At 33.5% G+C, this 144,179-nt stretch overlaps 3 protein-coding genes across 15 annotated transcripts; 2 read left to right on the forward strand and 1 right to left on the reverse strand.

The window, feature by feature from the left end:
* Positions 1-4,464: 4,464 nt before the first annotated feature.
* Positions 4,465-61,482, forward strand: CysRS (cysteine--tRNA ligase, cytoplasmic). Of its 8 annotated transcripts, none has more exons than XM_076455871.1 (21): positions 4,465-4,593; positions 12,689-12,789; positions 13,996-14,138; positions 14,626-14,722; positions 15,633-15,737; positions 16,312-16,464; positions 21,149-21,289; positions 21,951-22,039; positions 30,588-30,709; positions 33,122-33,234; positions 36,089-36,217; positions 36,934-37,167; positions 44,502-44,602; positions 45,023-45,063; positions 45,306-45,454; positions 46,647-46,712; positions 47,308-47,389; positions 47,868-47,948; positions 56,861-56,940; positions 58,006-58,149; positions 59,684-61,482. In XM_076455871.1, the coding sequence occupies exons 3-21, from the start codon at positions 14,125-14,127 to the stop codon at positions 59,795-59,797; spliced, it is 2,055 nt and encodes a 684-aa protein (XP_076311986.1). In that variant the 5' UTR covers positions 4,465-4,593; positions 12,689-12,789; positions 13,996-14,124; the 3' UTR covers positions 59,798-61,482. The 8 variants fall into 8 exon arrangements, with proteins under 8 accessions (XP_076311986.1, XP_076311989.1, XP_076311985.1 ...); XM_076455874.1 differs by having other exon boundaries at positions 56,861-56,928; XM_076455870.1 differs by having other exon boundaries at positions 14,050-14,138.
* Positions 61,483-62,159: 677 nt separating this feature from the next.
* On the reverse strand, positions 62,160-85,476 carry LOC143225819 (proton-coupled zinc antiporter SLC30A1-like). 5 transcript variants are annotated; one of them, XM_076455878.1, is made up of 11 exons: positions 84,737-84,947; positions 83,702-83,812; positions 82,261-82,496; positions 79,910-80,380; positions 77,496-77,718; positions 76,763-76,939; positions 75,000-75,141; positions 74,101-74,144; positions 72,596-72,678; positions 68,779-68,973; positions 62,160-62,595 (listed from the first exon to the last, which is right to left on the reverse strand). In XM_076455878.1, exons 4-11 carry the CDS (start codon positions 80,084-80,086, stop codon positions 62,341-62,343), a joined length of 1,296 nt encoding a protein of 431 aa, XP_076311993.1. In that variant the 5' UTR covers positions 80,087-80,380; positions 82,261-82,496; positions 83,702-83,812; positions 84,737-84,947; the 3' UTR covers positions 62,160-62,340. The 5 variants fall into 5 exon arrangements, with proteins under 5 accessions (XP_076311993.1, XP_076311992.1, XP_076311991.1 ...); XM_076455877.1 differs by lacking the exons at positions 82,261-82,496; positions 84,737-84,947 and adding an exon at positions 85,383-85,476; XM_076455876.1 differs by lacking the exon at positions 82,261-82,496.
* On the forward strand, positions 62,429-71,799 carry LOC143225820 (uncharacterized). 2 transcript variants are annotated; one of them, XM_076455881.1, is made up of 3 exons: positions 62,429-62,642; positions 63,356-63,715; positions 69,804-71,799. In XM_076455881.1, exons 2-3 carry the CDS (start codon positions 63,500-63,502, stop codon positions 69,957-69,959), a joined length of 372 nt encoding a protein of 123 aa, XP_076311996.1. In that variant the 5' UTR covers positions 62,429-62,642; positions 63,356-63,499; the 3' UTR covers positions 69,960-71,799. The 2 variants fall into 2 exon arrangements, with proteins under 2 accessions (XP_076311996.1, XP_076311997.1); XM_076455882.1 differs by having other exon boundaries at positions 62,518-62,642; positions 63,475-63,715.
* Positions 85,477-144,179: the final 58,703 nt, after the last annotated feature.

Raw genomic sequence — 144,179 nt, forward strand, 5'->3', positions numbered from 1 at the left:
TGAAGAATTTTAATTGTATTATTTCACTGTTTATAAATGTTTTATTTTTGCAATATATCTTATCGAATTATTCTTTTTTGTTGTTGTTGTTGGTTGTTTTGTTTGTTTGTTTTGTTTTTTGAATTTCGCGCAAAGCTACTCGAGGGCTATCTGCGCTAACCGTCCCTAATTTTGCAGTGTAAGAGTAAAGGGAAGGCAGCTAGTCATCACCACCCACTACCAACTCTTGGACTACTCTTTTACCAACGAATAGTGGGATTGACCGTCACATTCTAACGCCCCCACGGCTGAAAAGGCGAGCATGTTTGGTGTGACGGGGATGCGAACCCGCGACCCTCGGATTACGAGTCAACGCCTTAACCCACCTGGCCATGCAGGGCCCGAATGTTAAGAATTACTGTAATGCTACACGTTGTGCAAGAAGGTCGATAGTAGTGTCCTCTAATGATAGCTCAATTACTATGCTAAATGAAAATGACCAATCATGTGAGTAATACTAGTTCTTATGGGAATATCTGCTAAAAAATGTTAAGTTTAAAAAGTAATTTCTGGGATATTAAGTAAGGTGCTTGATTAGAAGACTGCTGAAAGAAAGCAGGCTAACTAATTAACCCCAGAGTCCAGTGTAAGGTAACTATTCAGTGTCAAAATGCAAGTGTACAAACTGAGTTTTCTCTTTATTAATAATAAATATTGTTTTCACTTTGTATTGCACTTTGTATCCAGTCTATTTATTTTATAGCTTAATTAACTTCTTCAGTTTTATTAATTCAGCATACATTAGAGTTTATCCTGCCAGTCCTCCTATTATGAAGTGGATCTATCTAATACTCTTCGTGGATATCAGTACACCATGAGAATACCTCAAATATAATACAGTGAAATCTGTGTAAGGCGGAATCGTACGGGACCGCGTAAAATTTCCTGCTTAAGCAGGTTTGCCGGCTTAACCAGTTTGTTTGTTTGTTTGTTTGTTTGGAAATTTCGCACAAAGCTACTCGAGGGCTATCTGTGCTAGCCGTCCCTAATTTAGCAGTGTAAGACTAGAGGGAAGGCAGCTAGTCATCACCACCCACCGCCAACTCTTGGGCTACTCTTTACCAACGAATAGTGGGATTGACCGTCACATTATACACCCCCACGGCTGGGAGGGCGAGCATGTTTAGCGCGACGCGGGCGCGAACCCGCGACCCTCGGCTTACGAGTCGCACGCCTTACGCGCTAGGCCATGCCGGGCCGGCTTAACCAGTAAACTTGCATTTTCTTAATCATATATAATTTTTGAGCGGAACGTTACACTTGCTTGGTGAATTAAGACGTTTGTGAATAAAGTTATTATATTGTTTATGCTATATTTATTAGAATAAGAACAAAAATAGACATTCAAAATATACATAAGTACACAAAATCTTAATCAAATTTATTTGAAGAAAGTGTCCAATTTCAATTATCTCGTTTTTTAATGGTCTTTTTCATGCGATTAAAAGAGAACGCCAATTCTATGGACTTTTTGTAAAGTTAATTTTCTCCCTTCATTTATGCATACAATTTGATAGCGTTAATATAACTTAACACTTGCGATGAAGTAGGAATTTTTCCACTTTGTTCATCTTCTGAATCTCTCACACTGTTACCATCTTGCGATTCTATTATAGATTTTAAATCAATTTAATCAGTTTCTGTTAAAACATTCTTGTCAACGTTCACAAAACTTTCCGCATTCACAGAATCATCTGCATCAATCTTCTCAACCAGAGTTTGGATTTCACTAGAATCGTCATAACAAACAACTTCACAATCTCCACCATTATCAAGAATAAATCCAAAGTTTCGAAAGCACTTTATTACGCATTTCATCTTTTACGCATTTGATTGAATGACTTAAAAATGCAATTGTACCTAACACGTCAATTTTCATGGTCATTTCAGATGCTCTCTTTATGTCGTCCATGTTTGCAATAATATGTTGAAGCATCGATTTTCTGTATTTCAATTTTATACACTGTATAATTAAATTATCTAGTGGCTGTAGAACTGATGTTGTACATGGAGGTAGAAAGACTAAACGAACATCTAAAAGTTGAACTTTTGGGTGACAAGTTGCATCATCTAAGAAATGTAGAATATTCCTATTTTCTTGTTCCATTCTTTTGTTTAATTTGTTCAAAAATCCCTCGAATATAGCACTTGTCATCCACGTTTTATTATTCGCTTTCCATTATACAGAAAGTTTATTCTTCCTTAATTTTTTGAAACAGTGCGGATTTTCACTTTTACCAATAACCTGTGGTAAATTTTCCCTAACTTTAAAAATTAGGGAAGATAGGAATCTACTTTTCTCGTGAAAATTACTTAGAGAGTAGAATTTTGTACTTAAAAGACAAATATATTTCTACAAGTCATGAATCTAATTTGACTGCAAAAATAATGACGGCAGAAAAGAACAGAATACATGTACCCAATACTTACTGTAATAAAATGCCCGAAAATTTATTAATATTTAAAGAAATTATTAATTAAACAAGAATTTATTAATATCTAAAGAAATTATTAATTAAATAAGAAATTAATATTTAATCAAAAACATTTGTTCCGCCTTACTCAGGTTCAAATCCTACTTGTTGATAGATAAGGTAGGTGAAAGACAGTTTTCCGTCTGCGTTACGCAAGTTTCACCGTATAGAGGGCCTTTTGTAAGAGAAATCTGATAATGCTGCAAAATTTTGATATTTTCGGTTTGTATAGTTTCCATATAATGCAGTTTCCGGCTTAGACAGGTTTTGCTGTTTATACAAATATCAGTTGTGTCTAATGTTGTAATGAGCATTCTGATATGTAGAACATGCCACCGCATGTCTGTCTTGATGTGTCATCAGAAGGACTTTCAGCGAGTTTACTAACTAAAGTTATGATAATAGAAAAACACGTAAGTTTAAGAAGTCTTGATAGAAATGAAATAAAAACCCTATAACTTGAGCACTTTCGAAAGGTAGACACCTATTATTCAGGGCCAAACAGTTTGCTTCTGAAGAAGAAAGGTCCACCTTTAGAAATTGCTTGGAGATAGGGTTTTTAGTTAATTAAAATTATGATAATTTATGTTTATAATTTCAATCAGATGCAATTCTAGTACATAACAAAGTAGGTTGTTGGATGTCTAATGTAAAAAAGAAAAGAAAGAGAGAAATCAGTTTACGAACCCCAACGAACAAATAAGTACATGACGTTTGTGTAAAAAAGAAAAAAGTAAATTGTAAAATAAACGTACATACACAAACAGCAGATCTTGATACATAACTGAAATACAAGGATAATCACACAAACCAATTTGTGTGTGCTTTTTCTTATAGCAAAGTCATATCAGGTTAAAGGCTATATCCACTGAGGGGAATCAAACCCTTGATTTTTTTAGCATTGTAAATCTGAAGATTAACTGCTGTCCCACCAGTGGACAAATCAATTTGTTCAATTGTATTGCACTTTTAATTCCTCATTTTCGGGAACATGAATTAACAAATTATTTATTCATTAATGATATAATAATAATAATAACAGAGTTATTATTTCCTGCAAATGCCTGATATGGCCATGTGGTTAAAGCGCCTGGACTCGTGATCTGAGGGTCGCGGGCTCGAATCCCCGTCACACCAAACATGCTCGCCCTTTCATCCGTGTGTGAGTTATAATGTTACGATCAATCCTGCTATTCGTTGGTAAAATAGTAGCCCAAGAGTTGGCGGTGGGTGGTGATGACTAGCTGTCTTCCCTCTAGTCTTACATTGCTAAATTAGGGACGGCTAGCGCAGACAGCGAATTTCAAAACAAAACAAACTAGTCTTACACCACAAAATTAGAGACGGCTAGTAGAGATAGCCCTCGTGTAACTTTGAAATTCAAAACAAAACAGCTTTGCGCGAACTTCAAAAAACAAAAATTATATTCCTATTTACCTCTTCTTCTTGTAACTCAAAAAAAAGTCAACTGGTCAATTCTACTTAGAATGTACTCAGAAATATGGTTTCTACAAAAATGCAGCCTGCTTTGTGTACACAAACTATAAATCTCTTATCCTAAAAATGGCTTAAGCATGGCACAAAAAAACAACAAATACACTATTTTATTTATTCACATCTTAAACATATATGTTTCTGTAAACCAAGCCATCAGTCGAATAAATATAATCTTGGGACTTCTATAAGACAATTTGTTAGCATCTTTGCAACTATATATTCTGTTCTTACGGCACGTAAACGAACATTTAAAACCATATTCCAAATATTTTAGCTAATACTTCTTATTTCTCTAACTGTTTAGATTTAAAGACATGTTACAGTTATAATCAGTGATATCGAGAAAACCCTCTTGTAGAGAAATATATATGTAAAAACGGCTCGTTTGGGTTGAGAAAATATTTTACGTAGAGGAGCGAACAACGTTAGGCTGATGATGACCGAAGAAGGTCGAAACGTTGTTCGCTCCTCTACGTAAAATATTTTCTCAACCCAAACGAGCCGTTTTTACATATATATGTTACAGTTATAGTTTTCATTTAATATTTTTCATCTATTGTTTACTAAGTTATAGAATAAAAAGGTAGTGTATGAGCACCAAAAACCTTTTGCTATTTTTTGAAAACAAGAACCAATTCTAAACATTGTTAAAACAAGTTAACTGCAGATGTGTTTTTCTAATTCATTTAAACCTGTCCATTGCAGGTTAAATCACCTTTGATTTCGTGCCATAGTGTTCAAATTGAGAGAAATTTACAAAGAAAAAATCAGCTGCAGTTAATTTGTTTTTATAAACATTTTTTGCAAGTAAAAAGAAACTAAACTAATTAAAAAAATGATGGAATTATTTTGAAGTAATTAATTAATATAAAGATAAATAATTGAATAAATATGTCAATTATGTTTAAAATAATATTTTTGTAGTTGATTAACAGCATAAGGATCATCTTAGCATCTGCTTAAAGGATAGAATAACTTAAATATTATGTGATTGCATCAGTTTTATGTTCTAGCGGTAAATATATATATATTTACAGATTGAGAGTTGTGATGGCAGACGGTAAGTGGAATTAAATCTAATTCGAAATGCAGGTTAATAAAATTCTGCTTTGATTTATGAGATGAGATGAGTTGAAGAGTTATTTAGTTGTTAAACACATTTAACATCAAGTGATTAATTACTTAGAATTTGAATATTATGTCAGTATTACCACTGTGAAAATATTGCAGTGTGTTGCACTATACACGTATGCTACTGCTTTGCCACATGCCGACAGAACTTTGCAATATTTTTTGAAAAGCCTATGTTTGTTGCTAACAAAATTTATAAAATAAAAACAAACATCAACAATAAAATAAAAGATGGACGAAACAAGATAATACTTAAAATTATTATTATACACATACATTCCGAGAAAAAAGTTAGTTGAAGGTGTAGTTATTAAAGTGTGTTATAACTTATAAGATATAATTAATTAGTAGATGTGTTGGTGCTGTAAAGAGTCAGTGTGAAAGAATTATGGCTAGAATAGAATAATGGTAGGCAATTAGTATATTACTGATCAAATTTTGAAAATTTGAACACAGTTTTAATTTTATATAAGAATTTAGTTGATACGTTTCAATGTTAAATACTGATTAAAGTGTTTTAAATTTAAATTGTTAGAAGTTTATTGAAATCATTCGTGTATGAATTATCTTTTTCAAAGGTTCTTAAAATTTAAGTTAATTAAGTGTAAAATGGTTAACAATAACTTTAAAATGTAAGCTAAAATTCTTCTGATTAACATTATAGCCAATAAAATGGTAATAAAGCATCAGTAAAATGGCATGCTCATGGAATATTAAACAATGAATGTGAAGCCTAATATGTTATTTGATTCACCAGTTGTGTTTGACTTGTTTGGTTTCTTGGAATTCCATTTCTAACTTTTAATCTTGGGCAAGGATAAATTGAAAGAATGAGATGAGGCTTCACATGGTGGAGTGTGCCTTACATGGAATGTTAACTTTCACACCTTAAAATATTTGTTTGAAACTGTACTGTATATGTTATATTTGAACAGTGCAAGGAAGTTTAAGCATGTATAATAGTGTAAAATGAATAGTGTATTTAGTGGCATACATGGTATGTTATGGGTTCTAGAGCAGAAATAGAATTTTAGCCCTGTTTAATGGTCTTAGGTTACATTTCATTTTTGACTAATAAGTTAATTTAGAATTTAGGGTGTGGTTTAAGCAGTATGGACATACTGTACTGGTTAAAGTATGTATAAATGTGTGATGAGCCAAAGGGACCTGTAGCAATGCTTTGGCTACTCTAGTGATATCTAAGCCATTGGTAGAGTATGTTTGAAAAGATTGGTTGAAACAAATTCATAAAGAGCAAAACAGTTAAGGCATAACAAAGTAAGCAGTATTTAATTTTTTTTATACTTAAAAAGTTGACATTTAGAAAAGTATATACAATTTTTTATTATGTTTGTACTTCTAAAATTCTACAGGCAATAAGACCACCTCTTTTACTATTTTTTTTCTCAATATAAAATATTTAATCCAAAGTCTTAACCTTTCCCTGTAAATTAATGGTTCCATACCTGGAATCATCCCACTAGCCTTTCTGGAAATCCTTTCTTGAATAAGAAGAGAAACTAAACACAACATTCCAAGTGATTAAATTAAACTGTCAAAGTATCAAAAACATTACATGCAAAGTAATATAACAAATTAACAATAATAAAATACATAGACAGATATTAACTTCTCTTATTTTAATTTCTTGCTAGCTGCCATTCAGTTGATCAAACCTAGTAATTTTAAAAACCATTGTAAAGTGTGAAGTACTTAAATAAGACAATGTTAGTGATATAGATAGTAAAGTACAGACAAGACTGTCAATTCTAGTTAAAACCATTGGTGAAACTTTTATATCTGGATATACATTGTGTAATGGAATCAATATCTAGATATGTATTGTATCAATTACTATGATGATATATGCACCCCTAATATCCACATTTGCAACCTCAACCACATTTGTATTTACATAAAATTGTTATTGGTAAGCCTAATGTATTTAATTGTTATACCAATTTTAAAACTAAGCAGTTTTCATGAAAGAAAATTAGACATTTTACTGGCTGATTTTTAGAGTTAATCAGAAGTTTATTAACATTTTTCAAATTTTTAGTAACTTTAGCACAGGAAATAATGTATAAATGAGTATGACATTTAGTATATCAGTAGTGTAAGATTTAATAAATATTAAAATAATAAGTGCCATATGTATATGCAGACCAGTTCTCAGAAATGGGAATGCAGTGTATTCTGCACAGTGTCATTAGGATTGTTGATTGATAAATTTGGATAATATACAGTTGAATTTCATTCACCTCAATTGACTACATATGTACTGAAGATGACTGAGGAGTGAAATCATTATGAATACAGTGGACTCTTAAAATCACTTGTTATTGATCAATAAGTGTAAGGGTGCAAAATAGAGTAGGCATTGAACTGGTAAACAAAGAAGGCAGTTGTATGCACAATAAGTTGAGCATTTCATTAACTTGTATGTTGTCAATAATTATATAAGATGTGTAATCAAAATGGCATGTTATGTCATTATCCTCATGTAACTAATGATTGTGTTCAAACCAGTGATATATAAAATACATTGCACATGCATTGTTATTTTGCATAAACAAACCTGATGCTTATAAAACTTGGTTTTGAAGCATTGTAATTTGACATGATTGTTGTATAAAATGCTAATTACCTTTTGCTACCTAGTGTATTCAGTGATGTATATTTTTCACTGTATGTTTAGTTTATATGTTTATCCTTACTGTGAAGGTTGTTCTCACAAACATTGCTATAAAATATAACAGAGTCATGTATGGATTATAGATCCATGTATCCATAGGAAAGGCATGTTTATTATAAGAAATAGTTTGGGTTATTTATTAAATTTTCCATATGTTCTATATGAAAAATAATCTATATTGTTGATACTGGACTAATAGGATTTACAATAGTTAGTAAAAAAAATAGCATAATTATTAATTTGAAAATAATATATCTGTTATTTGTAGGGATTAAGGCTTAATTTTGTCTCTTATTACTAAGTGATAAAACACCTTTTTATTGTAATCTGGAAGGAGGTTATATGAGTGTATATATTAACAAAAGGTAAATACCTAATAACTGTGCAATAAAGTTATAGTCTATTTTTCTTACTACAGTTGACAAGTCATTTTTTGTAAAAGCCTTATTTTTCAGCCTGTTTTAAGATACATATCTCTAAGAGCTGTTACTATCACTTCCAAGATATGGTCTTTCAGTGAAATCCAATTTTTGTCTAAGGTAGAAAGAACAGTATTGAGAACATGATATCAAAAATGGTTAAAACTTCAGTTTCATGTTTAACTTTGGCTGGATAAAATATATGGTGAAATCATATAAAAATGTGGGTGTGGCATGTGTGACAATTTTTAATAAACTTTTATAGTAGATTTATGTATACTTCAAGTGGTGTGCTTCAAGTAAATATCAAAAGTTTAATGACATAGTTCTTTATTCTGATACAAGTTAGCTTTTATGATATAACATGGAAAGGTTATAGAGTGATAAACAGAACAGTGTAAAAAATTGTATCTCAAGATGGCTGGTATAGATGTTAAAACTTTTATTAAAATAAAGTACAGAAGAGTGTTTTGACCTCAGGTCATTTTCAGGTTAACTCTGGTAGATTATCCTGAAGATGACATAAGAAGGTCAAAATATTGTACTGTACTTTATTTTAATAAAAGTTTTAATACCCATACCAGCTGTATTGAGATACATTTTTACTTCAAGTGGGTTTCTCCCCATCATGAGTGTAAATAATTATTCAGTGGGAAATTAAATAACATTCAGCTGAGTCTAAGAGAAAATCATGCCTTATCTCTCTTTCTAAGGACAGGTAAATTAGGATTGTTTTCAAAATGTAATTATACCACTTTATTATCAGCATATATCAGCAAAATTGGCATCAAAATGTAATTTTAATTCAAACCTTAATATTATACGTTTTAATTTGAAAGAAAATATTAAAATGCAAAATATCCATTTTTGTATGTCACATGATATGTCTTGTTTTACTGGTCAGTTTATATTGTATTGAACATACCATACAATATTTGTAGTGGTAAGAAATTAGAATATCAAGTTTCAGACATTGAAAAAGCTGGAAAAGTGATATAATAAGAAACTTCCACCTTTTTGATTTGCTGAGATATCAGTATATTTAGCAAACCTACCAGAGTAGCTCCTCCCACTGCTACATTCTTTTGAATCATCTTCACTTATGCCTACATCTCTAAAGTGTGTGTTTAGGAAGAGAACATTCCAAACTAAATAGATCTGACAGTTATCTGCAATTGGCTTGAAGGGAAAATCCAGAATTTTAATGGAAATGTTGAAGTCTGTGGATGAAGTAGTGTTCTGAATATAAATGAGATTTTATAACCCACATATAGTTCATTTAGAAAGCGAGGTAAATTGCCATGGCTTTATGTATACCAGTATAGAATTGGATAATTTTTTGATTTTTCAAAATGTGCACAAATTAATTTCACTTCCCCCCTTCAGTTGCAAGGATATGCAAGACTTACAAATGAGGCTTAGCAATTATGATGTATCAGTGTAAATCAATTTCATAACATTGTAAGTCCTAAAATGTCTTTTATGGTTTTCTTCATTTATTATTATATTTTTTATGCAAAGTTACTAAGAATTAAAAATTTATGAGCAAATGTGAATAATATAGACCAGCTAAAGTACCTGTACCCTGGATTAAGTTATGTAAATTCATTTATTAATGAAAGGTTATCTTAGTACATGAAAAGTTGTTTCCTTTATATATAGTTTTAAAAATTCCAAAATGCTCATTAAAACAACAAAACACAAAATGTGAAGTTGTAAATTTGTGTGTATTTCCCCATGTAACTAATGAACCTTCATACCAATTTTGGTGAAGATCCATCCATACTTTGCAAAGTATTTACATGACATACAAGAGACAGTACTGTTATATTTGTATAGTGTCAGTGTATTAGATCTGCTTGTGATATATTTAATACATCATATCTGCACCCTGAGAATGGAGAAAAATAAAGTTCTTCGTGATGGGAAAAGGAGATGAAAAGGGAAAATTGTTACCCCTATTGCAAATATACATACACACAGGATAAACATTTTGGGAAGTTGAAGGTTGCACATCATGTAATAAGTTTTTCCAGTATAATATAAGCAAGGTCTCAATTATAGTATGATATAAACATATTAATAAGCACTTTGTGTATCTATACCACTAATTTTTGACTATTTTCTGAGGATAACTAACATTCAAATACCAACCAAATTTATTGGATAATCATGGACTTTTTAGAGAACCGTATAATAAACATTTTTTTACCTTTTTATTAGTTTATACAATTCTACATGTAACCAGCATGTTGTTAACAAGCTGATAAGATCTCTCCTACTATGTTCTCAGAGCAGGAATTATGATAAACTCTGTGGGAATCTTTGGCTTATTGTACTAAATGTACTTATTTGCTCTTGATGGCATTGTAAGTTGGTATCACATAAACACTTCAATGGCAGGAGTAGTGATTCATTGTTCTATATTTGGCAGGTTTCTATTTCAGCTGCTAACAATAAAATAATCATAGGAAATAGATTTGAAGTGGTTAGAAGTGAAAACTTTCAGGAGAAGCAGTTTGGAATTTTGTTGTCAATACTGAAAAGGATATAACAGTACTATTCATTTTTTTTTGCTTCCTTTGTATTTTGGTTATGAGTATAGTCAAACTCACCAAATGTCTATAGAGTCAGGGTATAGAAAATAACAGATAAAATATTGTTTTAAAAAGTATTTACCATTTATTTATGGGGTTTGAGATTATGCAAATGAAATTTGATAATTTTAAGATAAAGAAAATGTTTAATTTTATTGATCTAAAATTGAAAATCACTTTGCACATGGAGCAATCAGCACCAGTTCCATGTGTTCATGAACAGTTTTTGATAAAAGCACTTAATTGATAATTTTGATTATTTTATCTACAAAAAAATTGAAGTATTTACTGAAAGCTTGAAAAATTTTCTGAAGTTAAACAAAATGTGTTCAAAGCTATGGTGTGAAAACTGATGGTCACTTTGGAATCATGTAGCAGGTATGACTCTCTGAGGCAGTACAAAAAGGGTTAAGAGATTTTCTATACCAATGAATGTTAACTATCAAAACCTATTTGGGAGAATTTAAAGACATGCTTGGCATGCTGCTCAAGACATAGTAAAGTTAGAAGTTACAAAATGCATTTTACACTTAGTAGAATTATTTCAGTTTTGTAAACAGTTTTTGCTATATTTTTGTGTTAATGGGTTAGTCTCTCTGTCAATTAAAAAAAAACTGAATGAATCCCTCAACCATCCCATGTATGTGCTGATAGAAATAGATATAAAATGTTAAAAAATACATTAAAATAAGCTCTAGACAGAACTGTTTTTGTCATTCATCTGTTAGATACTGATACTTGTTTGTAAAAGATACAATGTCTGTTAACAATCTGTGAAAATAGTCATTTTTGACAGATAATCAGTGTCATTCTGCAGATAAATTTTGTACATGAAGTGTTTGAATTTTATTCTAGTTAGATTTTGGCCTCTCTTCAAATAAAATACTTTTATGTTATGGAAATAAAGCAAGTACATATGTTATTATTTGGTGTAAAAAATGCTTTTAAAGTGAATGTTATGGTTTCATAATTGCTTTATTTCATCTTAGAAAAATTATTTATTACGATGGGTAGCTGTAATAACAAAAGAACAAATAAATTATGATGAAATTTTTTAAAGAAATTGTTTAAGAGGTTGAGTTGGTAGTAAAATGGTGGTTATTGAATAATTATGTAATCAGGATACTTATTGAATGTAATTTTCTGAGTGTATTAAACTAAGTAAAATTCATATCACTCAATTATCATGCAGTTAAGTTGCTTAGTGTGTTTTAACTAACTAAAATATTATTCAATCATGATTTTGTCAGACTGCTTATTGACTGCAGACTTCCCAATGTATTTAATTAACTGGAGGGAATAGACCTCAACTATTATGTGATCAGACTCCTCAGTGTTTACAACTTTTCAGTGTGTTTAACTCTGAAATGAATGTTACTCATCTGTCATTTTATTATCAGACTGCTCAGTGATTGTGACTTTCCATGTGGTATTTATCTGAATTAAATAGTTATATTTATATTATATAATTAGATTGTTTATTTATTGGAACTTTTCTAGTATGTCTTAGTGAATGTTACTCAACTATCATATGATAGGTGTGTTCATTAATTACAGAATTCTCAGTTTATTTAAACCTTAAACAGCAGCCATCATCAAATGATGCTACAACCTACAACATTCCTGCTATTTAAGGGATAACTAATTTATTCTGGCTGAATAATTATCATTTACTTCAGGAAAGAAGTGTTTCCTTTAAGTGTATTAATAAATAAATATTTGTGTATGTGTTACAGAAACAGATACTTTAGAAAAAATTATATTTCATTAATTTTTATTTATCATTTCTTAGTTTGAAATATGTAGATGAGTTTTTTTTTATACATTTTATTAAAGCTTCAAGTAGGGTAGCAAAACGTTCTCAACCACCATGGTCCCCACCTACTGGGACTCCTATCCCAAAGTTGAAGTTATATAACAGTTTGTCACGGCAAAAAGTAAGTACTATAGTATTCACTTTTATACATGAATATACATATATTTCAAAGTGTATTTAACTACTTGTTTAACATAAGTACACCCATTATTACTTGCATTCCAAGGAACCATATAGACATACTTTAATTAGGAATATGAGAATGTATGGTTTGCAGGGATTTTCTTTAAATAAAATATAGAACAAGTCAATCAAGTATGAAATATACGATGCTTTGTTAAATGTGTTTATTCTCCTTGGTTTCTAGGAATATAAATACATGATTATGAAAAAGTTACATTTATCTTTGGAATGTCGCAGAAAGTGCCAGTAGTATTCATACTTTAGTTTCGTTAAGATTGATTTTTGGAGTTATACAAAAATATATATCATTATAGATTTATGTACAAAACAAGAATACCTTTGAAATAATAACATTTTCATTTGAGCCTGGTCTGTAAAATTTTGATGCTAATTCTAAGATTTTAGTTTTACTTTAGGGTTTTCCAGTGGAGAGAAGTATGTTTAATGAATCTGAAAAACAATAACATAACATATATAAAAATTGGCAGTATATTAGATACATTTTCTTGCTTTCTTTTAGTATAGCTTTACATAGTGCATTTAGTAGTTTAGGAATTCTGTATGGATGGTAAATTTTCTGACATGTTTTCTTTTTTGCTTTTGACAATATTTTGGTCTCCATGGTAAGGCTTTCTTTTCCCAGTCATAAAGTGTTTATAATAACTTTGTTTTACTCTTTGTTTCAAATCTAGAAAGTTTTGTTACTCTAAACCAAATTTTTATAATACTTTCTTCTAGCCCTTATGATTTTCTAAAGCAGAGCTAAATATTTGAGTTCGGGTTCTTAAATAGGGAGTCTTTATATATTGTAATTACATAACATTATTATATTAACAGTAAATCTGTTTGGATTTGTACTTATCAGGTTTCAGCAACATTTTATCACATATTTAATATTTTGTTTTTTGGTTGTTTATCATTAACTAATTTAAGGGAATTTCTTGTATCCACATTTGAAAAGAAAATTGAACTTATTTTTGTGTGAAGCAGGAAAAGGATTTATTTAAGGTCAGTATTTTATGTTTTAATGGTACAAAGAAAAAGGTTTGTAAGCTTTCTATATTTTATGAGGCAAAAATCTTATGACATTATCAAAAATGTTAACTGAATTCATAAATTTTGATGTATTCAAAAAATATTGTAGCTCTGAAAGACTGAAATATGGCTATTCTTTTTTATGCATGCATCTGATGTGTAGGAGGAGTTTGTTCCACAATTTGGGAATAAAGTTTTATGGTACAGCTGTGGCCCTACTGTTTATGATGCCTCCCACATGGGACATGCCAGGTATGTGTAAAGTAGTAATATTGTTAAAGTTTTATGGTACAAATGTCTTCTGCACATGATGCTTTCCACATTAAACATGGCAGGTGTGCATAAAGTACTAACACTTTTAAAATTTTATTAATATTAATTGTATAATTCAGAGTGAAAGTCTGCATGCATTTTGTTTTTACCAACACCCATTTTCTTGTTCTCAAAACTATCTGCATTAATAAGCTACAAAAACACTTTCATGAAAAAATTCTGATCAGTATTAAAACGAGTTAAGCATGCTTATTGCTCGTTAGTGTATTAGTATGTGTTTCGGTCTCTTGACTTAGTTGACTAAATTGAAAGTGAGGTTTTATCATATTGTATCTTTTATAATATTTTGCTTTTGAAAAGGAGTTTTAAAAATAAACTGTAATGCACAGAAGTTTACCATCCATTGTAATTCATAAAAAAATATATTGGCTTCAACACTGTCAAAATTGTATAATTTTTTCTGTAGGTCTTATATATCATTTGATATTATGCGAAGGATACTTTCACAGTACTTCTGCTATGATGTGTTTTATGTTATGAACATCACAGATATTGATGATAAGGTAAGAAATTAACTTCTTCAACATTTTGCACACAAATAATTGTATTTCTTAAACAGTAATTGAGTATATTTTTTAACATTGTCTTTTTCTGGCTTGCCAGTATGTCTAATCAAATTTTATAATGTTAAAAATGAGATTTTGATACCTATGGTGGGTAGAACACAAATAATCCATCTTGTAGCTTTGTGGTTTCCAGCTAAAAAACAAAACAACTATATATAAAAAAATTAATCAGATGAAACTATAAATTGTGTGCAAGAATTCTCATAAATATTTTTGGGATAATAACAGCATTGAACTTCAATAATCCTTTTGAGTATATAATTTTACATCTTAATCAAAAATCTATACATTGTAAAGAGGCATTGATAAAGTCATGTAGTGGTTTCCTGTAATGTTTGAAAATGGAATATGGAATTGTCTAGTCAACGTGGAGCTTATCTCAGAGATGAAATGTTATAAGGTTTACTTTTGTGTTTGAAGAGGTTCACCTACAATTATTATTTTATTGTAATATTACCAACTTATAAGTGTGAATAAATGATGAATCATTATTTTTCTTCAATCTGTTGGTAAATCTGCATTAGTAGTGCCCACTATATATGTTTGAATGTGAAGGTAAGGACTAGGAACTATAATGAACATTTTTTTAGTATTTCACTTTTTTTTGTTTTTATATGTCTTTTTCCAGTAACTTTGACATCTATCCATCTTTGATTTATGTATATTTATGAAAAAATGAGTTTTTACATTTTACAAGTTACAGTATCAAAGTTTCTTGAGGTTTGATTTACAGTATTTTGTAATTCTTGTTGTGGTATGTAACATGGTTACATTTTGGTTTTTCAACATTTTTTTAATGTTTTTCACAATATAAATAAAATATAATTATTAAACTTCATTCTTATAGATCATAAAAAGAGCAAGACAGAATCACTTGTGGGACCAGTACCTTGAAAAGAAACTAAAAGAGGAAGTACCACAAATAATAGAAGACGTAAACATTGCACTTAAAGTAATTTCTTTTTTCTTCTTGGAATGAGAAAACTGAAAGTGTGTTGAAGTAACAGCAAACTTATTTTATATTTTCTAATATTTAATCAGATGCAAATAGTAATAGTGTTTTTATATTCCTTTATTTATGATATGTTAATACGCCTTTCTTTTTTTATGGGTAAGGTGATGTTTGATGTCTTTACTTGGTTTAAAAGGTAAAAACAGTAACTTTTGATGTTTATATTTAAAAATTTAATAAAACAAAACTAAAGAGTGAAAAAATGTAGCTTATTGTAGTTTTGTTATTTTCTTTTTATATCCTTTTAATAAATTGTTTTTGTTTAAACTTTTCTTGAGAGTTGAAAATGTTTGGCTTTTCTCATGGAAGTGGTAGGACTTTGATATGATATTGTTTATTTCCAGAAATATTGAAAAGAGATACCCCAGTATGGGAAAATTCCACACACACATGCATGCACTTTTACATTTATGCTGCATATTTAGTAAATAATTCAATAAAATTTAAGATTATTTTAATATAATTTTCCAATAGTTTTGTTTTATTAAAGTTTTAGTAATTTCATTTTTTTAAGCCTTACCAATATAAAATGGAAACAACTACTGATCCTGATAAACGTACAATGCTAGAAAAGGGGATTGCCAAAGTAACTGAAGCATTAAGTTACATCCAGAAACTACATACTGAAAATGAAAATAATAAAGATATTAGTCAGAATGATAAAAAGGTAAGTGTGTTTTCTTATTGAAACAATACAGGTGCTCATAAACTGCTATCTTCTATTTGTAATTTTGTTTGACATCAAAATTAAAAAAAAAAGAATTGTGACTGTCTTCTGGTAATAAATGTTTTTTGGTTTTTTTTTAAACCCTTTTTGGACAATAGGGTATCCCTGATATCCCCGTGTTTTTTCCTTCTTGTAGTGGAAATACTAAACCATACTGCATGAAACATAGGAAAAACTTGCTAAATACTATCTGCTTTTGATATAACAAGTTCATGTTACTTGATTTATTATTTATGTCCTCAAATTTTCAAACTAAAAATACTTTCATGTTATAATTTAATTTTCTTTTTATTGTTGATCGAAGATGTTTTGTTTCAAATATCCAACCAACTTCAACTTGATTGATTTTTATTAATATATTTCTTTTGATATTTTATTTTGCCAATTACTGTATTCTCCACTGGGACACAGTAAGTCTATGGATTCACAGTGTTAAAATAAGGAGTTTGATTCCCCTCAGTGGGCACAGCAGATGGCCCGATATGGCTTCACTGTAACAAAACACAAACATCAATTGTAGTAATCACCATTTCTAACTTTGCATTATGAAAAACTGTGTAAAATAAATAAAGATTTGTCAGTGATCTGAGACTTGACCTTCAAAAATAACACCTGGTTATGCTAAGTAACAATATTTTTGATTGAAATAATTTCATACCTAATAAATTACTGTTTTCTAATACAATATCTTACTTGTTCTCACAGAATAGCTTTTCTCAACCAGCAATACCCTATATTGTTGCAAATTTTCAATGTATGCTAACTAGTTTTCCACTTCCTGCTTCTGCATATCCACATGCATGTGATTATGCAGCAGCTTTCTGCCAGTAAGAGCATGACACCACTCCTATTGTAACCAGCACCCTCTTCATATTTGCATTTGTTAATCACTTCTCAATTGGCAATCCTACTGTACAGATGTACTGTTTTTTTCTCACAGATATGTTGACCTTTTCTGTTCTACTGTTAACCTAGTTTTTGCTTTCTGTTTACTTAAATTTTCACATGTTTGTATTTCTGAAAGATTTTTTTTTTTTCAAAGTTTTCTTACTTTTTCAGAGACTTTCTTACAAGTGTGTTATGGATCTCACTCTATGGCAAGAGTTGCTTGATCAAGTACACTTTTTTTTTTTTTAAATCTCCACTGTCAATCCTGCGACCATGCACAGCATCAGTCAGTTATTTTGTATCCCTACCTACTGTGGACCTGACGTACAATTTCAGGTTCCACAAGGTTTTGGTTGTGTGTCTCCCTTCTGTTGTGTTCTATGTCTTAACAGTTGCAGAATTGGGTTATGTATACCATATAGACAGGGTATTCTGTGGAACTGCTAGTAGTTCTCTCTAGTGTTTTTTCTTTTTCATCACAAACATGTTTGTTTCAGGATGTACACTCATAAACTAACATAAGTAAAGCAAACAAGATTAATTCCCTTTTCTGGTGTACTATGGCTTTGAGACTCTTCCTACTGTAAACCTGATATACAATTCCAGGAACTACCAGGTTTAGGTTGATTGACTTTCTCAACCTGGTGGCTCTACTTTTCAGAATAGGGGTATTGAGATCAACTGTTGTACTATATCTGATATTGAAGTCCTCTGGAGTTTCTAATGCTTCCCCCCTTTCTTCTAGTGGAACTTAGAAGTTCTTACCACTTACCAGTTCCTAGCCACTGGAGTTACCATGGAGGCCTGTTCTTCTGGGTGATGAATCATGCCATTCAGTTGAGAGTATGGGTGGTGGCATTTTGCAGGTGACTTTGGTGTGTTACACTTCTTGCTATTGACCTGATGTACAATTCCAGATACCACCAGGTTTTGGTTGCAGCTATATGTTGTATTTCTGCCTATATGTGTGACAGATTGTTTTTTCCCATCATGGCATTCCTCCTTCTGATCATTGTCCAAATGTGCATTCTTAGTTTTGGTTGGAGATGGTCTGATCATGGTTAGTATCATGTGTAATTTGTGTGATGCCCTTGCTACTACAGACTTTACTTATAACTTCAGATGCCACCAAGTTTTGTTGAAGCATATATATACATATATACATACACACACACACATTATTGCAGTTTGCCTCTGAGATTGAGACGTTCGTTCTCCTTACCATCCTTCAGATATACATTTCTAGTAGGTACTGTGTTGGCAGGAGATGGTCTAGCTAAGTAAGTCCTCACATGTTTTTCAATTCTCCTACTGTGGACTAAGTGCCCACTGCTGCCAGGCTTTGGACTGGAGATGCACTCAAGTTTGTGGTTTCTCTTCCTCCTACCTGCTGGATGTTGGTTCCTGGTAGATGTGGTACTGGTTGTAGTTGGATGCAGTACATGTTTTTCTGCTTGTGTAGAGCTGGATATTCTCCTCCTATCATGGACTACATCCATTGTCATCAGGTTTTGGGCTGGAGATGTCATCCCACCATGGTTTTCTACCATCTTCTGAATGTTGATTCTTGGTAGTTTTGGTGTTTGTTATGTTGGATGTACATGCATGTGATGGTGGATTTTGGTACAGAAGTTTGTTTTCCCTACTTATTTTCATTTCAAGATGAAAAAGTAAGTGATTATCTACTTATTATGGATATGATGTACCATTCCAGATACTGCCTGGAATTGGGTGAGGTCAAACTACATCTTTGATTTGTCGTGCCCCAACCATTTGACACCAAAGAGTCCCATTCATCAGTCATATGTAGGGTTTCCTTCATGTTTTCTGTCTTTTATGTTTGTGACACTATCATAAAAGTCTGAAAAGTGTACTTAGATCAGAGGTAGTGCAGTTTATCACTGAAATGTGGTGTTTTCTTTTTTGGTTTCTCTTGGTCTCTTTTTGGTATTTCCTAAAGGGGGATCTTTTTTTTTTTTACCTGCCCTCTACCAGTTCACTGTGAGACTCTAGCTATTTGATGAATGGAGGTAAGATGTTTTATTGGAAGTTAGGATTTCTTACACTGAAAATGTATTTCTGATAGATACCTCCTCTCACATTTCTTACCTATTCTCCCTACTGATATGTTGCATAGGTCTTCTGACCAATCTGGAAGTGATTAATAACTTCAAATGTGAATAGGATGCTAGTTACAATAGAAGTGGTGTCATGATCTTCTACTGATGGAGAGCTGCTGTATCATCATTTGAATATGGATATGCAGAAGTGGATGTTAAAAGGCTATAATATGATAAAATTAAAATTTTAATATGATAAAATTAAAAAATGTAATAAATGGGTAAGTATCTGATGCACTAGAATTTTTTTATGTCATTACTTTCTAAAGCTCCTAAGGCTTACTTCATATTTTGTCATAGATGAAAATTATCATAGTTTTCAAACAAATGTAATTAATATGAAATCACTTTTTAGGAACATAAAGTATTTCTCAGAGAACTATAAAAAACTTCCTAGATATCTTATTTGTTTCTAAATCTTATAAAATTCCCACTACATTCTGTTGTTCTTGTCTGTGCTGATTGGATCTTGTCAGTTTAACAAAACTTCTTCATTTTCACCATACACATTTTACTGTGATATAGTTTATAATCTGCTCTATTCTATGTAACTGTTTTTAACTTTTTAATGGTTTTTTCAGACAAAGCACTCTGAAAAGAGGAGCATAGGTTATAATGTATAAAATTTGTGAAAGAAAAGTAAAACCTAAAAATAAATAAACTGATGATTATATTCATAGTGAATGATAGTTTCTCAGCATATATAAACCTTTTCTCTGAGATGGGCAGAAAATTATAGAACAGTCAGTAAACTCATTGTTTACGGGTGAGTTTATTCAAACCTGTACAAAGATATAAATTTGAAAATTTTTGTTTTCTGCAAATTATACTGCATAAATATTTCAAAATGATAAAATATCAATTCTGAAATATTTTTCAGTAAATTGTTGTTTAAATAGAGTAAGAAATGTTATTGTTATTTAAATTTACTATACATGCAGTTGTACATTTGACTACTAAAATTGAATAAATTTGGTATTAACTGGAATGTCATATTTTGTTACTAGTTTTTGCCAAATATTGGTTATTTTTCTGCTGATGTTGGGAATATATGGTATGCAGAAGTATATGGTTTTGTGATTTTTTTTGTTCTTGAGATATATTTACTTTTGTTGGTTGATTTTGCTTTCTGTCTAGGTGTGTGTGTATAATGTTTTCTACAGTTTATGGAGAAAACGTATTGATGTTTATGAAGTATTGTTTTATTTTGTCTAATTTATCGTTAATTTTATCTGGTGAGCATAGTTTTATGGCTGTGTTTATTTGGTTTCTTAGTATGTTGAGTTCTTAGTATATTTTGTCAACCAAAACGAGCCATTTTTACATATATATTTTTCTCTACAAGTGGGTTTTCTCGACATCACTGAATAGTTTATATAAATTTTGATTTATAAATTATGTTGTGGTTTTAAAACTTAGCTAATAGATAATAGTCATTTTCATGTATTATAATTCTAAAAAGAAAAAAAAAACTGAAATTAGGACATCAAAGGGTGAGATACGTTCACCTGCTCTTTTCTTTTAACGTAATTAAAGGTGTTGCAGTTACCTAAACTTGAAGGTCTTTATGACCAGTAAGGAAAGAGAGTATTGATTTCAATAAGAAACATTTCCAGAAACTGTTGGAGGCTGCCAAGGATCCTCTAGCAGATTGGTTGGATAGTCAACTAGGAGCAGAAGTGACAGATAACACAATATTTGCATCACTACCTCAGTATTGGGAGGAAGAGTTTTATAAAGATATGGAAGCTTTAAATGTAAGACATTTGTTAAAAATAGAATAGTGCACTGCTGGAAATATTTTAAAGTTGAAAGAATGTGATTTAGAGTAATCTGAAAAGTTCTGTAATTATATTAATTTGTTTTCATTGATTTGACCTGAACAAATGTCAGGTAATCGCTTTAAGTTTTTTTCAATTTTATGTAGATATGTATAATTAAATTTGCAAAAATTTTGCAGACTTGTTATTTTATGTTCATTTTATGAATATTGTTCCTAGGACAATGACATTTTCTCGTACAATTTTTTTAAATATTAAATCTTGTATTAATATCCATTCTATAGTTTCAATTTAAGGGAAAACATTAAAGTAATTGGGGAAAGTATCAACCAGCTTCTTTTTCTCCAGAATTACTGAATTATTCTTGTTATATGACTGAGAATGTACTTATGAATTCACAAGTTGTAAGAAAATTTTAATGAAGAAAATGACAATGTAATAGGTTTGTATGAAACAACTAATATTGCTGGTGTCTTATTGACATAATTCAAAACATATTTGTCAATCCAGCTTTTGATTAATTTTTATTTTTCTCTTCCTTGGGGTGGGGGGCTGGACAGTTGCACCTATTTTCTTCTGTGTTAATCTGGCCCTGAGTAAATTTTGTAAGTTAGAAATGATGCTCACTTTTTGGTAGGTTTTGCCTCCAGATGTGGTAACGCGTGTGAGTGAATATGTTCCAGAAATTGTTGCTTATATCCAAAAGATCATTGAAAATGGAATGGCGTAAGAGTTGTATTTTCTTCTTTTATTTATTAATTAACCCTTTGAGCATAGACTTGGTCCCAAGGGCTGATCTCTTAACCATTTTGTGCTTGTTATAGTTTTCATCCTATTACTTTTAAATTAGTAAGTGTATGTTCATGAAATTTGGCATATTACTAGTAAACAGTACAAGGCTTTCATACACAAAATATCAGATGTTTTAAAATAAGTCCTAAGATTTGTTAATCAGTGTTTTTCTCATGCTATTTTTATTTTTGCACGCTGCCCATCCAACATCCAAAGTAATTTTCATTTTAATATTAAAAATACTTGTATGTATCAGGTACAAAATCTTTATAATATCCAGAGAGTTTTATTGAATGTTTATCATGAAGAAACTTTATATTTTCACTAACAAATCTCTGTATGGGTTCAGCCAATATGATTGATATTACAACTACCATGTAAAATTAGGAAATGAATGTAAATTATGCCTTTTTTTTGTTCCAGAATGATTACAGATTGTAAAAGGAAAACCCAAATGTTTAGACTACATATCTTAAATCTCATAACATTATACATTTATATAGATTTATTATATTGACCTTTCAACTGTGCCTGGCTAACAATAAAGAAATTACAGTGATGTGGCTTACGTGCACTTATGTTACTGTATCCATTAATATAAAACCGACCTTTACCTTTTCACAAAGTGATCTATCTTGGTTGTGTTTTAGTGGTTTAGTATCTGGTAAAATACAGTCACATTTCAATTATTATAAATTGCATGGGTATATAGATTATTACTATTTAGAAACAAGTTCTTAAACTTATTTTTCTTAAAAAATGGAGCAGCACATGAAGAAATAAAGAAAACAATTATTCCTTATAGTTTCAACCTTTGCACTCATTTCTGCTTTTTGTAGCTTGCCAAGACTTGAGCAACTTTTTAGGTGGAATATGTGAAATGAAATAATTTTTAGGCTTTACATATACATTTGAATAACCAAAAACATAATAAATTACTTCATATATATCATAGGATTCCATTATAAGTTATCAAGTTTAATAATGAAGCTGTATTTGTTATCTAAAAGATATGAAATCTTGAACAGGCTAAAGACTCAACTAACCAGCATGAAAGTTTGTTTCAAAATGTATAATATGAAATTTTAAATTATAATCTACAGTTTGATACCAAACATAAGAATATAAATTAATAAAATAGTATTTCAATGAATGCAAGTCAATAAGTGCAATGACAAAGCCTTTTTCGCATTGTGATAGGGTTAAGAACAAAGCAAAAAAATGTTTTTTTATGAAGTGTGACATAATGAACTGAACTACAGTGTAAAACACATAAGTTTATCATGCAGTGTTTGTTATGACTAAAAGTTTTATATAAATTACTGAGTGAGTTAGCACATTTCGTGTATCATTTATTTTAAATGTCTATTCATCAATCACAATGTAAATAATTCTTTTGTTTTAAATCTGTTTATATCTCTACTGATAAAAACAAATGGATGAGAAGAAATTAGCTTTACACTTGAATATTTTTCTTCTTCTGAGATTTAGTTATTAAGCTAGTGTTATTTGTTCTTTTATTGTTTCACTTCAATGGCTACATGTAATCTGCCATTTTGACTCTCTTATGGGCAGATATGTGGGACACACATCATGTTATTTATTTTACAATGAAAATGTGATATTGGCAGTATATGAGATCGACTTTTGTAGCACTGTAAATAAAGGATTTTAAACATCACATATTTCAGTTAATTAACACTTTTACCCTGAATATTCTTTGCTACACGAAAGAAGTTTTAATGTCTTACATTCAAAATTTTATAAAACTACTTTTTGTTTGTGTTTTTCCAATTAGCACAGAATAAAATCTTAGCTAGTAATTCATATGTTAATGGTACATAATTTTTACCTTTTAATTCTATCAGACGTTATTTTTAAAAATCCTGAATTTTCCTAAGTAACACTCTTGACATTTTTTCTAGGCATCTTGTCTTTTCTGTTTTATACACCACCCCTTGAAATAGTACAAAATTAAATTACTGCTATATTGAGGGGCGTAGATTTTGGAGGGGATGGAGGGTATACATCCCTCTCTTCATTTTTGGTGGGGGGTATGGTGCATACAATCATCCCCCATACAGTTTGGTCTGTTGAATTGTTTTATTGCATCACAGGCTTACAAATTGTGTATTTGTTTTTGTGATTCTTGTGTTCTTACCAATCGAATTACATAATTAGGCCTAGATGTAGGCTTTTTCAGTAGCCGAAATGTACATATTTCGGTGTGCTTCAAAGCTTTTTGATCTAAGTTATAGTTCGTAACTTCATAAGTATCAGTTAGTAGGCCTAAGTATACATGCAAGTATTGTGGCAACAAGATTACTCTGTGACTGCATGTTTACAGCTTTCAGGTTCACATAATCAGAGATTACCAATATGCAAATTGAACAGTCCACATAAGTGTTTGCAAAAATCATCTTCCCAATCGGGTGTAAAAAATCTATGCCCCTGGCTATTTTCATTTCTCAGGCAAATCTTAATTTTTATAGTCTTCAGTTTTGTTTGGTTATAGAGCTATTGAATATAAAATCAGACCTTTCCTGCCACACCCCTTGGTGTGGATTCCTGTATGTGGTGAGGGGACCTCCCAGCGAAGGTTTTGTTCTTTCAGGTTACCTCCTCTGGAATATAAACATCCACCCATATGTTTGCTGTGCGTGGCGACCCGTGAAGGGTAGGAAAGGATCCTGGTGGTTGAGGGGTCCAACCCTACCACACCACTTTGGTCTTGAATTCCTGAAGACGGGCAGCCTTTGGGTGGCCCCCCTTGGATCAATCGGCTGGTCCACTTGGGCGTGAATCAACCAAGTACCAGTATTGGAAGTTTTCAATGGGTGTTGTGGACATTGTGTCTGATGCTGGTTTTTGGGTATAGTGCTCATGAAACCCTGGCATTGCTGCAGTGTCCTTGTTTGACATTGTAGTGCATCCCCTCGTAACGCTCTGTGGTGAGTGAGGTCAGTGGGCACCGAAATTTTCTTTTTTCCTATGGATCCCACTGATAAAAATGTAAATAAAATAATGAAAAAACAGTCAACAAATAAATGACCACATCTTGAAGACTCTGATCACCAATCTTCATCGTCTGTACCACCAGTTATACCTAATTTTCTCATCCTACATTCTCTTTCAGAAAAACCTTTAGGGCAAATGTCCCCTTTTTTATTCAGAAGGGATTGGTGGGACTTGCTGGCTCTCCAAAGTCAGTAAAGAATCTTTGATCTGAAGACATTGATTGAAACATCCACATCACAACACAGTGAATTCCTCTTGGCAATTAGAGATGTACCTATTGAGGTTACCCCTCATGCTTCCTTGAATTCATCATGAGGAGTTAGTGAGAGGAATTTGAAGAACGTCCCTGAGTCGGAGATTCTCGCTGGTTTCTCCACTCAAGGAGTTTCTGCAGTGAGGCACATCTCCATTCGCAAAGATGGAGTTACACTGCTGTCAAATATCCTCGTTTTGACATTTACATCACCACGTGCACCTGCCACCATCAAGGCAGGTTATCTAAATTGCAGGGTACTGTCGTACATTCCAAACCCTCTCTGATATTTCCAGTGTCAGAGGTTTGGCCACTGAAAGAGATCATGTCATGGTTCCCTGACATGTGCTCGTTGTGGTGGCAAGGACCAATATGCCTATGAGAGTAACTTACTTATTATACAATCAGCTGCTCAGTGTATTCCTAAAACCTCAACACATTTTCCACTGTATCCTCGTCCATGGTGGAATCCTGCCTGCCACATGGTACGGAAGGCTGAAAAATGGGCCGTAGATATCCCACATTTTCAAACTGCATCACTTTCCAGTAGGCCCGTGCACATGCTAGGTGGGTGAGACATCAAAGCCAGAAGGAATCTTGGATTAAGTTCACAACTAACATATCTTCTACCACCAGTTCCAAGGTCTTATGGGACAGGGTTGAAAAGGTCAGTGGGCACTACAATTCTGCCCCCCTTTTGATCTTACTCTCTGATGGCCAAGAAGTAGCTGATATCAGGAGCATCGCCGATACTTTAGGCGGAAGCTTTTGCCAGGTATCTAGCACTTCTGCTTGTTCCTCCAACTTCATGGCCATCAAGACTCGAGCAGAGCACTCACCTTTTTCCTTTCGAACTGACTATCTTTTTTACTATAATCGTCCTTTAACATTCGTGGAACTGAAACTGGCCCTTCATCATTCTGGTAGTACATCTGTTGGACCAGATGATGTACACTATGACATACTGCACCATCCGTCTCCTGCTTCTCTTGATATTCTTCTCATTGCTTTTAATCGGATCTGGCAGGAGAATGTTTTTCCTAATGCTTGGCACCAGGCTATTATCTTACCTTTCTCTAAGCCTGGGAAAGATCCCAAGATTCCTTCAAACTATGTCCAATTGCTTTGACAAGCTGTCTCTGTAAGATCTTAGAAAGGATGGTTAATACTCGTCTTGTTTGGTTCCTCGAATCAAACAACCTCCGCTCGCTCACCCGGTGTGAGTTCCGAAGACAGCACTCCACTATGGTCCACCTAATTGAACTTGAAACATCAATCACAGAAGCCTTTCTCAACCGACAACATCTTTGACATTGAGAAGGCTTATGACACAACATGGAGGTATGGCATTTTACGAGACCTCCATATATATGTGTTACATGGCTATTTACCTATTTTTATTAAAAAAATTTTAACGAACAGGAGATTCCAAGTTCTTGTGGGTTTAACACTTTCCTGTTCCTTTCTACAGGAATTTGGGGTCCCTTAGGGCTGTGTTTTGAGTGTCACACTTTTCAGTATAAAGATTAATGCCATCACTGAACAACTCCCTCTCACTGTTGTAAATGGGCTCTATGTTGACGACTTTCACATCTCGTGTCAGTCGTTGAACAGGAGGTATATTGAACGGCAACTACAAACTGCCCTCGATTGTGTACTGAAGTGGACCACGGCAAACGGCTTTAATTTCTCTCTCTCTAAAACCGTTTGCAAACACTTTTGCTGCCAACGGGCATTCACCCTGATCCTGAACTCCGTATCGGTGAAGTTTTGCTGCCTGTGGTCCCTGAGACCAAGTTCTTGGGGCTTATCTTTGACCGAAAGCTGACCTTTATACCACATTTAAAGGAGCTATGGGTCAAATGCACAAGAGCACTGAACATCCTCCATGTCCTCTCTACCACCAGTTGGGGAGTGGATCGATGTTCCATGTTAAAGATATATCGTACTCTTATTTGATCGAAACTCAACTATGGATCACTGGTCTTTGGCTGTAGCAGACAGTTGGCCTTAAAGATGCTGGACTCCATTCATCATCAAGGACTTTGACTCTACACTAAGGCTTTCTGCACCTCCCCAATTCAGAGCTTATACATGGAATCTCATAAACCTTCTCTGCACCTTCAGCATTTGCTATATTCTTTGAAACTTCATTCCTTACAAAAGCATCCCACCTGAGGACGTTTTTCCTTCCTTCGTGGGCCATACTTTTTCAAAATACACAATCTGCCATTGCTCCTTTTGTCCTTCACGTCCATGCGCAATTGGATGATTTGGGTCTGTCCTTGGATAACATTGCAGAATCCACTGGCCAGCCATCCTACCATGGCTTATTACAGTCCTCAAATGTGACCTTTCTTTAAGTCATTGGAAGTACCGTCTTTTATTTACTGAACATCTTTCGAACAATCTTTCCATTCCAATTTATTCAGATGGTTCCAAATCAGGTGACTCTGTGGGCTCTGCCATGGTTTGTTGCAGTTCGTTGGTTGCTTGCAGAATCCCCTCTACAGCTTCTGTGTTCACTGCTGAACTGTATGCCATTTCTCTTGCCTTGGATCATATTGAAGCTAAGCAGTACTCCAACTGCACTATTTATGCTGACTCGCTTAGTTCTCTACTGGCCCTGGAATCTCTTTACGTTGGCTCACACCCTGTTCTCTCTGATATTCAAAACTGACTGACCAATTTCTCATTAACATATACTTTTATCCAGTTTCTCTGGATACCAGGGCACGTTGGTATTCTCGGGAACTAGATTTCAGACATGGCAGCTAAATCTTTCTGCTCTGGCACTATCACCAATGTGCCTATTCCTTACATGGACTATGGTCCTGTATTCAAGGCTCAGCTTTGTGCCAGCTGGCAGTCAACTTGGAATGAGCAATGTGACAACAAACTTTTTGAAATAAAACCCTATATTGAACTTTGGCCGTCTAGCTTCCATAAGGTTCGGAAAGAGGCAGTTGTTCTAACTAGATTACGCATTGGTCACAGTTTTTTAACTCATCGTTTTTTTTATCTGGAACTGATACACCAGTGTGTAGTTTGTGTAACACTCAGATCACTAAAAGCCACAATTTACTTTCTTGCCATTGTTATGACTCTCAACGATGACACTATTTTAAACATGTTCTGTCCCAAGGTTTGTCCATAACATTAGACAGTGTTATTGGTGACAGTGACACTGTCCACCTTGATGAAGTTTTTAGTTTTTTAATGGCCATTAATCTTTTTAATGTCGTTTAAGTGTTTGATATTTATTCGTTACACCTTTTTAATTGTGGTTCCCTTTTAAGAGTCATAATCTCTCTAGTTCGATTTGAAATTGGAAAATAGCCATGACATTAAATAACTCGACACCAATGCTGGAAAGGCCAACTGAAGTTGAGTAACGCTGCTGTTTGAACCATCTGTTTGAACTACCCGTTAGTCGTTTTGGCAAGTTATTATTACAATTTTGTTGCATGTCTTTTAACACTTTTATTACTTTACTTTTTGATACTGGCCATAATGACACATAACCAGGAACCAGGACTGGAAAGGCCAACTTCAGGTGACTGACAGTGGTTCTTGTATTTGCCTGTTAGTCTTCCTGGCAGGTTATGATAATTACCATTATGCTACAGAAAGTCTTTTACAACTTCTCTTACTCTGGTTTCTCTCTTAACATTGTAGTCTAGGTGTCAACATTAGTTTTATGCTTTTTCTGTTTTTTAATGCTGTTTTGTTTCACCTTCATTTTCTTTTACGAATTTTACTACATTTATTTTATTTTTACCTTTTAACCAGACATTTGGTGCAAATAGCCTAGCTGCTTTGTGCCATAAAACACTAAATCAACCAACCAACCTTCCTGCCACACTCGTTGGTTACGTTCTTTCTTTCAAGATTTGTTAATAAATCTATATGTAATTATAACCAATATAAAGTCAAAGTTTACATCTATCAAATGATATATATAGTATAACATTGTGTTCTGAACAAGTAAATCTCAATTTCACTCAGATTAAACAAAAATGTACAAGCAATATTCCAGTTAAAAACTTAATGACAAGCTTGGATGCATTTGTAAGTACTATTTTTCATGTAGTTAGCCAGCCAGCAAAGTTTTAAGAGTTGGAGAAAATTGTCTTTTTTTTATGCTATTAGTCTGTGTTCTTTGATGCATTGTTTAATTAAATAAAAATTGTTTAGTACATTACTGTCATTAGTATAAAATAATAAATAGGCATATGTGTCCTTGACAGTCCACAGCAAGAAAAGAAGAAGATTGTGTAAGGACCATATTTCTTCTTTACCATGTTTATTATTTATTATTAGAAAAGTAACTGAAATGTAAAAATAGGAATTTTTTTTTACTTAGATTAGTTAAGTGCAAATTTGGTAAAATTATTAATAATAACATAATAGAAATGTTTCATGAGGCATGTGTGTTGGCAGCCTTTGGTAATGTAATGTAATTCAATAGCGTAATATGAGCTGCACATGCCCAAATTGAGTTAAAACTTATAATGGCATGAGTAATAGCTAGACACTGTTCAAAGGGCATTAAACAATAAAATTTAATTATAAATAGATGTATACTGTTATGAGTTTTAACAGAGTAGAGAAAATAACAGATGAAATATGAAGTTTTACTGAAAAAAGTTTCAAATTCTTTTAGGGTGGTTTTAAAAATTAAAGTCAATTTGAGATTTTGGAAAGGAAGAAGAGTGTTTTTAATCTTAACATGAAAATCACTTTATACCTGGACAGTAGTTCATAAACAAATAGTTTTGAGATTTTGGAAAGGAAGAAGAGTGTTTTTAATCTTAACATGAAAATCACTTTATACCTGGACAGTAGTTCATAAACAGTTTAGTAAAAATACTTTACTAAAAATATTATTTTTATATGTGAGATTTATAATGTTAACTACAAGTCTGCCAAATTTTGTGAAGATATGAATACTATATTGAAAGTTAGAAGTATTAAATCTACAGGACTATAAATGATAAGTACAAAGAGTTCATGTGGTTGGTCAAATTTGATGGAACCCTTGTTTAGAGAATTAATAGAAAATTAAAATGCACCTGTTTTATTTTTTTATTGTCTGAACATAAACCTGTCTGTGAGTTGTTTATATGTTTGTATGGTAATTAAACAGTTGGAAAAAAACCCAACAAAAGTCAGTCTATTTTAATGTTGGTAAATCTGATCTCTCACCAGCTATGAATCACGAGGATCAGTTTATTTTGATACTGGTAAATTTGACCAGACTCCGAACCACCACTATGCTAAATTGGTCCCTGAAGCATATGGAGACAACCAAGCTCTTGAAGAAGGAGAAGGTTAGTTTTTTGTCCAGATATCAATTATGACTTGATTTAACCTTCTCTCTAGGGACATTTTTTCTGTGTATGCCATAAAGTTGTAATAAGTTATGTACAAAATTTATCCAAACAACTTTTTTTTATAGTGTATCAGTAAGTATACTGTAAAATATTGCTAATAATCCATATTTTAATAGTTTTAAAAGTTTTAAATTTGTACTTTTATAAAGCAATATTAAAATAAAAGAATTTCTTCTAGTGTTAGAATTGTGGCATTTGCTGTTTCGGCACTTCTATTCTCTGCTTTATTTACCGCCTATCCAAGAAGTTTGAAATTTTTGTAAATTACTTATAATAAAATTATCATCACTCAAGCAAGTCATTAATTTTGATATCCTTCAATCTTATTTGTCTACAGACACCTTTTGATGTGCCTACTTTCTATGTCCTCTCTTTCAGGAATTACCAATATTTCTTTCTGTTATTCAATATGATATTATTTATAATCAATACAAAGCTAAGGTTTCATCCATTAAATGACATAATACATATGTTACATTAATTTCTATAAAGAGAATTTTCAATTTTGCTTTCAATTCCCACAGGAAACAGGCCTGTCATGGTCAGGTGGGTTATGGCATTCAACTTTTAATCGGAGGGTCTTGGGTTTGAATCCCCATCGCACCAAACATGCTCACCCTTTCAGCCATGGGGGCATTATAATGTGATGGTCAATTCCACTATTGGTTGGTAAAAGAGTAGCCCAAGAGTTGGCAGTATGTGGTGATGACTAACTGCTTTCCCTCTAGTCTTACACTGCTAAATTAGGGATGGCTAGCACAGATAGCCCATTGTAGCTCTGTGTGAAATTCAAAAAATAAACCCACAGGGAACACATTGTCGAGCTCAAATTAGTTTTTTATTGGCTCTTGTTACTTAGTTTGTAAACCAGAAAAATTATGATAGTTATGAGACATTATCAAATTTTTGCACATTTATTAATCTGTGTTCTTTGGTGCAATATTTGATTAACTAAAAATATTTAGAACAATACTAACATTTGTATAAAAAAAGTACAGTTAAGAGCCATTAACAGTTGCAGAAAAAAAAGACCCAGGTCAGTACTTTTTCTTCATTTTTCATGTGAATTCTTTATTTATTATTAGAAAATATCTTAAATGTGAAAATTAAGAAACTCTTTAGGTTGATTAAGGTTAGATTAGAAAAAATAACAATATTATATTTAATTTCTATTCTTGGATGGCTATCAATCCAGGTTAAATTGCATCTTAAGAACTCATTGTGGGCTGGATAAAAATTATCTCTTGGACTGTATGTGACCAGTGTACTGTATGTTGCACTTACCTGTTTTAAAACATCAAACTTATTTATAAAGACATGCAATTTGATTTAATGTTTCATACATAAAAAAGTTCAAGTTCAAAATAAAACATAAGAAAAAGCATTTCCTCTACTTGATTTCACTAGAAAACAGCTAGTTAAAGTGTCACTGACAGATAACAGCAAAAACAAAACAAAAAGACCCAGGAAAGTATTTTTTACTTTTTTCTTGTTTTTCATGTGTATTCTCTTTTTATTGTTATAAAAGTAACTAAAATGTAAAAATATAAAACTTTTCATGTTAGTTAAGGTTAGATTAGGTGAAATAAATAATAATGATATGATAAAACTTTTTCACAAGGTACACTTAATGAGTAGTTCATGCATAATGTAATTTGATAGTGTAACTTAACTTGCACATAACAAGTGACTTACAACTTATAATGGTGCAAATAATAATTATTCAGGGTTCAAAAGGCAATAAAAAACAATAAAATGTAAGTGAAAATAGATGTATACCATTATCGGTCTAAAGGTGTAGATGTATACCATTATGGGTGTAGTTTCATATAATTTGGAGTCATTCTAGAAAGATAAAAGGCACTTTAGATTAATTTTAATTAATTTGTGTGTGTGTGTGTGGTTATGAGGTCAGTCAGAACAGAGAAACTAACAGATAAAATAGAAAGTTCTACAGAAAAAAATAGTTTTAAATTTATTTAGGAGGTTTTAGAAATTATAAAATTTAAGTTTTTCTCTGAATAAAAATATTTTTAATTTTAATGTGTAAATCACTTAGCACGTGGGCTAATATACAGAAATACTATATATTCATGGACAAATCTTGAGTAAAAATGCTTCATTAAAAAATTATTTTTTTGTGTGTGTACAAAAGACTTGTAATGTTTATTACCTGTCTGTCAAATTTATTGAAAAAATCGCCAGTTGTATTAAAAGTTATGATTGTGGGGTCAGTCAATTTGACCAACTTTGTAACGAGAGAGTGAATAGTTTAAAAATACTAAGGAGGTTTATTTACTTGTAGATGTGGGAAAGTTTGTGTAGAAGTTTATATATGAAACTTTCTAGGTGACCTGAGTATATCTGATAACAAACTGAATGAGAAGAAAAGTCCAAATGATTTTGCATTGTGGAAAAGTTCCAAACCAGGGGAACCCTCATGGGACTCACCATGGGGAAAGGTATGATGGAATATTCATTTAATTGTTTTACTTTCTGTGGCTTTCAATCTAACCATATGTATTAATTCTTCACATTTACTTGAGTATGGCTAGATACATGGCTTTGGATATCACTGTCTATCCAAGTTGTAAGTTTATTTGCATAATTTTATATTTAGAACAATTTACAAGTTTGACAGTGTCATTATTTGTATATGTAATAAATTTTGCATACTGTGCCATTAATTATTTTATTGTACTGCTGCAGCTGCCATCATGAGCCATCCATGATACCCCTTTGAACATGCTCAGCACAGTCTTAACTGAATATGCAAATTTTCAATCCATTAAATTCCTTACACTGCTTCCCTACAGGAGGAGAAATGTTGTCTGTAGTTCAGAATTTACTATGAGTACCTGTGCTTAACTTTTATGTAAAATGTACATATCTGTTATGTGTAAAAATCAGGTGTGTTACAAAAGTATCAGTTACTTAAGGTGTGTCTGCACTGATGAGTTGGAAGGTAAAGTGATGATTGTGTGAAGAATAGAAGTACTTTTGTCCATTTTATAGTGTACATAGTGCACTTTCATAACCTAGTTTATATAGTGCACTTTCATAACCTAGTTTATATAGTGCACTTTCGTAACCTCGAAAAACCTTAAAAAAATTTTATCTACAATTTTTCTCAGTATCCATTTATATTTTATCAAATATTTACTGTCCTTTACCATGGATTATTGCTAAATCAGTGAAGTAGGGAAAAATGAATATTTGATAATACAGACATGACATAGGTAGTACCATGTTGAAATGTACTCTGAAGAGAATTGTGATGTGCATTTTCACCCACACCCGTGCATATAAGGATAATAAGTTAACAAAACAATTATCTCTATCATAAATTACTTTCATTAATGATGCTATAGGAATGTATTGTTAATTTGGTTAACTCTTGAGGGGGCAATGTTCAATTTATAATCAAAATTTACTATAATCTTTCAAGCTGCAGGTCATTATTCCATAAAATTACTATCATTTTTAAATGGTTACTTGAGTTTATCAGCATTAGTACAAGATTGCTTAGTACAAAAGATATGTAGGCATCTCAGTTTAAAAGTTTTTCTTTTCCTTTTATACTCAAGTAGTTAAATATTTCACCACATTAAATTATTTTGTTACCTCCTTTTTGTTATACACCCTGCTAGTACAGTGGTAAGTCGACGGACTTACAACACTAAAATCAGGGGTTTGATTCCCTTCAGTGGGCTCAGCAGATAGCCCAATGTGGCTTTGCTATAAGAAAAACACACACCCACACACACTTTTTGTTACATACTTTTTAATTATACTTATATTTCTAACACTTTCATTATTTGTTAAATACTTGAAAATAAATCTTAAGCTTAAAGGATATTTATTATCCATTACAACATACACACATAAAATAAAGAATGTTAACTTGTGAAAATATCTGCTGTTTATCATCATATATGGCATTAAAAATCTTCACATACAATATGTACATGGAACTGTATATGTATTTATAAATCCTGAAAAGGCTTCTAAAACGTGCTCAGACATCTAAAACTGAAAAAATATATAATTAATATTAAATAAAAGAACTAGATATGGTAAACATAAAGATTTTTCAGTTTTTGGCAATCTGTTACTTACATTGAATCTCTTATCAACATGTAGTATGGATACTAAATATTAAGTATATTAATGTTGCATATTATGCATAAAATTATGTAATCATATCAAAATATAATTTAGGTAATAAATGTGTTTTAATATGTAATTTTATTTATATCTTGGATATCTGTTCTTGAAGAGTAAGAGTGAGAGTGATTATAAGCATTCTCTTCTTAAAACTAAAGTTCAAACAAATGTATTCATCTGAAGACTATAATTAAGTAATTTTCACTATTGGTTTCTATTATATGAATTTTAATATCAAGAAAAAAGCAGTAATTTTCAAAAATCAAATTTTTGTTTTGTTTTGGATATATATGCAAATATATATTTACATATATATATATGTTCTGTCTACATGCCATGGAATCACCAATAACTAACCTCATCATCTGCAGAAGCCAAGGGCTAAAATTTGTTGCTCAATGGAATAGGCTCATTATAACTAAATGTATTACTTTTTACTCTTATAGTGCTCTTTATAACTTCCTGAATGCCATTGTTAGTTGTATCACTTAACATGTAAAAGTTTGTTCCTTCTGAAATATTGATGTCATTTCCCACAGTATACACTTCCCTTTATATATTACCTCTACTTTGATTAGGATCGTAAGTTAATTCTTAAAACACCAAGAGACAGTAAACTAGTTTTTAGATTATATCTACTTAATAAAACAATGCATTTATCCTGTTTATAATTTCCAGTAAATTGAAGTATACTTATGCATAAAGTACTGTTACACATACTAAACCTATTTTAAGGTTGTAGTAAAATTTACCCCACTAAACTTTAAGTTAAAACTCTGACCAGCTTACTTTTATTTACCAAAATTATGATATCTAATTGTTATTGTATTATTTAACTCAGATTACTACAAATTATAATATTAATACTAAACAACTTTCAGAATTCTGTAATAGTATAAGAGTTTAACTTTTCAGTGACCTCTTCCCTCATTCATGCTCTTTACTTTCTCTCTCTGTCTCTGTGTGTGTTATATAGCTTTGTAAAAGATATTGTAAACACACATTTTTGCATGTTGGTTCAGCAATTTTGTAAATCAGTTTTACAGTAATTTACAAGTAAACATACTTAATAGTAATAAAGTTAGTACAATTGTTAATTAAAAAAACAAATTATCGAAATAGTATAATAGGATGTATTGGTATTAATAGGGTCGACCAGGATGGCACATTGAGTGTTCTGTCATGGCAAGTGCTCTTCTTGGAGAGTCACTTGATATCCACACAGGAGGATATGACCTCAAGTTCCCTCACCATGATAATGAAATAGCCCAGGCTGAAGTAAGAATTTAAAATACGACTTGAAACTAAGAAATAAAGAGGTGTAGATTTAGAAATGAAATATTGTGATTTTAGTTATATTTTTTATACTTGTATTTTATTATATTGTTTTCTGGAGTTTCTACTTCTGTATTGAGACTTACACATATATATAATGTTGTTTTATCAGTTTCTGCTTTCTTTATGCTATATGATTTACATGTACGTTATACTGTTGTTTACATAATTTTCTACTTTCCATATATTTTAAGGTTTAGAGTTATATTATCTTACTGTTTCCACAAATTGTTTATTTCTTTGTGCAAAATTTAGATGTGTTATTCCAGTATTTCCATGAGCTTATATACATTTTACATGTTGGTTTCATACATTTATACTTTCTGCATGTTCAAGATATACATGCATTGTTTTGTTTTCATGAGATTGATAAAGTTTGTATTTTGTCAATAATTCTATTAAAAGACATTATCAATAGAACCAGACATACAATAATGTTTAAAAAACACAAAATGTATTGCTTTAGTAGTTTCTTGTATTGTGACATTTCAAGGATTTCTTTTAAGGAATATTAAAAATTATGATCGATAAATATCAAAAATCTGTATGGTGACAAAACTGGTCATAACAACGTGATAGGGAAATTATTTGTATGGTAGAGTTTATTGATACTATGAAATTCTGTTAATAGTGTCTGTTTTTGTGGGTTTTTTTTAAAGGCTTATTTTGATAATGACCACTGGATACGGTATTTTCTACATACGGGCCATCTAACAATAGCAGGCTGCAAGATGTCAAAATCACTAAAAAATTTCATCACCATCAAAGAAGCTCTTGCAAAACACTCTTTTCGGCAGCTTAGGTTTGCTTTTTTACTGCACTCCTGGAAAGACACATTAGACTACAGTGAAAACACTATGGAAATAGCAGTACAGTATGAAAAAACTGTGAATGTAAGTTGTACATTTCCTGTGTAGTTGAGTTGGTTTTTACTGTTGAAGTTAGGATTTTCAATATCATTTTATTATTTGTAACTCTTTACTCAAAATCAAGAATATCTTGTTTATAGGAACCTGAATTTTGTTTTTTTTTAAATTAAGAAAGAAAGGGAGAAAAATATGTCTTTGTGTTTATTACTTTTAACTTTTGTACACTTTTCTTAAGTGTTTGATTTAAATACATTATAGTTAAGTAAGGTATGTTTGTTTTTAGAGAAACGCAAGTTCATTTTATTTTTGTTTATTATAATATGTAAAGTTAATTACATCTTTAACATTTATTATTTGGAGATATGTATGTTGTTGTGCTAACCTTAAAAATTCAATCAGTCACATAGCATTCAGGAATTTACAAGATCTTAGAATGGAGTAGAAGATGTGGTGGTAATAAAGTACATTAGAAAATCTTACTACATTTTCTTTGATGCTTTGTCAGTGACATTAATTTTTATTATTATTTACATCATAATTTGTTTTAGTAAATTATTATTTAAACTGCAAGTAGAGTGTGCACAACTAAGTGAAATTTTACTTAAGTAGCTTCTTAAACCCCTCGGTGTGGATTTCTGTACGTGGTGAGGGGACCTCCCAGGGAAGGTTCTGTTCTATCTGGTTACCTTCTCTGGGATCTAAACATCCACCCACGTGTTTGCCATGCGTGGCGACCCGTGAAGGGGAGGAGAGGATCCTGGTGGTTGAGGGGTCAAACCCTAACACACCACTTTGGCCTCGAATTTCTGTAGACGGGCGGCCTTTGGGTGGCCCCCCTTGGGTCAATCGGCTGGTCCACTTGGGCTAGAGTCAACTAAGTACCAGTGTTGGAAGTTCTCAACGGGTGTTGTGGACATTGTGCCTGATGCTGGTGTTTGGGTATAGTGCTCACGAAACCCTGGCGTTGCAGCATTGCCCTTGCATGACATTGTAGTGCATCCCCTCGTAGGGCTCCATGGTGGGTGGGGTCAGTGGGTACCGAAATTTTTTTCTTTTTCCTATGGATCTTCTAAAAAATTTAAATAAAATTGTAAAAAAACAGTCAATGGGTAAGTGACCACGTCTTGAATACTCAGAACAGCAATCTTCAACATCAGTAACACACGTACCTTATTTTCTTATATTACATTCTCTTTCGGAAAAACCTTTAGGACAAATGTCCCCTTTTTTTATTCAAAAGGGACTAGAGGGACTTGCTGGCTCTCCAAAGTCAGTAAAGAAACTTCGATCTGGTGACATATTGGTTGAAACATCCACATCCCAACACAATGAACTCCTTTTGAATTCAAAGGCAATTGGGGATATATTTATTGAGGTTACACCCCATGCTACTTTGAATTCTTCATGAGGAGTTATTGTTGAAAGGGATTTGAAGAACGTTCCTGAGTCAGAGATTCTTGCTGGTCTCTCCACTCGAGTTTCTGCAGTGAGGCGCATCTCCACTCGCAAAGATGGAGTTACACTGCCAACAAATACCCTTGTTTTAACATTTACTTTACCATGTGCACCTGCCACCATCAAGGCAGGTTATCTCATTTGCAGGGTTCGGCCATACATACCAAACCCTCTTCGATGTTTCCAATGTCAGAGATTTGGCCACTCAAAGACATCTTGTCGTGGTTCCCTGACATGTGCTCGTTGTGGAGGCAAGGACCACGATGCCTATGACTGTGACATGAACCCACATTGCGTAAACTGCAATGGTTCTCACCCCTCTTACTTTGATTCTTGCCCAAAATGGTTGGAGGAAAAAGAGGTGCAGCGTTTGAAAACGACACATAACATTAGTTATCCTGAGGCTCGGAAATTGCTGTCCACAACTCCATCTCAGACATATGCTGCTGCACTTCATTCCACAACTACAGTGGGAGTGCAGACAGATCTCTCTGTGCCTCCAAGAGAATCGTTTTCAAAACAAATGAAAAGCCTTTTGACCTCCGTGGTTAAAAAGGTTGATGAATCTACTTCCACACCCATCTCTGTTCCTCCCATACCTTCCAACAGACCTCAAGATCCATGTCCTTCAGTTTCAAATACAGGCATTTCTTCTGATATATCTTTTTCTCCCACCACAAGAGACAAAACAATTATTCGTTCGCGTCCTCAGTCACTGGATTCCTCTTCCAATAACAAAAACCTGCCCACCCGACCCAGAGCAGGATCCATGGAAGTTGATAGACCTCCTCCGACTAAAGACAGTAAAGAAAAAAGACGTGGTCGTAAACTGAAGGGTTCTCCAGCCACTTCACCTACCCGTTCTTAAAAATGGCCACCTTGATACAATGGAACTGTCGAGGTTTACGTTCTAATCTGGATGATATCAAAATGCTGATTGCTTCCTACCATCCTGTTTGTCTTTCTTTACAAGAAACATTTCTCAAAACTGCTGATACTGTCTCCATTCGGCAGTTTTCTCTGTACAGAAATGACAGGTTGTGTGATGGTCGAGTACATGGAGGGTGGCACTGTTGGTTGATCAACACGTGCCCACCCTGTCTTTGTCACTCAACACACCCTTGGAGGCTGTAGCCATCCGTGTTTCCTTGGGTCATACCATCACTGTTTGTTCTCTGTATCTGTCCCCTGGAGAGACATATGATCAATCAGATCTTGATGCTTTCGTTGAACAATTGCCATCTCCATTTCTAATCCTAGGGGATTTTAATGGACATCATCCCCTCTGGGGAAGTGCTATTATTGATGGGAGGGGCTGATCTGTAGAGCAGATGCTCTCTGATCACAATCTTTCTCTTTTCAACACTGGTTCTTCCACTTACTTTCATGCACCTAGTCAGTCCTTTACCGCTATTGATCTCTCAGTTTGCTCCCCTGCATTATTCTCCCATTTTTCATGGAGGGTTGACAGTAATCCACTAGGCAGTGATCATTTTCCGATCCTTTTGAGAGAGACTGGCGTGGTCGATGCCACCCTACCCAAGCGTGCCCGGTGGAAGCTGGATCAGGCAGACTGGTCCACTTTCACTGCTCTTGCAGAACTTGATCATGCCATCGTAAATCAGCCATCAATAGACGACTGTGTAGCAGCGGTAACTGACTGTATTACACATGCAGCTGCTCAGTGTATTCCTAAAACCTCGACATGTTTTCCACGACACCCTCGTTCGTGGTGGAATCCTGCTTGCCACTTAGCACGGAAGGCTCAAAAGCGGACCTGGGATACTTTTCGTAGATATCCCACACTTTCAAACCGGGTTGCTTTCCAACGGGCCCGTGCACATGCTAGGTGGGTAAGACGTCAAAGCCAGAAGGAATTTTGGATTAAGTTCACAACCAGCATATCTTCTACCACCAGTTCCAAGATCATATGGGACAGGATTCGAAAGGTTAATGGGCACTACAATTCTGTCCCCCTCTCGATCTTACTCTCTGATGGTCAGGAGGTGACTGATGTTCGGAACATCGCTAACCACTCCAGGTGAAAGCTTTTGCTGGGTATCTAGCACTTCTGCTTGTTCCTCCACCTTCCTGGCCATCAAGACTCGGGCAGAGCGATCACCTCTTTCCTTTCGAACTGACTGTTTCTTTGACTATAATTGTCCCTTTACCCTGGTGGAACTAAAAAATGGCCCTTCATTGGTCTGCCAGTACATCTGTTGGACCTGATGATATTCATTATGACATGCTGCACCAACTATCTCCTGCTTCTCTTGATGTCCTTCTGATTGTTTTCAACCGGATCTGGCAGGAGAATGTTTTTCCTGATACCTGGCACCAGGCTATTATTTTACCTTTCTCTAAGCCAGGGAAAGATCCCAAGATTCCTTCAAACTACCGTCCAATTGCTTTGAAGAGCTGTCTCTGTAAGACATTAGAAAGGATAGTTAATGCTCGTCTTGTTTGGTTCCTTGAATCAACCATCCTCCTCTCGCCCACCCAGTGTGGGTTCCGTCGACAGCACTCCACCACAGACCGCCTAATTCGTCTTGAAACATCTATCAGAGAAGCCTTTCTCAACCGCCAACATCTTGTATCAATATTCTTTGACATAGAGAAGGCTTACGACACAACATGGAGGTATGGCATTTTGCAAGACCTCCATACATATGGGTTACGTGGCCATCTACCCATGTTTATTAAAAATTTTTAATGGACAGGAGATTCCAAGTTCGTGTGGGTTCGACACTTTCCCGTTCTTTTGTACAGGAACTTGGAGTCCCTCAAGGCTGTGTATTGAGTGTTACACTATTCAGTGTAAAGATATATGCCATCACTGAACAACTCCCTCTCACTTTTGCGAATGGGCTGTATGTCGTCGACTTTCACATCTCATGTCAGTCGTCAAACATGAGACATATTGAGCGGCAACTACAAACCAGTGTTCTCTGGCGAATGGCTTTAATTTCTCTCTCTCCAAAACTGTATGCATGCACTTTTGCCATCGACAGGATATTCACCCTGATCCTGAACTTCATATTGGTGAAGTTTTGCTGCCAGTGGTCCCGGAGACCAAGTTCTTGGGACTTATCTTTGACCGTAAGCTGACCTTTGTACCACACTTAAAGCAGCTTCGGGGTCAAATGCACAAGAGCACTGAACATCCTCCGTGTCTGTCTTCTACCAGTTGGGGGCAGATCGCTGTTCAATGTTAAAGGTATATCGTGCTCTTATTAGATCGAAACTCAATTATGGATCAATGGTCTATGGCTCTGCCAGACCCTCGGCCTTAAAGATGCTGGACCCCATTCATCACCAAGGACTTTGACTCTGCACTGGGGCTTTCCGTACCTCTCCAGTTCAAAGTATATACATTGAATCTCATGAACCTTCTCTACATCTTCGCCGTTTGCAACTATCTTTACAATATACTTCAAAACTTCATTCCTTACCAAAGCATCACACCTGGAAATGTGTTTTCCTTCCTCGGTGGGCAGTACTTTTTCAGAACAGACGATCTATCATTGCTTCGCTTGGCCTTTGCATCCGGGCACAATTGGATGAATTGGGTCTGTCCTTGGATAACATTGCAGATTCCACAGGTTGGCCCATCCCACCATGGCTTATTACAGACCCCAAATGTGACCTTTCTTTCAGTCACCTAAAAAAGGCAGATACTCCAGATTGGAAGTACCGTTTTTTATTCAATGAATATCTTTCAAACAATCATTCAGTTCCCATTTATACAGATGGTTCCAAATCAGGTAATTCAGTGGGCTCTGCTATGGTTTGCTATGGGTCAGTAGTTTCGTGCAGAATCCCTTCTACAGCTTCTGTGTTCACTGCTGAACTGTATGCCATATCTCTTGCCCTGGATCATATTGCAGCTGAGCAGTACTCCAACTGCACTATTTATACTGATTCGCTTAGTTCTATACTTGCCTTGGAATCACTACACGTTAGCTCACATCCTATTCTCGCTGATATTCGGAAACCGACTGGCCCATTTCTCATTAGCAGCTACTTCAATCCAGTTTTTCTGGATACCAGGCCATGTTGGTATTCGCAGGAACGAGCTTGCAAACATGGCAGCTAAATATGTCTGCTTCAGCACCATCACTCCTATGCCTATTCCGTACATGGACTATGGTGTTGTCTTCAAGGCTCGGCTCCGTGCCAGCTGGCAGTCCACTTGGAGTGAGCAACTTGACAACAAACTTTTTCAAATCAAACCCGAAATTGGACTTTGGCCATCTAGCTTCCGTAAAGTTCGGAAGGAGGAAGTTGTTCTCACTAGGCTACGCATTGGTCACAGTTTTTTAACTCATCATTTTCTTTTATCTGGTACTGATGCACCAATGTGTAGTTTAACACTCAAATCACTATCAGCCACGTTTTACTTTCTTGCCATCATTACAATTCTCAACGACGGCAATATTTTAAACATATTTTTTTCCCAGGGTCAGTCTGTAACATTGGACAGAGTTATTGGTGATGGTGACTCTGTCCACCTTGATAATGTTTTTAATTTTTAATGGCCATTAATCTTTTTAATCTCATTTAAGTGTTGCATATTTATTCATTACATCTTTTTAATTGTGGTTCCTTTTTTACAGTTTTAATCTTTTTCCTTCAAGTTGACATTGGACAATGGCCAGAACATTAAATAACTCGACACCAGGACTGGAAAGGCCAACTTCAGGTGACTAACGCTACTGTTTGAACTATCCGTTTGAACTACTCGTTAGTCGTCCTGGCGAGTTGTTATTATACTTTTGCTGCATATCATTTCACACTTTTACTACTTTAACTTTTTCAGTACTGGCCATATTGACTCATAACCCGCTACACCAGGACTGGAAAGACCAACTGTTTTAATTGAACTTCACCTTTTAGTTTTGCAGAGTGTCTTCCTGGCGGGTTATGATCATTACCATTTCCTGCTACAGTAAATATTTTACAACTTTGAAGACTGGATGTCACCATTGGTTTTTACACCATTTTCTGTTTTAATTGCTGTTTTGTTGTTACCTTCATTTACTTTTACAAATTTTACTCCATTTACTTGACTTTATCTTTTTACTGGACATATGGCTACTCATTGTTACAATTTTGCTATGTATCTTTTAAAACTTCTATTCTTTTACATTTTGATACTGGTTGCTATGACACATAACCCGGAACCAGGACTGGAAAGACCAACTTCAGGTGATGACGGTGGTTCTTGAACTTACCTGTTAGTCTTCCTGGCGGGTTATGATCATTACCTTTTTGCTAGAGTAAATACCTTACAACTTTTATACTCTGCCTTCTATCTTAACATTGTAGACTAGGTGTCAACATTGGTTTTATACTTTTTTGTTTTACCTTCATTTCCATTTATGTCTATTACTACATTTATTTTATTTTTTTTTTACATTTTTACCAAATGTCTGGCGCAGATAGCCTCGCTGCTTTGTGCCATAAAACACTAAATCAATCAATCAAGCTTCTTAAAATGTAAAAATGTGCAAAACTTATTATTGTATATTTATGCTAATAAATACTGATCTGGTAGTAAGAAGATTTTTACAGCTATAGAACTGAAAGCAATGTTTAAGCAAAACAATGTCTGGTCAGTATTGCATATTCAAACGTTATGTAGTGAATTTGTGTATATAAACTTGTAATATATGCACTTAAATTTAATAGGCTTTTCTTTTTTGTCAGTTTTGGCTCTGTGTTTAGAGAGTAGTGAGAGATGAGTTTCATTTAAGTAACAATGCAATAGCTGTATTCCTTCCATTGTTTGTATAAATAACCATGTAACTAATGCTAGGAAACTGCATTATTTCCATTTTTTATTCAACATTGTAGATTGCATTAAGTGCAGTGTGTATCATACCTTTATTTTTTTTGTTTAGGAATTTTTTTTGAATGTAAAAAGTATTTTGAGGACAACTCCAGCTCATGGTATTGAAGCTTTCCAGAAGTGGAGTGAACAAGAACATCAACTGAATGATAAGTAAGATTTTAGGTTTAGATTTTCATTCTTTATTTTTTATTTGACTTGACAAAATTTTCTTCTATATTTCTCATTAGCAGCAATAACAAACTTAATGTTAAGTTGCTGCATTGTTATCAGTTGCAACTGTTTGTTTAAATTCTCTCTGTTTTGTTTATATAAACATAGCTATGAGGTAACAGCTATACCATGTTTGAAATGTGTGTTTGGAATTAAATATGGTATGATAAAGATATACTTCATCTAATACTGAGCATCTGTTTGGGTGAAGTGATATGTTTCTGCAATAAACTCAGCTGTTACTTCAAAAGATATGTAAGCCAAAATACTAGGCTAAGATTCTTGTCACAGTGTTTTCCTAAAACAAAGTTTTATTTACTTTCCAATTATTACTCTGTGTTTTATAATTCTTCTTCATAGGTTTTATGAAAAGCAAGCAGGAGTGCACGAATCATTATGTGGTTAGTGTATTATTTGTGATTTTCTTTATCCAAAGAAAATTAACTAACTAATAGTAGAACATAAAGAACTGACTAGAAAAAAGTTACATTAATATAGGGTTTTAGTTTTCATATGCTTTTGGATGATACATTCTTATTTTAGGACTTAAATACCTGTTTATGCAAGATTTTTGTATTTTTACACATATAGAAATTTTCTGTACACTTTTTTCAAGTGAGATTTATTATTTTATTTTTAACAGATAACATTGACACTCGAGGAGCATTAGAACACATGCGTGATCTAATCACAGCTAGCAATGTGTACATTAGGGACAAAAAAGGAAACAAAGATCTTCCAAACAGACTACTGTTGAAAAATATAGCCTTATATATCACCAGACTTTTTAAGGTACATGTTTTTGCATTTATTTATAAATGTTATTGTGCTTCAGAATATTGATCCATTATTTGTATATTATCAAACACCTGATTTCTATTTTTTCTTTAGTCTTGCAGATTTTATCATAGTAGTAAATTTTTTTAGTATCTTCTTTGTACACCAATCACACATGTATATATAAAAAACATTATTTTCATTTTTTTGCACACCAAAAACAATGGCAAATAAAGATCAAATATTCAGAGTGTTGTTGAAAGGATCTGGCATATTTTCACAATGAGAAACTAGTGTTAGAACTTGTTTACTGGGGAGTACAGTATTTTTTTGATAGAATCTTCATGACTTCCATTTTAAGCATCTAATGACTATTCAATTTTACCAGTCATTAGTCTTATTAAAACAGTCAGACTTTAGTTGATCATAGTATTTGTTTTATTCTAATATTCAACAGGGAAGGTCAGCTGCATAAATTGAGCATACTTTCCTATTTCTTATGTTTTTTCCTGTAATGTTTAATTAATTATATGAGAATTGTGTGATATATTTTTGGTAATCACATGTTTGCTACTAACTGAGATTTTAATTTCATTGATTAGGCCACATTTAGAATATTGTGTTTAGTTTTGGTAACTTACTTTAGAAAGAACATTGAACTGATTGAAAGGGTTCAGAGAAGGACTACTAAGATGGTCAGTGAGATGGAAATCTTGCCATACAAGGACAAATTAAGATCTTTTAAAGTATTTTCTATTGAAAAAAGCAATTTGATAGTGGTTCTGATGGCAGTGCTTAAGATAGTTAGATCTCCTCATCTCTTTCATACTTAATGATGGAAATGATAGGACTAAAGGACAGAAATAGAAATTTTGGCCAATTAGGAGTCATTTTCAAATAAGCTTTATTTATCTTATTGGGCGGTTGGCCTATGGAATGGGTTGTTTTCATGTATGGTGAATGCAATTAATTTACAGGTGTTTTAAGGGAAGGTTTCATAAATATTTAAATAGGGACTGGCTTTATTTAATATTTTATTTTTATTTTAAACTTCAGTGGATGAGTTGGACGAGATGAACCAATAGGTCCCTTGTAGTTGTTAAATTATATGTATGTACATATGTATATGAAAAGGAAGATCCTGTTGGTTTTCCACTGTTTAAAACAATACTTATATGAGGAACCTCATAAATTTTTATCTCATCAGATATTTGGTGCTATTGATGCAGAAGATTCTATTGGTTTTCCACAAGGAATGGCTGCATCAACTAATGTAAGAATTGTTTTTATCTTTCTATATCTTAGCTTGAGAATTTAGGTAAATAATTTTTGTGTGATTTATTTCATTATTTATGAAACATCTAAATAAACATATTTTTTATTGACCGTGAAGCCGTTTTTGAAAGTGTTATATTTTTTCACTGTGATAATAAAACCTACAAGTCTTGATTCTCTTGAATGTATTTTATGTGAATTACTTGTTTGAGTAACTAAATATATAACATGTCACTAGAGAAAAATAAAGTATTATTTATAAATAGTTTATCTCTGTTTTAAGAATGAATTTATGTTTATTTTGTTTATTAGTTTTAGTAAGTACTAATATGTAGTATATAAAATCATAATAACTTCAAACTATTAGTTTTTGGTAGAATTTGATAAAGATTTATACAAGCTTGTGCTTGCTTTTTTATTATAGAATTTTCCATTTGTATGACAGAGTTATTGATGTTGACTATATATATCTATAACAATCTGCTTAGTATTTATTTAGTTAATACTTCATACATAAAAATAATTTTTTACATTTAAAAGAAAAGTAAGATTTCCCTTTTTCTTTTTTTTTAAACCATTTACTTGAAATCAAGATTGAAGAAAATGTAATGCCTTATCTAACTGCATTTGCTGATTTCCGGGAGAGAGTTCGACATACATCACGGGAACTTAAAGGTTACTATTTTATAAATTATACTTTTTTTAGTGATTTGTTGAAATATGAAATGATGTTACATAGAAAAAAGTTAATTGAAATTACTGAAAACGTTTTTTGAAAATACATTTGTATAAGATAATATATCTAAAAAAGAAATGTATACTTTGACGTGTGTTTTTCATGCTGCAATAAAACTTATTTCTTGTATAAACTGTAGTGCTATTATAAATAATGAACATTTTGTTGTTTTCATTTTACAAGTTCTTTAACCATGGATAATTATTGTTTTTATAAAGTAACAGTACTTGTATAGGAATCTGCATTCAAAATAATTATTGGAAATAAGAAAATAGTTATAGGTGAAGGAAGAGAGAAGTGTAAGTTAGTAATGGATTACCCTTCATAGTTGGCTATAATTAATTTGATCCATATTTTCGTGGCAAATCCTAAAGTTAAAGTCCATGCTTTATTCTGAACAAAACATATCTTTATTAGCTGTAGATATTTTGAAGCTGTGTGATGACATGAGAGACAATGTTTTACCACAGTTGGGAGTTCGTTTAGAAGATCATGAAGGTGAGATGCATTACCTCGTTCTTTAAAACAGATGATTTAATGTCTTTATTTGCTATAATACTGTTTTTTTTTCATGTAGAACAGTTAGCATATTTTCGTAAATTTACTTCATTTAGTACTCTGTTGTTATGTGATAAAATTAAAACACCTCATCATTAGTTATAAGTTATGACTAATAAATTAGATCAAAAAGATTTCTAAGCTTTTTCATCTTGAATATTTGTATAAGATTGTGTTATTGTTTGAGCTATATAGAAAATAACAGTTGCTGCTGACTCAAGTTGTTTGTTTTATAATAGCTTGGCACTGTCTGGTTGCAAAGATCCATGCTCTTTATTTTATGGTTGTGGTTTTGGTGTAACAATGACTGTTGAATTTCACTATTTGACTCGAGTAGCCCAAGAGTTAGTTGGAGGTATTGTTAACTACCTGCCTTCTCTTTAGTCTATCAGCTCAGAATTAGGGCTCCTCAGTCTGGATTCCTGTACGTGGTGAGGGGACTTCCTAGGGAAGGTTTTGTTCTTTCAGTTTACCTTCTCTGGGATCTTAACATCCACCCATGTGTTTGCTGTTCATGGGAACCCGTGAAGGGTAGGAAAGGATCCTGGTGGTCGAGGGGTCCAACCCTAACACACCACTTTGGCCTTGAATTCCTGCAGATGGGCAGCTTTGGGGTTGCCCCCTTGGATCAATTGGCTGGTCCACTTGGGCTAGGGTCAACCAAGTACCAGTGTTGGATGTTCTCAACAGGTGTTGTGGACATTGTATCTGATGTTGGTGTTTGGGTATAGTGCCCAAGAAACCCTGGCATTGCTACAGTGTCCTTGTTTGACATTGTAGTGTGTCTCCTCATAGAGCTCCATGGTGGGTGAGGTCAGTGGGCACCAAAATTTTCCTTTTTTTTATGCATACTCCAATTAAAAATCTTAATAAAATAGTGAAAAAACAGTCTCTAGGTAAACGACCACATCTTGAAGATTTTGAGCAGCAATCTTCACCATCTGTACCACCTGTTGTACCTCATTTTCTTATATTGCATTCACTTTCAGATAAACCTTTAGGGAAAATGTCTTCCTTTTTCATTAGAAGGTACTGGGGGGGGACTTGCTGGCTCTCCAAAATCAGTAAAGATGCTTCAATCTGGTGACATAGTGAATTCCTCTTGTATTTAAAGGCAATTGGGAATATACCTATTGAGGTTACACCTCATGCTACTTTGAATTCATCACAAGTAGTTCTTGTTGAGAAGGATTTGAAGAACATCCCAGAGTCAGAGATTTTTGCTGGTTTCTCCACCCAAGGAGTTTCTGCAATTAGGTGCATATCCACTTTCCAGGATGAAATTATGATGCTGACCAATGTCCTCATTCTCATATTTACGTCACCATGTCCACCTGCCACCATCAAGGCAGGTTATTTTAATCACAGAATACATACAGCCATACATTCCAAACCCTCTCCGATATTTCCAGTGTCAGCGGTTTTGTCACTCGAAGACATTTTGTCGTGGTTCCTTGATGTGTGCTCATCGTGGTGGCAAAGACCATGATGCCTACAAGTGTGAAATGGACTTTCATTGCATCAATTGCAAGGGCTATCACCCTTCTTGCCCTAAATGATTGGAAGAAAAAGAGGTGCAACATTTGAAAACGATTCATAATATTGCTTATCCTGAGGCTTGCAAGCTGCTGTTCACCACTTCATCTCGGACATATGCTGCTGCACTCCATTCCAGTACTGCAGTGAGAGTGCAGGCAGATCTCTCTGTGCCTCCAAAAAAATCGTTTTTGAAACAAATGAAAAGTCTTTTGATCTCCATGGTTAAAAAGGTTGAGGAATCAACTTCAACATCCATCTCTGTCCCTTACATACATTCCAGCAAATCCCAAGATCCCCTTTCTTTGGTTTTTGGTACAAGCATTTCCAAAACAATGCAAAACAATCATGTACTCAGTTGCTGGAATCCTCTTCGAACAGCAAAGACCTGCCCAATCGACCTAGTGCAGGATCCATGGAGGTCAATCGATCTCCTTCTAATAAAGACAGTAAAGAGAAAAGATGTGGTCATAAACAGAAGGGTTCTCCACCCAATTCACCTGCACATAAATAAAAATGGCCACCTTGATACAATGGAACTGTTGAGGTTTAGGTCTAATTCGGATGACATCAAAACACTGATTGCTTCCTACCATTCTGTATGTCTTTCCTTATTGGAAACATTTCTAAAACCTGCTGATACTGTCATCCTTTGGAGGTTTTCTTTGTGCAGAAATGACAGGCTGTGTGATTGACAAGTGCATGGAGGGGTAGTATTGTTGGTTGATCAGCATGTGCTCAGCCTGTCTTTGCCACTCGACACACCCTTGGAGGCCGTAGTCATCTGTGTTTCCTTGGGTCGTACCATGACTATTTGTTCTTTCTACCTGTAACCTAGAGAGACCTATGATCAATCAGACCTTGATGTTCTCATTGAACAGTTGCCATCTTCCTTTTTAATCCTGGGAAAGTGCTGATGTTGATAGGAGAGGTCGCTCCATAGAGCATGTGCTCTCTGATCACAACCTTTCTCTTTCCAATATTGGTTCTTCTATTTATTTTCATGCACCTAGTCAGTCCTTTACTGCTGTTGACCTCTCAATTGGCTCCCCTTCACTATTCTCCCATTTTTCTTGGAGGGTTGACAATAATCCATGAGGCAGTGATCATTTTCTTATTATTTTGAGAGAGATTGGTCGTGGTCAATGCCATCCGACCCATGTGCCTCGATAGAAGCTTTATCAAGCAAACTGGCCTTCTTTCACTGCTCTTGGAGAACTTAATCCTGCCATTGTCTATAAGCCAATGACTGTGTGGCAGCAGTAATTGACTGTATTGTACAGGCAGCTGCTCAGTGTATTCCTAAAACCTCAACACATTTTCCACAATATCCTTGTCCATGGTGGAATCCTGCCTGCCACATGATATGGAAGGCACAAAAACAAGCCTGGGATACTTTCTGTAGATATCTCACACTCTCGAACCACATTGCTTTCCAGGGAGCCCGTGCATCTGCTTTATGCATAAGATGTCAAAGCCAGAAGGAATCTTGGATTAAGTTCACAACCAGCATATCATCAACCACCAGTTTCAAAGTTATATGAGACAAGATTCAAAAGGTCATTGGGCAGTATAATTCTGTCCCCTTCTCGATATTGCTCTCTGATGGCCAGGAAATAGGTGATACCTGGAGCATCACTGATACTCAAGGTGAAAGCTTTTACTAGGTATCTAGCACTTCTGCTTCTTCCTCCACCTTCTTAGCCATCAAAACTCAGGCAGAGCAAACATCTCTGTCTTTTCAAGCTGATTGTCTCTATGACTTTAATCGTTCCTTTACACTGGTGAAACTTAAACTTGCCCTTCATCGGTTTGGCAGTACCTCGATTGGACCTGATGATGTACACTATGAAATGCTGCGCCATCTATCTCTTGCTTCTCTTACTATTCTTCTGCTTGTTTTTAACTGAATTTGGCAGGAGAATGTTTTTCCTGATGCCTGGCACCAGGCTATTGTCCTACCTTTCTCTGAGCCTGGTAAGGTTCCCAATATTCCTTCAAACTACCTTCCAGTTGCTTTGATGAGCTATCTCTGTAAGACCTTAGAGTGGATGGTTAATGCTCATTTCATTTGATTCCTCAAACCAAACAACCTCCTCTCACCCATCCAGTGTGGGTTCTGACGACAGCACTCCACCATGGACCACCTGATTCAACTTGAAACATCCATCAGAGAAGCCTTTCTGAAATGACAACATGTTGTATCAGTATTCTTTGATATTGAGAGGGCTTATGATATAACATGGAGATATGGCATTTTATATATATCCTCCATATATATTGGTTACGTGGCCATTTGCCCATTTTTGTTAAAAATCTTTAATGGACAGGAGATTCGAAGTTCGTGTGAGTTAAACACGTTCCCCTCCTTTTCTACAGGAACTTTGAGTCCCTCATGGTTGTGTTTTGAGTGTCACACTTTTCAGTATAAAGATTAATGCCCTCACTGAACTTGTTACTGTTACAAATGGGCTCTATGTCAATGACTTTCACATCTCATGTCCGTCGTTGAACATGAGATATATTCAGCGACAGCTACAGACTGCCCTCAATTGTTTACTGAAGTGGACCACGGTAAATGGCTTTAACTTCTCTCTTTCTCTAAACTGTTTGCATGCACTTTTGCCGCTAACGGGGTATTCACCATGATTCTGAACTTTGTATCGGTAAAGTTATGCTGCCTGTGGTCCCTGAGACAAAGTTCTTGGAGCTAATCTTTGACCGTAAGCTGACCTTTATACTACACATCAAGCAGTTTCAGGTCAAATGTACAAGAGCACTGAACATTCTCCGAGTCCTCTCTTCCAACACCTGGGGAGCAGATCGATGTTCTGTGCTAAACATATATCGTACTTTTATTTATTCGAAACTTGATTATGAATCACTGGTCTATGGCTCTGCCAGGACTTTGGCTTTAAAGATGCTTCCCCAGTTCAGAGCTTATATGTAATCTCATGAACCTTCTTTGCACCTCTGCAGTTTGCAACTGTCTTTACTATATGCTTTGAAACTTCGTTCCTTACCAAAGCGTCCCACCTGGGATTGTGTTTTTCTTTCTTGGTGGGCCATACTTTTACAGAAGAGATGATCTGCCATTGTTTCTTTTGGCCTTCGTATCCAGGCACAGTTGGATGAATTGGGTCTGTCTTTGGATAACACTAATGTATCCACTGTTCAGCCCATCCCACCATGGCCTCTTATGGTCCCTCAATGTGACCTATCTTTAAGTCATCTGAGAAAATCAGACATTTCTGATTGAAAATAATGTCTGTTATTTGCTGAACATCTTTTGAACCGTCCTTCCACTCCTACTTATACAGATGGTTCAAAATCAGGTGACTATGTGGGCTCAGCCATGGTTTGTTGTGATTCGGTGGTTGCGTGTAAAATATCCTCTACAGATTTTGTGTTCACTGCTAAATTGTGTGCCATTTCACTTGCCCTGCATCATATAGAAGCTAAGCAGTATTCAAACTGCACTATTTATACTGACTCGCTTAGTTCTCTACTGGCTCTGGAATCTCTTCACATTAGTTTACACTTTGTTTTTGCCGATATTCAAAACCAATTGACCCAATTATCTTTAGCATCTATTTCTATCCAGTTTTTGTGAATACTGGGCCATGTTGGTATCCATGGGAATGAGCTCGCCGATGCCACAGCAAAATCTATCTGCTCTGGCACTATCACTGCTGTGCTTGTTCCATACATGGACTATGGTCCTGTATTCAAGGTTCGACTCTGTGCCAGCTGACAGTTCACTTGGAATGAGCAATGTGACAAGCTTTTCCAAATAAAACACTGTATTGGACTTTGGCAGTCTTGTTCTGTAAGGATTGGAAAGAGGAAGTTGTTATAACTAGACTACGCATTGGTCACAGGTTTTTAATTCATCATTTTCTGATGCACCATTGTGTTGTCTGTATGATACTCAGATCACAATAAACCACATTTTACTTTCTTGCCATCATTATGACTCTTAATGACGGTCCTGTTTTCACCATATTCTGTCCCAAGGTTTGTCAATGACGTTAGACAGTGTTATTGGTGAAGGTGACACTAATAACAAACTTGTAACAGTATACCTCTATTTATAATTAAATTCTATTGTTTTGTTTCCTGTTGAACCATGTCTAACTACTGTCTGTGCCATTATAAGTTGTAAGTCACTAGGGGAATGTGCAGCTCACATTAAATTGAATTACATTACCCAAAAGCTGCTCCTATGCATTCCTCATGAAACATTTTTATTATATTATTATAATTTCTTTTAACTAATCTAATGTCAACTGACCTAAAAGAAAATTGGTAAAAATATATAAATATTTTTACATTTCAGTTACTTTTATGATAATAACTAAAGAATAAACAAGAAATAATGTACTTATACAGTCTTATTTTTTCTTATGATGGTATTGCACTAAACAGTTTTTTATTTAATTAAATAGTGCATCAAAAAATACAGGCTAATAACATACAAAAAGTGTACAATTTCCCCTCACACTTAAAACTTTTCTGGCTTTCTAACTATGCAACAAGAATGGTTACAAAGTCACCCAAGTTAGTCATTAACTTTTCCATGGGAGTGAACTGTGTATTGTAAGTGAGACTGATGCTTATCGGTTCAGAACACAGTATTATACAATATGCTGTTTGATAGATGAAAAACTTCAATTTATGTTGGTTGTAGATGATATGTAATTAAACATGAGAGAGAACTATTAATAAGAGTGATATGATTTTATATTTGATAGCTCTGTAACCAGATAGAATTGAAGGCAATAAAAATATGGTTTGTCTAAGCAATAACTATTTTATTCTGAATAATTTACATTTAACTTTGCATTTATTGTAGGGGTAGTAGATAAAGTAGAGAAGAAAGAATCCCTTGAGAAAATGTGTTACATTAGGGGAAATTCAGATTTGTTTTATTATTGTCTTGTACAATTTAGAACGTAAAACTTGTGTACTATTAAATTATGGATGATGTGCTATGATATTATGCTATGCTAATTAGTACAACATAAGCAAAAGTAGATTTATAAAATTTTGTGTCTGAAACACTAAAACACTATTCACAGTAAAGGAGACCCTTAGTGATAGGATTAACTTTTTCATTTTTTATTATGCTTTGGCTTTTCTTTTCATAGCTTTACTTTGTTATTATGAATTATCAAGCAGGAGGACTTCTACTTTGTCCTTTATCCAATATAGTCGTGAGGGGTGGATTCACTGGCTGAAAAAAGATGTTGCAGCCATTATGCAAAGTGTTGTAGTGTTCAGCATGCTTGCTAGCTCTTTTGCTGCCATCCTTTCTTACACCTTATTTTTTTAGTTTGTCACCTTTACCATCAATACTTAATGGCAGCATTATCCAAAGTGTTTCACCATTTCTTAGTATATAGTGTTTTCTTCCCATTTTTTTCTTCTTTACCAACCTCTTGTCCAACTCCCATGTGGAACTGGGATTCTAATGTAGTTTTGCATGCTCTCATTCATGACCTGTTTGAGCCATTGATGTCTTGCTTTTCGTACCACTTTTCTCTCAAAACTTCTCCTCTTGCATTTGCCATCATTCAGACATCTAGAAAATTGATTATTTTTACTCTCTCTTCCACTGCACTTATATTCTCCTTTACTTAGACTTTCACTCAGCAAGGTGACCAACTTTCTATTTTATATTCCTTCCTTCTCTCTCTCTTGTATCCTATTGTTCAGACCCATATCAATTACTGTGTCCTGCTTCAGCTAAGCTGTTTAATGTTTCTTATCACACACTTTTTATCATGGGACCACACATTTTATGAGAATCCTCTCTCCTTCTAACATCATTGGATGGCCTTCTCAACTTCTCAGGTTGATGTATATTTCACTGGATGTGGATATTCACAGCTCTTCCACATTTCTTCTCATTAAATTCTTCACCTAACCCATTGATTGCTTCCCATTTTAACTGATCTTTGGAGAACATTTTTCAAGTGAGCCCATGAATGACTCCCAACACTTTCCTCTCTCATTAACTATATCAACTAGCTGTTTTATCTCCTGCTGAATTTCACCTTTATGATTATTTTGAAAAATCCACAGTGAACTAAGATAACAGAAAGTTCTCAAACCATTATTCCTGGCTCACTGGTATACGTACTTACTCAGTTGTCTGATCGAGACCATGCAAATTCCATGGACTATCATGGAAAAAGTTAGCATTAAAGAAGTGTTCTGGACACTTTTCTGACTTAGTGTTGCTGGCTTTTAAAATAGAGTACTACAATCACTCATTGCACTGTCTCCAGTGGCTGGTGGAATGATGGGAGTCTTAGAACTTCTCTGGGTCTCTCCAGTGTGAATTATTCCTCTTTCTTATTTTAAGTGAAGCATGGAATGGAAAACTCTTGCCACTCACTACTTTTTAGATGCTGGGGAACCATGGGGAGTCCTAACCAGTTGAAATGAGGCAGTGGTGACATTCTCATTGTTGTACAGGTCACTTCTCAAAAATAGTACCACAATATTAATGTTCTCTGCAGCAGCCAGATACTGTTCGGTAGAGTTGAAGTTTGCATATGTCAAATGGTCTGATTATGCCCCAACCAATCCACATACACATATATACATTTGCTCACCAACCATTTATGTGCAAGTGTGTGGATGGTCATGTTTTTATTCTGTCTGTGTAAAACTTGCAGTGTCTGGTGGTATGATGGGAATCCTGGCACTTCTCTAGGTCTCTTCAATGTAAATTCTTCTCCCTTTTTATTTTGAGAGGAGCACAGAAGACCCTTGCTGCTCACTAGTTTATAGATACAAAGTAATATGTGGTCTCCCATAGGTGTATTCCTATGGAGCTTCTGCTATTGTGTGTCACACTCCATGGGATTTGGGTACTTTTGTAAAGGGAGTTCATCTAGGTAAATTTTTGCACCAGCCTCTTTGCCATTTCAGTCTGAGATTCTAGCATTTCTGTGTGTCAAAATGAGTTATTCAAAAGTTAACACTTTCGTGAGCTGAAAGTGTATTTCTGGTAGATACCTCCTCACACATTCTTACCTGTTCTCCCTACTTTTGATGCAAATTTTTTGTCTTGCCCCATTAAAGAATGATGCTATCACATATACAAATGAGTATCTATTGAAAGATTTTCAGATTAGGAAAATGTTAACTTTAAACATAAAGAATTGATGCTGGTTAAGAAAAGATAAAATTCATACTACATACTCAAACACATTTGAGTCATATTTGAAAAGAAGCAAAATGATACTCAGTATATCTTAAATGTTATGTGTTTGTGATCAGTTCTACATAATATTATCTGTCAGGTCTTCCTCCTGTGGTGAAGCTGGTCGATAAAGAAACTTTTCTAAAAGAGAAAGAGATGAAACTAAAGGTAGGAGTTTTGGTGAGTTTATCTCATCAAATGTTTTATGAAAATTAAAACAATAACTTTCAAGATTTCACTTTGAAAACATTAACTGTTTGGTAACAGTGTTTTTAAGGTAGCTTTGAAGCATCTGTGTAATTAAACGAACAATGTTTGTCAGTCAGTCCATGTGTGTATGCATGCTTACTCACCTGAACACCCAATATTCCTGTTGGTTTAGTTATACAGTGATATTTTTATGTTTAAATGAATGCAAAAGTGAACAAAGTTTTACATGCATTGTTCTATACAAATGCAAATTACAATGTTAACTTTAAAGATAATTATTTCATTTACATAAACAGACAATGAAACATGTTAAGTTAATTATTTATCATTCTGTGGCTTATAAATAATCATAAACCATTATATTACACTGCAAAATCTGTGGTCACAGTTCTTGTTTTTTTACACTTCTTGATACTATAATTTTAATTATTCACTATTTAAGAAGTATTATAATGGTGGTTATGTATCCAATGCTTTACTAATAATTTAGGGGAGAGTAAAAAGGAGTTGATATTGTTATTGAAGGAAAACGAAAAACAAACAAATGAAGATAATTAATGATTACACTTCTTGATACTGTAATTTTAGATATTTACTATCTGTGTAATTAAAAGAACCATGTTTGTTAATCAGTCTATTCATATGTGCATGCTTGCTCACCTGCTAATATTTTAGGCAGGAGTATGCCAACATTCAAGTTAGTTTTGCTGAAAATTATTTTATACAACACCTAATTCATGTTTTATAATTTAATGTGGTGAAATAATTCCTTGATGACATTTGGATGATGACGTAGCCTTTATGACCTTCTGCTTAATTTTTGTGTACTGCATTTACTTTGCAGAGTTGCACAAATATTGGGTTTGCTTTGGTTCTGTACTCTGTTAAGATGAACTTTGTGATAAATTATATCCACATTATCACACAATTTATATAAATATATAAAATGTTATTTAAGATTTCAGCTTAATGTTCTTCTAATTGGATTTTTAATTTATTTAAACATTATTTATTGTGTATTGGTTTTTATGGTAGGCAGAAGAGGAAAAGCGCTTGGAAAAAGAAAGGAAAAAACAGCAACAGTTAGAAGCTCAATTAGCCAAAGATGCTCAGCGAAAAATTCCACCTTGGGAACTGTTCAAATCAGAAACTGATAAGTATTCCAAGTTTGATGAAAAGGTGTGCAACAGTTTTTCAGTCTTTTCAATAAAATGTACATTTTGTTAAAATGTTATGGGTATTTGAAATGACAGAAATATTTTTATTTGAATATACTTTGTCATCTTTTGTTTTGATTTAAAAATTTCTTTGTTGGCTATAGTTTGAAAAATTGGGAGGCTTACTTTGAACAATTTGTCAGTTATATGATGAGTTCAGTTTTTTTCATTTCTTCAACTAAACAATGTAACCCACTGAGTCTATTGATATAAAGTTGAAACTTTTATGTAATAAATATTGAACAATGCTTTTTTTATTCAAGTTTTGGTATTACATATAGGTATAATCTCACATTATAGAGTACATTAAACTTTAAATATAATGTAGGTAGAGCTGGCTGCTTTAATCAGTTACCTATGATCAACAATTACATGAATAAATGCCATATAAATTAATCAATTAATTGAAATCTGTGTTACTTGTTATTTTTTATTTTCCTGATAATTTTAATTAAAAATGATTAAATCAATTGATCAGAATTGGTGTTTTTGATTATTCCAATTGTTCAAATAACTGATATATTGTTAACATTTATTTTATTTTTAAGCACAATGTTATGTAATGGGATGTCTGTGCTCTACCCAACTTTAGCATTATAATTTTTTAAGTTTCAGTTTTGATTTGAGGGTCTCAAGTTCAATTCCCATTGCCATCAAACTTACTTATCCTGCACTTATTATGACACAGTTACTTAGACTATGTGTCATTATCACCAATTTTTATCTTTATTTTTGAACTGCTGGCTAGAGGACTTATCAGGAACACTAATTAATGAATCAAGTCTAATAAATGAATGGGACTGTCAGTTAATCAGTTATCAAATACCAATAATCACCTAGCTGTAGATGTACATGTATAATCTCACATTAAATAACAAAACCTTTGCAGTGAGAAGTGCATAGGGTTAATGTTGGTAATGACCAATAAACTTCAGTATTAAAAGCTTCCCATTGTAAATGTTTGAGATAATATAGCAGCCAAAGAGTAATGGCATTAGCCAGTTTAAAGTACAAAATGTTTAAACATCTTTACTCAGTTAGCTAATTTTAACATTGCTTAGTTATTGCTGATGTTAGCCAAACTGCACGTTTCTCATTATGCTATACAATAACAACTAAAACATTTGTTGTTGAGTAATGTCAGCTACCTTCAGCCTCTTTATGTTGATGATATTGTTTTGTAGTTGAGGTTGATATACCTGTTGGTACAGAAATAGGACAAGTGTTTGTTTAAAATGAGAATATGTTAATTGTGCATCTTTTAAGAGATCAGAACAATGTGGATGCTAGACCATACTGCATGGTTGGTTAGTTTCAAATGTTATCTTACAGTGAAAGAGTATATAGTAATGTTTTGTTCCTAAATTGAGAGAGATCTGGTGTAATGATACATTTTATGCTTTACAGTTATTGTATTACAATGTATCTCAAAACTGTTTATTTCTTCTTTGTGGTATTTGACTGGTTTTGTAAGTCATATCTTTCTTTCTTATCAGGGAATGCCAACACATGATATAGAAGGTAAAGAACTTAGTAAAGGACAGCTGAAAAAGTTGACAAAAATTTACCAGGCCCAAGAAAAGAAGTACAATGACTTTGTAAAATCATAAAATAATAAAAAATATGTATACAAAAAAACAATCCATAATTTTATTGAAGTGGAATCCTTGATTATTGAGAACATCTTAAATTAAATTTACTTTAACCTGGCTTGTGTTTTTGTAAAATATTTAACTTATGCAACTTGTGTTCACTATATGAGACTTTAGTTTCTCTGTACATCTAATTAATGAAGAAACAACAAATTGTACTTTTCTAGGGTAAAGATGTAATTACTTATGTAAGACTTCATTTATAACTTCGTTCAAATTCCTTTTTTTTGCATTCATTATTTTGGTGTTTTATGCCATTAAACTTTAAAAAAACTGTATGAGTTACATAAAGTGTAAAAATAACACTGAAAAAATAGTTTTAAATAAAATACATTTGAAAAATTCAGCCTTATGTGAAACACAAATCCATATTTCCAGAAGAGAGGGTATGTTCAATTCTGAGTTAAAAGTTTTATTTTTGAAAAAGTGTACCACTTCATCAAGAATTATATTACTTGCTTTTAAAAAGTTGAAAAAAGTTTTAAAATTTTTTTAGTGTTTCTCTAACAACTTATTCCTAATTTTTTGAAAACTTTGGTCATTTATGTAAGATTTACACTTTAAAAATGTGTTTCAATTAATAACGGAGCACAGTTATCAAAACTGCATTCACTGTTTTACCATAATATATATAAGTATGCTGTAATGCTATACATTTGATACAAATTGTTTCTTTAGAAGTTAAAATTTGAATATGCTCTTCTAAATAAATGTTACCATAAACTATATGTTATTGTTACACTGTCCCTAATAACTTAAGTTCATCTTCATTAATACCAATATAGTACATATTTAATGATGATACAATCCTTAATTTCAAATTTCATATGTTTTAAATATTACTTAAATGTTTTAGTATATAAAATACATTTTGTCTACCCGAGTCCATATTACATGCATAGTTTCACATAAAATATTGTATTTTTGTGGTGGAGTTTCAAATTAGTGTTAATATTGTTACCATTGCTATGAGTGATCTTATCTTATTGAAGGACAGTCTGGAAGAAAGTGAACTAACTATATGTAATTGAAACTAGCGAGTGGTGTAATAGTTTGTTATATTCTGATATTATTTTACACTCTGTATAACACTGAAGTAAAGTACAGCTGGTAGTACCAAGGTAAAATTCATATCTTTCTTAGCCTAACTGTAATGTAAAAAAACATTTAATTTCTTTTGCCTGAGTATCTGTAGTTTGTTAAGTTACCTTCCATACAATGCATTGCAAAGAATACTCTAGATGAGTCTAGAACTACTTGTTAGTATTCTGGTTTCTCACCTTTTGTTTCCTTAATAGATTTCTAGTATAACATAGATTTGATGAACTCTTAGGTGATAAGTTATTAACCATTGGTATTAAAATCAGTGATTTGTTCTTTTAATGAGATTTTTCTTTCCTTTTTTTTTATTACATTTATGAAAACATTCCTTTAACAAGTATCAGCTCATTTTCAAATAAAGTTTGTAATGTTAAAAAAATCACTTCATTACAGTAACTTTAGTTGAACTATAAACACTTGCCCTTGATCAGTATTTACAAATTCAGATGTTTGTTTTGCCATGATTTTATTTGATCACATTCTAAATTAAATATTGCAGTAATGCAACTGAACTGAAATAAAATAATATTTTATGAAGGTAATCTGAAATCATGTTGTTTTTGTATCATACTGTCTATGATAATTTTGACTTTTAGTTGTAGTGCTTTAAGATAAATCAATCACAAAATCTAGTTCATTTTATAAATAATATTTTGGTATTTTTCACTAAAGATAAATCATGGTTTGCATATTTATTTAAACTAACCAGAGCATTAATTGATTGAAACGAATCTTGTATTCAAGTTAATGACTTCTCTAGATTATTATTACTCTTTGTATATCTGTCTGCTTTGTGATAAGTCTGGTATGTATATTCACCAAATTATCACACTAATATTATATGTATTTATAAATGGATAATGAAAAAACCCCAACTGCTAGTGAAATGCCTATTATTAGGTTTTTGATGATTATATAAATATTTCATCTTAGTTTCTTGTTTTTATGTTTAGGGACAAAACTAAGAATATTAGAAAACTTGTTTTGTTGAATATTTGATTTTCTAATTTTTCCTAATGAATAAATAACTATGATCTGAGAACTATTTAAATTCGAAACAGTAAATTTTAAAAGGATTTTATGTACATTAGCACTTAAACCACTAATGCAATTTAAGAAACTATTTTAGTAAGCATGTGAAGACCAACATGCCTAACTTGCATTAAACTATTTATTCAACAACAAAGTACACCAGTAACCAAACAACAAATAAGAATAAAATTTCCACATTCTCTCTATCCTTTGGTTTATTTTGCATTTGCCGAAACTTCTTTTACATTAAAATCTTATTTAAATATATTCATTTTTGAACTACATATTCCGAGCTGTAAATAAACTTTATAACTTATACTAGGGCAACTAATATCACAAGTTTAACAATGCTAGATTCTAGAGAAGTCTCAATCATCATCTGTTATTTGTTTGAAATTTCCGTAGCATCCAGATCTTAATGTATCAGCTGAATGTGGTCTTATATCTAATCCACAGCTGCTAGCACGCTCATGATCCATTAAAGTTAGTGAGGTGCAAATAGTTTCACCATAGCTGCCTGACATCACGTTCGGACTTTTCACTTCCTGAGGGCCACAACAAGTCTGATATTTGCAATTACCTTTTGATGGACAACCTAAAACGCAGTTTTCTTTGTCTGGATACTGTGAAAGATAAAGCAAAATATGTATGCATATATATCTAAAACTAGGTAAATTCAACAAATAATACATGCAATTTTAGAACAAAAGGTAATATAATGAAAATGTAATAGCTAACTGAGGTTTACTCAGAAGACAATCATTTTTATTTAATTGAAAGTGAGAATATGATAAAGATTTATATTTCTGTGCGTCTTGTGTATCATTTAACTGGTTCTTGTGGATCACTAGAGAAGAAAAAATGGAATATTTTTCCAACATTTCTTTTTCTATGTATTGGAATCATGCACATGTTTTTCATAAATTTAATGGTTATTCGACAAATAGCGAAATATTTCAGTGTAACAATGTTTGAATTTATTTAACTTGCTGGTTGACAACGTACCCAGTATAACAGCGAAATTGCTTAACTAATCAGTGGGATAAAAGAAGTTCAAGGGTTGACGATGATTGCTGTCGGTTTTGCGTAAAATTCTAATCAAAGTGAAAGGAAAAAATTAACATGTTCTGCACGGTAGATACTTAACATAGCTACATGAGAATTTTTGTCTCCGTAACATCCGGGCAGTAGCAAAAGAAAAATCGACAACAAAAGTTATTACAAAGAGTACGACAACAATTTTTTAGCAAAATACTAAAACGTTAAATTATTAGTTTTCGAGAGAGATAAAAACATTCAATTAACGGAAAAGGTATGAGCACTAAATTTTATATAAAAATGTTTCGATAAAAGATAACAGGTTTTTTGTTGTTTTTTTTCAAGGCCGCCGTCAAGCAGAGCAGACGTGTAAGTCGAGAGCTGCGAGACACGTACTTTAAAGACTAGGTATACTTTGTTGAAGTGCATAATTCATAGTTTTACTCTAAAAGGTTAACCCTTAGTCCTTATCAGGACTAGTAAAACAGGATGAAGAGGAAGATTGCAACGCGATCTAACGGAAAAGCCCTATCGAACGAAGAAATAATGGAAATGTTAAACAAGGCGATCGAAGGACCAGCCTCAGAATCCCTAAGCAGTTCAACAGAAAGTTCTGAAAGTGAATACTCAGGAGCAGAAGAAATATCGAGACAAGACGCAAATGCGACATCAAACAAGAGGAGGCTAAAGAAGAAAAAGGATAAGGTAAGTATAGTTTCTGACAATACTACTAACAATACTAAAAATCAAAGTGTTAATAACGTAACCAATGTTAATAATGACAAAGCCACTAGTTCTAACAAAAATAACGCAACTAACCTGAATAATAACAACACCACTAATTGTATGAACTCCACCACTGTCACACAAACACACGATTCTCCTCACTACAGAATCCCAAATCTGTTCATTGAGGGAGTAAACAACACAACACGCATCCCACAGATAGTCAAACAACTGAGGGCCTATTACCCGGGCATTCAGTTTAAGGACATCAAACGTCTTCCTAATGGAAGAATCATGTTAAAATGCTCTGAACCACAAGAGTTTGCACATATTTTGGCCCACTGGCCCAAGGATGCCTTCGGGGTCCAAGCCATCATTACTACACCAAAAAACAACACGCCAAAATTAACTGTCATTATCAGAGGTGTCGATTTCGACATCGAAGACAATGAAATCACAGATGAATTAAAAACCCAAGGTTACGACATTGTATCATCAAACCGAATTATCTCCTTCAGAACGAAACAAAAAACGCCACAGATCAAGGTAACCGTCAACAAAAAAGACGATCAAGACAAATTATTAAAAATGGTTGCTTCTTATTTTTCAAGAGACACACGACCGAACCGGAAAAAAAAAACACCAAAAACCCATTATTCAATGCTACAAATGTCAAAGGTTCGGACACACAAAAACTAATTGTATGGCCAATGACAGACGTGTGAGATGTGGTAGACCTCACGAGGTTGCTCAGTGTCCTAACGAGCGTAACCAAGTGAGATGCGCAAACTGTCAGGGCCCTAACGCAGCCAGTTACAAAGGTTGCCTCAAATAAACTCAAATACGTAATATATTTATTTTCAAAACCACGAACAATAACAATCAATCCCACATCACCAAACAACCTTTACTACAAACTACAGCAGACTCGCAAATCAAACACTCTCAACCTCAACCAACACTTACTTACGCGGACGTAACACGCCCGAAAACAACACAAGCATTCAACCCCACAGATTTCACCACAAACCTACTAGCAATGCTAATAGAATTGAGTGATCTCCCCTCATTCGAATCGAGTTACGAGTCACTCAAGGCTGTGTGTCGCCTTGCAAGTTATTATTTTAACCTTCCTCACCTCAAACCACACCATCTTTCACTCAAAATTCATGCAAGGGAAATAAAACAACACAATGATACAACACATTAAAATCTTACACATCAACTGCCAAGGAAATCTCAAAGACAAAAGGATAGAAATATTCAACATAAACAAATATATAAACGCCAACATAATCATCGTTTCAGAAACACTTTGCACAGAGAAACAAAACACCACAATCCCCGGATTCATCACGCACAGCATACCTCACTCAGAAAACAACAGAGGTATAATAGCTTACTTTAGTACGAAAATATCGCATTTAATCTCGATAGAAGATTCCTTTAAATCTAACATTAATGAAACCATTTTTTGTAATATACACTTTAACAACCGGCTAACTATTCCGATTCTAGCCATATATTGCTCACCAACCAAAGATATCGACATTAACTTCCTTCAAAAATGTGTTAATCGTAAACCCAAACCAATTATTATTGGGGATTTTAATTCACCGCATATAGAATTAAGGGGTAACAGAGACACACGCAGAGGGTCGTGCATAAAAAAATTATCTTTAGTAATAAAATGCACCTAATTAATGACCATACACCTACACACTTCTCAGCCGCCAACGGCTCATACGATGTACTCGATTTCATCATCGCACCCAAGGACATGGTAAACAGAATATCTAACTTTAAAGTACATGATGAAATCACCAGTGACCACTTCCCTATGTCATGTATGATTCACCCGCGCCACCCCGCCGTGGCGTACGTGACTCCCTCCGCATACACCTACACTAAAACAGACTGGCTCACTTTTAATGCCTCTCTGGACTCATACCTACCCCATCCAATTGAACATGCTAACAACAAAACAGAACTAGACAATTATGTTGATCAAATTACAGAAGCCATAAAAAACACAATTCCTAAAACAAATAAAAAAGCAATCACTTATTCAATGGACTCTAACACCAGAAATTCACGCACTAATAATCAAACGCAGACAATTAAGACGAACACACTACGTTACACGCGATCCACACATTAAAACAGAAATCAATAGAACAAATACAAAAATTAAACAAGAAATTAAAAAAGCAAGAGAAAACAATTGGCAAAACTTCTGTAAAAACTTAGAAAAACCAAGAACAATCCAAAAGAATTCTGGAAAAAATTCAAGAGTATTGCTTCAGACAAAAATCATATCACACACAACAATAAAATCGCAAGGACAGACGTAGATAAAGCTGACTTATTAGCTGACTATTACAAATCCTCATTTAGCGACCTAAACTCAGTAGATTTTGACACATAACACCAACACCATGTCAACAACTTCATAAATACAAACCAAGCTTCATTCTCACCATGATTCCATGGCAAGACACTAGAAGCATACTCAAGTTCAATCAATAGAAAAATAACCATAACCGAACTAAAAATTAATATCAAAAACTTGAAGAACACTTCTCCCGGACATGACCAAATACCAAATATTATTCTGAAAAAAAGCTCCACTCTCCTATTACAACACCTCACAAATATCATGAACATTTCACTAGCGACCGGATACTACCCTGACAAGTGGAAAAAAGCCATCATAACAACGATCCCTAAGAAACAAACTAATAGAACAAATCCAGATAATTTCCGCCCCATCAGTCTGTTAAGCTGCCTTGGCAAACTGATGGAGAGAATTATCTCCAACCGCCTCCTCCATTTTTGCGAATCGAATAACATCCTTCCAGAATCTCAAAATGCCTCCAGAAAAATAGACAAACGACAGATCACCTCACACGACTCACCGAATCAATCTACAAAGCTTTCAACAACAATCAAGTAACCATCGGGGTATTCCTAGATGTCAAAAAAGCATTCGACAGCGTATGGCACAATGCCATCAAATACAAACTAAATCACCTGCAAATAAATCCCACGATAGTTAAATGGATTTCAAATTTCTTAACCAATAGAACAGCACAAGTAAAAGTCAATAAAACTATATCCAAATCATTTAATATAACTGCAGGAGTGCCCCAAGGATCAGTCCTCTCTCCACTTCTATACATAATTTTCGTCAGTGACATACCTTTTCCAAATCTAACATACACACACAATTCACAATACGCAGACGACATCGCTATCTGGAGCACCTCCAGAAACCTAGTGATGGCCATGTCTCGCGTACAAGAATCACTAAATAACGTCTCAACATGGAGCAACAAGTGGAGAGTCGTGTTAAATCCAACGAAAACACAAGCAATCACCTTCTATAGGAAATTAAAGAAGCAAAGAAAAAATCTAGAAAAAATAAAACTATCACTCGGAAACACAACCATCAACATGAGCAAAAACATCACATTCCTTGGCATCACTTTCGACACAAAACTAAAATGGAAAAAACATATAAACAATATACACTCATCAATCAGAAAAAGGATTTCACATCTAATGACTATAACCGGTAAACAATCGAAATGCTCACCAAACACCATTATACAAATATACAAGGCTTACATCCGTCCACTAATAGAGTACGGATGTCAAGTAACATACAATATGTCAAACAACACACTCCAGAAAATCCAAGTTCAACAGAACAGAATATTAAAATCTGCATTCAGCCTACCATCATTCACGCCAACAAATTATATACATCAAATTAGCAATTTACCAACAATAAGAGATAGAATAACGGAAATATCACTTAAATATTATCTAAAAGCAGAAAATAGAAACAAACTAACGGCATCACTACACAAATTATCCAGTGCACCAACAAAATACATTTCACCTTACAACATATTTCAAGAATCACAAATTACTCAACAAAGAATGTAAATAAATAAATCCATGTCATTAACATGTATTCCTTTTTTTTCAGATACCGAGCACATGACAGGCAAAACTTTCGGCGCTTGTCCTGTGAAAGTGGGTTTTCTCGGGGCACTCCCGTTTCCCCCCACAGCAAAAAACTGAGGCATTGGATTTGTAGATCCCAGGCAACTTTATTGCCAGACCCTGAATCGCGCCGTTTGATTTGATTTGAATTATATTCATGAATTGTATTCATGTTCACATTTGCTTGACTTCTTCCTTTCGGGACAGGTCTCGGCCTTTCTTTCCGGTGCTGCCTTTGCCTCCACCCAAGACAACATTTAGAGAGACATCCTCCACCCAAAGAGTTAAAAATAATAATAATAATAATTAATTTAAAAAAAACCAACTTATTCCTAAAAACAATTCACGAAAGGGGACGAAGAGGAACCACAACGTTCTTGAACACCCCAGTTGGAGAGATAACTATTCTGATTTCTCTCTCTCTAAACTAAACCCCTGCCACGTTAGTTTGAGTTTTGATAACAGGTACCAAATATTTCATAGGACAGACAAAACAAGATTCCTACATACTGCGACTAGAGCTAAATTCCATCTTACAAGAGAGAAACTCAGTCATAATGGGTGCTAGAGGACGAAGTCCAAAAAAAGAAACAGAAGAAATCGACGAATTAAAATGATAATAACACTCATAGTTTAATTAAACTGTGTGTTTCAATTGAGTCTCAAACTTAACAGATCCAAACATCTTTGTACATGGCCAAGCGTGTTAAGGCGTGCAACTCGTAATCTGAGGGTCGCGGGTTTGCATCTCTACCGCGCCAAACATACTCGCCCTTTCAGCCGTGGGGGCGTTATATGTAATGGTCAATCCCACTATTCGTTGGTAAAAGAGTAGCCCTAGAGTTGGCGGTGGGTGGTGATGACTAGCTGCCTTCCCTCTAGTCTTACACTGCTAAATTAGGGACGGCTAGCACAGATAGCCCTCGTGTAGCTTTGTGCGAAATTCCAAAACAAACAAACAAACAAATCTTTGTACTTCGCAGGCTTAACAGTCTTATAAAATAGTTTTATACAGAATCGCTACTTACGAGATTTTTTAATTCAACAAATTCTGGTTGAATAGTTGTTGAATGAATTCCTTCTTCATGAAAAAATTCCTTTATTTTTTCGGCAACTTCCATATACTGAGATAAATTTTGACATAAGATGTGTGCTGAAGCGATGATCCTGTTTCCAGCCAATTGCCATACGTGAAACTCGTGAACAGCCACTACTCCTTCAACCTAGAAAACACGTGTACGCGTCAGTATCTTAAGTGCTACACTTGAAACATTTTATTTAAATAATCAAATCAAAAAAAAAAAATTCAACCTATAAAACATGTGGCTATACACATGTTAGTAAGTTTTAACTTCCACACATGAAATATGTGAATAACCAGCGATCCCCTCAACATAAGAAAACACATCGTTATGTACTTACTATACGTCATTAAATCTTGGGTCATAAAACGCCTTAATTGAGAGAGAAAAACATTTTGTAATAACATGTACGTGATATAACATCGTACACCGAGGGTTCTCAACCAGGGGAGAGAATTTTAGGGTTTCAGGGGGGAAAACTGGGATCACAGATTGGCAGACTCAAAATGTTGGAGTCTTAATCTTTCTACAATTCCACAGATTGTACATACTCTACAGGACATCACACTTTATTGAAGAGCTATCTGGGATAATTGTCCCTAATTTAGCAGTGTAAGACTAGAGGGAAGGCAGCTTGTCATCACCACCCATCGTTAACTATTGTGCTATTCTTTTACCAACGAATAGTGGGATTGATCGTAACATTATAACGCCCTCACGGTTGAAAGGGCGAGCATGTTTCATGCGATGGGGATTCGGACCCACGACCCTCAGATTACGAGTCGAACGCCTTAATCCTCCTGGCCATGAACGCCCTGTAGATTATGTACAATCTGTAGAATTGTAGTTTGTTTTTAATTTAATCTGAATGCCACGGATTAAATTAAAAATAAATATAAATATTTCACTTTATATTTGTAAAAATATTCCATTTGTAGTTATATTTGACTTAATCTTGTTTTTATTCACAGAATTTGAAGCCCATCATGAGTGTCAACAAAGAAAGGTACGATGATTCATATCTGCAATATGGATTCATATCCATCATCATCAATGGAGAAGAAAGGCCTCGATATGTTATTTGTACCAAATCTTTGTCAAATGATTCTATGAAACAACAAAGTTGAAGCAGCATTTGCAGAATATTCATCCTCAACACAAGAACAAGGACAAAACCGTTTGTGAACGTCATGGGAATGCTCTCAGAAAGATGAAGCTGGATTGAACAGAGCATTCCAAGAAATGAACCAAATGGTTATTGAAGCTTCCTATGTTGTAGTATTGGAGATAGCAAAGCAGAAAAACCACATACAATTGGGGAAACTTTGATCAAACCTTGCGCTCTCAAATTGGTGGAAATTGCCTTGGGAAATGGATTGGAGAAAAAACTTATAGCAGTTTCACTATCAAACAGTACTGTTCAAAAGAGGATCAGCGACATGGCCATTGACATCAAGGATCAAGTTCTGCAGGAGATCAAGTCTGCAGCATTTGGCTTATTTTCAATTCAACTTGGTGAATCGACTGTGTTTCCAGTTGCTGGTATTTGCAAAATATGTTCACTCAGGTTCATTTAAAGAGGAGTTTCGTTTTTATTCTCCTCTTGAAACAACTACCAAGGCCTCAGATATTTTGGAAAATGTTTCTTCTTCCTTTGAATCAGAAAATCTTTTATGGGATAATGTTTGTAGGTGTTGTACAGATGAAGCACCAGTTATGTTAGGGACAAAAGCTGGATTTCACGTTTGTGTAAAAAAGCGAGCTCCAAAAGTGAAATGCATTCATCGTATGATCCATCGTCAGGCACTGGCTTTAGAAACGCTTCCAGCTCCACTAAAGAATGTTTTGGATCAAGCAATTCAAATTGTGAATTTTGTCAAAGGAGGAGCTCTCGACCCACGACTTTTCAAGCAGTTATGTACCATCATTTGCTTCTTTTCCACGCAAATATTCGATGGATTTCAAAAGGAAATGTAACTGAGCGAGTATTTGAGCTTAGAGATGAGCTCAAATTATTTTTTGAAGTTGAGGGTAAGATGGAATTTTTTGCCTGGCTGGATGATGAGGAATGGATCATGTGCCTTGCCTATTTGGTTGACATTTTTGAGCAGTTGAATAAACTGAATTTTCAGACGCAAGGAAGAAATATAAATATCATAAATTTCACGGATTTCTTGATGGAAAATTGGAAGAGAAATGTCAAGATAAAATTTGCGATGTTTGAGAAACTGTCATCAATTCTTGTTACTGTTAGTGCCTCCATAATTTGCAAAAAAAAAAAATGAAATTTTGCAGCTTTTCACAGCACTGGAAAACTAATTAAGCCGATATTTTCCTGAACTAAGTGATGAGGAGTTGGAATTAGGGCGAAATCCATTTAAATCGTCAGTTGAAAAAGTTCCTGATGATTGTTAATATGAATTTATGGAGCTGAAGACTGATTTGAGAGCAAGAGATATGTTCGATGAGAAATCAATCACAGAATTTTGACCCTTGAGGTGCGATTTTTTATACAAAAGTGGCATAAAGAGCTATTCATGCATTGTTTCTATTTGTATCGACATATCTTTTTGAGTCAGGCTTTTCAACTTTGTTGCAAATGAAGACTAAGCAACGAAGTAGATTGGAGGTTGAAAATGACTTGAGTTGTGTGCTTTCAAGAACTCCTCTACGCGTCCAAGAATTGACAAAGAAAAACAATCATTGGTTTATCATTAACTGTGATCGTCATCAGAATAAACTGAATTACGATACCCTGGTATTCTATTGAACTTTCTGTTTATTGAAGTATGCTTCAGTACCTTTAGTCTCTTAAATTATTAGTAATGAATATAAGAAAAAACTATTTGTGTTCAAGTTTTAAAATCTATGAACATTTTTATTGCTATTAAATTTGTAAAACTACATTATAAAATAATCCAAATAAATATATATGTACTAATATAGAAAAAATAAAAGATTTTCAATAATATATGCATATTTTTTGGAATGCATCTTTTGAGTCAGGCAAACTTAGAAAGGGCAAAATGACATTTTGACATATGGTGAAAAGGGTGCATGGGGCAAGAAAAGATGAGAACCACTGTCGTACACATTAAGGCTGCTAAAAATTACTTTCAGTATTCCTTCGATGTAACTCTTTTCGTTTTTGCATGTATGTGATATTAAACTATTAGATAACTCTCAATATTATAAATATGACATTATATAACACTCTCGGATAATTGCGACACAACGTCAAATCTCTTTAGGCTACAGAAGTATAGTTATTATAGTACAAATTAATGGCTTCTATTTAAACAATATGTAACACACAATGGTGGTGAAGCGTTCAAAGAAATTCGCGGTTTAAACATTATAATATAATATAATATAAATTTGCCAACAGCAGTGAATCCTGATGTTCTTCTTAAAACTTAATTTTGATAAACACTGGGACAGTTTTTCTCTTAAGTAAAATGCTGAGCTATTAAAACTACATTCATCACATGGACAAGTTCCTGCAATAAAAACCATTCATTAAATTCGCAACAACTGCAGACGAATAACATAAACTGATTTTAAGAAAACTGCCTACTCAAGTAAAAACATATTGTTCTCGTGAACCTACAAAGGTAGCAATCAAACAGATACGTCCTATAGGTTTCTATACACGCGATATTAGAAGGAATCTTTACTTCAGTAGCTAAAGAATACTCTTATCGAATTGAATAAAGTAGACAGCGTGTTGTTTAATGTGACAAAATTCATATGATAAACTTACCTTCTGAAGTAGTTTATTTTCTAAAGTGTCTACTTGAATGTGGGTAGGTACTGTCTGCAGTAGGATCTTAGCCGAGTCAATAACTAGAATAGAAAAACCGCTGATGTTATTAACTTGATCTACTGTCTTAGCTTTACTATTATTATATGATACGTTTACCTGCAGACAGGTTAGGGTGAATAAACGAACGTCACAAGTCTTGAAGTGTTTCAACGATCATTTGCAAATGATAAAATTCTTAAGCATGTTTTCTAGGTTGTAAATAACAACCTCGAAGTGCCTCATTGTTACTATTACAAATATAATATATTTTAAGGTGTAATGACACATTTTGTGGTTCAAGTTAAACATTTTGTTGCTGAGTTATCAAAACGTGTATTCTGTATTCTTGTGCAGTAGCCGATATTTCCACTACTCTTTTCTAGCAAAGATGAAGTATCTTGTTTCATGTTTTTCAGCACACACCTTTTGAAGGTTGTGCGCAAAGGGGCAAGCAGGGGACTATGTCACCAGAATAACTAAGAATACAAACTATGTTACTTTGGTGAATGAACTACTGTTTATTTCTATGCATATGATATATATGTGTTCGTGTTCATATAGCTTATATAAATATAATTTTTGTGTGTTTAATGGCCGTCCCCTCCCGTAGCAATCAACATTAAATTCTTTCTTACGGGCCTGCATATATTAAAGCAATTTATTTTTAAGTATTTATGATATGTAGTTTTTCGGATAAAAGTTCGCCTTTTGTGCTTAAATTGTCCATACAAGAAGATTTTAACATTTATGTATGTCGAACAAATGTTTTCTAAAATGAGAAAATTGGCATTTTCGTTTTCATAGCTAAATAACAGCGACGATGGTTAAGGCGTTCGACTCGTAATCTGAGGGTCGCGGGTTCGAATCCCGCTCAGACCAAACATGCTCGCCCTTTCAGCTGTGGGGGCGTTATAATGTTACGGTCAATCCCACTATTCGTTGGTAAAAGAGTAGCCTAAGAGTTGACGGTGGGTGGTGATGACTAGCTGCCTTCCCTCTAGTCTTACACTGGTAAATTAGGGATGGCTAGCGCAGATAGCCCTCGTGTAGCTTTGAGCAAAATTCAAAAACAAACAAACAATCACTTATTTGGTTCCGCCACTTTTTTATCCTATACAAACTTTACGTTTCACTCCCCCCAAAAAAAGACAACAAACAACAAGATAAGATTCTACCCATTCCGTAATGCTTTGCGCTAACCACGAAATGTAGTGTGTAGGCTTTGATGACATGTATTATAATCTCTTATTATTTTCTTTATATACAAATTTTAACTGAAAAGTTCGGCTACACATGATAACATCACATATCATTTATTCGTCTATCTATCTTTATATCTATACAAACACACACATATATTTATATAATTAAAGCTTTTTACACTTACGATCGGTATAAAATCACAGAAAAGTGTAGAGTTACAGTTGTACTTTGAACTGATAAAAATATCAGATTTTACTTACACAAAGGACACGTTGACGCCATAATCAGACACACCATAACCACACTGTAATAAAAGATCAGAGTACAAAAGAAATTGTTAATCTTGATCAGGACATCTACACGATAGAAGGGGAAAAACGTTATTTAATATTCATAAGTTTATCTAACGTATCACGAATGTCACGTCAAAAGAAGTATTTTAAAACCGAAGTTACAATAAACATGTAACGTAAAGAAACTATAAACTCTAGTTTTTACATTGAACATTTTCTGAATATATATATATATATAATATAATTGTCTTATCTTATACAAAATAAACGAGTCTGCATAAAATTCTAATATCACATACTTATTTTCTAAGGCATACATTTACTTTTATTAAAACAGGATTCCAGATCATTTTGAACGAACCACTCGAAGCTTTAATAATCATTTATGATGCGTACAACGAAAACATTAATCTTGTTAACAGTTATGAATACTTGTATTTAAATGTTTTGTTTTAACAATAATACAGTTTTATCTGGTTTGAAAAATAAAGGTTCGTAAGTTTTGTTGCAGTTCGTGAAAAACTGCTCTATGACTCTCAGCCCAACTCTTAAGCGATGGATTAGAGGGAAAGCAACTAGTTGACATCATCCACTGCCAATTCATGGGCTATTTTGTCACCTTCGAATAGTGAGACTGACCATAACATTGTAACGCTTCCAAGTCTCAAACGGGCTAGTATGTTTTGCGACGTGTTTCGATCACACCACCTGGAGGTTACGAGTCTAGTGTTCTGACCACTATGCCACGCCAGGCCATTTTGTAAGTAAGTTCTAACTTTATTTTCGAAATGGTTATCGAAACCAAAAATATGTTATTTCTGAATATTTCCAAATTTTAAGATAAATACAAAGAAGATAAAATTTACCTTAGTGCTGGATCAACATAAAAGCGATATTTCCATCCAGTCAGCCAAATAATCAAGGCACTAATAATGACAATCACCGAGCCTAATGCATCAGCCAGTACATGAAGAAAGACACCTTTCATATTCATCTGCGAACTACTAGCTGTTAAGAATGAAAAAAAGCGATACTTGAAATACGACTTTGATTGTATTTTAATATCATATTGTTTTTTAAACAGTGAATTTGGTGTTACTATTACATACGAAATACATTTGTGTAATGAATACTTCAAACCATTTTTACTTGGTGAAGCTCTATAATAAAAAAAAAGTGAGAAAAAATACAAATTGTACGTTTCATAAATATTTCATTTATTACGAACATGGTTTGTCAGAAAAGATATCATCAGATGAAAAATGATATATCTTGTTAAAAAATGTACATGTTTAACCAAGCAGCCGGAAGTAATTTTAACACTTAACCTACAGTAGATGGAGTGTAAAGTAGGAAGAAGCTGAAGTTGATTTGGTCATTTAGAACTTTGTCTGGATTCGTTTTTATAGTCCTAGTTACTTCGAGAATTTCCAGGTTATTTATTTTCTTACCTATTTCATAGACATTTAATTTTTTCTCAAATAAAATTGTTGTTTCATTTCTATATTTATATAATGTGTGATGAAACAGTTGAGTTCATTTTTCCAGCTTCTCAGATTTTACTTAGACGGCCTGAGTGTGCCGTATACATTATTACACTCTGCCCAAATCTATCTATGAAATAATACAATTTATTTTTGTTTTTGACGTCATTTGGCACAGTATGATGGTCTACTGATTTTAAGTTAATGGTCCTTATTTTGTTCATCAAAAATCTGCAAATTAACTTAGTTGCATAATCATTATTTACAACAATTTACTTTATCGTTTTCAATTCAGTTTCATAATCTTGATGAATTGTAAGTTTGTGAGACATTGTAGAAGCACGTATGATGTCACCATAAATTAGATTTCTGAATGTACTGATGGAATTTATCCTATTACTTATGTAAAGCTGTTTAGAAAATTCGTGTTTCTGATTTTCCCATATTCCTTATTAAACTTGATAAATAAGTTTTGTGAACTTGTTTGTAGTTATGCTACTGGACCATTTGACAGAACATGATTTGTCTACAAGTATGTTATAAAGGAGCTTTAATTTGAATTGACGTAATGATAAAATTAAGCACAATGTTTCTTTTTCCTTTCTTTAAAGATGGATCTAGGGCTTTTTAGAAGTTAGAAACATATGGTAAAATAATAAATAAACAACAATATGAAATTTTAACAGTTTCTTTTTACATCCATTTAAATTTGAATTTTGTGTAAAGATTTGAATTTCCAAGGTTGCCCCACCGTATAATATAATAAACATATTTAGTGGTAATATCTAAAAACATCATAAAAATGGACTGAATCAGTCTGTTTGCCTATTTATTTCAACTATGCATGAACAAATACAAATGTTCAAACTATAGCAGTCAGATTTGTCAAGTGAAAAGCATGAGACAACAAAAATAATCCTCTTGGTTTCTTTTGAAATATATTATGATATGTACTGATAATTTGTTGTATTGACTGAAACATACAATAAGACCTACATGAAACTTAGAGAAAACAACAACAAAGGTTTACTTTTCGGTAGGTCGCTATTTAAAAATAAAGTTTAAAGATGTTCAAGCGCTTTCAAGCGAAAAATATCAATTGCATGCCTGTTTTATTATTCTTTGAAACTATTTGTTTTACCTACCGGCCTTTTTCTTTGGAACGTGATGTTCTTCCTCAGAAGATGTTTGAGCTTTGCTATCCACGTTAAAGATTTCTACATTTTCTGCCCCACTCTCTTCCTGAGGTTTTTTCTTGCTTCTGGAAGTATCATCATGGGAATGTCCACTATGGGAATGACCACCATGACTATGACCGTGTTCTAGAAATACGAATAGAATATAATCTCAATTTTCAAAAAATCTTGATTAATCGTTCGGCACTGTTTGTAGTAATATGATAGAGGGTTAAAACATTTCCTCAGTGGATAGGTAATACATCATTGTAATGTTTAAAACGTACTCGTGTTTCGAAAACTGTTTCAGAGATTACACTATGCTCTAAAGAAATTATCGTAAACATAATTCATTTTGAATTTACAAGATCTCTGAGACTGTTGCTGATTTTACAGCAATATATGATGAATTCAGTAAAACTATTGCTGATTTTCTAGTAATGATTTTACATGTGAGGAATTTAGACATACTTGCTTTTTTTTTCAGTGATAACATAATAAATACGTGATGACTTCGCTCAGATTGTTACTGATTTGACAGTGATAATTAAAGATGTGATGAATTCAGTCAAACTGCTGTAGATCTTACATATATTATTTAATATGTGACGAATTAAGGTAGAACTCAAAAATATAGTTAATGAGAAAAACGCTGGAAAGAAAGTTCTGTAAAATAATTTACTGTTTGAACCTACAAACTCACCGTGAAACAGGAACAATCCGATAACGTTAACAAGTAAACCAGCGCCACCTACATAGAGAATCAAGACAGGATTGTGAATTTCCTCGGGTTCAAAGAAACGTTTCAAGGCTTCCACAAAAATGGAAAAGCAGAGAGCCATGAGGAAAATAGAATTCACTAAAGCACCTAAAACTTCAGCCCTCGCCCAACCAAATGTATTCTTAGTCCACTTCTTAGGAGACATCTAAATATAGAAAAAAAGGAGTTTTGAAAAAAAAAACACTTTAAAAAGAAAATAATGTATTACAAAAACAGTTTAAGGTTAACGAAAATTACATTATATCGATTCGAAACTCAAGTGTTTTAATATATATTTGTTTGCGAAAAATAAAAGTGCTAAGTTTTACTTGTAACAGTTCTGAAGAGGAATACTTAATGATAAAAGTGATTATTTTTGTATTCATTTATTGAAAGAACTATCATGTAGTTAAAATTATTTTATTCTTTACTTTAAAAATTGAAAGAAGTGAAGTTTTTTCAGGTCCGTATAGTTTCTGTTTACAGTGTAAATGGATATATCATTTTCGACATTTATGAACAATTCAAACGCATGCTTTTTTGGTGTTGAAACCGTATTCTGTAACTGAAATAACAAACCATTGTTCTATCAAGAATATACTCGACTTTCTTGGAGCCATCTAGATATCACCAGAGTGACGACCGGGTTTACTTTACATGTTCCTTAAAGTGATACTTCACCCTATGTTGTAATTCAGCTACTCCATGATCAACTTTCTCAATTACACACCGTTTGAAGGAGATTTTTGCGTTAGTTTAAGACAGATGAATACGGATTACAATTATCACAGCAGTTTGAGGAAGAATCTTAAAAATTGGTTTATTTAGTGTTTAAAATGTATTTGTACTCATATGACATTCAGAAGGGCTTACAGAAGTGCGAGTTTTTAAAAACTAATTTTTATAATATGTTTATATATTATTTCATTAACTACATATCTTTCTCCCTTTCCTGTTTTTATTGCGTTTTTCTGACCGCTGATTGTTTAACTCAAAGTTTAGAGGTCTGTGTAATGTCATTTTAAGACAAACTTTCACAATCCTAACTTTTTTGATGAAAAGTGAATTATATCAGTGAACATGTCTGTATAGAATATCTGTTTCCATGTTTAAGAAATCTATGAGACTTCAAGTTAAACCCAATTCATTTTTTTTTTAAAGAAAGCAGAAGATCGAATATAGAAAATAGTACAAAGTGGTTAGAGTACACAGAGTTCATATTCTCACATGTGGGTAGATTATGCTTAGCGCACATTCTTACGCGTGGCTAGCTTATGCTGAACTCATATTCTCACATTTGGTTAAATTATACGAAGGTCATATTCTCATATGGCTAGCTTATACTAAGCTCATATTTTCACATGTGGCTAGTTTATGCTAAGCCCATATTCTCACACGTGGTTATATTACGCTAAGCTCTTATCATCTCAGATTACATAAGTTCATATTCCCACATGAGACTAAATTATATTAAGTTAGTGTGAATATATTACACTAAATCCGTATTTTCGTATGTGACTATATTCCATTAAATTTGTATTTATACATGTGATTAGATTACACTAACTTCATATTTCTACGTGTGGCTAGATTACACTAACTTCATATTTCCACATGTGACTAGATTACACTAACTTCATATTTCTACGTGTGGCTAGATTACATTGAGCTCAAATTTCTACATTCCGTTTAGTTTACGTTAAATTAAGTTCACATTTAGTCACTTACTTTGATTACACTAAGCTTCTATTCTTACACGCAGTCTAATTTAGTATAAATTGAGCTCATATTCCCAGGTGTCATTAGATGAGATTAAGCTGATCTTCTTCTGTGTGTTTCAATGAAACCGTCGAATATTTATAACCCGCGTGGTTTTAACGGTTGAGAAAATTACAGTTATTCAATATATTAAGTCAACTATTATTACTTCTTTTTCTGAAGTTCACAGCTTATACACTGAATGGAACTGAATGCAATAAGAAAATACGTATTTACTAACATCGAAGAGGAGTTAGAAACCATTTTCATTATACAATTCGTCTTGTAGTCTTTCTGATATGAAGATCACGGGATTCAGTTTCAAGTAACACTAGTTTATTGTCAAAATTTCAAATTCATCATAAAACTGTAACATTTTAACGTAACAACCTAAAAAACTCGCTTTGAAAAAAGCAATAAATGTAGAAATTCCAAAGTGGCGTTATCCCGCTTGGTTTTCTACCCTGCTTTCAAATTAGAAGCTTGGGGGAAGTTTTTCTGAGTGTGTTTCCATTTATCAATATACGTATCGTACAACTATGAAAAGCTTTGTTTCTTAGAAATTTGTGTTGTTTCTTCTCTAATTTAGTTTCACTCACCCTTATAGAAACAAAAGCTATGACAAGGGCTAGAACGTCCGAGAGCATGTGGAAGGAATCGGCTACTAACGCTGTAGAATTCGTGACGTAACCGACGACGATTTCGACTAGAAAGAAGCTGCTAGTCAATGAAAACATGCTGATCAATCGACATTTCTTCCCTGTATATCTTCCCATTCTGTTGTAAGACTCTTTTTTTTTTTTTTACCAACAAATATTAACTACAAAGTTATTAAACGCTAAATATATTAATAATAGTCGATATTAACGATTTGGAATAAATAGCTTTATTACAGTTTTCTGTTTGATCATTGGTTAAATTTCACTTTATCAAAATATTTAACAGCAAACATCTGAATATTTTCATCTGTTTTTGCTAGTATTTTTTCTTAAAGTGCAACACATTCCAATAAACCAAGCAGTTCTCTCTCGTGAGGGAAGAATTTCTGAATGACCAACGAAGAAAATAACCTAAAAAAGAAAATTAGCTCATTATGTATGTAGTTCATTTATTCAAAGGTATCTTGACACAATAAAAAAAATCGATTATATACGTATATTATACTTTGTGGTTTTACATTTATGTAAAAATCCATAACTCTTAGATAATGTACCAGTGAAGTATTAATCATTCTGTTAGTTTGTTGTCAAGTGCAAAGCTAAAGAATAAGCTATCTGTGCTCTTCTCATCACGGGTACTGAAACCCAATGCTAATGTTATAAAACCCTCAGACTTATCGCTGAGCCACACCACCTGGATAAATCTATCAAATAAATAAATATTTTCAAACTGTAAGAAAGGAGTATAAAAACTACATGAGAAAAAAATATTATTATTTTATTCTATCTCATATCCTTAATACTTTTTGCTTCCTTCGATATACAAGACGTATTAGATTAATCTTTATAAGTAATGTATGAAAGCACCCGTAACTAAATACATATGTGATTCTCTCGGTTCAAGCTTTATATCTTTTGCTACTCTTTAAAATTATAAATTTCCTGTATGTTTAATAAGAGCTCTTCACTGGATTTGTAATAGGTACGGATCACCCAGCTCTGGGGATCAGCGTGTGTTTTTACAACAATAATATTTACCGAAGAATGTTGAAATTTATTATATATTTCAGAAAAAACACACCAAAACTAATAATATATGTGGAAAAGGTTTGAGTTTTCATTTATTGGAATAGGTATTGTTATACTCGGTTTGATGTAATATGTGTTTACTCTTCAATAAAAAGTTGTAACGTTTGTTTTTTTTCTTAATTTTCACACAAAACTACGCAAGGTCTATTTGCGACAGCCGTCCATAACTTAGCAGTGCAAGACTGAAGGGAAGGCAGTTAGTCATCACACCACCCACCGCCAACTCTCGGGATACTCTTTTACCAACGACAGTGGGATTGATCGTCACACTATAATGCCCCCACGGCTGAAAGATCGAGCATGTTTGGTGTGACGGAGATTCGAGCCCGAGACCCTTAAATTACGAGTCGAGTCCTCTAACCATCTGGCCATGCCGGGCCCAGACAGTATTGTAATAATGTTTTAATAAGGAGCAAGTGTTTACATTAGTAAACATATAAAGTAGGGTTATGACAAGAGTTAAACTTAGCGATTACAATTTGCACAATTAGTAGTTTCTGTAACGATTCCTTGCATATGTCTATATAAGCACTATTGTAAAGAAAAAGAGCAAATTACCAGCCTTCTCTGCTCACACGAATGTCAATAAATCACCAAACGTTCAAATAAAGGTAAGGCTTAATACATATACACACACACACACACACACACTCACAGATAAATGTGCAAAACAGTTTCTCTTAAACTCGAAAAAGAAAAACAACGACGCGACTTTCAACAGACAAATGTGCACGAACACGTGCTCCGCTGAACACATATACGAGTTAATATTTTAAAATAATCTTCAAGAATCCAGGGAAGATTATATTGAAAGGTGAACTGTAAATAAAAGCATTTTCTTAAGACAAATATTTGATTCTTTATAGTTTTGAATATTATCGATCAGCAAAATATCATTAGAAAGATTTAATTCTAACGAGCAAAGAGTTTATCTACTAAACACAGTATTAAGCAAATTGATATACAAAAGTACGTAGCTACTGATTCATGATTTTGTTTTTTGTTTTTTTAAAATATACTTTTGGATGCCTTTGAATGTTTTACCTTTTTCAAGCTATTAGTTCTTTGTTATAACACTAGGTACATACATAAGTAATATAGATAACGTAAACAACTAAAGGTATTTTACTTCACCACTGATTAAATAAAACCTTCCAAAATATGATAGACAGGTGTAAATAACAGTGTAGAAATTAACGAACATTTTTGTTAAAGTCTTTAGTAAATCAAAGTCTTCAGTAACTTTTGAACCTGTGTGGCATTTCCGATAAAGTGGCCAGACTGTGAATCCGAGAATTTATGTTTCGTTTCCCGTTGTTGTAAATACTCGAACTTGGGAGTCATGCGTACGCTATAATAGCGACGGTCAAATTCGGCTAAACAAGAACAGCTCAAGAGTTTGCAGTGGGTGCTGTTGACTAGTCGTCTTTTCTCTATTCTATGAGTTTAAAATTAGAAAAGGGTAATGCAGGTAGCCATTTTGCAGATTTTCACGAAAATTCAAAAAAGAAACAAACAATCCTCACCAGATTTAGCCACTGATTTGTTAAACTCTGATATCCGATGAAAAGGATTTGTATTTCAAAAAAAAAAAGATAGTGTAAATTACTTATACTTATATTTTTTGTTAGAACTTCAAGTAATTGTTTATTACATATTCATTTTTAATTACAAAGAGTGTAATTTCTCTATGAGGAGGTGATTTAATTTCTTCCTGAAGTTTTTTTAAAAAAGTGGCCCCTATTTTTGATGTCAAATGTTTACTGTATTTTGTTATTTATTATTAAAAACTATCTTTTAAAACATAATATCTTTGCGCTGTCTGAAAAAAACAAACAAACTGATAATATAGTTTCATTCTTCAAAGTCCCCCGGTAGGTTAGCGATAACTTTCCGGATGTACAATGCTAAAATTTAGTATATGATTTTCCACGGTAGACAAAACGCAGATAGCTATAGCGTTGCTTTACACTAACCCTTCCTCTCAAAAATATTCTTTAGGTATCTTAACATATATTTAAACAATTTCAAATTCAAGTATTTCGTAGTTTATGTTTTTTGAAGTCTTACATCATCAAATAGTAAAATTTTAAATCTGTTATAATTCTTACTTACATATTGCACTATAACACAGTTGGTGACGAACCTTATGTTTGTCATTAAATTATTAAAGAAAATATCGAGCGAGTTAAATATATTTTTGAAATTCCACTATTCTAATGCAAAAAAAAAAATGTATATATACTTAACATTCCACGTTCATACTTAATATTATAAAGTTGATATTAACTTCATTTCTCCATACCCCGTGGCTAAACGATATGACTGAGACTGTAACGTTAAAATCAAGTTTTAATACCCGTGGTGGTCACATTACAGATAGCCCATCATGTCACTTTACGGTTAACTACAAACGAAATAAATCTCTATTTTATCAAGACATGCAGGCCTTCAATATCTCAGCCACGATTGAAAAGTTTCGATTTTTTATCGCAATTTTGTAATTTATATTCAAAAGGCCTGAGATTTCTCAGGAGTTGCTTAAAATCTTTGTAAGTTTTTCAATTAAAGAAAAATTGTTTTTAAAGAATTTTCATTCAAGTTTGTATATTTTGTTAAACCTAATAGGAAAAATGAACTTACTTATTGAAAGTTGTTATCTCAGGCGTTGTAATGGTGTAGTATCTTTCGTATTGTTTGTCTCCTTTTACGTTGCAGGTTTGCACACGGCCTTTTGTTCAAAGGGCAATTTTACTAGATGGTTCAAGACAAATTTAGAATTAGATTTTTATTTATAAAGTAACGATAATATCTATGTGCTACTGATACCCCCTCACCCAGAAAAAGAAATTATCACATATTATTTTTTATCATGGATATAAAGATTACGTGGATTACAGTTATATCATATTACCTCAACCTTGCACTACAAGTTGACCTACTTGCGATGAAAATTTAATTTTTAAGAAATTTTATTTTTAAACTATAACGTTATTTTAAACAGTAAACAAAAATCCTTCAAAGAATATGAATGTTTGCCTAAACAACAAAATTGTGATTCGCCAACTTAATCTATGATAGTTCACTTCACACCGAAACATTTGTTTTTCGGATAAGTGATGATACAAGAAGGGTCCTGATCACTATAGTTCTGTCGTTTTCCAGCCGACCTGATAAGTCCTCATATATAGCGTTCTTTACAAATTGTCGCATAATTTCTTTAATTTAAATTGTAACTTTTTTATAAAAGAGATGCACTTTCTAATTAGCCCTAACAGGAGACACACGCACACTGTATTAGATTCATGTCTTCCCGTCAGCTCGTGAGATTTAACGGCTGTCAAAAAGTTATAATGAAATCATACAAATTTAGAATTGTATTTCTTGTTATCCTATTCTATTTTATTTTTTTACTTTATTATAGAGGAGGGCAAAAACAATTTTTCCAATTCTATGATTCATTTATCAGTGAAAGAAAAAAATAAGTTATAGAACAAATCGTGGTAAACCGTTTATGTACTACATAAGTAAAGATGCAAAACTAAAGTACGAAAACAATTCCAAATACATTTAGTTTTATTCTTTAGGTAAGTTTTTATTGTTTATAAAACAATAAATCTAAAGACTGGACAAGAAAAAATTATATACAGAGAAAGATGCTTACAACTGGATACTCACCATGTATAGAATCCTTGGTATCACTAGGAGAATAATGCTGTTAACAAGATTTTGTAACAGTCTGCATTTAGCTCAGTGTTTAGTCTGATGCTGGCTCCAAGAAACCAGTTAATGTCAGCTCCAAGAGAACAAATTACTTTTGAAATCAGTGTCGGTTCCAAGAGAACAAATTACTATCAGTTACAAGAAAGAAATGCTTATATTACTGTTAAAACTGGTTAATATCAGTTCCAAAAGATAAAACCAGTTAATGTCGGGTCCAAAAAATAGCTCCTAGTTTACTGTTGAAATTAGCTAATGTCGGCTTTAAGAGAAAATAATTATTGTAGAAATTAATCAATATTGGTTCTACGAGTATGTAGATGAAAGTTTTCTGTCGAAATAAGTTAATGACAGATTTAGTTGACTGTTCAGATTAGTTGTTTTCAATTCTAAGAGTAAAACAGTCAGTTGTCCGCTAAAAGTAGTTCCTAATTCAGTTAAAACAGCACAACTTAATGAATTACAGTTAGGAAAATAAAATAAAACAAGAGAACAAATCGTAATTATTTAAAAAACTAGCCGATATTATTTTACTTATACAGAATATCTACCATACATGAGGTAAAAATGTGTCAAGAAGAACAATCTTATAACCTTCACTTACTTGTTCTCCCCAAAAGAGTCAACATATAATAAAATAATAAATTGAGTACTTGCTATTAGAAACTGTCAAACAAGAAACACTTGTTAAAACCTTTCTTGGATAATCAATTTCCTGTTTTCCCGGCTTTAACATCCTGTTAGTAGGGTATGCGATCAAATCCGGAGATAGCTTATTTTAGAGCTCGTAATGTAGTTGACAGAAGTTTAAAGTGTTTATTCTTGAAAGTAGCTATGATGGAACATAATATTTTGCGTATTTACCGGTATACTGTGGAAATGTTTTCTTTTGTTTTTTTCTAAAAGGGAATAATGTTTTTCTTACCATTATTAACATACCAATTTCAAAGAAAATTGGCCTTACTGGATTGTATTGTTAACTACTAAATATCGTATCGTGCTCTATGATAAAGTTGTGAAAAGTTGTTTCACTAGAATATATACTGTAATATTATTGTTATTTTTTTATTATTTGTTTACTTTATTTATGGCTTTGCTTATTTGCCCAAAATACGCAAGAGCTGGTTACGCTAGTCTTCTCTAATTTTGAATTGGTTGTCGAAGGAAGACAGCTAATTACAACTTTTAGGCTTCCCATGTTTGATCGAATAGCTAGCTGGATTTAACCGCCACTATTAATGTCGTACCAACGATCCTAAAGCGTGGAGCGAGATTTTGCGGCAAAAGACCTAACCGTTGATTCTCGGAATAGTAGTCCGTTACATTAACCACTTGGCTACGTTCAGCTCTGTTTGTACAGAAAATTCAAAGTCCTTGTTTCTTTCAATAGGCCCAGCATGGCCAAATGGTTAAGACACTCGCCTCGTAATCTGAGGTTCGCGTGTTCGAATCCCCGTCACACCAAACATGCATGCACTTTCAGCTGTGGGGGCATTATAATGTGACGGTCAATCCCACTATTCGTTGGTAAAAAGAGTACCCCAAGAGTTGGCGGTGGGTGGTGTTGATTAGCTGCCTTCCCTTTAGTCTTAAACTGCTAAATTAGGGACGGCTAGCACAAATACCTCTCGAGTAGCTTTGCACGAAATTCAAAAATAAACAAATAATCCTTTCAATATAAAATGGAGATACAGTTGAGATATTACGAGTATTTCATACAGTATTAAATTACTGCAAAACTTTCAGTTTATGATATACGTATATGCTATTTGTATTTATTTATAATAACATGTTGTTTATCGAATGAAATGAAAAAAATAGAATGAACTGGATTTTCTTTTCCCAGTTTTTCTTTGTTTATAGCAAAACACTAATTACTTCATAGTTCTAGTCAGTTTTTGTTTATATATTAATTTTCAACTTATCTAATTATGTAGGACAAAATAACAAATATCTTGATTTATTGTACATTTAAAAACCATCATTAAAAATTAGTAGTTACTGATAAATCAGTATAGCTTAAATCAATGTAATTGTTTCGAGATTATGTAATTAGAAATATCTATTTATTAAAGAGACACATTATTAAGCCCAAACAAACATTAGGTAGGATCACATTTCGTTGCAATAATATTAATAAAAGGGCATGTCTGTGGGTCTGTGCTTGACTGCCATAACTCTCAGAGAAAAGAATCTAGAAACCTAAAATTTTGCATACATACTATGTGGATCCTGAGGATGTGCACTCGGTTATTATTACTTATTCACGTACGTAAGCACATGCACCTTTTTAATGAAGAATATTAGTAAAAAAACTCATAGAAAGGAAGAGGTTTCTTGTTTGTTTGTTTTTTCAATTTCGCGAATAGCTACACGAGGGTGATCTGCGCTAACCGTCTCTAATTTAGCAGTGTTAGACTAGAGTCATCACCACCCATCGCCAACTCTTGGACTATTTTTTACCATCGAATATTGGGATTGATAGTAACGTTATAACTTCCCAACGGCTGAAAGGGCCGAGCATGTTTGGTGTGACAGAGATCCGAATCTCATGATGGGCCAAGTGGTTTCTTATATTGAAAACAGAAATAACAGACAAGCAAGAAGGTAAGTGTGTGCGTGTGTGCAGGTGAATATCTGTGTAAGTGTGACCGCCATAACTCCAAGAGGAAAGTACCTAGAAACCTGAAATTTTGCACCAATACTATGTGGCTTCTAAGGGTGTATATCTGGGTTATATTACTTATCTTATCCACGCGCATATTTTAAATGTGGCAAAGTAGAGAAAACCCACATAGAAAAGAAATGTTTCCTTATATAACAATTTCTAGTATATAAAAAATTCAATGCGTTTTGGTAACAATGCATTTAACAATTGCTTTCATGTTATTTTACTTAAATTAGCAACAAACGTGTGGAGGTTATATTTCTATGTTAAAATGGGTTTAGAATACACACACTGTCAATCTAAATAGCCCGAGGGAAGCCATATACTTTCGCTAGTTATAAATAATCCATTGAAGTAAACTTTATCTGTAGGGATAGGTTTATAGTAACAAGTGGAAGACAAGTGTGGTAGATTATTGCTTTATGTGTTAGAAAATTCTTGCCGACCTGGGTTAAAATGCATGCATAAGTAGAATGTTATTTGATATTTTAAAGAAATAAGGGCCATGTGCCACCTATAAGAGAACTGACAAACCATCCCCTCATCTTCAGAAGCTTGTATTGTCGAAATAACATAAAAGGGTTAAGCATTTCATGTATTTATTCGATATTTAACATTGAAGTATTCTGTTTCAGTGCAGTAATTGTATGAATGCTAATTATCGATACATTCAATTACTCGATCGATTATTTGTGAAATTTTACAAGTGAGTTTATTTGTGCAATCATAGTACCATTATTTGGTAAACCTTCGTTGAATTTGAAAGTGAAAACATTATTTGCCAATTTAGGCCTGCAAGTAAACCTCTGTTTAAGTGATAGTAGATTTTTAGGTTAAGAAAGATATATACTTACTTGTTATCTTTACGTGGACTAGAATTCCTGTTATTTTTACCAAACAGTTTAAAACATCCACCAACGAAAGCATAATGTTTCAACGATATAGTGGAAATCATGAAAAGCAGAAGCTAAATTAATGTAAAATAAGCTTTTAAACATTAATATTATATAACGTATTACAATTTATCTCGGACGAGTGTCCTGTTTATTATGTTACGTATTATGATTTCAAATAGTTGGAAATGTGAAGTTAAAAGTTAGTTGAATATCAGTATGCTTTAAGTTTATGACAGTTACCAACAAAATTGATACACAAAATTTTCTCTCTTAACACAAATATTTTTAATATACAAACAACAACACAATTTATAATAACGGTTATTTTAAATGATGATTTTAATACACAAGTTTTACAAACTTACAAACAATTTTGAGAATTCTGTCTGGTCTGGAACTGAATATTTTATCAACGGTTCACGAAGAGCGAATTAATTCCATATTGAGACACAGATATATTTCATTTGATGGGAAAGCTAGTCTGTTTGTAATTAAGCACAAAGCCACACAATGGGCTATTTGTGCTCTGCCCACCACGGGTATCGAAACCTGGTTTCTAGCGTTGTAAGTCCGCAGAGATACCGCTGTGTTAGTGGAAGGCGACAGGGAACTAGCTAGCTGCTTCACTGAGAACACATAAATTTTTCACCTACGAAAATATTTAATGTCTTCGTAAAACTACTAACATCCGAAGTTAATTCTGTAAAGTTAAACGGTTTGTAATGTTCGAAATCTATAAACGTTCCTGGTCAAATATCTGTAGTATTCCAATTAATAAGTGTTTATCACAATTATAGCTTCAAAGGTTTATACTGACTGTAGCAAATTAACAATATTATAAAACTGTCTCCCCGCATTGTGTTGGTTATCTTTTATAAGCTTGAGAACAAATTTTCTGGAAACTTCAGCTAAAGCAACAATGTTAGTATTTTACCTATACATATCGAACATCGTTGATTCTTAGACTCGAGAATCTTCTGAAAACTTATAGAACGGGTGGTATTTTGCAATACGCATTTGAGAGTATAAGTTACATGCATTTCTAAATATATATTAAACTGAAACGAACATAGATATTGAAGTGAACGTATAATATTCAATTCGTTACCCTAATTAATATTACTTCTATAGTTATGAAATTAATATCAGTATATTTTATCCTTCTGTACGTTTTTATTTTAATAGTGAGTTATTATAATTTTTTCGATATCATCACAATGTGAAAACACATGTGGTGTGTCGTGCAGCCAAGACAACCTACAGGGCTTACCGTATGTCACTTCGGAGTGATAGTTTAGTAATTTTCAACCTTCTGTAGTCAAGGCTGCGCTAATCCAATCTACCAAATATTTTAGTGGATATAGTCTACTAGAATATCAGTTTACCAAATTTATTGGCAATCTATTAAAATATAGAAGATATAAGAGATATGTTGTTGACAGTTAACTCATTTTGAGTAGCATCTCATTAGATAAGAAACACATACGGCTTATCTCAATAACACATTGATAAAAAATCTGTATTCTACTCTTCACTAAGGTAACAAGACAAATTCAGAAAATATTACACTTAGCAAATGAATGACAATTCTGCAAGAGTTGTTAGGTAAAATGTTTTAATTCATAGAATTATTTTGCGAATTCCTTCTTATACTATGAAGTCTCTATCTAATTCTAATGTTAGCCACTAAATGGTTTGTTTGTTTGTTTGTTTTGGAATTTCGCACAAAGCTACTCTAGGGCTATCTGTGCTAGCCGTCCCCAATTTAGCAGTGTAAGACTAAAGGGAAGGCAACTAGTCATTACCACCCACCGCCAACTCTTGGTCTACTCTTTTACCAACGAATAGTGGGATTGATTGTAACTTTACAACGCCCCCACGGCTGAAAAGGCGAGCATGTTTGGCGCGATGGGGATGCGTACCCGCGACCCTCAGATTACGAATCGCACGCCTTAACACGCCTGGCCATCACTAAATTGAAAAAGCTAGTTTTTCCTTTTGAATTATATTATCAATTTACACGAAAAAATCAGCTTGAGAAATGTAATGTATGCTGAAATCTTTGCATAATGTGAGATAAATAGATATATAAACACTTAATTTGTAAATCACGGAGAGAATATTTTAAAGCTTTCAAGAAAATTCAGAACAGTAAAGAAAATTTTAAAGTGAAAAGAAGGGATGATTTTACAATATCAGCACATCTTAAGATCTTTAATGAATTCGTATTTATCCATTTATAAAGAATGCTCATTAAAGTAGTCATTTTTGAAATCTCTGTAAGTTGTTAGAATCGTTTTAGATGTTTAACTTAATAAAACATTACTACATATTTTCTTGTCAAAACTTTACACATACGTGGTTTCAAACAATTTCTTAAGCTGGAAGTCATTTGTAGAGGTAACCAGTAACCAATATATCAAGGCCTAAGACACTTATAGTCTATAATATATTTAGCGACAATTCTGGGAATATGTAGTATTTCACACAGGGATCGTACACTATTCACTTTCAGGTACACGATTTTCGTAATAACAGCAGGAGATTCCAAGGAATCTGGTCTTGTTGACAAAGCAACAGCAAAAGTGATTTCTTGTGATATTTAATGATGACATATACAAGACAGACATGTTTACCATCTATAATAATTATGTCCTGCTTTTTCAAGTTGAAAGAGTATCGTACAAATACAAAAAATAATTTAAACAGTTAAAACTATGCAAATCTGCGTAAGTAGTTTCACTCTCTTCCTATTCATCCTACTCTAATGACTTGCCTGACCTCTGCATACTATAGTATTTGTCCTCATTCTATAATTTTAAATCTTTATATTTTCAACGACTCTAAGACTCATTATCGTTATATAGGTAAGCCTAAAGCATGTTATTGCCTAATTCTTCAACACCTTGTTCAAGACTTCCACTCGAAATTCTTCGATGACCACTTGGCTCATAAATGATGTTTGTTATTGGACATAATTAAATAAACATTGTTTTCATGGTATACTTCAATATGAAATTTAGAAAAAAATATTATGTAGACAAATTACATCTCCTTGATGACGAGAAACCCGCTTGAAGTAAAAATGTATTCTTAAGACGACTGGTTTGGTATAAAAGTTTTAATACCCATACCAGTCGTTACAAAGTTTCGATCTTATTAACCTGAGGATAACCTAAGAAAATCAAAACGTTGTTCTGTACTTTATTTTAATTAAAGTTTTAATATCCATACCAGCCATCTTTACAATAAAACATTACATTTCCATAATCAGTAGAGCAGAAATTAGTGCCAGATATAATATGGTTTGCGATTTTAATTGGAAAAACGTAAAGTATTAGCATCGTTGCGTAGGCATATTTTAACAAGTCAAAGGTTTAGTAGAATGATTTTCAGCCCAGATGGTTGTTATCGGGATTGTTGCACATCACGTCGCCACATGGCGAAACACAATTTTGATCTTGAGCAATGGGAAGGAGTAGTGAAGATGACGCAATAGTTCAACAAGGTATGACCACAGGGGTGTTGCTAATGGCGCGATGCTAGGCAGCCATGACAGTTGTACATGACAGAGACAGTTATCCAGAAAACATGTTGCTAGTTCTGCGAAATCCAACCAAAGGGCGTAATGGTATTGTGTAGATTGACATAATATTATAATAACAAAGTCACAAAACTAGAAGCTTAATCTACAAAGATCGACAGTCACGTAGAGTTACATACAGGTCTTAGCTTATTTTTTTGTTTTAATTTATATATTTATTTGTATTACATGTATTTTACAAAGGCGAGCATTATTACTAAAGATTGCATGCGCATTTCAACTTATATTTAATTGCGTGTGATTTGTAAAGGTGTTTCTATAGTTATCTACTAGTATGTTGAAATATCTCACATTCTCACATATTATGTGTGGGACCTTAACTGGCTTGACGTCAGTGCCCTCACAGTGTGTAGTTTGACATATCTTAACAAACAGTGTCTTAATGTTAAACAGGTTATAAGTTTTATTAATTTTTTTCATTAAAGGAATGTTCTCAGAACGGCTGGTATGGGTATTAACACTTTTTATTAATAAAATAGCGAACAACATTTCGACCTTCTTAAGTCATCTTCAGGTTAACCTGCTTTATTAATAAAAGTGTTGATTACCCATACCAGCCTTTCGGAGATTTACTTTATTCCAAGTGGGTTTCTCGTCATCAAGAAGGGAATGTTCTATCAAAAAATGAATGGATGAACACTTATTATTTTTAGTTGTCGTAAAATTAGTTATTACAGATTTTAAAATACGAATGACGTAGTGAATTAACATAAATTAAACAGGTGAAAGAATACGTATATAAAATATGTTTTTTTTACGATGACAAAGATATGTAAAGTAAATTACTGGTTATAATAACTATCTCATTCAAATGATGGGTATATGTAAGTTATAATAGCTATTTCGTCGAAATAAAAGCTTTTGCACCTTTTTCAGGTCAATAAATGTAAAAAAGTATGCTTAAATATAAAAACTAAAACTGTAGACAGTATATTACATCAAAATCAGCTATATTTTTTTCCATTATCATAACAAAAAATAACTTAATATATTTTAATAAAATATAATTATGTAGATAACATAAAGTCAAATTAGTGAAAGTGAAGCATTTATTATAAACTGTTGCATGATATTTAAATAAATGTCCTTTTTTGAATAGTAATTGTAAAAACAATTACTTAAATATAGAAATTAAAACAATAATTATATCTTAAATGTGTACTGTATCATACAAATGCGATCAACTGTCTTATTCAATATTTATAAACAAATTACATGTGGTAAAAACCTTTCAACAGTAAGTTAAATGTGTTACAAATACAAAAAAAAAAAAAATAGACATGTTGAAATTTATATGCTGTCCTACGGAAACATAGAAACATTTTTGTAAAACATTCGCAATGAAATATGTATGCAACCCTCAGTACATTGCACACCTTTGTAAAACAAATAAATATATAAAAGAGAACAAAAAATACATTGAGCGATATATATATATAGCCTTACAGGACTTTCAGCTTTTGTAATTTCTATTTAATGATTTACTTATTAAGCGAAACTGTATACACGTGGTAATAAATTAAATTAAGTTATTAGTTTTGTGACTTTGTTATTATAATATTATGTCATTCTATATCATACCATTACTCCCTCTGGTTGCACTTTGTGGAACTATCATCGCTCCAATAGAAACAAATCCTCTCAGTGATGTCGAGAAACCCACTTGTTGAGAAATTTATATGCAAAAACGGCTCGTTTGGGTTGAGAAAATATTTTACATAGAAGAGCGAACAACGTTTCGACCTTCTTCGGTCATCGTCAGGTTCACAAAGAAAGAGGTAACTGACCGGAAGCTGACCACATGTTTGAAAGGGGTTGTGTAACTGTGTGTCGAAATGTAGAGGGCAGTATTAGATGTTTGAATATATAATTTTATTTATTTTATTATATTAATATAGGTATAAAGGCGTTCCTTTATGTTGGTTTATTTTGGGTTTAAGTTGTTGTATAAGTAAGGCTTCTTTAATTTTGTGTTTGTTTATGTTTGTTTCTTTATTTAGTATTTGAGTGTTTTCTATGGTGATGTTGTGTTTATTTGACTTGCAGTGTTCGAAAACGTGTGAAGGTGACTTTTATGTTCTTTGAATCTGGTTTCCATTTTCTACTTGTTTCTCAATATAGAAGTCGTGGCAGTTATCACATTGTATTTTATAAATAATGTTGGTGTGGTGTTTGTCAGTGTAGTTTTACATAGTATAGACCTCAGTTTTGTGCCTGGTTTTGAATAAATTTGGTATTAACTGGAATGTCATATTTTGTTACTAATTTTTCCCAAATGTTGGTTATTTGTTTGCTGATGTCAGAATATATGGTATACAGCAGTATATGGTTTCGTGTTTTTTTTGATTCGTGAGCTGTATTTACTTTAGTTGGTTGATTTTGCTTTCTGTCTAGGTGTGTGCGTACAATGTTTTCTACGGTTTGTGGAGGAAACTTATTGATGTTGATGAAGTATTGTTTTATTTTGTCTAATTCATCGTTAATTTTATCTGGTGAGCATAGTTTTATGGCTGTGTTTATTTGGTTTCTTAGTATGTTGAGTTTTTGTTTTGTTTCATGTGCTGAGTCCCAAGGAATGTATTGTCCAGTATGGGTGATTTTTCGGTGGATTTCTGTTTTGAATTGTGTGTCAGTTCTTGTAATTTTGAGGTTAAGAAATGATATTTGATTGCTTTCTTCTTGTTCACATGTGAAGTTAATGTTGGGATGTATAGAGTTAATGTGATTGAAAAAATTAAGTATGTGTTTTGTAGATTTCTGTAAATCATAAGCTCACAAATTTACCGCTGAGCCATGCGTGGCCACAAAAGAGTAGCTAGACTAAATCTCCGGATTATTTTTTGTGTTGTTCTAAACTTTTAGAAATTTTATAAGCAACAAAAACACGAAAAACAGATATTAGTATTATAGCTTATTGATTGTGGGCGAGATTTCATGAAATCCGCTCTTCACTTAGTAATATACAGCTTATCGGCTGTATAACATAAAGTTTAAATAATACTTGCAGGTGCTTGTAAATCTTTGATCATTCCACCTGTAAAATAAATTGAAAAGAAAATTAGTAAACAGAATGATAATAATGAATTAAAAATGAAAAGTAGTAAACAGAACGATAATAGTTAACCACTAGAAAGTTGAAATAGTAGTTGAGATTTAGACAGATCGCCCTTTCAGCCGTGGGGGCGTTATAATGTGCGATCAATCCCACTATTCGTTGGTAAAAGAGTAGCCAAAGAGTTGGCGGTGGGTGATGATGACTAGTTGCTTTTCTTCTAGTGTTACACTGCTAAGTTAAAGAAGGCTAACGCAGATAGCTCTCGTGTAGCTTTGCTCGAAATTTCAAAACAAACAAACAGATTTGAAACACATTATTGGCTCTTTTTGTAAAGCGTTTTGCAAACTTGCACTAATCTCAGTCAGTACGTAGTAGTTGATTGTTATTTTGTCAAATAAAACGCCAAATGCTCAATTCTCTGCAAGAGAAGACAAAGCTAATACTGCTGCAGCATGAAATACCACCAATGGAATAAAATGACTACAAAAAGCCAGAGACAACAAAACTGTCATAACATTTCTGTTATTCGGTAATAACGTAAACTGGTAATACGGTTTGTTAACGATTGAGGATTTTTTTTTTGCTAATATATAATCTAAATAATACTTCGAAAACAAAGATTCATAAGTATAATGAAGTGATTTATTTTTGTGAAACATATTATATGTTGCGATAGAAGATTTCTTTCATTGGTCTGAATTATATGTACAAAACCCATGCTATTGCAGTGGGGTCCAGCATAGTCCAATAGTACAAAATATTATCTTCTTACAATGTAAATAAAAGCAACTTTTATTTTTGTAAAAATACCACTTTTCACTTAGATATTGTAATTTAACCAAGTAAACCAATACTACGGATTTGGGTTATAACTTTGAAAACGTTGCTTGAGTTCGATCGCTAGTAGCAGAGACAGTATATTTCCATTGACACATATTACCCATCTGGGAACTTTGCAGTATGCCATGGAACAATATTGTTTTGATTCCAATGCCCCTCTTCTTAGGAAATCGCATTTAAGTTGTGGCTGGAAACTTGTATTGAAATCCTGATTTCATGATTTTTTTCACTGTAACAAAAGATATTCCTACCTCTTTTGCAACTGCTTGTCTTTTTACTTCAAAGATGAGATCTTTGGTTCTGATTGGATTGTATTGTGGTTTAGAATCCTGTTACTGTTTTAAATACTTTGCTGTCAGAGTTTCTCTTCTAAAGGTGATTTTCATCTGTTTTAAGTCGACAAAAAATAAAGTTGCATAGACAACTTGTATGGATATTTTCTTTCAAAATATTGGTCTTAGTATCTCTTTGGAGTGCGGATAAAATTCAGTAACACGCTATATGTCTTTGTGGTACGGAACGATTTGTTTCTATACGACGAACAAACACCTGTCTAATGCTATACAACTATTATGACAGTCACAGTAACGTGGTGGCTGATTTGACGTCCTGTGTAAAGAACGATCTGCACATTATTATTCTGCCATAGGGTTTAGATAGAACAAAATATTTACTCTAACACCAATAACGAAATAAAGTTTACACTTGATTTTGATTGTTCCTATTCACGAGTTCCACATTTTTATTTAGAAAATTCCTTAACGTTATCAAAATTTTAGTTGTCTATATATGTCATATTTTTGAAAGCAAAAGTTCGTTAATGAGTTTAAGTTGTTTGTTATTAAGAACAAAGGGCTATCTGTGCTCAGCCTACTACAAGTATCGGAGATTCTACAGTTGAAAGTCCTCAGACATCCCGCTGTGCCATTGGGGCGTGAGTGTCAGTTGAGCTTCATTCTGAAGACAATTTTTCTGAAACTTTTTAAAATGTAAATACGCGATTAATGTTTTAGCAAAGTATTGAGCACTTTTCAGAAAACTAATATATATGTTTGTTTGTAGTTAAGCACCGAGCAACACAATGGGCAACCTGTGTATTGCCCATCATGAGCATCAAAAGCCAATTTTTAGTGATGAAAGTCACTTACATACCACTGTACCACTGAGGAGGGGCAGATATATTCATGTAGTGTAAAAGATATATCATATTCACCCTACATTTTCTAAAAATGGAAATATATTATACAATACGAGAACAAATATCTGTTTAGTACAGGCATACACCCGAGTTTATTCTCATTTTATTCGTTTATATGTTTGAAAAATAGCAACATAAAGGGAACACACGTCACATTCTTAACATTTATTAATGCCCCTTTGACTGGGTAGAAACCAAAATGCTCTAAAAAAATGTTATTAAATTTTCAGTAAATATCATGCATTTCAAGCAAATAACTAGTTATCATCATTCAATGCCGTAATATATTGGTATCATAATTATCTGATATAATTCTTTAAATACCTTACTATTACTTAGAATTTTGATTACTTATTTGTTTCTAGTTAAACACAAAGCTACACAAAGGGTTATCTGTGCTCTGCCTGTTACAGATATCAAACTTCGTTATCCTGTATCGTTATTTATAGGTAATTTTTTACCTATGGAAGGATCAGGTACACTTCTGACTTCTTTCTCACTTTTACATATTTTACCATAGGCAAACTCTAGGTAACTGTATCCTTAGAACTTAGTTTTGACACAGTTGTGATAAATACGTATTATGTTAAAGTCTGCAAGATATTACACTTCTACGCCCTTTTTAAGCCATGTCCACATACTGGGTACAATTCCCAAAGATTTACGTAGAATTAGACTAAGGTTCGTACACGTTATGTTGTACCTATAGTTGTGTACACTCAGAACGGTCCTACTTGTATGGCTCGAGATACACAGATAATTTTAGTTTTACCTATAAATACCTGTAAAAAACAACTAAAATAAATATCTATGACTCAGTTATCCTAAATTAAAATACATTTATTATATATAAAGTACAGAGGAACTTAGAATTATATTCGTTATGTATGACGTAACTCTTCGATAGCTTAAAAGTTCATTTTCTCCTTAAATTCTTCCTGAAACACGCAGTTGAGGTAGATAGGAGTCTTTCTGATAAAAACCGAATATTGGAGCATTTATTTAGAAAAAAAACATTTGTTGTACGTGGTATTCTCTAAGCTTTTGTCTGATTGTAGTTTTCTATTTTCAAGACGTTTGTTTTTAAAACATGTAGCCATACTGAAAATGCATATTCGTGAACAAGACGTATATATGTTTAGAAATTCTTAAAAATGATGTCTGTCCACGCACCCTTGATATTCTGATGTACCACTAATCTAATTAGACTAGCTCTTCGTCTATACTTTGTTCTAATACTCTTGATATGTTCAGAACTGGTTAATTTGTAATCATATGTTAATCTTTGGAATTTATATTACCGGGAATAAGAAGGTTCCATCCAAATACAATAGTTCCGGTCTGCTCCTGCTTGTTTTAATTGCTTTTGCGAAAACTATTGATTTAGCTTTTGAAGTGATTACTTTAATTCTTCATTTGATACAAAATTATTACATTTCGTTTATTGGTGGTTGAAGTTCACATGCTATTGTTGTTGGATTTGTGCTCTTCTCTAAATATCGACATCATGTGATTACAGTAGGAACATGTTGCTGACATACACGACAAAAAATGTATAGGACTAACTACCTCTTCTTGTAGAGCGTCTACTTCAGAAGTAACGAACTCTGAGAGGAAGCCCTCCACATTTATTCTTATCTTATTATTAACTAGTAAGTTGGATAACTAATGAGTAATTTCTAGCAGATGTCTAATTTTGAACATTTGGCTTTATATACATTAAGAAAGTAAACACCTATTTCTCTTTTTGTTGAACCAATCTATTATTGCTTCTGTAAGGCGTACTGGGTGATCGATTATTTGTCTATATTTTTTGAATCCGTTATGAAATTCTGGTAATTTTGGCTTATTTTTCAGATATACTAGAAGTTCACTATTTATAAACTTACTTAATACTTTTTTAAAGCAGTTAGTTAGGCTGATGGGTCTGCATTGTTTTTTGATTATTTGTTGATTTATTTTCTTTGGAAATGCCTTCGAAATGGCTGAGGATTCACTCCGAGAAAAACCAGACTTCGATACTCAAGGTGAGCATAGTACAAATAGCCCTTTGGGTAGCCTTGTGCTGAACAACAAACAAACACTGGGGTGCAAAAGAACACTTCTTTGTTTCCAAACGCCTGGTATGCAGCGTGATAGTAGTGATAAGTCAAACGAAACTGTGACAGTTTCTTAAGCTCTTTTTGAGTATTATGCTTTGTATGCTGCTTCTCTAAGTGCTTTATATTTCATGGGTCTGATTGTTGTGTGTACTTCTGATAAAGAGATAAGTTGGTTTAATTGTTGTGAAGCAACTTTTCTTGTTTGTTACTTTCTGCAGTCGTATTTTCTCTTGTAAATGATGTGTATATAAGTTTTTATTATGTTTGATGTAGGTATTTGCTTTATTTTGTAAGGTGCTGTTATTTTAAGGTTATCTACTTTAATACAGTTCATAACTTTGAAATCTCTCAAAATGAAGTGATACTTCAAAGTTTAATTTTAATTAAAAGTACAATTGTACTAAATAATAAAATTTTAAACTGTTCAATTGAATATATAATATATTTGGAGAAAGTACTGATAACAATTAAACAGAACGAGCAAAAATTATAGAAGGGCTCAAACTGTTTAAGTGACAGAATGTTCAGTGATATGTAATATCCAAATGGTAATCTAAGTAGTGTTAAGTTCTTATACAAAATGTGCAAAACATTTGTTGAAAAATCGATACTTTCTAAGCCGCTATTTGTATATACAAAAATTTTCCAAAATCATTTGTTGTTAAATTACATAAAATGGAACGTAGCATACCTTGTCAGTTATTTACATACATACACGGTACAAACAACTTAAAGAAAATTTATTATCAATTCTAGAATAATTTGGTTTTTCTTATAAACGCATTTACAGTAAGACAAATTTTGAAAAAGAAAATGCAAATAACTGTTAAATCACTGGACAAACAAAGAGATTATTGCTATTATTATTTTTCTAGATAAAAGCTTCTATTCGACTTTGGCTGTCTTGTTTCTGTAAGAAGTTGTCCTAATTAGACATAGATCACAAGTTTTAATTCATCATTTTCTTTTATCTTTTATCTTGGATGACACTCAAGTCACAATAGTCCACATTTTATTCTTGTGCAATCGTTCAGAGTTGTAATGATGGCACCATTTATACATGTTTTGTCCACTGTTTTACCCCTAATGCTGGACAGGATCTTTAGTTAAAGTTTCATCGTACCCCTTACAAATGTTTTTAAATTTTTAAGGGACATTGGCCTTTTTAACGCTATTTAGTTCTTGTTTTAACATGATTCCTTTTTACGAATTTTAACAATTATACTTTATTTTTTATTTTTTATTGGTTGTTTGGTGCAGTTAGCCTGGTTGCATTGCTCCATAAAACACTAAACAACCATCTAACCTATTAAGGTCAATGATTGTATGTATGTTTGAATTATACCATAATAAGCAAAATATCCTTTGGTATAAATTAAAATATACTTTAATAAAAATTAATATGGTTTAAAAACAATTTAACTTGATATTACTCGTTGAAATTACTTCACAATTGTAAGAACTTTAATCACTTTGTCATTCATACGTTAAGCGCGTTTTCATTATGCCATGTCTGATGAAATTATCTTGAATAACATTTTTATTCTAGGGTTAACGTGTCAGTACCATTCACTTTACGTATGCGAAGGCAGTCAATTTAAATGAAAGCTCGATAACTGTGCAAATGATAAGTGTTTGGTTTTATTGATTTAGTTTAGAAGTTGGGACAACCTAGATGAACCCCTGTAGCTCTTGTTGTCTCTAAACTTGATGTTACATTGTTTGTTAGGTTGTGATTGTTATACAGCTATCACAAGTCACAAGGAAACGGTTGTTCATACAAATATTACATCTTTCAAAATGATCATGTTTGTTACTAAGAGTTATATATTTTTATTGTCATAGAGTTAAGTTCACATTATCAGAATTTTGGTAATCTATGTTTTACATTTAAGAAAGGAAGAGCCTGTGTAAATTTTTTGTGTCTCATATAAATAATTAAGTATCTACAATTTACTGGTATCGTAATTTTAAGAATATGTTTTTATAAAATTAGTGCAGAGCTTCAACAGAGATTTCTTTAGTGCATAATCATTTATTTCACTTTAGAAACATACACAAAAGTCACTTAGTATGAAATCTCACAAAAGTACTGCAGGATATCTGTTCTGCTGCATTTTACTGTTATCATATAACTACTGTTAAAGGGATGCAAAAATTAATTATTTGATTTTAAAGTTTTCTGCCTTAATAGAAATTATATTATCGGAATATTATATTATAAATACTAAAATGATCATGTTAGAAAGGCTTGAACACGAAAATTGCGTCATAAAACTTGTACCTTTACAAACATAAATAACAGTCCACGTATTTGTTATATTTTGATAACCTTTTTCTTCTCCCAGCAAATTATTCAATTACTTCCATATTCTGTTTTTTCCAGTAACTTACTTAGTTGCTTTATTATTCGGGTATATTTTAATCAAGTTTAATGCGATAGTTTATTAGCTCACTGTACCATGAAATGTTCTCTTTTGAAAAAATAATTAGTTTCCAACAGCGATTTACTACGGCAGTAAAATATTGTTTACATGAAGAAGGTCGAAACGTTATTCTGTACTTTATTTTAATTAAGGTTTTAATACCCAGACTTGATAATACATTGTGATATCCATCGTGTCTTATCAGATAACTAACTTTACACACTCTAAAAATCAAGAGTATGAAGAGAGGAAAAATAAATTTTAATTATTTAATACATTATACAGTCGATAAATATCAATAAAAATAATACAAGTATTAAAATCCAAAGTTTAAAACATTATTTAACAATTGTAGAAACAAAGTGATTATTATAGGATTTAAAGAGTTGTTTAATACACAATATCAGAAAATCTATACAAAGTATTAACAGCTTCATAAACATCTTTCATAAATCTACTTTTGACATTGTATATTACGACTATTACGTGAAATACATAAACTTTAAGGGGTGTAATTAAAGTACCAATGAATACATTCAAAATGAATAAGTAGATATTGATCTCTAATAAATAATTACTTAGAACGATATACCAAGTCTTATTAAATTTTATCAAGAATGTAAGCTCCTAAACATTAAAATTGATTTCGTGGAGGATGAATAACCTTGTTTAAAGATTTGTCTTGAGACTGCTGAACGAGTGTCATTTCGAGGACGTCTCATGATGGATGCATCTGATTACAATGGATTATATATTGAGACTGCTTTTTAAAAACATTCTTGTTTTCAAAAGAAATACAAGGAAAGCAGCACAATAGGATGTTTTTCTTTCTAGGAAAAAAATATCTGTTTCTTCATTTCCAACTCTGTTAAAAATTTCTGCTGTTGCACACGTCAATTCTTCAGAAGTAGATTCTAATAATTATTTTCTACAATATTAACCCAGACACTATGATAAAGACGTTTTCGTTTGTTTACACACCGAATCCCTTTTTTGATGTTTCTACTCTTGAATTTGTTGGATACGAAATTGATATCTCTTCCAATTACTTTTGTGAATAATAATAAATAACAATTTCACATAAAAATTATTTCAAACCGTTGTGAACACTTTGAGTACAGAGGCTGCAAACATAACATTCTTTATATAAGGTTTTCGTGTGGAAACGCAAAGCAAATTCTGTTCCGTGACGTTTTATAATTTTCGAACTGTGGTGGTGCATGGATAGATAATGCCGTTTTATGTTGTTTTTTTATCAGTTTCATAGGTACATAAAAAAAAAACAGTTAGTTCCAGCTGCTAACTTATGGTTATCCTGCTCCTGGTTCAAAAAATAATTACATTTTCATACTTCAAGAATTTTCAATGAAAGGAGTCTATCCGTCTTTAATTTTTTTCAAATCAAAGCTACAAACAAAGTGAATATAAATTATTATTGCTGGTCAGCTTTATATTTTAGTATTACCCAATGGTGAGAAAGATTACATCCACCAAGACGCTAAAGGTCACAAAGGTTGAAATGAACGATCAAGTTGCTGTATTGAGAGGTAAGACAAAATTATTAGCCAATGGGGAAATGAGTGAAAAAAGGAAACTGATCGCAATGATGTCTCCGGTGTGCACGTGCCTCATGAAATGATTAAAACATATAACCCCTTCAAGCCAATGGTCACGACTGTCACAGATAGCGAGTATGAACATTTGTAAAACTGTAATTGTTCATCATGATGAAAGCAGAATCGCTGATTGATTTGTTAACTCGAAATATACTCACTTCTGAATTTGAGTTTTTAAGTCTCATTTTGTAAATTTTTGTCAGTTTTATATATATGATTGTTACCAGTCATCAAATACATAATTTTACACTTATTTACAACTAAACACATTCTAAATTATCTCATATTATTGAGGTTAATTATCTTTCCGGTTGTGAATTTATGGTCTTTTTTTTCCTCCTGGTACAAAAAATACTTAACAGACTATGTGGTTATTGCTGAAAGGTTAATAAGTATAAATTCTATTCAGTGCAAGATCCCTGTATTAATTATATTTTCCAATACTATCTGTAAAATTAAAAGAATATATTGTGTTGCTTGGACAGTAATTAGTTACGTTATAATTTAAATACAAAGATACAGGTAGAAGCATCCTTGAGTTTTGAACAAAGAAATTTAAAGAGTATACTTAGAGAAGATATTAATGAAATCGAAACTTACTGCATATACAGGTTATAACTTTTTAATAATTAGCAAAAAGTTCAGTTCTAGACGGAAGGAAGTATTTTTATTTCTCTTTAGGACTGTTTCATAAGAAAAGATGGATACATCAAAAACTAGAAAACGAAGAAATACTAAATCAAACTATTACAATATCTAAGAGTATTTAGTAATCATCTGGCCACGCCGGGCCGTTGAAAAGAAATAAGAAAACTATAAGAAACAAATTGAAGCGTAATGTAATAAGGAAAACAAGGAATCAATTTATAAAGTATTGATAGTATAAATTATTATCAGTATAATTAGAATGTAGTTTTACCACATCTACCTTATACTCTCGTAAAACTGTTCAATTTAAAAGTGAATATTACAACGTTAACCTAACAAAACTGTTCATTTGGAACGGATTTATGACAGCCAAGTAAAGAAAATCTACTTACTTCCTTGTATAATTTCTATGGAAATAGTAGTTTATCATAATATATTTATTCTTCTTAAAATGTTATTGTAATTTATGTTTGATTAAACAGAAATAGCAACAAAATATCCTCGTTCTAACTATCCAGGTGTCAAAGGTGGGAGATCAGGGTTTGATCACAAGGTGAATAAATGTATTTATTTCCTATTAAAAAAATAATCAATTTCTGTTGTTTTTATCTTACGACAGCTTAATCAATTATTGTTATCTCAACATTCCACTAGTTTATTTCTTTGTTTTTGAATTTCGAGTAAACCTACACCAGGACTAACTCAGTTAGCCGCCCCTAAGTTATCAGTGATAGACTAGAGGGAAGGTAGATAGTTAACACCGCCCACCGTCAACTCTGGGACAACGCTTTTACAAACGAATAGTAAAATTCGTGGAACCGTTCTTACGTCGCTGAACATGTTTGGCGAAATGTTTTTCGATCCCGTTACCCGCAAATTGCTAGTACAACACCCTCATGTGCTAGTCGCTCCTTCACTAGTGAATTTCACATTCAGAAGGAGAACTATTATTGAGGACGTGATGATTTAACGTAAAATAGTTTACGTTACCAGGTCTGGAAAATTTACTTTTGCATGCGAGCATTTATCGAAATTTTTCTACAGGGGGAGTTGCGAATGGTGAAATAGAAAAATATTCTACGTCAGTCTTGACGTTTGTTTTCTTTCTTTACTTAAATGTCTTACTTATACACTTTGAATACTATCGCATTAAAACTGCACAGAACCAATCAGTTAGAACAGCTTTTTTGCAACCCACAATAAATGCTACCGGAATATTTTGAGAAAAAAGAAAAACATGAATATCAAAATCAATAACAACACTCACTAATAAATTATTTAAAAAAATATATCAACCGACTGAATTAACAAGGCTATTATCATGATTATCTGCCACCCCAAAATTAAAGTAATTGAAATTCCTGACTAACAGGGAGTTACAGAATCAAAGTATTCATGTATTCGTGAAATATTTTTTGTAATAACTCCTCTTTATGACTTTCCTAATTTAACTTCAGCAAAATGTCCTTTCATTAGAAATATAATCTAACTGTTTAAATAAATTTTACGCACACTAACTGTCTGACCACAACGATACAAATTAGAAATAATAGGTTTAATACCAATATTTAAAAACCTTAAAAGTGAAGGTTAATAAGAGGGAATGAACTTTTACTTAACTCGTTTGAAAAAGGATTGATCAATATTTTGTTCTAATGCTCTTGATATGTTCAGAACAGGTTCATTTGATTCATATGAAATCCTTGGAATTTAGTTCCGTATCTGTTCCTGCTTATTTTAATTGCTTTGGTAGAAAGCATTCCTTTGGCTTTTAAATAGATTGCTTTCATTCTACACTATATACAGAATTTATTTATTATATTTCATACTGGCTGAAGGTTTTATGCTGTTGTTGTTGAATTTGTGGAACTTCTTTGAATATCGACATCATGTGCGAATACTATCTTGGATTTAGATGAAAACTATATGGGACTAACTACCCCTTCTTAAGTAGCTTCTACTTCTTGAGTAGCTCCTACTTCAGAAGTAAACTACTCTGAGAGAAAGCCATTTACTTTTATTCTTATCTTCATATTAACCAGAAACTTGGATAGCTAATAGGTCCCATTTTGAAAATTTGGCTTTCTAGACTTTGAGAAAGTAAACACCTATAAGTTCTTTTTTGTTGAACCTATTATTGCATTTGTAAGACGTATTAAGTGATCGATTATTTGTCTAGATTTTTTAGAAACCACCTTAAGTATCTGGTAATTTTGGACCATTTTTCAGATATATGTGAAATGTTTTATTTATGAAACCTTTGGTTAACATAATAATACTTGCTTGCTTCCAAACGGCTGATATACAGCCTGATTTTAGTAATAAGTCAAACAATCTGTGGTAGTTTATGAGGTTCTTTTTGAGTAATATGTTTGTGTGCTGCTTTCCCTTCGTGCTTTACATTTCATGGGTCTTACTGTTATTTGTACTTCTGGTACTTACTTGTGTCTTTGTACATCGCCCCCCCCCCAGTAGCATAGTGGTATGTCTGCGGACTTACAGTCCTGCAAACAGAATTTCGATACTCGTGATAAGCTGAGCTCATAGAGCCCATTCAGCAGCTGTGTGCTTCACTACACATTATAAATGTTACATTAAATATATAAATTTGATATAGGTGATTAAAATATCACTCATATACTTTAAACTGATTTCACAAACAAATAATTAAAATACTAGAACATTTGTAATTATGTTCGCACGCAGATAGTTACGTGTTATGTAGTTTTTCTTATCCATCTCATTAGAACACAAAAACAGAAGTATCTCATTTTTTCGCCGAAACAATTAATTTTTCTCTCTATAATCTTGACAATTTATTAACTGTTTAAAATAATAAACAAATGTTCATATTATTTACGTAAATCCAGAGTATGACATTTAGCAGAAAAGAAAAACATTCATTTACCAGCGGTTTTTTCAGGACCCCAAGAAATCACCGTATTGTTGAACAGTATGGTACAGAAACGTCTTTAAAAACCGTTTAACTCTCTGTGATTGTTCAAAAAATATTCTTGTTTTTAAATATGTTTGACGAGTTTTGGAAACTGGATTTGTATCTTGTTTCCATACCTATGCTTAAAGCAATTTACAACAAATATTAGATATATTTATAAGTGAACCTATATTCCAGCAAAATCCACACAATCTTTGAAATTATATAAATCTGAGTGTGCTTACTTATAGCAAAGCCACATAGGGCTATTTTCTGTGTCCATCAAGGGAAATGGAATTCCTTATTTTAACGTACTAAATCCGAAGACTAACAGCTGTCCAACCGGGGGACGTTATAAATCTGCTTAATTTTTATTTGAAATAATTACAATTATGTGCAAGATTTTTGTTTGCTGTTGTTATTGTTCCTTATGATCTTCTGAATAATCATTATTAATTTTGCAGAATCTTGATGTAATTGTTGTTAAGGAATGGTTCACAATAATTCATTATGAATACATATCAGGAAGATACTAAAATTAAACTTTAACATTGTTCTACGACGAAGGTAGTTTGGTGCTACCAAAAACTAATATCTATTCAAGGAAGTGTAAGAGTTCATTTAGACTTAAAGTACGAGAGGTGTGGACTTAAAAGACAGAAATACCCCTTTTACTTAAGAGCATTGGAAAACAAGTTGATAGGGTTCAGTTTGGAGCGCTTGGACCATCCACAAAGACACTTACGAGAACTCGTAACTGGTACGAACGATTGAAGACAAAGTTTAGAGTCAAAACCCATTTTTGTGCCTTAGGTAATAGAATGCAGCATAACAATGAGGGATCTTTACCAACTTTGTGCACGCGTAGTTGTGTAACAATAATAGGGAAACTGAAATCTGAAAGTAGACCCTTCTAACAGAACTGGGGTCCACAACGAATTACTGTGGGTGTTTAAGTAGCTTAGAAACATAACGTTTGGGTAAAAAGAAAGAGGGAAAATATATTCGGTAATTTACGAATAAGAGTAAGTTAATATAATTAGTTAACCATGTCACAAACAAAGAAATAACTTATCCTCATATTGGTGAGTGAAATATTCATGATTTCCTGATACATAATAATATTGGATTTAAGCTCTAGATAGGAATTATTTGTTTTTAAATTACATTTGATAATTAATTAGAGATATATCCTGTTATAATATTATAAACAATATAAAAAGTTAAATGTTGAAAACTAGTTTTTAAAAGGCAAGGCGTTATTTACCATTAAAATAAGATCATGGTTAGAAATTAAATTAACACCACCTGATGATATAAGTAACACAAAAATAGTTTTGTTCGTACAATAAAAAAACATAACCTTGAATCCGAACTACCTACTACCCTGAATCTGAGGAAAGTAACATATGCCACTTCAAAAATAAGAAAATTTCATTTTAGAATGTGGCATACAAAACCCAGAATCAGATAATTGTAGTGAAACACACGTGATTTTCCATCATTAGAAACAAAATCAAATTCGAAGTGATAATTGCAGACGTTTAAAATAAATTTGATATAACAAAACTTTCACGAAATACAACAGCCAAATTAAGCTAATATTTCCATGTTTGTCAGATTTTAATCGTCTAAATCAAATAATGAACATTACTAATATCCTGTAAAATAAAGTTCTCTGATCATAACGTATGGATAAAAACATTTTATAACAATTTCAAACATCAGTATTTTTAACAAAAAAAGTTAGTTATAACAATTATTTATATCAGTTTAATTCGGTGCATAGACAGATGATAAGTACAGATTATAAATTACAACAAAATCAAATTAAAATGCAGATCCACTTCGTTTATTAAAATTAATCTCTGTGGTTTCTTTTAGTTAATCTTAGCAATAACCTTGTTTGAATATATTCAAATCCATGCTGTAACAACTGTATCATATACAGTAAATATGTTAAATGTATAAATCACTTACGAACATCTAAAATGAAGCAAAACGACTAGAAATAACTGCAGAAGGATGTCACTTGGCACCTTTATTACTTGTGTTTTTCTTTGTTTCAGAAAAGGATATTTGAGGTCACATATGTAAATAACATATAACAGTTCACTTACTGGTACAAGTAAGCCAAATATATTAAAAGTGTGGAATTAAAGTGAATATTTAATTTGATTACTTTAAACAGCGAAACAAGATAAAGTTTTTATGCAATACTATAACTTAATAGAGAGAAAGCTCATCTTTGTCAGAACAATTCACGACGTTTAGCCACAAAAATGTAAATCTTAACTTGTTACAATCATTGACTTATTTGTGAAGCTGTTACACGATTTTTATAAAATGTGTATCGTTGTTTAATATGTGATAAACTGCACATCCTTGTGTAGTTTATAAACTTTTCGTAAATGTGTCCAAAGGAATTTAATTCTTTTGTGAAACTGAAAAAAGTTATCACTTGTTTATTTTCATAGTATTCCTGCTATTATAACACGTATATAATCAACAGCCAAACACCAAACAGGCTTCTAAATGATATCTAGATATGCAGTCTTGACCAAAATGTTTACCTATTGTGCTACTCTGCTGTTATTGTCTATATGCATGAAATAATTATTGAAATACCCGAGTAGTAACAGAGAAAGTAGCGTATGATCGGACTAACATGTACGTTTTGTTATTTTTGTCTGTATATGCTGTTTTGAGCATTTATTTGTCAAACACACATACAAACTTCATTTTTATAAAAGGCCGTGCTTATGGTATAATCTTTCGAAACGTTCCAGAAGCTATACGGAGTCAAATTGTTCGACTCTCCAGAAAAGATATGAAGAAAACGGACATTGTCAGAACAGTATGATACTCCGAGTGTTCTGTATCCAGAATTTTTAACATCGTTGGACTACAGTAAACGTTGTTCCCAGAAAGTCTAACGGTAAGCGATAAAAAATTAGTGCCAGAGATAAGTGTGTATATGAGGTTAAAACATTGAGAACGAAAAAGAGACTTGTAACACATACACTCTAAAGTATCCACAAGAATAGTGAATAGGAATCTGAGTATAGAAAGTTATTTTGCAAGAAAGGTTACCTTCACACTGATATTAACCAGAACTCACCGCCGTCACCGTTTTATCTGAAGAAAATAGCAGGCGATCGTACTGTTATGACATCGAAAAAATGTAATTTCTTGCGATTGTTTTGTTTTGTTTCCAGACACATGAAAATTTATATTATTATCACTTTATATCTTTCAATTCAAATATCGTGCCCACGCTAGTACAGCGGTATGTTCACGGACTTACAAGGCTAAAATTATGCGTTCGATTCCCTTCAGTGGTCTTAACAGATATCTCCATGTGGCTTTGTTATAAGGAAACACACACTAAATATTACCATACAAAAATGGCTTTCTTAAACAATATCTATGTGGAACTTCTAGAAATAACACCAAGTTTAAATTTATTTTCAATTTCTAATACATAAAATATTGATAGAGTGGAAAGTTGGGAACGTATGGGTGCAAGTGATATTTTATTTTCTTAGTTCGATATTTTGCTGTCTACGGTGATCAGTATTAATGATATTTTGGTTACAAATAATAAAAAAAACAATTTTAAAGGGATGTCACAAGGATTATCTCCTGTGTATTAACCAGCTGAGTTATCTGGAAACACTAATCAAACGTAAAAAAATATTTTCATGCAAAAAATGAACGTGATCATGAACATGCTTCTACATAATATTATCTTTTCTTTACTGAAAATTATCTGGGATATTTCCTTGAGTCAGTTGTACACCAATATAAATATATTCTCTATTCACTCTAAATCCTGGTACAAATATAAAATATGCCTTTGAGTATGAGAACATTTATCTGTTTGAGCTTACTCCCACATTTTTCGTCTCTCTTGCTTTAAACAAGCAACGTAATGTAAGAAAACATTCTTAACAAATATGTATGCCACACTGAGCTAAAACAAACAAGAATCCTGACAAATAATTCTTATTAACATACTGTAAATATCGTCATTTTCACCTTACAAACATAAATAACAGTTCATGTATTTGCCTTATATTGACAGCATTTCTCTTACTCCTAGCAAATTATTCAGTTGCTCTATTCTTAAATTTTATTCATATTAAGTTTAGTGGAATTATTTATAAATTCACAGTGCTAGAAAATGATCACCTGTTTGGCAAATAATTATTTGGAGGCAGTCATTTACTTCAACAGTAAAATGTCCTGATATCCAGGACATCCTATAAGTTAAAGATACACGCACTAAAAACCAAGGTTATAAAAGAATAACAAAGAAACTTTAATTATTTAATACATTGTACAGGAAATAAATACATACAAAGTACTAAAGCTTGGTAAACATATTTTATAAAACAACTTTTGTCACTCTATATTACAATTGTTAAGCAAAATACATGAACTTTAACAGGCACGATTACAGAATAAATTCAATACGAAATATTGCTCTCTAATAAACAGCTGCTTTAAACGGGAGACCAAATCATATTAAATGTTATTAAGAATGTTAGACTTCTAAAATTAAAGATGAACTCGTGGTGGGTGAATAACTAAGTTCAAAATTTTGTCTTGACCCTGCTTAATGAGTGTCATTTCGAGGGCGTCTCTAGGTGAATTGTTCATTTGTTCGTTCAGAATACAAATACTTCTGAATTTGGGGTACTAAGGTCACGCACTTTAAATATTTTTTCAGTTTTAGATGTATGTATGACATTATATAATTTGATGCAAAAATTTTCCTGTAAGTCATTTATGGAGAACTTACAACAAAACACCTTCTAATTTACTTCATATAATTTAAGTCAGTTATCGTTACAGCTGTTAGTTAATGGTTTTCCTTCCATCGCTCAAAAAAAAGTCTTAACGTAGTATGAAGTTATTGTTAGAAGATTAACAAACATTAACTCTCATTTAATGCTGGTTCTCTATATTATTTATATTTGCCAAAGTATCTGTAAAAGAAAAATAATAAATGAAATGTCTGGAACAGTAATTAATTATGCTATAGTTTAGAGGGAAAGTTTGAGTACCCGTTAGTTTGGAACAAAACATTTTAGTTGAGCATTCAGTAGATTTATAAAATACATTAATAAAATCAAAACTTATTGGATATATAAAATATAACATTTTGATAAACAGCAACAACTTCAGTTCTGAAAGAAAGAAAGTATTTGAATTTTCCGTTGAAACTATTTCATGAGGAAATATGAACACATCTAAACCTGAAAAATAGAAGTAACACTAAATCAAAATATTAAAATTTTGAAAAAGAAAACTCGTTATAGGATGTTGTTAGTTTGTTCTACATTTTATACAATTTTCACCTTAACTAATAAAATCAGGGGTTATTAATATTCCATACATACTAAAAATATATAATAGAACTGTAATAAACAAAGTTTTGCGTACTGTATGTGTTAAGAAAAACAATCATTAACTTAGTAAAGTATTGATAATTTATATTATTATCTCTGTAATTAGAATGTAATTTCATAACTTTTACAGCTGAATGGTGCATTATATACGATAACTGATATTTTAAAAATTATTATGAAAATGATAAAATAGACGACTATATCAAAGAATTATGTCACAGCTGTTGGTTCCTAGTATCCAATGGTGATGAAGATTGGATCAGCTAAAATTCTAAGAGTGTCTGAGGTTGATGAGGATGATCGATTTCTTCTGAGAAGGGATGAAGTAAATAATTAGCTAAAGAGTTGAAAGACAAGAAAGTGGTCAACAGCTTACACGTTCTTCGTAAACACTTTCAAAAAATGTTGTCGGTGTGACCATTTTTATCAGGAAAGGTGATTTGATTAAAAGTTTTGGTTTTTTAAATGATTAACTTGAAGTTTTATGTTTATATGCGTGTGTTACTGACACTGTTTCATAAGGAAGTAAGGACATTCGCAAACTAGAAACTGAAAGAAATTATAAGCCAAAGTTTTAAAAATTTTAAACCATAATATTATTTAGTATTCAGTAAGTGTTACAGTAAAGTATTTTCGATTAGTGTTAGTAATCGCGTAAATTCAGTTATTCAACTAAGTAACTGTGAAATGTTACTTCAATAGACATGGTATTATTAGTTAGAAAATATTTGTTGAATTTCACAGTGAAAACAGTGTTTCATGACTGAGACATAAAGTACAACTCTGTACAAAGGATAAGAGTCTGTAGGATACGAAAGTAATTTTTTATCATTAAATTGATATTCTGTTATTTTAACCAATTAATTTAAAAGACCCCAACCGTAAAATATCAACATGAAACAATCTAACGGAAATCAGGAGAAATTAATATGAAAATAATCTGTTTCATGAACCATTCATTCATAATGTGGCATTATACTATCGTTTGAATATAACCATACTATTTACCTGACATAACTGTTCAGTTAGGAGGGATTTATGATAGCCAAGCAGAAAATGTCAGTTAGCAAATTTCTTTATTTTAGAATATAAATAATGTTTATTTTTGAGTCAATAAATAAATAAATAAAAAAAGCCCAGCAGAGATTCACTTTTATTTCGTTAAACATTGTGATTGTATCTTCAATAAATGGATTTATTGATCCGGTCGAATCCAGTTTGTAATTATTTCAACACTATAAATAAGTTGATATTTTTTAAGGAAAAGAAGGAATATATCCTTATTTTCTCTAATTAATATTTGGGAAAAACAGGTTAAAATATTTTATGCATATTCTGCTGTTAGCTTGTTAAAACTACCAACGTTTAACCTACTTCTCGCAATTTGACTTTTTGTAATAATTTCGTAACACGTTACAAAATTCACATAAATAAGAATGAGTAAAACTGGTCACAATATACTTCAGGATCATCGAATGGTGACAAGATTAAAAATGTTAAAATTCTAAAGGTCACGAACGTTAAAGAGATTAGCAGAATTTTTGTCACCAGAAATCAGCTCTATGATTAGCCAAAGGGCGAATAGGGAAGAAAGGAAACTGGCCACCATGACGTCTTTGGCGTACATGACCTTCACGAAGTGATGTAACCACCAAATTTCAACTAGTGTACAAGACTGACACAAGTAGCAACATGAACAACAGTAAAACTTTAATCATCCATCACGATGGAAGCAGAAGGGCTTGTTGGTTTGTTATCAAGAGATTACTTATAGAACAAATGTAGGCTCGAGTTGGCATCTCCCATGTTTCTTAACAACATCTCAATCAATCTGATTCACAAAACTTAAGACCAGAAGCTACATTCTAACGTTTTCATCACACGATGTGAAGATCAAGTTTCTGAACAATTCGGGTTGTTTCTCAGGCCCAAATGAGTCTTAAAAAATTTCAAACCTAAATTCCTGTCACGAATTTAGTTTTGTTTAAAATAATGTATTGATAAATTTCTTTAACTTGTTGAATAGTTAAAACGTTAATAGTTTAACTCGATAACAAGTTACTTCTTTTTTTACCTCATAACTTTCAAAAAACCGTGAATCACGTTCTTTCTAAGATGTAATGCCTGTAAGAGAAACGTTAAACACTGAACAGACGCACTTGCAAACATGGAGTTTTGAGTCATTCATTATCACTTTTCTTTCAGTTTTATGTACAAAAAAATGTGACTGACATAAATATATCGCCAAAATTATGTATTTGTTTGTCGTCAGATCTTCTAATGCACCATTTCGTATTTTTCGAATTATTTAAAACAACTCACTACACTTACAATTATACATTATCTTAACGATCTCATTATTTTGGATTAATTACCTTTCCGAATTACGAAATCTTTGTTTGCGTTCCGTTACTCCAAAAATACGATACGTACCATAGGTTATGTGATTAAGGACTCATAAAATGTCACTATTTGATCAATAATAAAAACAACTTTAGTTCTAGGCGAGAAAATGAAATTAATTTCCTTTTGATATTGTCACACAACAAACGGTTAAACATATTATAAACGATAAAATGAAAAAAATACTAGAGCTGGCGGTGGGTGGTGATAACTAGCTGCCTTCCCTCTAGTCTTAGACTCCTAAATTAGGGACAACTAGCGAAATAGCCCTCGAACAGCTTTGCGCGAAATAAAAAACGACAACAAAACAAGTCGCGTGAAAATTATTTATTCTCATTCTAATTACACCTATTAAGAACATCAATACATTTCTTTTGTGTCTCTTACCAACTGAGGGGGTGAAAAGAGCTGTCCCTCGTTATCTCTCAGACCCTTTCGGGTTCTTAATATTCTTAACCAAGTACAGGATAACGTGATAAAGATTATGGATGGAGTTGGGCTACCTCTAATTTCGGAAGTATTAATTGTAAAAATTACTATTACTGTTATTATGATGTAATTTCTCTAAGTCTACCATGTAAAAGCCGTACTATTTCAGGATAAGACATTGTGATGTCTGTTATAAAAGGCCCGGCATGGCCAGGTGGGTTAAGGCGTGCGACTCGTAATCTGAGGGTCGCGGGTTCACATCCCCGTCACACCAAATATGCTCGTCTTTTCACCCGTGGGGGCGTTATTATGTGACGGTCAATCTCACTATTCGTTGGTTAAAGAGTAGCCTAAGAGTTGGCGGTGGGTGGTGATGACTAGCTGTCGTCCCTTTAGTCTTACAGTGATAAGTTAGGGATGGCTAGCGCAGATAGCCTTCGAGTGGCTTTGCACGAAATTCAAAAACAAACAAACAAAGTGTTATAAAAATATTATAAAAATGGTCAGGTAAGACACAAATGTTACGTAACAGCAACTGTTTCCTGTCACCTCCTTTTCTGTGTAAAAGTTACTCAAGTCATCACTTCGTAGTATGATAGCTGTTTTTAAATTTATTTAATGTAGTTTATTCTTAGTTCAAATACAGGTTTCACTATAAGCATCAAATATTTGGCTACAGAAGTTTCAATAACTATTCTAAGATTTTGAGTTCAAAAGCTATAGTTTTACTTCCAAAATATAACCTATATTGCCAGCGTTTTCTGTAAAATAGCGCTGTTCACTATTACCCAAAAAAGAACTAGATGTTGAAGGTCTGGAAACTACCTTGATAACCTTACCTAAATCTAGTTGGATCGAAAGTAGAAAATAGTAGAAGATATGCGCAAGTTTCATGCAGTTTTTTATATATCAGTGATGCTTTCTTGATTTCCCTCTCGAATTCCGTGAACTTGGATTACACCAAATGAAAAACACCAAGAAATATACAATTTACAGAACTCAAGTTAGTTATTACAGAATTTAGATAGATTATTTAATACGCAATAATAATAAACTTATAAAAATGTTAAGAGCTGTGTATACGAGTTTTTAAAATCTTCTTTTGACATTCTGTACTACAGTTGTGATCCGAAACATGAACTTTAACGGGCATGATTAGTGTAACAAAGAATAAATTAAGAATGAAAGACAAAATCGTAATAAATTTTAAGAATATACTTTTTTTTTAATTAAATTAGATACCATAGAAGATGAATAACCAAGTTCAAAGGTATGTCTTGAGCCTACTGACGATGTCTCAAAATTGCATGAATGACTGTATTTAGAGGGTGTCTCTTGACAGATGCTTCTAGTCACAGTGAAATATATACTGGGACTCGAGCTGCTTTTAAAAAACACTTTTAAATTAAAAACATTTGTAAGGAAAGCAGCACAATCGGATATTTTCCTTTGTTGGATAAAACCTGGCTATTATATTAGTTTGGACTGTGTTAACAGTTTCTGCCGTTGTAAATGTTAGATCTTCAAGTATAGTTTGTTAACTTGGTTGTATATACAATGGACTGACTGATAAATTACTCAAGTTCGCTTTCATCTTCTCCAGAAGACAAACCGAAAAACTGTAATGAAGACTCTACCCTTTTGTTGCAGACTGAGTTCCTCTTCCCATACATTTTCTCAAGAATTCTGTCGATATCGAAATGTGTGTGTTTTATGTGATTTTTTTTTATAGCAAAGCCACATCGGGTTATCTGCTCAGCCCACCAAGGGTAATCGAACCCTTGATTTTAGCGTTGTAAATCTGGGAGACATACCGCTGTACCAGCGGGGGCAATATCAAACCGACGTCGCTCGAGGTTACTGTTGTCACAAGTAGCATCAGTAAAAAAGTCACATGCATATTCTTTTAAACCGTTATGAATATTCATGGACGTCTCAGTAGAGCTCTTTGGGAAAAGTTTCGTATACAAAGTTTGGAAACATAACCTTATTTATGTAAGATTTTCGGATGAGTATTTAAAAACTGTTCTCCATGACATTACAGAATTTTTGAACTGTGCTCGTGCATAGACAAATAGTGGCGTTCATATTATTTTTTTCTGTCAATTTCATAGATACACATAAAACAGAAGTATTGCGTGTTTTGACGTGTGAGTCGTTTTTCATTAGCTGTTGTTCTCCATATTCTTTCTTGTTAAAATAATAAAGACACGATCACATTATCTACGTAAATTATGATAAAATATCTTTATAATTTTTATCAATCCGTTCCAGAAGCAGCTGTAAAAGCATATGATATTTCTGTGAGTATTTAGGTGAAATAATCCTGTTATTGAAAAAGGGGTTTTAATTATCTTGAAAGCTGAATTTTATTTTTTCATTCAAATTCTTGAAACACTTTAATTAAACTATTACTTAAATACATTTATATATTGATGCATATTTTAATGAAATCCACAGCAATTTAGGTATTATGTAATTAGAGTATATTTCGAAATCTTACAAAGTATAACTTGCAAAGAAGTAGTTGGTTGAGTGAGATGTGATATACATCGAAATATGTAATCATCAATAAATCATGGGATATTATTTTAAAAGATACTTCGAACTAACACGTTGTATTTTCTGTTACCATGTGAAGAAAACCGAAACCTTTGAACACCAAACCTCAACAAATTCTTTAACGATTACGATTTTCAATTAACCTATTTATATCATAGAAGTGATTGCTGGCTTTTTTATTACAGTAGTGAAAATAAAAATCCATCTCTAGAATCAAGTGTTAAGTGTTGAGTTAAAGTTTTTTCATCTGTGATTTGAAAGTTATTATAAGCAGGCTAAATATGAACCTTCTAATACGGCTCACTGTAATACCTGGAATACTTGGAACTGGGTTTGAGTTGTCAGTTTTACATAAAAATGAACCCACTAATTTTATAATTAAACACTCATACATAAATACATGTTAAACATTGTATATTTTTTATTACCTTAAAAACATCAAGGAAATTTAATAAATATTATTAATACAAGTCTGACGTTTTAATAATCTAACTTTCATTCAATTTTTTTCGAAAAAAACAGCTGCATACAAAATGAACATACTTCATTACCATTGGTCAGCTTAATAGTTCAGGATTATTCAAAAGTGACAAAAATTATATCTGTTGAAACTCTAAAGGTCAAAAAGGTTAAAGGAAGTGGTCAAGATTTTGTAAGTAGAGGTCAAACAAATAATAAGTCTGTATAAGAGAAGAAAGGAAACTGATCACAGGAGGTCTTCGGCTTGCACATACTTGAAGGAGTGGTGTAACAGCTAACAAATTTTAAACAGTGGACATCACCCTTATAGTGAGTAAACCTAAACGTTTTTGAAACTATATTTTTTTATCACGGAGGAAGCAGGATGACTTATTGATTTGTTAGCCGTTTTCTTCATCTCATTTCTGAATAGTCGAACGAAACTTCTGGTAAGTGTTGAGAAAGATTATACCAGAAGCACACACATTTATACAAAACAGGCGTATATGCGTGTCTTAACAAACAAGTCCTCACAACAACTTATACAAAGAATTATAACAACTCGTACAGTTTTGTCCGATTATACGTCACCTTCTTCATTATTACTCGAACATTTAAATAACTTCCATGCCTATAGACAATAACATCAAAATAATACAGCATGCAAATATTTTGGTCAAGATTGCATATCTAGATACTATTTAGAAGATTGTTGTGTGTTTGACTGTTGATTCTATATCTGTTATAATAACAGAAATAACATGAATAAAAACAAGTGATAAATTCTTATCCATCTATAATTTTACTATCATTTTAAGAGAGATTGGCAGTAGTCGATACCACCCAACCCATGTGCCCCAGTGAAAGTTGGAGCAGGCCAACTGGCCCTCTGCCACTGCTCATTTGGAACTTGATCCTGCCGTCGTCTGTAAGTCATCGATAAACAACTGCGTGACAGCGGTGACTGATTGTATTATCCAGGCAGCTGTTCAATGTATTCCTAAAACTTCAGCACGTTATCCTCGTCCGTGGTAAAATCCTGCCTCCCACATTGCACAAAAGGCTCAAAACTGGCCTGAGATACCTTTCACAGGTAACCCACACTTTCGAACTGCTATGCTTTTCACTGGGCTCTTGTGCGAGCTCGGCAGGTAAAACGTGAAAGCTGAAAGGAATCTTGGATTACATTCACAACCAACAAGTTCCAAAGTCATATTGGACAAGATTCGGAAGGTTAGTGTGCAGTATATTTCTGTGCACCTTTTGATATTGCTTTCCGATAACCAGGAAATTGTTGATGCTCAAATCATCACCAATTCTCACGACGAAAGCTTTTGCAGGGTATCCAGCACTCCTGCTTCACCTTTTAAGCCATCAAGGCTCGGGCAGAGCAATCGTCTTTTTCCTTTAGGGCAGATAGTTTTTATGACTACAATCGCCTTTTTACACTGGTGTAATTCAATCTGGCTCTTTATAGGTCTGGCAATGCATCGGTCAGACCTGATGATGTATACTATAAGGTGCTGCGCCAACTTTCTCCTCCTTACGTTGCTATTCTTCTGGTTATTTTAAACTGCATCTGGCAGGAGTATGTTTTTCCTTATGTTTGGCCCAGACTATTGTCCTACCTTTTTCTAAGCATTGGAAGGATCTCAAGATTCTTTCAAACTACCGTTCAATTGCTTTGATAAGCTGCCTCTACAAGACCTTAGAAAGGATGATTAATGCTCGTCTTGTTTGGTTCCTCGAATTAAACAGCTTCTTTTTGCCCACCCAATGTGGGTTCCAACGACAACACTCCACTGTGGACCACCTTATTTGACTTGAAACGTCGAGCAGAGAAGCCTTTCACAAGCAACAACATCTTGTGTCAGTATTATTTTACTTTGAGAAGGCTTACGATATTAAATGGATATATACCATTTTGCGAGAGCTCTACTCATGTAGTTTGCACGGCCAAGAAAGTTTGACAATTTCTCATTCTTTTCTACAGAAACTTGAATCCCTCAAGGCTGTGTCTTGAGTGCCACACTTTTCAGAATAAAGATTAATGTCGTTACTGGACCACTCTCTCCTACTGTTGCATATAGGCTGTATGTCGACGACCTTCATATTTCGTGTCAGTCGTCGAACATCAGTTTTATTGAGTGTCAACCACATACTGCCCTCAGCTGTTTACTGAAGTGGACCACACCAAACGGTTTTATCTTTTCTCTCTCTAAAACCGTTTGCATAAACTTTTGTTGCCAATGGGGTATTCACGCTGATCCTGAACTCCGTGTTGGTGAAGTTGTGCTCCCCTTGGTCTCTGAGGCAAAGTTCTTGGGGCTTATCTTTGACTATAAGCTGACATTTATACCACATACCAAAGCAGTAACGAGTGAAGTGTACAATGGTACTGAACATCCCCTGTGTCCTCTCTTCCACCTCTTGGAGAGCAGATTGATGTTCTATGCTAAAGATCTATCATGCTCTCATTTGACTGAAACTGGACTGTGGATCTGTGGTCTATGACTTTGTCAAGACCTCGTACATTCTGGACCCCATTAACAATTAGTAGCTTCGGCTCTCCATGAGGGCCTTCTGCACTTTCCCAGTTCAGACTTTGTATTCAGAGTCTCGTGAACCTCTTCTACATCTCCGTCGTTTGCAACTATCTTCACTGTATGTTTCAAAACCTTGATCTTTAACAAAACATCCCACTTGGGTTTGTGTTTTCCTTCCTCAGTGGGTCATGCTTTTTCAGAACAGATGGTCTGTCATTGTTTCTTTTGGCCTTTGTATTCAGGCACGATTGGGTGAATTGGGTCTGTCCTTGGATGACATTGCTGTAACCTCTGGTCAGCCCATCCCACCATGAATTATTACCGTCCTCAAGTGTGACCTTTTTCGAGTCACATGAAGAAGTTCCTGTCTTTTCTTTGCGAACATCTTTGAAACCGTCTTTCTTTTCTCATTTATACAGATGCTTAAAATCAGGCGACTGTGTGGGCTCTGCCATGGTTTTCTACGGCTTTGTGGTTGCACACACAGTCCTCTACAGCTTTGTGTTCACAGCTGAACTGTACGCCCTTTCTCTTACCTGGATTACATAGACGTTAAGCAGTACTCAAATTGTACTATTTATACCGACTCGCTTAGTTCTCTACTGGCCCTGGAATTACTTCCCGTTAGTTCTCACCCTGTTCTCGCTTATATGAACCTCTACCCAGTTCTTATGGATACCAGGCCACATTGGTATTCGCGGGAACGAGCTCGGTAACGCCTCCTCTGGCGCTGTCACTGTCGTACCTATTTCACAGATGAACTGGAGTCCTGTATTTAAAGCTCGGCTCCACGCCAGTTGATCGTCGACTTAAAGTAAACAATTTGATAACAAATTTTTCTAGATAAAACCTTATATAGGACTTTGGCCGTCTTGTTTCCGTAAGGATCGGAAGGAGAAGGTTGTCCTAACTGGACTATGCATTGGTCACAGTTTTTTATTTATCGTTTTACTTTATCTGAAACTGATGCAACAACGTGTGACACTCAAGTCACAATAGTCCATATTTTACTGTCGTGTCGTCGTTACGACACTGAACAACGGCATCATTTTAGGCATGTTTTGTCTACAGTGTCATTGGCAATAGTAACATTGTCTTCCTTATAAATATTTGTAATTTTTTTAAGAGCCATTGGCCATTTTAACTCTATTTAACCTTTTAATTCAAAAATTGTACTTTGTTTTGTTTTAACATGATTTCTTTTTAATAATTTTAATAATTTTTAATTTTAAAAGGTTGTTTGGCGCGGATAGCTCAGTTGCTTTGCGCCATAAAACACTAAACAACCAACCATCCGACAAACGTCATATTATTTCAAGTTGATGTGTTATGGTTGGGTTATTTTAAAATGTTTGGTAAAAATAACAGAATGTCTATTTAAATATAAAATAATTACTTCCTTAACCTAAAGACTCTTATTCTTTAAACACAGTTGTTATTTTTGCATAAATCAGTAAATAACGTTTTCAATGCGAAATTCAACAAATAGTTTCTCATTGATAATAAAATTTCACAACTACTCGACTGACAAACTGAATACATGCGATGACTAACACTGATCGAAATTATTTACTCTAACGCTTGTTAAATATTATATAGCGTTATGTGTTAAAATTATTAATAGTTTGATTGAGAATTTAATTTCGTTTTATAGTTTGTGATGTGTCCATATTTCCTTATGAAACAGTTTAAAAGGGAAATTCAAGTTTCATAGTTTCACGATGTTGCTAGAGCTCATGCACGTTGACACTGAACTCAGCCTTATGTTCCTTGTAAAATGTTCTACAGTAAGGCCATCATGTCTGAAGAACACCCTTTTATCTGAAGCTCTCCGTAATCCATTTGATTTACACGGGCGATGGCTTTACAAACGTCTCTTTTTGGTGACTTGTATGAAATATCATGACTAATTCTTTTATTAGAAAGTTGCCTTAAATATGAGACAGATATGTCCTGCATTGGTATAGCAATAATCCTAAAGGTGTATAACGCTAAAAATCTGGTTTGATACCCATGGTCGGTTTACAACAAAAACACATTGGTTTATTTGTTGTGCTTACCATGGGGAATCTAGTACCGAATTTTACCGTTGTTAGACCGTAACTTTCCGCGGTACCACGAGAAATGACAGAAAGGAACAAAAATAATAAGTATTTCGTAGTTTCTATTCATAAAACAAAAAAATATGAGCAACATACACATTAATATAAATATATATATTCATACTCTTGAATGTTTTTATTTTGTGGCTCTTTTTTCGGACAAAACTCACATTTTTCAATATGTGTTCAGTATAAAAACTTGGAATAACACAATAGACTTGACATTCATTTGATTAATTAGCGAATTACGTTTGACATTTGAACCATAAAGTTAGCTTAGATTTCATCATCAGTTATTGTTATTATTGGTCCAACATAACCAAGTGGGTTAAAGCGTTCGTCTCATAATCCCCGTCGCACCAAACATGCTCGCCCTTTCAGCCGGTGGGACGTTATAATGTTTTGATCAATCCCACTATTCGTTGCTAAAAAAGTAGCCCAAGAGTTGGCTATGGGTTGTAATGATTAGCTGCCTTCCCTACACTGCTAAACTAGGGACAGCTAGCGCAGATAGCGCTCGTGTAGCTTTGCGCGAGTTTTAAAAACAAACTTTTGATAAAAACGATCACACCTTCATCTTCAGTTGAAAGTGTTTTTACACCATTTGACGAAATAAATTTTTAAGCAGTTTTTTAAAATATCAATTATGATGGTATATAACGCTTCATAGAACTGTATAAGATGGATTTTGTGAAATTATATTCTAAATATATTAATAATAATTTATAGATTCAATACTTTACAAAATGATTGCTTTTTTTCCCTCACTTCGATACGTGACAAGACAATTTGTTCATTATAGTTCTCTTATTCTTTCAGAAATGGCAGAATACTAATGTCTCCTGATTTTATTAATACACGTAAAAATTGCGTTAAACGTAGTACTCACACAGTAAATACTGTAAAGCATTTTCATTTAAAAATTTTAACAGTTTGATTTCGTATAACTTCCATTTTTTAGATTTTGATGTGTCCATATTTCATTATGAAACAGTTTCAACGGGAAATTAAAATACTTTCTTCCTTCCAAAACTGAATTTTTTGCTGTTTATCAAATTATTATATTTTATATGTCCAATAAATTTTGATTTTATTGATGTATTTTATTTCTCTACTGAATGCCTCATTAATTCCCTTTGTTCTAAACTTACGCTAACTTTTACTGTAAATTATAAGGTAATTAATTACTGTTTCAGACATTTCATATATTCTTTTAATTTTAAAGATAGTATTGCAAATATAATAAATATCGGGAAGTTTTAATGAATAGAACTTAATACTGATTAAACTTTTAGTAATAACCCACAGCGCGTTAAGTATTTTTTGGACCAAGGGAAGAAGAGCCATGAATTCACAGTCGGAAAGATAACTAACTTAAATAATATGAGATAATTTAGAATGTGTTTAGTTTTAAATAACAGATAATGTTGGCGAATATAATTAATATAGGGAACTTACGTTGAATAAAAATTAATGTTTATTAATTTTTTTAACAATAACTTCGTACTACGTTAATAGTTTTTGGGGTAGTGGAAGGAAAGTCATAAATTAACAGGTGCAAGGTTAACTAACTTAAATAACATAAGATAACTTAGAAAGTGTTCAGTTTTAAGCTCTCCATAAATGACATGAAGCAAAAATTCGTGCAGCAGAATGTGTGCAGTCAAACATTTACCTAAAAATGACACAAAATTTACAATGGATGACCATAAACCCCGAAATTCAGAAGTATCTCTATTTTGGGTTAAAAATTAACAATTCATTCTGCTTCCACAATGACGAACAATTACTGTATTGCAAAGGTTCATATTGGCTACCTGTGAGAGTCATGTCCACTGGTTTGAAGAAAATTTTTGTTACATCACTTCATGAAGCACGTGCACGCAGAAGTCAGCATGATGTCCAATTTCCTTTTTTCACTCATTCGCCCATTTGCTAATTCTTTAGTTTGACCTCTGAAAACAACACCTCGAGTGTTAACTTCAACCTCTTTGACCTTTAGAGTTTCACCGGATATAATCTTTGTCACTATTGGGTAACCTTGAAGTATAAAACTAACCAACAGTTATCATTTCTATCCATTTTGTTTGTAGCTTTGAGTTGAAAAAGTTGAAGACAATTAGACGAGTAAAGTGTTAAGGTTGCGACTTCAAATTTTACTGAAAGTTTTTGAAGTAGTTTAAGGTAAGAAAAACGTTCCATGTGTTTAATGCGTTATTAATGAAATATGTTACTTATTAATCATTTATACATGTTTTTCTTTAGCAAAAGTAATGACTGAAAAACTAGTAAGAAAATGTATACTAATTTCAAATAGCAAAGTAAAGAAAATTATTAAATTTTACCTAAATAATGACAGAGTTGATTTACTTTTATAGCCTTTCTGGAACAAACTGATAAACATTAAAGAGTAAATTATCCTAATTTACACTGATAATGTGAACGTTTATTTATTATTTTAGCAGGAATTTAACAATATAGGATATGGAAAGCAACTCGTCAAGTGGAAAAGGACCAACATGTCGAAAGACACAGTATATCTGTTTCTTATGCACCTATAAAACTGAAAGAAAAAACAACTTGAAACGTCACTTTCTATCCATGCACCACAAAAGTTCGAAAATTCTAGAATGTTGTGGAATACAGTTTGTAAGCAAAGCTTCTTTGCGTTTCCACACGAAAACACTACATAAAGAAGGTTACGTATGCAGCCTTTGCAAACGAAGCTTTTGCCGAAGAGCTCTACTGAAACGTCACATGAGTGTTCACAACGGATTAAAAGAATTTTCATGTGAACTTTGTACTTATGCTACTAGTCACAAGAGTAACTTGGAGAGACACAAATTTCGTATCCATGGAATTCCAGAAATGAGACATCGGAAACAGAATTTGGTGTACGAACATACGGAAACAGCTTCATCACCTTCTTTGGGCTTGTCTTCTAAAGAAGAAAAAAGCGAACATGGGAATTTGTCTAGTTTGTCCAATTATCAACCTACTGTATATACATCCGAATTACCAGATTCTACTTCTGGAGAACCAAGATTTACAACGACAGAAATTGGTAACAGAGTTGAAACTGAAAGAACAGATAATTTTTCCCCAGCAAAGGAAATCACTCGATTGTGCTGCTTTCCTTACAAATGCTTTGAATGCAAAAACGTTTTTAAAAAACAGTCCGAATATATAATCCATTGTAACCAGATGCATCCACCTAGAGACACCCTCGAAATGACTCTCATTGAGCAAGTTGAATGCAAACTTTTGAATTTGGTTATTCACCCTCCACGAGATCAGTTTTAATTTTAGAAGGCTCACATTCTTGGTAAAATTTAGTAACTTTTGGTCTAATGAATTATTTATTTAAGAGCAAGCAATATATTCCATTCGTGTTGAATTTATTCATTCCTACTGTAAGCGTGCCCCTTTAAGGTTTATATCTTTCACGTAACAGTTGAAACATGGAGAGACAAAAGTTGATTTATGAAATATGTTTGCCAATCTGTTAGTACTGTGCATATATTTATTGGCTGTGTAATGTATTAGATAATTAAAGTTTCTTTTTTGTTTTGTTTATAATATTGGTTTTTGGTGTCTGTGTGTGTTTGCTTAACTGATGAGATACATTGGGTATCAGGACATTTTATTAATGTAGTAAATGACTGCCAGCAGATAATTATTTTCTAAAAAGTGATCGTTTCGTAGCACTGTGAAATAATAAGCTATGAAACTGAACTTGATTAAATATAAAATTTGATAATAAAGCAACTGAGTAAAGTATTGGAAAAATGGAATAATAAAGCAATTTAATAATTTTCTAGGAGAAGGAAAAAAGCTATCGAAATATAAGAAATACGTGGACTGTTATTTATGTTTGTAAAGGAAAAAATGGCAAAATTTATAGTATGTTTGTAAAACTTTGTTAGGATTCTTGTGTATTTTAGCTCAGTATAGTATATATATTTGTTAAGAATATGTGTGCCAACTTTACTTTGTTTGTTAGAAAAAATCGAAGAATGTGAGCGTAAGATGAGACAAGTAAATGTTTTCATACTGAAAGGCGTATTTTATATTTGCACCAGGATTTAATATGAATAGAAAATATTTTTATATTTCGTGTACACTTGACTCTAGGAAATATTTTAGATACTTTTAAGGAAAGAAAAGATAATGTTATATAGAATCACCTTTAGATTATTATGTTCACAATCACGTTCATTTTGAAATTCATATATGAGGTATTTTTTCATCGAATATGATACAAAGACAATAAAAAATCCTGATAATTTGAATTTATTTCAAAGAAAGTAAAAATCTAACTCAATGTAACAAACATAATTTTGAAATATAAAACCTTAGTGGACACACGTAAACAGATCCACTCTATTTTCCATTTTGTAATCAAGTTAAGACAGTTTCAGAGACCTTAACTTCTCTTATGACAACTTCTCTATCCCAGGCACCATTCCCTGTGTCCTTTTCTACAGTGCATTGTCCTTCCAAGACTAAATATAATTCTTCAAATGTAGCTTAACCAAGGGATTATATAATGAAATTATAAACTGTTCAGACTTGTATTCAATATTTCTGTTGATACAACTACCGTAAATTCCGGCGTATAAGTCGAGGTCTATAAGTTTGGCCTAAAAATCATGATTTTGACATGTACCTGCCGTATAAGTCGACCTCCTTCTCTGGCTCAAATCGCTTGGTCGGAATATTTCAGTCGGCATCAGCAGCGAGGTGTAGCTGAGGAAGTGATATTCAATAATCAACTGCGTCATCAGCAGACTTTGTCAGACGGCGCCATTTTCAAGAATTCTTATTATCCGCTGTGACTAGCTACGCCTCGCCTCTGGTCGGCATAAAAATGACAGATTTGCACTTTACAATAGAGAGCAAAAGTTCTGTCACTACGTGTTCTGAGAATTCATTTTTTGCTGACTCATTCGTGCGCTTCGCCGCGCTTTCACTCACGTGACGTTTCGTTTGCCAAAGTAAAGTGAGAAATCTGCGTTGATTGGCCAACATGACATGCTTGCTCGACAAATAAGACTTTCACTAAAAGAAGAAGTGTCACGTTTTATGCATCTTACGGTATTCCTGTCTAGACAAATTTATTGATTTTCTTTTATCTGGTGTGTCTAACCTTGCTACGCTTAGCTAGGAAATTAGCTGACCAATCGGCTCTGAATGAATTTTTAACTGTCTATCCAGTTTCAAAATGTCAGTTACAAATTTCAGTGACAAATTTTTAAATAATTATAAATCGTTAAACAAGCAAGATGTCCAGTCAACCACGAAGAAGGATGAAATATGATGCAGCATTCAAGATAAAAGTCGTTCAAGCAGCCAAAGACAGTAGCAACAGCGCAGCAGCTCGGCACTATTGCATAAGTGAAAAATTGGTCAGAGATTGGAGGAAGGCAGAAAACACTATCAAAGAATTGCCCTTAACCAAATGTGCGAATCGTGGTCAAAATCAAGAAAAATAGCCAAGATTAGAGAAGGAAATAGCGACATGGGTGTTATCTGAACGTCAATGTGGCAGAATCGTAACAAGAGCCCTTATCCAACTGAAAGCTTTACAATGGGCAGCTAAGAATATAGAAGACAGCATGGATTTTAAGGCAACAGTTACTTGGTGTTCTCGTTTTGTGCATCGTCATTCGTCAAAAGACAAAAATTGCTCAACAGCTACCGAAAGATTTGGACTACAAGATCACGCAATTCCAGACCTTCGTCATCAATCAAAGAAAACGAAATGAATACGATATGGCTCACATTGGAAATATGGACGAAACGCCCATGTTTTTTGATGTCGTCGGCAACACTACAATTAACAAAAAAGGGGAAAAGACAGTTCTGGTGAAGACCACAGGGCACGAAAAACAACACTTCACCGTCGTATTGGGCTGCCTCGCCGATGGAACGAAACTGCCGCCTATGATAATATTTAAAAGAAAAACGATGCCAAAAGACAAGTTTCCGCCAGGAGTCGTGGTTCATGTACAAGAAAAAGGATGGATGGACGATAGTGGATGTGTCAAATGGATTAACGAAGTGTGGGCCCGTCGGCCAGGCGCCATGCTTAAACCGAAATCGTTGTTAGTGTGGGACATGTTCAAGTCACATTTACCGGATACTACGAAAAAGCATTAAAATCGAAAAAAACAGATATGGCGGTGATTCCAGGTAGATTAACATCTGTACTGCAACCTCTGGATGTATCGTTAAATAAACCATTTAAGGATTCAATGCGCACCAAGTGGAATGAGTGGATGGCATCGGGTCAAAAAACTTACACTGCCGCCGGAAATATGCGTGCTGCATCTTTGCCTACAGTGTGTCAGTGGGTAAAAGATTCCTGGGACTCTATTGATCTAAAAATCGTTGTCAACTCATTCAAAAAATGTTCAATTACCAATGCGATGGACGGTACGGAGGGTGATATGTTATGGGAAGAGGATGACGATATCCCCTCATCATCAGTGTAACATGACATTATTCCAGAAGAGGATTCTTACGATGACCATTTGAATGGTGAGGAATGGGACTTTGTGTTTGATCGATCTCATGTTGAGTAGGATTACTAGTATTTTACTATTTTATAAATAAATACCTATATGTCATATCATATAATTTTGATTTGCGATGGTTTTCTCGAATCTGAATTTACTAGAATTCATGTCATGAAAAACGTCACCGCCGTATAAGTCGAGGATAGATTTTTAAACTTGAAATTTGGTGTTAAATTTTCGACTTATACGCCGGAATTTACGGTAATCTAGATCTAGTAAACCACATTGCTTCGATGGATTAACTGCAGTACAAATCAACCTTTACACCAAAATCCCATTTTTCACGACACTGTTAACGTTACACCGATTCAAACTGTACTTATAATCTAAATTATGATAACCCTCATTCATTATAATGTACTTATTGTAATTAGAAGTCACCTGATATTTATTTTTCCAAATTATATTATGGTTCAAATACCTTCGTAAAGCAGCAATGTACTCTTCACTGCCAGCAAACTTCTAAAACAAAAATTACATAAAAAATTTAAGTAGTTTATTTATCATACTTTCACGTACGTCATTAAATTAAATCAAAACGAGCAAAGGTAGTAAGACAGATCTTTGAGTTACCCTACTTTTGACACTAATCCAGTTTAATGAGCTGCATTTTTAACTTACCTCTACTTTCTTTCAGCTATTATTCAATATAACTAGCTAATTATTGTATAGAATAGATAGAGACAATATTTTACCAGACTTTTATGTGGAACCTAGTGTTAATTTTTAAATTTTCTACAAAACTTTTTCTTACGTTCTTTTTCATATTCTTACTCTATGTTTAATCAATGTTTTTGACATTCTATAATCTTCTAAATGTTCTGTAAAACCAGTTAATTTAAATGTCTTAAATCTGCGATTGCTTTCTTTAATTTATTCCTTTGTAACATTTGAAAGCCAACCTGTTTTTATTTTTACTTGTAGTCACCCTCTTTTTCTCTGAAAGGAACTTATTTATCTTTAATAGTTAATATTTTCTACAGTTGATTAGTGTCAACAAGTAACTCAGCTGTCAAGTTCATGGTGGATGATCCTTGTTACATCCCTTCAAATTTCCTTTTTCGATATTTCTAACCAAAATATCGTTATTATTGATCTCTGTAAGCAGCGAAACATCGAATTTGGAAAAGAAATGATTACTTACACCCATATATTTTCTACTTTTCATTCTATCAAGAATTTCTGTATCGAAATTAAAAATAAATTTAAACTAGAATTATTTTTGAAGGTTACTATTCTTGAAGAAAACTATTCTTGTGTGGAGATATTTATAGCGAATAATATGTAAATTGATAAAAATACACATTTTCATGCGCCCGGAAAATGGACTAACCTGAAAAAATTACACGTTTTCGATGTCCTAATAGTAAGATGGCCTGCTACCTAGAACAGGGAACACGGTGATGGCGGTAAATTCTGCTTAATATCAGTTGGAAGTTTGCCCTTCTTTCACTGTTCTTCTAGATATCCTAGAATGAATGTGCTCAGGTAATTTCTGTTGTAAAGTGTTGCAAGTTTTCTTCCGATTTTGACATATTAACCTGATCTATACACTTATCTCTGTTTATTATTTGTGTAATGTATTTTCAAGTTTCCTCGTCCACGGGCGAAGCTGAATATAGTCGGCTATAATAGTTAAAGCATTAGTTGAGAATATCAGTAATATCCGAGGGCACCTGATCATCTTCCCTCAACAGATTGGAGATGTGCTTGTTTTTAGACATCTCCTGTGCCTTACAAAGTGGAACCCTAGTAACATTTCTGGGATCCAGTGATTCCATCAGACTGGAAATTCTCACTGCTCGGAATAATTTGGCCTATTCCAAGTCTCTCCTTTTTGAACCTTTCAATGTCTGGAAGTATCCACTCACTCACTGATCTGCCCCTAAGCAAGGCTGATAAGGTGGCTTGCTTGCTATGCAGGGCAAGAGGCGGATTCGCAAATGTTTCATGCTTGCTTGCCTCAGCAAGGAGGTACAGGCTTCCTTAAAACCCACCCACAAGGTGTCATTAATGGTGTCAATGGAACAAAGGCTATCAATTCTTCCCTCACCACATCCTCAGTGACGAGGGAAGCATTGAGTCTCCACACTGCTGGATCCCAAAAAACACAGGGGTAAAATCCTGGAATGCAGTAAAAAAGGCTCGATGGTCGGACACGTGAAACGAAACATAACCTACTCGGTAGACATAAAAACGGTCCAGGCGACAAGGTACGCCCTGACCAGTTCAAGTGGTTGCAAAGGCAGCCACCTAAACTGTACACCAGACATCGCGGAAGTCGAAGTCTGACAACACTGATCACATAGGTTGCTAATTCTGATCACCATAAAGAAAATCTTCCCCAATCTTATTTAGTTGGGGATCCAGCACACAGTTGAAGTCACCACCAAGGACGATATCGGCCTGTGTTATCAAGAATCTGTCCAAGAAGGAAAATAACATACTCGATTCCTTCCCCTGAATAGGCACATTGACCTTACGACCCTGATTGACGACATCATCGTACACAACCCGCCCTTCAGCATCACTATGTGATGCGAGGATATTCCCGTTGTAGTTGAGAAAGATTCCCACACCTCGTGTACGTGTTGAACTAAACACCCAAAAAAAGCTTCAAGAAGAAAGCGATTTATGAAGAAAAATAATCTCTTCTTGAGGCAAAATTGGTCTGCTCCAGAAAAATGACATCAACCCTAAAACGATTGAAGAGGGAGAATGCATAGAACTGCTTAGCAAGACTGCGCATCTCCTGGATGTTAATAATTAAACTGGAAAGACCCATCACACTTTTTGGAGGAACAGTTCACTTCTGCTGTTGCTAAGGATGCATGTCTGGCGGTGAAAGGTCGTGTGCCATCTTCAGACTGCCCGGTTTATTACATTTATCAACTCAGTGGTCATCCAGATGGAATATCCACAGCATAACTTTACTGTCTCCCAGAATTGAGTACAGGATATTCGGAGGTTGTTTGATTTTTGATTCTCCTCTTTCCTCCAGTGATTCCAGCAAGCTCAGAAGACTGGAAAAGTGAGCCAAATATTCGTTGGGGGACAAACCTTCCACAAAGAGGGATGGAGAGGGCAATTCGTCCCTTACTTGTATTTAGGTTTCTTCCCCGAAAAAAAGGGATGACCTGAATCCCCCTGTACCTGTGACGAGGTCTGGGCCCCCTCAGAGACCCCTTCCCTCTCCGTGATTAACAAAGGGCTGTGTCCCTCAGAGGCCCAACCTCCCCCAGATCAGACAAAGGTACCTGAGGTGCTCGCTGACTTCTGTGCCCTCGCAAATCGTAACAGAGGCTCGAGCTCCCTCTACTGCCGGTACCAAGGATTGCCCCGACGAGGAATGGGCGTTTCTTTGTTCTTTGATAGCAGTCTTCTTTCTGGTTTTGTTTCCAGAGACCTCGCGTGTGTATGACGACACATGCTTTGGACACAGTGATGGTGCATGGTCCCCATTACATACTGGGCGCTCAACAGTACAATCGTTGCTTAGGTGCCCAATCACTAAACACTTTGGGCATTTCTAGGTCCCACACTGGCCCTACATTATTGTTTGTACCTTAGGATTTTTTTTAATTAGTGCAGCGTTTTATGTTTAATTTATTTTTGTTTCGGCTTTTTTTTTAATTATAACAAACTAATGTAATTAGTCGTAGGTTTTGGTTTTTGCTTTTTATTGCAGTCTTTCCTTGTGATTTTGCTAACTTCATTAAAATATATTATTTTCACAAAAAGTGATATATGAGAGAGAGAGAGAGAAAGAAAGAAAGCGAAATAAATTATTTAATAGTAATTGTAGATGTAGCTTTCGTTTTTTTTCTTTCTTGAATATTTTATTTTAGGATATATAGTTATATAAAAACTCGTGTCTGCGAAATGTGTGATAATGGCTTCGTCAAACAATACATTCTCGCCGAACGCGTAACTTCTGACCTAATTTACTTCTAAAGTGATATATGAACTTGAAGTATTACAAGTGGTAGATAGCTTAAGTGTTTTGGTAAAAATATTTGAAGTTACTTCTAAGTAACAGTGATTAAGGCTAAAAGTGAAGTAATTTTTCTATTGTACATTAATCATTTTTTATAAATGAATCATTATTAGTGGACAACACCGTGTAAGAAAAGTAAAACAAGGAAAAACAAGTTTATTAAAACTACATTTTTGACATGTGGACTATTCCGAAGTGCACAGTAGAGTACTTAAATGCACACGTTATTGCTGTTCCAATCAATTTAAATACCGAAATACGTATATGACGTGATGGTATGAAACATTTTTCAAATACTCCATTTTGTTATGAGAGAAATATTTGTAGAATTATATTTTCCACAACAAACGACAAAAAAATTGTACCACGTTTTAATAGACACGTTCATGTGCTTAAGCCTATCTCTGTTGTGACAAGAACTACTTAGAAATTAATTGGACATCTTGATATGAAAGAAATAATAATCAGAAAAGTATTTTTTTCACGAAAATGTTCGTAGTTTGTTATGGACGAAAAATTCACAGAACTGTCACTTTGGGACATTTCTGCGTAGTGACCTCCCACCTACAAATTATATATAACGTTTTTATTTGAGAGTTAGCTAATTTGTTTCTTGATGTGTTTAATCATTTAAAGTTTTAATTTTAAAGAAAACTGTCATACAGATACAACAAACGTACCGGAAGTGCTTCTATTCTGAATTATTGCATGTAGATTTATGTCAAAATATGTTTGTTTTTACTTCTGTGACATTCGTAGATAGTCAGGATATAAATATTTTCGTTTCCTTTGCATTCCATTTCGTCATTGAGAACTTGAACCATGTGGTATTCCTGGAGTTTTTGGATTTAAATTAGGAATGAAAGAAGTTGAAAATGGAATACGACTTTGAAAGATATAAACCGGTTAGAATGTTGGTGGTGGTGGTGGAAACACTTTTTAAGGAACTTCACATGATCGACGTATTAAGTGATCTTGAAAGCTGATGCGGCAGCACCATACATGAAGCACAGGCAAGAGTAGATGCCCATGTCGTAGATCGTACGAAGTCACTAAGTTTTCTCAGAAAATAGAAGGGAGGGGGTACTCAAATTATAGCACGAAGAGTAAAATTTCAGTCACCTGCACGTAGTGTGAAGAACAGAAATTCAAATAACTTGTAATTAATTCATAAAATAATTTTTGTTTGTTTTGAATTTCGCGCAAAGCTACTCGAGGGCTATCTGCGCTAGCCGTCCCTAATTTAGCAGTGTAAGACTAGAGGGAACATAAAATAATAGTGCCAGTATAGATATCAGTTTTATTGTATTTTCCCATTTTAACATTATTGGTACGTGTAATTTCTCTCTATTTGATAAACTGTGATTTAATGGTGTCCTTGAAATCATACAGAAAATGCAAAGATTCTTTATATGTGCGACGTATTATATTGTACGATTACCTCGATATTTTTATGCACAGTAGATGACAATGGAATCTTATGTTAAATGGAAACATAAATGTCATACAAACACTGTAAATTAGCGTAATGTAGGCTGAATATTTTAAATTTGTTGTTAATTGTGTTTTTAGAATTGATCGCTGAAATAGACGTGGATATTCAGGCTGTAAATTTTACCATAAGTTCCGAAAGACTATGTAGGCAAATATATTTTCAAATGTTGATGAATAAATATTCAATCGTCAGGCTTGAACGGTTTCACAATCATGATAATATTTTGTTTTCAGACATTTGTACGTGATTACAGTGTAAAACACTATGGAGCGTTTAGATTAGTCCAGAGTAAAAGTTTGTAAGTTTCTAGTGTTTGAGTTCCAGTTATTTAAACCATTAACACAAAGCGAAGACGTATACAATATAATAGTATTGCAGCTTTGCATGAAACAAGCGGAAAAATGCGAAGCAGTTTCTAGAACAAATAACTTCACATCGATCACTTGTAAGACATCTGTTTGCACTTCCGTCAGAATTGTGCTAATGTATCGATAAATATTCCCATTTCAGCCTCCTATATTTTGTTCCGTGAAACTCGTTTGTTAACATGTTGTCAAGTAGTCTAACTTACCTATCTATGTATTTACATGTAGCTATTGACAAGATTCAAACTGTTAAACTCCTCGATCTGGATTCCTGTAAGGTTCTGTTCTTTCAGTTAATCCCCACTGGGATCTAAACATCCACCCACGTGTTTGCCGTGCGTGATGACCTGTGAAAGGGAGGATATGATCCTGGTGGTTGAATGGTCCAACACTAACCCACCACTTTGGCCTTGAATTCCTGTAGACGGGCGGTCTTGGGGTGGTCTCCTTGTGTGAAATTGGTTGGTCCACTTGAGCTAGGATCAACCAAGTCCCAGTGTTGGATGTTCTCAAGAGGTGTTGTGGACAATGTATCTGAAATGCTGGTATATAGGTATAGAGCTCACGAAACCCTGGCGTTGCTGCAGTGTCCTTGTTTGGCATTGTAGTGCGTCCCCTCGTAGGGCTCCATGGTGAATGGGGTCAGTTGGCACCGAAATATTTTTTATTATGGATCCTCTAAATAAAAACTTAAATAAAATAGTGAAAACAGTCCATAGGTAAACGACCACGTCTTGAAGATTTTGAGCAGCAATTTTCAACATCTGTAACACCTGTTTTACCTCATTTTCTTATACTTCATTCTCTTTCAGACAAACCTTTAGTGCAGATGTTTCCCTTTTCCATTCAGAAGGGACTTGCTGACTCTCCAAAGTAAGTAAAGAAGCTTCGCTCTCGTAACATATAAGTAGAAACATCCACATCTCAACATAGTGAACTCCTCTTGAATTCAAAGGTGATTGGTGATATACCTATTGAGATTACACGTCATGCTAATTTGAATTTGTCACGAGGAGTTAGTGTTGAGAGGAATTTGAAGAACATCCTCGAGTCAGAGATTATCGTTGGTTTCTCCACCCAAGAAGTTTCTGCAGTGAGGCGTATCTCCACTTGTAAAGATGGAATTATGATGCTGACATTTACATCACCGTGTCTATCCGCCATCATCAAGGCAGGTTATCTTAATTACAAGGTACGGCCATACATTTCAAACCCTTTCAGATGTTTCCAGTGACAGCGGTTCGGTCACTCGAAGACGTCATGTTGTAGTTCATTGACGTGTGTTCGTTGCGGTAGCAACGACCATGATGCATGTGAGTGTGAAACGAACCCTCATTGCATCAATCACAATGGTTCTTACCCGTTCTACTTTTGTTCTTGCCCTAAATAGTTAGAAGAAAAAGAGGTGCAGCGTTTGAAAACGATTGAAAACATTACTTACCCTGAGGCTTGAAAGTTGCTGTCCATCACTTTATCTTAGACGTATGCTGCTGCACTTCATTCCACTACTACAGTGTGAGTGCAGACGGATCTCTCTGTGCCTCCAAAAGAATCGTTTTCAAACCAAATAAAAAGTCTTTTGACCACCATGGTTTAAAAGTTGATGAATTAACTTCAACACCCATCTCTGTCTCTGACATACATTTCAGCAAACCTTAGGATACACTTCCGTTGGTTCCAGTACGGGCATTTCCTTGGGTACATTTTCTTCTACCCCAAGATGCAAAACGATCATTCGTTCACCTTCTTAGTCGCTAGAACCCTCTTCCAACAATAAATACCTGCCCAATCGATCCAAGGTAGGATCCATGGAGGTTGACAGATCTCCCTTGAATAAAGACTAAAGAAAAAAAGGTGGTTGTAAACAAAAGGGCTCTCAACCCAATTCGCTTACACATAAATAAAAATGGCCACCTTGATACAATGGAACTTTTGAAGTTTACGTTCTAATTTGGATGACATCAAAGCACTGATTGCTTCCTACTATCCTGTACGTCTCCTTCCAGGAAACATTTCTTAAATCTGCCGATATGGTTACCTTTCGGCGGTTTTCTTTGTACAGAAATGACAGGCTGTGTGATGGACAAGTGCAAGGATGGGTGGCATTATTCGTTGATCAGCATGTGCCCACTCTGTCTTTGCCACTCGACTCACCCCTGGATGCCGTCGCTATCCATGTCTCCTTGGGTCATACCATCACTCTTTGTTCTCTTTGCCCGTCGCATGAAGAGACCTATGATCAATCTGACCTTGATGCTCTTATTGAATAGTTGCCGTCTCCCTTTTTAATCTTGGGGAACTTTAATGGACATCATCCTCTCTGGGGAAGTGCTGATATTGATGGGAGGCGTCGTTCTGTAGAGAGTATGCTCTCTAATCACAACCTTTCTATTTTCAATAGCGTTTTTTATACTTATTTTTATGCACTTAGTGTGTCCTTTTTTTGCTGTTGATTTCTCAATTTGCTCCCCTACACTATTCTCCTACTTTTTATGGAGGGTTGACAATAACTCGCGAGGCAGTGACCATTTTCCGGTGGAAGCTGGATGAAGCAAACTGGCCCTCATTTACTGCTATTGCAGAACTTTATCCAGCCATCGTTTGTAAGCCATAAATAGACGACTGTGTGGCAGCAGTAACTAACTGTATTATACAGGCAGCTGCTCAATGTATTTCTAAAACTTCGACATGTTTTTCACGATATCCGTGGTGGAATCCTGCCTGCCACATGGCATGGAAGGCTCAAAAACGGGCATGGGATACTTTTCTTAGGTATCCCATACTCTCGCACTGCATCACTTTCTAGCAGGCCCGTGTACATGCTCCGTGTGTAAGACGTCAAAGCCATAATAAATCTTGGATGAAGTTCACAATCAGCATATCTTTTACTTCCAGTTCCAAAATCATATGGGACAAGATTCAAAAGGCCAGGGGGCAATATAATTCTGTACCCCTCTCGATCTTGCTCTCTGATGGCCAGGAACATCGCCAATACTCTAGGGTAAAGATTTTGGCGGGTACCTAGCACTTATGCTTCTTCCTTCGCTTTCTTTGCCATCAACAATCGGGCAGAGCGATCACCTCTTTCATCTCAAGCTGATTGTCTCTATAACTGTTATCGCTCCTTTACACTGGTGGAACTCAAACTGGTCCTTCATTGGTCTGGCAGTACCTCGGTCGGACCTGATGATGTACACTATGAAATGCTGCGTCATTTATCTCCTACTTCTCTTGCTATTTTTCTGATTGTTTTAATTGTATCTGGAAGAAGAATGTTTTTCCTGATGCCTGGCGCCAGGCTACTGTCCTTCCTTTCTCTTAATCTGGGAAGGATCTCAAGTTCAAACTACCATCGAATTTCTTTGACGAGCTGTCTTTGTAAGACCTGAGAGAAGATGGTTAATGCTCGTCTTGTTTGGTTCCTCGAATCGAAAACCTCCTCTCGCCCACCCAGTGTGGGTTTCGATGACAACACTCCACCAGGGACCACCTGATTCGACTTGAAACGTCAATCAGATAAGCCTTTCTCAAACGACAACATTTGGTATCAATATTCTTTGATATTGAGAAGCTTATGACACAACATCGAGGTATGGCAGTTTGCGAGACCTCCATATATATGGGTTACGTGGTCATTTGCCCATTTTCATTAAAGAAATTTTAATGGACAGGCGATTCCAAGTTCGTGTGGATTCGACACTTTCGTGTTCTTTTCTACAGGAACTTGGAGTCCCTCAGGGCTATGTTTTAAGTATCACACTTTTCAATATAAAGTTTAATGCCATCACTAAACAACTTCCTCTTACTGTTGCAAATTTGCTGTATGTCGATGACTTTTACATTTCACGTCAGTTGTTGAACATGAGGTATGTTAAGCTGCAGCTACAGACTGCCTTAAATCGTTTAATGAAGTGGACCAGAGTAAACGGCTTTAACTTATTTCTCTGTAATACCGTTTCATGCACTTTTGCCGCCAACAGGGTATTCACCCTGATCCTCAACTCTGTATCAGTGAAGTTGTGCTACCTGTGTTTCCTGAGACAAAGTTCTTGGGGCTTATCTTTGACTGTTAGTTGACCTTTATACTACACGTCAAGCAGATACGGTTCAAATGTACAAAAGCACTGAACATCCTTCGTGTCTTTTGTTCCATCATTTGGGGAGCGGATCGATGTTCTATGCTAAAGATATATCGTGCTCTTATTTGATCAAAACTCTACTATGGATCACTGGTCTATGACTCTACCAGGACCTCAGTCTTAAGGATGCTGGACCCCACTCATTATCAGGGACTTCGGCTCTGCACTGGGGCTTTCTGGGCTTCCCCACTTCAGAGCCTATCCACAGAGTCTCATGAACCTTCTTTGCACCTCTGCCATTTGCAACTGTCTTTAATATATGCTTCGAAACTTCGTTCCTTACCAAAGCATCCCACTTAGGATTGTGTTTTCCTTTCTCGGTGGGCCATGCTTTTTCAGAACAGACGATCTTCTATTGCTATTTTTGGCCTTCTATCCAGGTGCAGTTGGATGAATTTGATCTTTCCGTGGATAACATTGCTGTATCCACTGGTCAGCCTATCCAACCATGGCTTTTTACAGTCCCCAGTTGTGACTTATGTTTAAGTGATCTGAGAAAAGTAGTCACTCCCGATTGGAAATACTGTCTGTTATTTGCTGAACATCTTTTGAACCATCCTTCCATTCCTTGCCCTGGATAACATAGAAGCTAAGAAGTACTCAAATTGCACTATTTATACTGATTCGCTTAATTCTCTACTGGCCCTGGAATCGTTTCATGTTAGTTCACATCATTTTCTCGCCGATATTCAAAACCGACTGGCCCATTTCTCTTTAACATCTTTTTCTATCCAGTTTTTCAAGCTCGCCGACACCGTAGCTAAATCTGTTTGCTCTGGCACTATTACTGCTGTGCATGTTCAATACATGAACTGTGGTTCTCTATTCAAGTCTCGACTTCGGGCTAGTTGGCAGTCGACGTGGAGTGAGCAATGTAAAAATAAGCTTTTCCAAATAAACCATCTATTGGACTTTCGCGGTCCAATATCGGAATCGGAAAGAGGAGGTTATTCTAACTAGACTACGCATTGGTCACAGTTTTTAACTCATAGTTTTATTTTTTATCTGGGACTGATGTACCAATGTGTTGTTTTGTAACACTAAGGTCACAATAAGCCACATTTTCTGTCTTGTCTTATCGTTGCTACGACGGGCCCAGCATGGTCAGGTGGGTTAAGGCATTCGACTCGTAATCCGAGGGTCGCGGGTTTGAATCCTCGTCGTCCCAAACATGCTCGTCCTTTCAGCCCTGGGGGCGTTATAATGTGATGGTCAATCTCACTATTCGCTGGTAAAAGAGTAGCCCAAGAGTTGGCGGTGGGTGATGATGACTAACTGTGTTCCCTCTAGTCTTACGCTGTTAAATTTGGGACGGCTAGCGCTGATAGCCTTTAAGTAGCTTTGCACGAAATTAAAAAAAACAAACAAACAATCGTTACGACTCTCAGTGACGGCACCATTTTAAACATGTTCTGTCCTGAGGTTTATCCGTAACGTTAGACAGTGTTATTGGCGATGGTGACACTGTCCACCTTAGAAATGTTTTTAGTTTTTTAAAGGCCATTAATCTTTTTAATGCTATTTAAGTTTTTTAATTTATACATTAGACCTTTTTTAATGTGATTCTCTTTTAAGAATTAAAGTACATCTAGTTCGATTTGAAATTAAAAAATAGCCATAACGTCAAATAACTCTAAACCAGGACTAGAAAGACCAACTTCAGGTGACTGACGTTGGTTTTCGAACTTACCTGTTAGTCTTCCTGGTGAGTTATGATAATTACAATTATGCTACAGAAAGTCCTTTACAACTTGTATTACTGTAGATTTTCTCTTACCACTGTAGACTAGATGTAAAAATTGGATTTAATGTTATTTATATTTTTAATTCAAAAATTAAACTTTACCTTGTTTTACCTTAATTTCTTTTTATTTATTTTAATAATTTTACTTTAATTTTCACATTTTACCTGATGTTTGGTGTAGATAGCTAAGTTGCTTTGTGTCATAAAACACCAAACCAACCAACGAAACTGTTAAATTTTCCTGTAGTTTCATTGGTGCATTTTTTTTCTGAAATATAGTTAACGTAACCCTTATTCTCTGCCTTTGACAGAATTATATAAAGCTTTCATGCACCCAGCTGTTATAACGTTTACTACGTCCAATAAATAGATAAATGAAAGTGCCCTGATGTTGAAATCTGAGAATGTGGGAGTTTATGCATAGAAAGGTCTTCAGAAAATCTGGAAACAAGTGAATTGTGTGGCAAACACTTAAAAGAAGCTCTTAAATAGAACGTTTTCTCTTGATTCTGAGTTTGAATTACATTGTTAGAATATTAATGTGAGAATATCAGCGTCGATTTTGAAATTTGAAATCGAGAATGATTATCAAGACAAAGTTACAAATATCTTTGTATATTCTGAATTTTATGTCGTTTCTATGTTGTCGAGACATAAAACGAATCTATACCAGCATATTGTAATTCGTTAACCGAAACTGTTATTTTATTCAAACTTTTAATGTCGTTATTCCTCTCATACTTTCGGTTATAGTTCCATAATATTTTGCAAAAATTAATGTTGATAATTCTACAATGTTTATAAAGAGATGTGGGTGCAACGACTCAGTTATAGAATGTTGGCAGTTAGAATTTATGTCCAAAACTATTGCAAATTGTTTTTTACTGCAGTGTTTTTATCGCATACTTGTTTTTTACTTAAAATGGATGAAAAAGAAAAATTCCTTGACTGAACAATCATGTTCTTCAACAGTTGGTAAATAAGTATAATAACTAAAGAATATTGAGGTTAATTTTAACACACATTCTTGTGAGCCCATCCTAATCATCTCTACAAGGAAGGAAAACACAGCAATGTTGTCTTAGAAGAGACAGTTCGTAACGCCTACTCCCATGGAAACCTGGTCGCGACTTCTTAAAAAAAAAGTCTTCAGAGAAATAGATCAAATGGGATTTTATTTTATAATTTTTGTAAATATATATTCTCCAGTAAGAAAATCGGTATGTTTTTATATAACTAGAATTCACCATTCGATTTTTATTATATATTCAATATATATGTACGTGTATATGTGTAAGTGTTCGTGCGTATATATATTTACTCTACTAGCTCGCTTTCTCTGCTATCTGTCTGTACATAAGACATTCAGTAAGCATGCTAAGTGTATTAGTAAATATAGTGTTTTTTTTTTTTTTTGCATGTCACTTGCTAGTGAAAGGTGATCGAATTCTATGTAGTAATCCAACTGGTAAAATTAATTTGATCTCTTAGCATATGCGACTTATTTCTTCTTTTTAACAAGTGTTTTTTAATGTGTAGTAAATTAATGGTTATGAAAGAAGTGGCTGGCCGAAATTATATTTGGGCTCAGTATGGCCAGGTGGTTAAGGTACTCGATTCGTAATCCAAAGGTCGCGGTTCGAATCCTCGTCGCACCAAACATGCTTGCCCTTTTAGCCGTGGGAGCGTTATAACGTGACGATCAATCTCACTATTCGTTGGTAAAAGAGTTGGCGGTGGGTGGTGATGACTAGCTGCCTTCCCTCTAGTCTTGCACTGCTAAATTAGGGACGGCTAGCGCATACAGCTCTCGTGTAGCTTTGACCGAAATTCAGAATAAACCAAATCGAAGTTATATTCAGTTTTCTATATATGTACATATCACATTTTTTTAAAAACTAAATATATTTCACTGCATCATTCTATCTGTTGATGAAATTTCATACGAAAATAAGTTGAAGCTAGTTTAAAGATGGTACATGATTAAGTATGATGTTGGAAAATATCCTTCTTCTTATATTTCAACGATACATAAAAATTGGGCGTAATGAGGTGATAGAACGTCTGTGAGGTGTGTAGCGAGATTTTATCAGGTTGAAGGGAGACGATACCACAGTTCTAAATACGGATGTGTTCTGACCTTAAACCCCAGGCAAGTCACATGTCTGAGATTTATGTGAATGTTTCTGATCGTGTTTGGACATCCTGGCTTTCATCGTGAAACAATTGAATTACAAATGGAAATACTGCACTGATATGTGATGAATTTCTTCCGCACTGTTGAGTGTCTACGATTTCTTGTTAAGAGCTGATAAAACGGTCTACTTGAAGTTTAGAACTCGAGAGGGTTACCAAACTCGCGCAACTTTGATTAAGTATGTATTGTACAAGGGGATACTAATTTAGCGTATGTTAATATTTTTCTGAATGAGTATAACAAAGCGGGAGACGTATGGTTATTGAGGGAATAAAATGTTTGCCTTTTCTATATCGAATGAGCATAAGATGATAACAAAGGACAGTAAAATGTTTGTAGAAACTAGTAAAGAAAGCATAACTGATTTATCTCCTGATTTTGATTTTCTTGTCTTCATACAAAGTATTAATATTACGCAAATATAAATATAAATTTTCATTTATCACCTGTCCCTCCAAATAACCAGGAAAATAATTTTAAAGTAGATCATTCTGCCAAATGACACACACCCAATAAGTAGCATTAAGGATGTTAGTTTGGAAATGGGGTACAGGTTTAATGGATCTTTAATAAAGGGTTGAAAGTGGTTAAAAGCGACACGTGTTTGGGTTACGGTTTAGCATATGAAGTGTCCATTGATGTTGAAGTGAATGTACCAATGGAATACAAAGAGGAAAGAGAATGGGGCTTAAAAGCACTGAAAGGCTGTCTAGACATGAAGGAATGTATAAGAGTAGGTTTTAGGGTCACTGGACCCAAATCTGGCATTGGATTTTGCATTACTTGTCCCCCTGAATTCCTGAAGATGCCATGCTTCAAACTATATTTAGATCTCCCTCACAAGATGGCAGACCCAAACGTGGCCACTCATGTTTAGATTCCACAGGAAGTCCTAACAGATTTAGTTATCGAGTACCATCCCTCTTGAAACAGCTACAGAAGTAATTATGGATAATGAAGGACTTGGACCAGTATAC

This window comes from Tachypleus tridentatus, chromosome 9, assembly GCF_004210375.1.
Source record: "Tachypleus tridentatus isolate NWPU-2018 chromosome 9, ASM421037v1, whole genome shotgun sequence".
Taxonomy (NCBI): domain Eukaryota; kingdom Metazoa; phylum Arthropoda; class Merostomata; order Xiphosura; family Limulidae; genus Tachypleus; species Tachypleus tridentatus.

What these genes read in the sequence shown, in the direction of transcription:
- LOC143225820 (XM_076455881.1), top strand. Translation starts at nt 63,500, where the DNA reads ATGAAGAGGAAGATTGCAACGCGATCTAACGGAAAAGCCCTATCGAAC. An exon ending in TAAAGAAGAAAAAGGATAAG is followed by an intron (nt 63,716 to 69,803) that starts GTAAGTATAGTT and finishes TTTTATTCACAG; the next exon opens with AATTTGAAGCCCATCATGAG.
- LOC143225819 (XM_076455877.1), bottom strand. Translation starts at nt 80,086, where the DNA reads ATGGGAAGATATACAGGGAAGAAATGTCGATTGATCAGCATGTTTTCA. An exon ending in TAGCTTTTGTTTCTATAAGG is followed by an intron (nt 77,719 to 79,909) that starts GTGAGTGAAACT and finishes TTCTATATTTAG; the next exon opens with ATGTCTCCTAAGAAGTGGAC. An exon ending in AAAATAAACTACTTCAGAAG is followed by an intron (nt 68,974 to 72,595) that starts GTAAGTTTATCA and finishes CGTGTTTTCTAG; the next exon opens with GTTGAAGGAGTAGTGGCTGT.
- CysRS (XM_076455868.1), top strand. An exon ending in TTAGTCAGAATGATAAAAAG is followed by an intron (nt 16,465 to 21,148) that starts GTAAGTGTGTTT and finishes AAACATTTCCAG; the next exon opens with AAACTGTTGGAGGCTGCCAA. An exon ending in GGGACTCACCATGGGGAAAG is followed by an intron (nt 33,235 to 36,088) that starts GTATGATGGAAT and finishes TGGTATTAATAG; the next exon opens with GGTCGACCAGGATGGCACAT.